This window comes from Xenopus tropicalis, chromosome 8 (genome assembly GCF_000004195.4).
Source record: "Xenopus tropicalis strain Nigerian chromosome 8, UCB_Xtro_10.0, whole genome shotgun sequence".
NCBI lineage: Eukaryota > Metazoa > Chordata > Amphibia > Anura > Pipidae > Xenopus > Xenopus tropicalis.
In genome coordinates this window covers 134,870,532-134,991,876 of record NC_030684.2, presented here as the reverse complement: position 1 = coordinate 134,991,876, position 121,345 = coordinate 134,870,532, and the positions used below count along the sequence as shown (strand labels likewise).

Genomic DNA, 121,345 nt, shown 5'->3' with positions numbered 1-121,345 from the left:
GGGGGGTATATACAGTAGGTAATATGTGCCTATGTAGGATACAGTATGTGCAGGGAAAGCCAGTGAGTGAGTGAGTGGGGGGGGTATATACAGTAGGTAATATGTGCCTATGTAGATACAGTATGTGCAGGGAAAGCCAGTGTGAGTGGAGTGAGTGGGGGGGGTATATAGTAGGTAATATGTGCCTATGTAGATACAGTATGTGCAGGGAAAGCCAGTGTGAGTGAGTGAGTGGGGGGGGTATATACAGTAGGTAATATGTGCCTATGTAGATACAGTATGTGCAGGGAAAGCCAGTGTGAGTGAGTGAGTGGGGGGTATATACAGTAGGTAATATGTGCCTATGGTAGATACAGTATGTGCAGGGAAAGCCAGTGTGGAGTGAGTGGGGGGGGGTATATACAGTAGGTAATATGTGCCTATGTAGATACAGTATGTGCAGGGAAAGCCAGTGTGAGGTGAGTGGGGGTGGGGGGGTATATACAGTAGGTAATATGTGCCTATGTAGATACAGTATGTGCAGGGGAAAGCCAGTGTGAGTGAGTGAGTGGGGGGGGGGTATATACAGTAGTAATATGTGCCTATGTAGATACAGTATGTGCAGGGAAAGCCAGTGTGAGTGAGTGGGAGTGGGGGGGGGGTATATACAGTAGGTAATATGTGCCTATGTAGATACAGTAAGTGCAGGGAAGCCAGTGTGAGTGAGTGGGGGGGGTTATACAGTAGGTAATATGTGCCTATGTAGATACAGTATGTGCAGGGGAAAGCCAGTGTGAGTGGGGGGGGGGGTATATACAGTAGGTAATATGTGCCTATGTAGATACAGTAATGTGCAGGGAAAGCCAGTGTGAGTGAGTGAGTGGGGGGGTATATACAGTAGGTAATATGTGCCTAATGTAGATACAGTATACGCAGTTGGAAAGCCAGTGTGAGTGAGTGGGGGGTATATACAGTAGGTAATATGTGCCTATGTAGATACAGTATGTGCAGGGAAAGCCAGTGTGGTGAGTGAGTGGGATGGGGGGTATATACAGTAGGTAATATGTGCCTATGTAGATACAGTATGTGCAGGGAAAGCCAGTGTGAGTGAGTGAGTGGGGGGTATATACAGTAGGTAATATGTGCCTATGTAGATACAGTATGTGCAGGGAAGCCAGTGTGAGTGAGTGGGGGGGGGTATATACAGTAGGTAATATGTGCCTATGTAGATACAGTATGTGCAGGGAAAGCCAGTGTGAGTGAGTGGGGGGTATATACAGTAGGTAATATGTGCCTATGTAGATACAGTATGTGCAGGGAAAGCCAGTGTGAGTGAGTGGGGGGGGGTATATACAGTAGGTAATATGTGCCTATGTAGATACAGTATGTGCAGGGAAAGCCAGTGTGAGTGAGTGGTGGGGGGGGGTATATACAGTAGGTAATATGTGCCTATGTAGATACAGTATGTGCAGGGAAAGCCAGTGTGAGTGAGTGAGTGTGGGGGGGGTATATACAGTAGGTATATGTGCCTATGTAGATACAGTAAGAATGCAGGGAAATGCCAGTGTGAGTGAATTGGGGGGTATAACTAATAACAGTAGGGTAAGGATGTGCCTATGTAGATACAGTATGTGCAGGGAAAGCCAGTGTGAGTGAGTGGGGGGGGGGGGTATATACAGTAGGTAATATGTGCCTATGAGATACAGTATGTGCAGGGAAAGCCAGTGTGAGTGAGTGAGGGGGGGGGGGTATATACAGTAGGTAATAGTGCCTATGTAGATACAGGTATGTGCAGGGAAAGCCAGTTGAGTGAGTGAGTGGGGGGGGTATATACAGTAGGTAATATGTGCCTATGTAGATACAGTAAGTGCAGGGAAAGCCAGTGTGAGTGAGGTGGGGGGGGGGTATATACAGTAGGTAATATGTGCTATGTAGATACAGTATGTGCAGGGAAAGCCAGTGTGAGTGAGTGAGTGGGGGGGGGTATATACAGTAGGTAATATGTGCCTATGTAGATACAGTATGTGCAGGGAAAACCAGTGTGAGTGAGTGAGTGGGGGGGGTATATACAGTAGGTAATATGTGCCTATGTAGATACAGTAAGTGCAGGGAAAGCCAGTGGTGGAGTGAGTGAGTGGGGGGGGTATATACAGTAGGTAATATGTGCCTATGTAGATACAGTATGTGCAGGGAAAGCAGAGTGAGTGGGGGGGGGGTATATACAGTAGGTAATATGTGCCTATGTAGATACAGTATGTGCAGGGAAAGCCAGTTGTGAGTGAGTGGGGGGGGGGGTATATACAGTAGGTAATAGTGCCTATGTAGATTACAGTATGTGCAGGGAAAGCCAGTGTGAGTGAGTGGGGGGGAGGTATATACAGTAGGTAATATGTGCCTATGTAGATACAGTATGTGCAGGGAAAGCCAGTGTGAGTGAGTGAGTGGGGGGGGGGGTATATACAGTAGGTAATATTGTGCCTATGTAGATACAGTATGTGCAGGGAAAAGCCAGTGTGAGTGAGTGGGGGGAGGGGTATATACAGTAGGTAATATGTGCCTATGTAGATACAGTAGTGCAGGGAAAGCCAGTGTCATGAGTGAGTGAGTGGGGGGGGGTATATACAGTAGGTAATATGTGCCTATGTAGATACAGTATGTGCAGGGAAAGCCAGTGTGGTGAGTGAGTGAGTGGGGGGGTATATACAGTAGGTAATATGTGCCTATGTAGATACAGTATGTGCAGGGAAAGCCAGTGTGAGTGAGTGAGTGAGTGGGGGGGGGTATATACAGTAGGTAATATGTGCCTATGTAGATACAGTATGTGCAGGGAAGCCAGAGTGAGTGAGTGGGGAGGGTATATACAGTAGGTAATATGTGCCTATGTAGATACAGTATGTGCAGGGAAAGCCAGTGTGAGTGAGTGGGGGGGGTATATACAGTAGGTAATATCTGCCTATGTAGATACAGTATGTGCAGGGGAAGCCAGTGTGAGTGAGTGAGTGGGGGGGGGGGTATATACAGTAGGTAATATGTGCCTATGTAGATACAGTATGTGCAGGGAAAGCCAGTGTGAGTGAGTGGGGGGGGGGTATATACAGTAGGTAATATGTGCCTATGTAGATACAGTATGTGCAGGGAAAGCCAGTGTGAGTGAGTGAGTGGGGGGTATATACAGTAGGTAATATGTGCCTATGTAGATACAGTATGTGCAGGGAAAGCCAGTGTGAGTGAGTGAGTGGGGGGTATATACAGTAGGTAATATGTGCCTATGTAGATACAGTATGTGCAGGGAAAGCCAGTGTGAGTGAGTGAGTGGGGGGTATATACAGTAGGTAATATGTGCCTATGTAGATACAGTATGTGCAGGGAAAGCCAGTGTGAGTGAGTGAGTGGGGGGGTATATACAGTAGGTAATATGTGCCTATGTAGATACAGTATGTGCAGGGAAAGCCAGTGTGAGTGAGTGAGTGGGGGGGTATATACAGTAGGTAATATGTGCCTATGTAGATACAGTATGTGCAGGGAAAGCCAGTGTGAGTGAGTGAGTGGGGGGGTATATACAGTAGGTAATATGTGCCTATGTAGATACAGTATGTGCAGGGAAAGCCAGTGTGAGTGAGTGGGGGGGGGGTATATACAGTAGGTAATATGTGCCTATGTAGATACAGTATGTGCAGGGGAAGCCAGTGTGAGTGAGTGGGGGGGTATATACAGTAGGTAATATCTGCCTATGTAGATACAGTATGTGCAGGGGAAGCCAGTGTGAGTGAGTGAGTGGGGGGGGGGGGTATATACAGTAGGTAATATGTGCCTATGTAGATACAGTATGTGCAGGGAAAGCCAGTGTGAGTGAGTGAGTGGGGGTATATACAGTAGGTAATATGTGCCTATGTAGATACAGTATGTGCAGGGAAAGCCAGTGTGAGTGAGTGAGTGGGGGGGGGGTATATACAGTAGGTAATATGTGCCTATGTAGATACAGTATGTGCAGGGAAAGCCAGTGTGAGTGAGTGAGTGGGGGGGGGGGTATATACAGTAGGTAATATGTGCCTATGTAGATACAGTATGTTGCAGGGAAAGCCAGTGTGAGTGAGTGAGTGGGGGGGTATATACAGTAGGTAATATGTGCCTATGTAGATACAGTATGTGCAGGGAAAGCCAGTGTGAGTGAGTTGAGTGGGGGGGTATATACAGTAGGTAATATGTGCCTATGTAGATACAGTATGTGCAGGGAAAGCCAGTGTTGAGTGAGTGAGTGGGGGGGGGTATATACAGTAGGTAATATGTGCCTATGTAGATTACAGTATGTGCAGGGAAAGCCAGTGTGAGTGAGTGGGGGGGGGGTATATACAGTTGGTAATATGTGCCTATGTAGATACAGTATGTGCAGGGGAAGCCAGTGTGAGTGAGTGGGGGGGTATATACAGTAGGTAATATCTGCCTATGTAGATACAGTATGTGCAGGGAAGCCAGTGTGAGTGAGTGAGTGGGGGGGGGTATATACAGTAGGTAATATGTGCCTATGTAGATACAGTATGTGCAGGGAAAGCCAGTGTGAGTGAGTGAGTGGGGGGGGTATATACAGTAGGTAATATGTGCCTATGTAGATACAGTATGTGCAGGGAAAGCCAGTGTGAGTGAGTGGGGGGGGGTATATACAGTAGGTAATATGTGCCTATGTAGATACAGTATGTGCAGGGAAAGCCAGTGTGAGTGAGTGGGCACTACTGTCAGTGTGGGGGCTCCCCAGTGTGTAACCCTGTGTATGGGCACCATATTCTGAGGGGCAGTGAGTGCATGCTGGGTGCATCAGGGGGCTCAGTACCTCGGGTATATGGGATATTCTCTGTTTGTACTTTGTAGTACTAATTGCAGTAAAGCTTTGTGCAGTTTGAGCTATAGAGAGGTACATGACAGCATGGGCAGTGCCCCGAAATAAACCCTATTCAGGGGGGCGGAGATTCTGCAGCAGCTGTAAATATGAGTGGCTATTTATTGTGGGTTCCATTCATTCATTCAGATCCCTTTGCTAACGCTGTGTGTACTGACTGTCACACTGTTATAGGGGATGGAAACCCTGCTGCACTGCTGATACAAACTGTACTCCCTTATTGCTGGACTGCAAATCCCACATTAATGTAACAAATAATGAAGGGGGAGGCATGCTGGGAAATGTAGTCCAGCAACATAAAAGTTGTATTCTTAAAGCAGTATTGCCCAATAAAAGATTTCTTAAACTTTTCCCCAAATCTCCAGGGCCCGCAACTGTCAGATGGAGCGTATTGTTGGCAAGCTGAAAAACACTGACAGTGTACCCAGTATACTATTTTTTAAATTTTTATTGATTTTAATATATTGTATAGACAGTTCCAATCATGCTTGTCACATAGTATATTGGATAAAGTACAAGTAAGAAAAGGGAAACAAAATAGTAACAGTGATGATGAACAGTATGCACGCTGGGCCCTATCACATGTTGCCTCTTTATATGGCTGTTCAGTACCAAACAGGCTAAAGGTAAACGACAGTATATAAATGAATTACCATTAAAGTACCCAGTGTGTAACATTATGATAACCAACAATAGGGGGGCCCTACCCATAGCTTTGTGTGTGAGAAATGCTCTCATTGTGAGTATCCAAGTATACCTTATTTTCATATATAGTTCCATCTTGTTGTCCAATTGGTATTTGAGTAGTTCATTAGTATGTATGTATTCAATTTTATCTAGGACTTTAGTAAGAATATGTTAAACTTACATTGGGCTGCAGTGTGAATCCGACTAGCTGCCATTCATATATGTTGTGTCAGTCGTTGTGCTGAGTTGTTTAGGCCTTGTAATTTATTCCCCAGGAGCGTTACTATAGGCCAAGGTATGATATGTGTATAAAATGGCTTTGAGAGAATAGTAGCAACTTTTGTCCATAGGTCTGGGACCACTGGGGGCCAACCATGTATGCCACACAGTTCCATTAGTGGTGCAGCTCCTAATCCAAGAGGTTGTCGGATATATTTGATGGAGCCGCTCTAGTACATAGTATGTTCTATGAAACTAATTAAGTAATGTTTCCATAATGGTTACATTATAGCTTCCTTTAAATATACAGGTAGTTCGGTTGCGTTTGAGCCATATTTCCGGAGACTGTTGTTCCAATATATTTTTCCCAGTCGCTCATGTGTTGAAGTTTGTCCTGGGATTGTGTGCGGCTCACATGATGGTACAACATGGTCTTTCTAGCCATTGTAGATGGTTTCCATATGTGTTTTTGACTAAAGTGGGTTATCTGTATTGCATGGTAGTATTCCACGGGGGGGAAAACTGTTGCATTATTTGGGTTGCAAAGGTTTTGCCCCATCTGTGAGTTGATGTGCATACAGTATCCCACAATGGCTCCACCATTTAAACAATTGAGTAGCTTGGCCCAGAGGAAAATACACTGTTTCCGTGTATTAGATCATACCCAATATTTTTGATGCTAGGCCATCTTTGTATCGTAGTGTATTTGGTAGGTTAATTGGGAAATGAGTTTACATTTTCTAAAGTCCGGTGCTGGATTTCAAAGCAAACTTGGTAATGAGACTGGGTTTACAGGATTGGATTCTATTTCTACCCACAGGAGGGGTAAGTTTCCCCCATGTAATAAGTGGATTTGAGCTCATCTTGCTGCTCTGTAATATTGTTGTAGGTTTGGGACTCCATGGCCTCCTTTATTTCAATGTAAATACATAATTTTTTTTATTCTTGGTCCTTTATTGTCCCAGACAAAGGAAATCAATGTTCACTGAAAATTCTGTAGGTCTTTCTGCAAAATTGCTATCGGTAGGACCCTAAAATAGTAAAGTAATTTGGGCCATTTTGATACACTTTATCCTTCCTATCCAAAAAATCTCTTTCATATTCCATTCCTTAATTTCCTGTGTTACATTTTTATAGAGTTGTGGGTAATGGCATTTGCACATAGTATCTAGTGTAGGGTAAGATGGATTCCCAAGTATGGGAGATATTTTACCATATTTGAAAGTTGAAGTTGAGCTCAATAAGTTTTGTAAGATTCTTAGGGAGTCCACAAGGCATGAATTCAATTTTTTCTTGGCTTAATTGAAATCCAATACTTGAGTGAATTCTTGGATTAGATTCAATAAATATGGGAGTAGTTAAAGGCTGAGTTATGGTAAGCAATAGATCTGCAATCAGTGAAACCTTGTGTTCTGTCCCTGCTATTGTGTAGCCTTTAATGCTTTGGTGCTTTCTAAATGCTATAGCTAGAGGTTCCATTGCTAAAGTAAATAACGCTGGTGATAGTGGGTATCCTTGCCTTGTTCCTTTTTGTATTTCTATTCTTTGCTGTGCAGATGTGGGTAATTTCAGAGTAGCTGTGGAGGGCAAGTAATAAACAAAGTATTTAGAAAAGGAGCCTTTGATTCCCAGTGAACGTAATACATCTTCAGGATATTCCCAATTAAGGTGAGAATTTTAAGGTTAAGGAGGGAAGTAGGCTGTGCTTTGGTTGGAGAGGAACTTTATTTGGTTTAGAGATCAGTGTAATATGTGATGCTAGTAGCTCAGGGGGAATGGATTTGCCTGAAGAAATATGATGAAATAAGAATTTCAGATAGGGTATTAGTGTCTCTGAAAATTTTTTATATTGTCTTGTTATGTGAACATACCCCCATATGATCTATCATTTCTGTCATAATGCAAAATCAACACATTTACATCATTATATGTGGGATAAAGCTAGTAAAAAGTATGCTCACCCCAGAAATCCGTATATTTTTGGAAAGTACACATTCCCCTGAATCTATAATGGGTACCCATGTCTTTCTACTCCACAGTGCCAAGCTGCAAAGCTTTCCTAAATTTAGCAATTTTGATGACATTTCCAAATATCAACTCAAAGCTTCCATTTTGCAGCATCTTATCTCCCACATAGCATTAGGGACCAAGATAAAACCCCCTAAATATGAACCCCAGAGGCCTACTGAACAGTTTGATGCCCACTGTACATAGGTTTATCAGATCACATGGCACTTAGAGACCCCAAATATACCTTGTGCCCACTAATTTCATGGCTTAGCTTTACCTAATTCATAAACACACGGCAGTTTTATGAGGGGTAGAAGCTGCAGAAATGTAGGGTGACCCCTGAAAACCATATATTTTTGGAAAGTACACATTCTGACAAATCCAACATGGGGAAAGAGTCCTTTCTTACACCAAAGTACCAACCTGCAAAGCTTTCCTAAATTTAATGGTGTTTATGACTTTTCTGAAAAAGGCATACAATTGTTGCAATTTGCCACATTTATCTTACAACATTTCTTGCATACAATGACACATCACCCTAAATATGAATGTCAGCGGTCTACTGAACAGTTTGGTGCAGACGAACATTTTGAATAGTTCGCCGGCCAACTCAGCTTTTGCATTCAGAGCCCCCTGACAGCATATTATGTGCCGTAACACCCCCAAAAAACTATATTGTCACGGTCGGCACCCAATACCAGAACAAGTGCCAAGCACCCTGGTCTCAGCTCGTGCTTCACCAGTAGCGTGACCGCCTTTGGCTTTGGGAGGAGCCCTCAGCTACTCGGATGCCACCTGGACTTATACGAGAGGTGCAGAGCAGGAGTTCTGGCTAGAAATGGGGCACGACTGTAAAAAGTCTTAAGGCCAATGGTCACGGTACAGATAGGAGTGGGCAAATACGTGGTCAGACAGGCTGGGTCGAGGCGGGCAGATAACTAGGATCGTCAGGCAGGCAAAGGGTCAAACCGGGTAATCAATCAGAAGGATGAGGCGGAAACGGTAGTCAGGGGCAGGCACGGATCAGGATACAGAAATCAGAGTCGTCGAAGCCAGGCAGGGTCAAAACAGGAGCAACAGGACGCATAAAGCACAAAACAGGCACCAGGAGTAAAAACCTATCACGGGCAATGAGTAGCAAAAGAAAGGCCCTTAAATAATTCAAATTTGGCGCCATTGCGCGCTGACGTCATGCGCCATGCGTCATGACGTCATCCGTCAGCGCGCCTGCGCCTTTAAATAGGAGGAAGATGCGCGGCGCGCGCACTAGCGGCAGGCCGGCAAGACGAGCGGCGCGGCGGGCGTCCCCGCCGCACCGGTAAATTTATTACATTACCCCCCTCTCTAGGGGGGGCCCCAGGACCCCCAGGTTTCTCAGGAAACTTGGCATGAAATTGCCTCTGAAGGCGATCAGCCTTGATGTCATCTACAGAGACCCAAGAGTTATCTTCAGAGTCATAACCCTTCCACCTGACTAGATACTGGAGCCGACCACGCACCACACGAGAGTCCAGAAGCTCCTGGACCTCAAACTCGGACTGCCCGTCAACTAATACTGGGGGAGGAACCGGTAATGCACGGACCTGAGGAGCTGGCTTTAAAAGAGAAACATGGAAAGAATCAGAAATCTTAAAGGTTTGCGGAAGCTTAAGACGAACAGAAGAGGGGTTTATAACCTCAGTAATAGCATAAGGACCAATGAATCTAGGCCCCAACTTAAGAGAAGGGATTCTCAACTTAATATTCTTTGTGGATAGCCAGACAGAATCACCAACTTGATAGTGGGGAGCCTCCCTGCGAGATCTGTCAGCAGATTTCTTTTGGATCGCAGTGGCTTTAGAAAGAGAATCATGAACATCAGACCAAATCTTAGCAAACAAACTAATCGAGGAATTAACAGAGGGCACAGACGACAATAAACCGGAAAACAAAAATGCTTTTGGGTGAAGACCATTAACAATGAAAAAAGGAGACTGACCAGTAGAGGAGTGAGTGGCGTTATTATATGCAAATTCTGCCCAGGGTAATAGCTCCGCCCAAGAGGACTGGTTGTTAGCCACATAACACCTCAGGAATTGTTCAAGTGACTGGTTAACTCTTTCAGTTTGGCCATTAGTCTGAGGGTGATATGCGGTGGAAAAATGATAATTCAATCCCCACCAGAGAACAGAATGCTCGCCAAAACTTAGAAACAAATTGCACTCCTCTATCAGAGACAATGTTAATCGGAAATCCATGCAACTTGAAAATATTAGACACAAATAAATCAGCCAAGGATTTAGCGGAAGGGAGGTGTGGGAGGGGAATGAAGTGGCTCATCTTACTAAACCTATCCACTACCACCCAAATTACAGTTTTCCCTTGGGACGGAGTAAGATCTACAATAAAATCCATTGAAAGATGGGACCAGGGTCTGTCAGGGATTGGCAGTGACCTTAACAATCCCTGTGAAAGGTTTCTAGAAGACTTAGATCTTTGACAGACAGAACATGAATTAACAAAGGCTTTGACATCTCGAGTGAGAGAGGGCCACCAAACACTACGAGACAGGAGAGACACGGTCTTGGCAATGCCAGGGTGCCCCGCCATTTTGGAATCGTGAGCTTCTTTTAACACCTGTTCTCTGAGATTTTCAGGAACAAATAGCCTCCCGGAGGGAGTCCCAACTGGGGCAGAAGACTGAACTGTGGACAAAAGGTTGGTGAGATCAACCCCCAGAGCTGCCACAATCAATTCACCCGGGATAATGGGTATGCACTCCCTAGGGTCAGGAGGATTAGCTTCAAAACTCCTAGAGAGTGCATCAGCTTTAGTGTTTTTGGAGCCAGGCCTATAAGTGATAGAAAAATTAAACCTGGAAAAGAATAGAGCCCACCTAGCCTGTCTAGGGTTCAACCGTCTGGCTGACTCAATATATAATACATTTTTATGATCTGTAAACACAGACACAGCTTTGGAAGAGCTGAAGAAATTAGAACGAAGAGAGGAATTCCTCTCACCCCTTCTTTCCCTCTGTCTCCTATCTACCTGGATGGCTAAAGACATGAGGTCGTCCAGGTTAGAAGATAGGGGGTAGTTAACCAGACTATCCTTGATAGACTCAGACAGGCCTATACGAAACTGGCTGCGCAAGGCCGTGTCATTCCAGCCAGTTTCTACCGCCCACCGACGGAATTCAGTACAGTACACCTCTACATCCCGTTTTCCCTGACGAAGCCTACGAATCGCGGCATCGGCAGTGGATGCACGATCCGGGTCATCGTAGAGAATCGCCATAGAGTCAAAGAAATTATCTAAGGAAGAACGGGCTGGGTCTGAGGAGGATAATCTGAGGGCCCAAATCTGAGGGTCACCTTGAAGGAGGGTCATTACAAATCTTACTCTCTCCTCATCAGTAGAGAATGAATGAGGAAAGAAACTAAGATATAGCTTGCAAGCCTCTTTAAATGTGAAAAATTTGGATCGATCCCCACAGAATTTTTCAGGGAAGGCAATCTTAGGTTCTTGGGGCCTAATAGTGTTACCCCACAAGTTGGCAGAACCTACCGGAGGAGAAGATCCAGGACTGGACCGCTGCTGTGGAGTTTCCAGCTTACGGGTCAGATTATGAAAACCCTGCAGGAGATAGTTTTGTTTCTGCTCCTGTTCCTCTAGGCGTTGAAGCAAGGTGGTCAGCAACACTTCAGTGGTGGAGGAGGCAGATGGAGCAGCAGCGGCTTCGTGACCATAGTCTTCCATGGCCCGTGATAATGTCACGGTCGGCACCCAATACCAGAACAAGTGCCAAGCACCCTGGTCTCAGCTCGTGCTTCACCAGTAGCGTGACCGCCTTTGGCTTTGGGAGGAGCCCTCAGCTACTCGGATGCCACCTGGACTTATACGAGAGGTGCAGAGCAGGAGTTCTGGCTAGCAATGGGGCACGACTGTAAAAAGTCTTAAGGCCAATGGTCACGGTACAGATAGGAGTGGGCAAATACGTGGTCAGACAGGCTGGGTCGAGGCGGGCAGATAACTAGGATCGTCAGGCAGGCAAAGGGTCAAACCGGGTAATCAATCAGAAGGATGAGGCGGAAACGGTAGTCAGGGGCAGGCACGGATCAGGATACAGAAATCAGAGTCGTCAAAGCCAGGCAGGGTCAAAACAGGAGCAACAGGACGCATAAAGCACAAAACAGGCACCAGGAGTAAAAACCTATCACGGGCAATGAGTAGCAAAAGAAAGGCCCTTAAATAATTCAAATTTGGCGCCATTGCGCGCTGACGTCATGCGCCATGCGTCATGACATCATCCGTCAGCGCGCCTGCGCCTTTAAATAGGAGGAAGACGCGCAGCGCGCGCACTAGCAGCAGGCCGGCAAGACGAGCGGCGCGGCGGGCGTCCCCGCCGCACCGGTAAATTTATTACATATATATTTTTGAAAAGTACATGTTCTGATGAATTCAAAATAGGCAAAGCTATGCTAAAAACAGATCAGGAATACTAATACAGGGATAAAAAATGCAATAAAACCACAATTACAGTGTAATTAGTGGTCAGAATATCTGACCCAATAGTCACACTGTCAAAATAAACCGTTCTTAGGAAAAAGAAACTAAAAAAAATTTTTGGTGTGTGTGTACACATGTAAAAGTTGTGTGACAGTGTGTATATGAGTGTATATAAGTGTGCAAAATGAAAAAAATAAAACCTGTGCTGTGTGTAAATGCAAAAAAAACTTGCCTGTCCTGAAGCAGGGATCACTTGCCTGGTCCTCCGTGCTGCAGTCCTGGGAGCAGGAAGTCAGTAGGCAGCGCAGGGGGGGAAGGAGGAAGCAGGACAAGCAGCAGACACGATGCGATGGTGTCTGCTGCTTGGATGTTGGTCCTGCGACAATCGTATTGCAGGACCAACACGACAGCCCCCCTGGCTTGTTGCCCAGGGGGCTGTCATCGCTACAAACTCTCTGCAGTAGCTGCCTCCTCAGAGAGAATCCTTTATCTGCCAAACAACGTACGGCGCACATGCTTGGCAGATAAAGGGTTAAAGGCCGGCGGAGGCTTTTTGGTGATTGTTGCCCTTTAAGATTTCATAATACATTGCACTTGAACAGTTATTGGTGGGATAGTTTAATGTATCCCTTTTATCTTGTATCTCATTGGTTTGGCTGCGGCGCTGCCCAGGGACAGTATTTAATTAGAAACTGAGATTATGGAACAAATTGTCAGGGAAATTGATTGCAGGGAAGCTCTGGCCGTCGTGTGTGTGTGTGTGTGTATGTATGTATGTAATTTTATTTATATAGTGCATGGGTGATATTTCATTACTTTTCTTGTATGTTTCCCATATTTCAGGATGTGGAAGGAGGGTGGGGGGGGGGGGGCGGGTTACATGCAAGTGGATGGAGTATGGGGCAGATCTCAGGCTGCAGGGATGGGGCCATGGGTTAGTAGTTGTGTGTACATGTTGTCAGAAAGGGAACTTTTCTAATGTAGATATTATGGATTATGGATATAATGGATCTTATGGATTCTCCCTGGAGAAATTCAGGGAGGGCATTCCCATTGTAAGGGGCAGAAGGGTTAAGGTGGGAAGTGTAGTATTCTAGTCCTAATGTACATGTGAACCATTTATATGTGTTTCTTTCTCTATATATCTATTTTATTTATATTCATTGCTCAGTAAGGATGAGTTCTTGCTACTGTGCCTTCCTGTGTGTGAGTGTAACGGGCTGTTCCCCCGTGTATAGGGCAGATCAGTGATGTTGGATAAGATCTGACACATATTGATCAAACTGGCTGCCTTCAGCCTTCGTAGGGTTTGTGCTTGTGTGTACATGTTGTCAGAAAGGGGACTGTTCTGATGTAGATATTACACAGCCTGTATAAGGGATATCCCAGCCCCTGTATTATGCACAGGGTACAGCATATGAACTCATGGTCTCTATTTTGTCTATTTAAATGTTTGGATGTTCCTTTTAGAACACAGATTCCTTCATATACAGATTAGGTACAAGAGGTGCTGTAACCCGTTAATTTATATATTTCCCAATTGCAGATTAGTCTGTTTGTTGGTGATTATGGGACCTGCTATACCCAAGATTGTGCATTTCTTTGGGCTCTTCATTCTCTGCTCCATGTTTGAAGGATCTCTTTCGGGTAACTGTTAATTTTATATACACAGAATGTCTTTATGCCAGTAGCGGGCACTGAGGTTTCAAATCTGAACGATAGTAATGGCAGCCCATTACTCTTGCACCTTCCCATTCCTACTGCTAGAACGCCATGACTAAAGCTAATGTATGAAATGTAACCTTTAATTGAATGAGTTGAAAATTTGTCAACTGAATGTTAGAATAAAGGAGTATAGTGCTTGTTCTGCTAATATCACTCAAGGATCCAGTTATCAGTTATTGAAAAAAATCTTATACTCCAATCCAAACTCAGTCAGTGGCACGGGTAGCAATTATATAGTGAATGTTACCAGTATTCAGGCCATTTGTTACTATCAATCTCCCTTGCATGGCAACAACTGTACCCAGTGCAGCAGTGTTAGTTCCAGGCACACAAACAGCTATAAAGCCCCAGTTCTATTGGCTACTGGTACTCTGGTCATTCCTTCCTCCCCTGCTCCGGCTGTATTACAGTTCAGTCAGTTTGCTCCGGCTGTATTACAGTTCATTCAGTTTGCTCCGGCTGTATTACAGTTCATTCAGTTTGCTCCGGCTGTATTACAGTTCATTCAGTTTGCTCCGGCTGTATTACAGTTCAGTCAGTTTGCTCCGGCTGTATTACAGTTCATTCAGTTTGCTCCGGCTCTATTACAGTTCATTCAGTTTGCTCCGGCTGTATTACAGTTCATTCAGTTTGCTCCGGCTCTATTACAGTTCATTCAGTTTGCTCCGGCTCTATTACAGTTCATTCAGTTTGCTCCGGCTGTATTACAGTTCAGTCAGTTTGCTCCGGCTGTATTACAGTTCAGTCAGTTTGCTCCGGCTGTATTACAGTTCAGTCAGTTTGCTCCGGCTGTATTACAGTTCAGTCAGTTTGCTCCGGCTGTATTACAGTTCAGTCAGTTTGCTCCGGCTGTATTACAGTTCATTCAGTTTGCTCCGGCTGTATTACAGTTCAGTCAGTTTGCTCCGGCTGTATTACAGTTCAGTCAGTTTGCTCCGGCTGTATTACAGTTCAGTCAGTTTGCTCCGACTGTATTACAGTTCAGTCAGTTTGCTCCGGCTGTATTACAGTTCAGTCAGTTTGCTCCGGCTGTATTACAGTTCAGTCAGTTTGCTCCGGCTGTATTACAGTTCATTCCATTATTATTCAGAGTTCTTGGCACCTTTCATAAAGCTTCATGTGCAGAGAGAAATGTGTGTCAGCCGCAAATTTTAGTTTGGAGACAACTCCTGCCGCCATTTAATCCCTTCATTGATTTGGGTGGGGGTGATTATGTTTATTTTGCCACTGTAATTGGGTGCTGGAGTTTCATGAAGAATCTGTACCTGTAAATTAACTATTAGGCTGCTGGCAGCACAGATGGACTCTCTCTGAGTTGTGGCGCTGCCAGTGTTGCCTGGTGGGTATCACTTGGGGGCAGTCACTTGGCAGCAGCATTGTCTGTCAAAGGCACTGGCTTTATTACCCATAAGCACGGGGAGCAGCTGGTGTTGCCTACTGGCCCCTTTGGTACTTTCTCTGTAACCTCCCAATGGTACCAGCGCTGCTTCATTTGCGCCTCTGAGCAGAAAGGAAGATGAAGTTTAATTTTTAATTCTGCACGTCTGTTTTTTGGGGTAATGGCATATAAAAATGCAGCCCATTGGGCAGAGATGGGGGCACGTGTTTATTACATTGTTGCCCTGAAGCGAGGGAGGATACACTGGGTGCAGTGGGGGGGGGGTTTAGTAAGTAGGGGAGGGACAAACGGGGGCATTACAATAAAAAATACAAATAAATACAAAGTACAGTTAAAATAAAGGTAAAGTCAAGTTAGTGTCAGAGATGAGGAGGGAGATCCTTGTTCTGTAGAGTTTATAATCTATATGGGAGGGTAATTTACAGACACAAATAGGAGAATATAAGTGCTGTAGGTCACAGTGGGTGACACTGCAATATAAGAGCCAGTTCCCAGATCAGGTGCGGTGCAAGGGCCCCAAGAGGGAGTCTGTGAGTTTAGTGCTGAAGTTGGATTCTCTCCGGAGGAAATCAGAGAGGGAATTCCCAATGTAAGGGGCAGCAGGGCAGAAGGGTTTAAGTTGGGAAGTGCAGTATTCTAGTCCTAATGTACATGTGAACCATTATATGTGTTTCTTTCTCTATATATCTATTTTATTTATATTCTTTGCTCAGTAAGGATGTGTTCCTGCTACTGTGCCTTCCTGTGTGTGAGTGTAATGGGCTGTTCCCCTGTGTATAGGGCAGCAGCAAAGTCTGCGCTACACACTGTAACTGGCCCTGCTCAGCCACATTTGTCAGTGATGCTGAAAGATCATCTTTGTGCTTCAGATGTCTGTACATCTGAAATTCTTTTTTTCTTTTATTTGCAATGATTTTATACTGTGTATTTTACAGCCCAGTTTAAGGTTTCTTCAACAATATCAGTTGTTGCTGCACTTGGATCAGATGTGCTGTTACCTTGTCGCCTTATTCCTGAGATGAACGCAGAGAAGATGGAAATCCGTTGGTTTAAGCCTAGGTACCGGCCCTATGTCCATCTTTATATTAATGGGAAAGATGATTACTCAATACAGATGCCACAGTTTGCTAACAGAACAGAACTGCTAAAAGAGAACATCACTAGGGGAATTTTCCCTTTGAAGATCCGTAACGTCACAGCTCAGGATTCTGGGGAATATTATTGTCTTGTTGAGTCCAGTGACCATCACGGCAGAACAACAGTACAACTACAGGTTACTGGTAAGTGAGCAGAGTTTTACCTGAATTCTTATTGTTATCATGGAAACACTGCTGAAAGTGTGTTTTGAAACCTGTCCCACATGCCTGCACCCGTGCTGACTCTGGGTGCAGAACAGGGAAAGGCTGATGCCAGCATAGGGGCTCATTCTTGGCCTGTGTTCATCCAAAGACCAATAATCAGCCCCATGTGGCATTGGCTCAAGAACTACTATTCTAACAAGCTTATCTGCTTTGTAACCTGCACCTTTTTTATCTGTTTACCTTAAATGGCTGCCCCTATGGCTACACAGCAGCTTATTTATTGAAACTATAGTAGTGTTTCTGAAGCAAAATATCATTTTTTTACCAGTGAAGGGTACCAGTACATTATATTTCAAAGCATATGAAACCCTTACATATTGTTGTGTTACTTATCCTTTAAGAAAGAACTAAAGCCTCCCTGCTATTTTTTTAATTGATAACCATTATGCTGGTCCTTAGGCTGCCACTTAAACCTGGTAACTGAGAAATGATGTGTCCCTATACTATGAAAATAAATACAGATTGGCACAGTGTTTTTAGCCATCTCCATCTTGGCCCTGCTTAATTCCCATTAATCAGAGAGCAGGCACGTGTGCATTGGGTGCTGGGATCCTGTGCCGGTGCAAATGCAGCCGCTCTCCCATCACAGGGATCCGAGCAGGGATTAGACATGACCATGTATAAGTGCTCATTATTCCCTGGGTCACTGGCAGTACTAGTGGGCCTCTGAGTACCATCCTGTGATGGGCAAGTGGATCTGGGCAGGTTAGCTGCTTACAGAGGTGCAGTTATATTGAATTAACAGGGTACAGCACAGAGGTATATTTATAGGTTATGGTGCCTAAGCCCTTAATGAAAGATATTGCCCCTCACTTTTTGGGAAAAACATTATTCAGCCATTTTGTCTTCCCATTCTGACTCCAGAGATACCATACACACTAGCACTGCATAAACATTACAGGATAAGTTAACAGTAAAGCGTGCAGGGAACTATTTATGGCTGCCGGCCTAGGCTTGGCTTCTTTTTACTTTTATAGTGAATACACACATGCCTTTAATTCTATTACCCATTATAGCATATGTGTGGTAAGAGCTTATCCCTCATAGGCTATAAAAAGAAACAACCAATACCCCTTTCAGTCTGCACTTAGCATTCTTATAGGTTCTGCCTCTGCTGCTTTCTATCCTGGCCCTGTTCAGTACTGCTAAGCAGTAATAGTAATACGCCATTCTGTAGGTTAGTGGTGTTGCATACTTGTCCTATAAGCAGGCACTCAATGTGTCGGTAATTCTGTTCTATGACACTGGCATACGTTCAATAAAATCTAGATTCAGCATTTCGTAGAATTGTACAGGCAAATGGGGATCATTCACTGGGACTGGAAGAAGGAAATTACCACATTAGTACAAGGGTTTTATTAACCATAAGAGACCATAAGAACAGCCATGATGTGGAATTCACATTCATCTAAGAGAGCAATACACTGTACTGTCTTTTGTAACCATTCTACCCCTTTTGTAAAATACAACAATATTAAGAGATCTGATCTATGATCATATAGGGCGTGTAACACTTTTAATATTCTTTCACTTTACAGTAACAGGTGCATTCTTTCTTTATAATACACAAGAGCCATGAATATCCTGTATATATTATTCTTATAATATACAGTTTGGTCATTTCCCTATGGGACCAAACTGTAAATCATATTTTTATAAACGGTGCTTCGTGATATCATCAGTTATAATTTTAGCTTAGTGATGTAATTTCTGTCACATGACTCACTAAAACTTAACACGGTTAATGGTCATGCCATCTCTAGTAATAATAAAAGGCCGGGTTTGGGTGGGAAGATCATATGCTCTGTAGGTTCAGTTTGAGGGGGAGTTGGTCCATCCAGGAGGAGATAACTAGGAAGCAGTTAGTGATCTGGATATCCTCTCCATATAAGCAATATTTCAGGCCAAATGAAGGTCTTCTAAAGAAAGAATGTACAGGGAGAGCAGCAGAGGGAGAAATGCAGAACCCTGAGGCCCGGGGGGGGGGATAGGGGGTGCCAAATGGGGGCAGCCTCGGGGCACTGCCTGAGGCACCCCCACACTGAGCTGAATGAGGGAAGAGGATTTGTTAGCAAAAGTAACAGAGAAGGAGCGGTCAGAAGGGTAGAATGAGAACCAAGAAACAGCTTGAATCCCAATTCCCAGAGAATAGAGAATTTGTGTTAGAATAGAATGGTCGGCAGTACCAAAAGCAGAAGAAGATCCAGTCCAGGAGAATGAGAATAGGGGAGTGTCCTTTGGCCTCGGCAGCCTGGGGATCATTTGCTACTGTACATAAGGTGTCTCTGTGGGGTGCGCAGGCTGAAAGCCAGACAGAGAGCAGATTGTGGTGCAGAGAAAGTTACTAACACAAGAAAAGACAAGATGTTCCAGGAATGTAGAGGTTGGGATTAAGAGAGAGACAGGGAGAGAGTTAGACAGGATTGATTAAATAAAATGTAATTAGTACTCATGTCAGTTACACACAGTAAAACACACAGTAAACACACAGTAAAAAATAAAAAACTGATTGTGTGTGTGTGTTGCACACTTGCCAAATTTTGTATTGTGTGTACTGAGCATGTGTTTAAAGGCCAGTTAGGGACAGATTTGGGGAGAATATCTATTTGCTGTCTTAAATACTCATGAAAGCCCATCTTGGAAGTCCGTTAGAGCAATATTAGGGGTACTGCCCTAGATATTCAAGCTTTTTAGCCAGGTAGTACAACTGCACAGCTAATTACATTTCTCTGTTTGTAGCTGTGGGAAGTCTCCCTGTAATTTCCCCCAACACATATACAAGTAATGACACTGCCTTTTGTGAGTCCTGTGGCTGGCTTCCAGAACCTTCCCTCATATGGACTGATACCCAGGGGAACCGAGTCATCCCATCAAAGGAAAAAGTGTACAGAGATGAGAAGAGTTTGTATTGTATCTTTAGTATTATCAGTCTACCAGATTCTTCTAATATCACTTGCACTGTATTGAATTCAGTAAATCAAAGCAAATATCACTCCAAACAGATCAGAGGTGAGTCATTCTGATTAGTCTTTATTGTTTTTTCTGTATCAGTAGTTTGTGCCACATACAGTGTATTGGCTCCATAGAATCCCATAACATGGCTGCCTTTGCTGTCAATCATTCCGGTGAAAATCCCTTATCTAGAGTCTCAGTGGGTGAAGTTACCTGCACTGTCTGAGGGAATTGCCTTGTGTTGTAATTTTTGTGTTGGGGTGCCCAAGTATCTAATAGCTTCACTGGCAGGTACTGTACATCAGTCTGCGTTTCTGTGTATCGGTCGCCTGTCCCACGATTCCACCAGTGGCTCCAAGTGATTCTGAGCCTTTAGCCATCTTGTTACAGTTCAGGCGGGTAACAAACACCTGAAATCATGGCGGGTTCCATTGCCTTTACAGGGCTAATTTTATTTAGAGAAATATTTGTAGGAATATTTCATGCCGTTGCACTTGTGAAACTTGTTCATACTTAAAGTTCTTCTTTAAAGCTTGGTACAAGTATGGGATCCATTATCCGGAAACCTATTATCCAGAAATCTCTGAATTATGAGAAGGGCATCTCCCATACACTCCATTTTAATCAAATAATGAAACATTTTAAAAATGATTTAATTTTCTTTGTAATAATAAAACACTACCTTGTACTTAATTAATTCTATGTATATTTTTCCTATAGAAACAGGACTTCCAGTAACATGCCGGGATCAGTACAGTCGCTACATTGTATTCTGGCCTTGTCTGGCTGCTTTGATTGTTAGTTTTGGGTATATATACCATCAAAGCAAGGAACTCAGTAAGTACCTAAAGAGATTTATTGGCACCTGATATACATGACATGTTGGAATGGAATATTTATGTGTATAAATTGTAATTCCTCAGGAACCTAAACTGTTCCCTTTCCCAGGCCCAGTCCCAGGTCAGACCAAGCCACATCCACCCGAATTGCAACAGCTGCTCCTGCGGCTGCTAACGGAAATGTGGCCACTATCTCAGGCCGTAAGGCCGGCATTAGGTCTTTGGAAAGTACTTGTGTGAATCCAAATCCTAATTGGCATATTATAATTAGAGAAAGATAAAAATGCCAGTGTCTGTGAATAAATCCTTGTGTGCAGCTGTTCATAAGGGTTTGCATTCACACTGTACTGGCTATAAGAAAACTTGTATCAATAGGTCCGTCTGTATGTATATAAAATGTAATTCTTAAGTACTCTTCCTATTAAAATTCCATGATTGTGCTGTTATATATGTAGGGGATCAGAGAACCCTATCCCCTGTTTCTCAGTCTGTGATCTCATCCAGCCTAGCTACAGCCTGGGGAGGGATCCAGTTGGCTTGCTGCCCCAGTGCACGTCTGGGAGAGGTGTGCCTAAGCTTTGGAGCCAAAAATCTAGGGGCGGGCCCAGCAGTTTATAAAGGGAGCCCCTGCTGTTGTTTGCCAGTTCAGAGACAGAGACCCAGAGTGAGCAGTTAGCACAAACAGTGTGTGTTCAGACTGGAAAGGATAAAAGTCTGCTGGGCTGCCTGGGAATATAAAATCCTCTGTGGAACTCTGTGTGTGTGTGTCCCCTGGAGGAACATGTATTGCAATTGCCTGCTACGTGGGAGCAGCCACCCCTTTCAACAGGGAAGGTACTCTGGGGCAGGTAGCGCTACCTGGGGGGACTAAAGAGCTCTTGGGGAAGGGACTGAACTGATTTAAGGGTTGGGGTCTATCCGGATCTAAAGTGGGCTGGGCAAGTACAGAGACTGTACCAGCGTGGATAGCCCTCCCAAGTTTCCTCAGGAAAGGATTATCAGTCACCCAAAAGCTGTTGTACTGTTTATGTCCAAAAGTTATATAAAGTTAATATTGCTGCAAACCGTGTGTGATTATTTCCTAGTGGAAATCCCCTAGAGGTTTGTTCCTCAGTGTCCACTAGGTGGAGGCACTGCGCTGTTCCCAGTTCCCAGTATCAATATTCTTTGAGAACACACATCTCCTGTGAAAATACAGCCTATATTAAGTGAATGTGCCAAGAAAGGGTTACATATATATAAAATAAAATCTTTAACTTGTCACAAAGATGTGCAACACACTTTTGACAATAAAAGTGCAAACTTTAAACATTTAAAGTTAAAAGTAAGTTTTTACCTGAGTTTTTTCCAAATTGTTCAGTTTACTCTGGGTTTGGTGAAACACAAAGGTGTGGCCTAATGTGATTGGCAGCTGGGCATGGGCATTAGCAGAGCTAAACTTTGTTTAAAGGAGAATTTTCTTGTAATCTGTGCAGACTCTTATGTACATGTAATTGTTGTTGAAATTAATATTTGTTTAATTTTAAAATGCATGATGTCAGTGAATTACAAAGCATGCTGGGAGCTTTGGGTATGAAAGGCCACTCCCAGTTAGTAACAATCAGTCTGGTTTTGTCTCTCTGCAAGGAAAGGCTCTGTACAGACTGCTCTGCTGGTTTGATGCTGTGCTATACTGAGCTGTGTAACACTTTTGCCTTCTGCTTCAAGGAAAAAGTCACAATTTGTCAAGCAAGCTTCAGCTAACTCTGTAAAAGGGCCCACACCACACGCCCCAAGGAAAGGCCCCTAGAGTGAAAGTGCGCAAAATGTTCAAAAACGGTCTGGCAATACAACTTCCACTTTGACCAAAATGTCTGGCAGCTAAAAGGTTAAATATCTCTAAAACTAGAAAATAATAATAAATGTAAAGTGCCTGGAAAAGCCCCCCCCCGGGCAACCTGATATTACATTTTTTATAGTTTACTTATCCTTTAACTTAGCAGCAATGCCGGGCCCCGGGCCCCTAAGAATTAGAACAGATAATGGGTTTGTACAGACTCAGTTGTGTAAATGAATTCACACGTTTATTCCCAGGAGAGAGTGACACTGTGGGTTCTGGGCAGTGGGTTTCTCACCATTTGTATTTCCAACCTAAGGCTAATGCCACACTTGGCATATGGCATATATTTTTGGCTAGCCGAAAAACGATTGCCAAAAATTTGTGCCATACGCACCTACCTGTGCCTGCACATGAATAACTGAATACGCTCGGGTGCAGGAACATGTAGCTGAAATACGCATAAAAACTAGACGTTTTTATTCCTATTTGGGCTACATGTGCCTGCACCCAAGCGTATTCCTTTGATTCATTTGCAGGCTCAGGTAGGAGCGTATGGCGCATATTTTTGGCAAGCGCTCTTCGGCTTGCCAAAAATATATGCCATTTGCATGGTGTGGCATTAGCCTAATTTTCTTAAGTCTCTCCGCCCCCCAAACGTAAATAACAACATGATCTCCCCCTTCATTTGCAGAACGACTCCTGGCGGCACCGGATAACTGTGAGTAATGGCTCCCCTGTCCTCTTATTTACTGTTACTGCTACAGGACCTTCAGTGCAGCTATGGGATCCGACAGTCTGTGTTTAGCCAGCGGGTTATTCAGCGGGTTATTCAGCGGGTTATTCAGCGGGTTATTCAGCGGGGTATTCAGCGGGGTATTCAGCGGGGTATTCAGCGGGGTATTCAGCGGGGTATTCAGCGGGGTATTTAGCGGGGTATTTAGCGGGGTATTTAGCGGGGTATTTAGCGGGGTATTCAGCGGGGTATTCAACACTGAGTAATGTTTTCGTTGCAGGCAAACAGAATGCGCGCCACAGCGAGGAAGGTAAGCGGCTTTAATAGAGAGTACAAGGGATTTTTAGAAATGTAGTTCTGATAATTAAGGAGTAAATTAGTATTAAAGAGACATTTGAGGCAGCAGATTTCTAATCCTTTCCCTCTGAAATGAATGGGAGGGTTGGAATTAGGAGTTTGAGCCATAATAGTTTTGCAAGAGGATAATATTATACAGAGTATGTGGGTGTGGGAACAGAATCTCCCAGACACTGGGGCTCAGTGCAGCCCCCCAAGCCCTATATATTACTCATGGTTTGCTTTAGAGCTTTATACATTACTGTGTGTGTATAAGCTGAATAACCCTGCCCCTACACTGGGGCTATATCAGATTATTGTACCTCAGCACTGGGAAAGTGCAACAGCACTGCCAGACTCCAGCCTATCCAGTTGGGGTTAAACACTTACATATTGGGGTTCTTAAATGGATATGCACATGTAGATTGATTGGCTGATTACACAGAATGTGAATAATATATTGATTAATTACATTTCATTTCCCTCAGCCCCAGTGAATGGAATATGTGCTGCAGGATACACCCCTAATGGCTGTACCCCATCTGATCATGGGACTCATGGCAATGTTCCCTCAGCCCCAGTGAATGGAATATGTGCTGCAGGGTACGTCCCTATTGGCTCTACCTCATCTGATCATGGAACTCAAGGGAAAAAATCTGCAGATCACTCACAAAGTACTGTACAGGTATAAGGGCAAAACCAATGGTAGCTGTTACATGGGAAATGCATCCGTTTTGCTCTATAAATCTTTGAACTTTTCCCCATTGCATCCACCTAAGATTAAAGGGATTTGTGTGTTAGAGGTGGCACAATATCATATTCCCCCTATTTTTAATTTTTTTTTAAATAAAATATGGACCAGCTTTGGATGGGGGTGGGGGGCACAGCCTATGCACACTGAGCCAGAGGGGCTTATCAGACCCCACCATTGCAGCTACTTTTTGCTCTTTAGTGTCAAGGGGAACTATCAGTTACCCCCAGGGGTTCCCCGGGACCCCACAGGTTGCAGTGGGCCATTGCCTGAGTAAGCCCATGAATTCACCTTAATCCCTGACCAGTTAAGAGATGGGAAGTTAACCTGCTAGAAATGTTCCCAGTGACCCAAACCTGCTCATAGCCCACAGTAGGGCTTCTAATCAGCTGCCCCTACTTTTGTTGTGTTGGGTAATAAACAAGAAAAAACCTTTCCAAGGGGGACAACCCCAAGGAAAAAAATGTATAGAATTGTCACCACCCCCAGAGTACTACATATCACTTCACTGCCTACTATTGTTGTGAGGAGCTAAGCTTGCCATGCAGGGACTGAATCAGCAGCATATTGGCCTGTATATGGGGCCTGTCCAGCCAATATCTGGTTGAAATCAGTCAGAGCAGGTTTAAACATTCTGTCAGGGCAAGGACTCCATCAGCTCCTGGATGTGCCCTCACAGCAAATGAATCAGCCCCATGTTACCCAGCTCAGAGTGGGAATATTGGGGAAAGAGACGCTCGTTCGGCTCTTTATATGTACGCGCAGCTTTAGATTTAAACCTGACATCTCTAATAAATGTTCAGTAAATACTGCCCAGACCTGCACTTTAGTCTAATTAATTGAGCCCTTGTGCTTTTGGCTTCTGTCAGTCCAACTCTACCCCTGCCCTTTAGCAGAGAAGCTCTGTGCCCCCAAAGATGCCCCAGTAGCCCCCCATTTCCTTTTCTGCTGATTCCCTGCCCATACTCTGTGCTGCTGGCACTTACCTGAGCTTAAAGAGACAGTTCTGACTGGTGGGTGAGACGGCGCTAGCAGGACTGACATCAGGGGAAGCTCCTCCCAGGGGCAGGGCTTCTGCCAAAGGTGCTGAGTTTGTGTGGGTCAGGGTTATTATTACTGCTATTATCATGTTAAAGCGCCAACATATTTCACAGTCTTGTCACGTTGGCACTGGAGTAGCTGTAAGACGATGCAGGCATAATTTTTTTTTTTTAAATAATGTTTTTTAAAACTGTGTACATGTATTTTCTTACACCAAACAAAATGTATTGTTTTTGTGCAAAATGGATTATTCCTTTGCATTCCTGCCTTATTGTTGTAGACAATACTGAGTGCACTTATTTTTATTTGTTAATTTTAATTTTTATTTCTTTTATGTACTTATTTTTTTATTATAATGGCAGATTCTGTTAATGCCTATAAGAGGGGCCTGGATGAGTTCTTGAACAAAAACAGAAAATCTAAGGCTTTTGTGCTACAGTTAGTACTGATGTTGGAGTCTTTTAAACCAAAGTTAAATATGTTACTACTGTATGTATGCAACATAGTGCCAAGTCTGTGTGAAAGACACAAAGTTGGGTGCAGTTATGTATATATATATATATATATATATATATATATATATATATATATATATACATACAGGTATGGGATCCCTTATCCGGAAACCCGTTATCCAGAAAGCTCCGAATTACGGAAAGCCCGTCTCCCATAGACTCCATTTTAATCTAATAATTCAGAATTTTAAAACTGATTTTCTTTTTCTCTGTAGTAACAAAACAGTAACTTGTACTTGATCCCATTTAAAATATAAATAATCCTTACTGGATGTAAAACAATCCTATTGGGTTTAATTAATGTTTTATTGATTGTTTAGTAGACTTAAGGTATGGAGATCCAAATTACGGAAAGACCCCTTATCCGGAATACCCTCGGTCCCGAGCATTCTGGATAACGGGTCCCATACCTGTGTATATATATATAGGGATATATGGGTTACTGTCCTTGGGCAAACTTAGTGCCATTCATACATTCAGCTTAGGTAGAGCCTTAAGGAATTTGTTCCCAGAATCCTTTTGGTCTATTTGCCTGTTGACTTGTTACATAACCCCTAAAGCTGTTAATAATAGCAGGGCAGCCACTGAATGGCCATGTTCCCTCACATTGGGACTCATGCACTTTGTGCCCAGTTTTACTGCAACATATCTTGCCTTGCTGGGCTGATTGTGTTACTGTGTGTGAGTGTGTATATGTTTGGATGGATGGATGGATATATTTATGAAATGCTATTTTTGATGTACTTATTGTATATGCTGGTTGGTATTGATCAACTATGTGTATATGAATGTGAGAGTATTTTATATACAGAGATACAAAGCCTTTGGGGTTTTATGGCAGGCAGAGCCATAGTTGAAAAGGATAAAATTATGAAAAGAAGAAATTTGATTTTGTGTGTTTATACTTTTTGTACTGGGGCACATTGTGTCCAATTTTTGCTATGAAAACATTTGTATTCTAAGCACAATTTTCTGTGCTTTGCAATGAATCATCCTGCTGCTATCCATTGGCTAAAGCCTGATAATTCTTAGCAGTGTTACTATGTGTTACTATGGAATAGCTCCCGGGATATTGGGCTCCTTAGGGGCAGATTCACAAACATTGGGTGCACAAGTGCAGTTTACAAAAGCAGCCAATAAGCAATTAGCTATGAACAGCCTACTACAAGTTAGAAAATAAAAGGCCTGAATGGTTGCTATGGGTAACTGCACTGGTGCAATTTAGCACCAATGTTTGTTAATCACCCCCCTTGAGTTTACAATAACTGTCTAAAAATGTGCTGGTCATACATTCCTGAGTGAGTACAGAACATTTGTTTTATATATAGATATTTGAAACAATACAAATAAAGAAAACAGTATCAAAAAAGTTCTATTTATTCTGTGTGTCTGTTCCATTAGGTAAGGGAGAGAGGGGGAATGGGATGTGAGTTTGTGGGTCAGTTGGGACAGGGGAAGGAATACAGGGAATTAGCAGCATTAAATACTCACACAATCCCTTCTATGCCCAGTGGCACTGGCTGCACTAACTGCCCCCTGGTATGGTACCTCTGGGTTGGGGGGACACTATGAGAAACCTGGTCAGGGAGGCCACCGAGAGGCTGATGGCAACATTAAAGGAACAGTTCAGTGTAAATACTGGGTAAAATAGACAGACTGAGTGGAAAAAAATGTAATCTATAAAGGCTGGAGTGGGCAGATGTCTAACATAATAGCCAGAACACTACTTCCTGCTTTCAGCTCTTTAAGCTGTTAGTTAGCAACCAATCAGTGACTTGAGGGGGAGGGGCCTATGGGACATAACTGTCAGTTAGTTTGCATTTGAATCTGACCTGTGGGCTCATAAACTGACAGTTATGTCCCATGTGGCCCACCCTAAAGTCATTGACTAACTAACAGCTTAGAGAGCTGAAAGCAGGAAGTTCTGGATATTATGTTAGACATCTGCCCACTCCAGCCTTTATAGATTGTGCCTGGCCAAACTGAATCTGATCATAAATATCCTGTGACTTTTGGTCACACATTGAAGAAGATTGGAAAATTCTTTGTGCACATTTTCTCCATTACGTAAATAAAGGTTTGGATTTGTTCAAATCCCAAAAACAAGTATTCGGTGCCGCCCCAGGGGAGACACAATGCCGCGCTTGCATAGACACACGTGGGATATTCATTCAGTGAGAGGCACAGAGAGCGGCACAGAATTCTGGGAGTTAAAGTGGAAACAGATCGGGGCTGCTCTATGGCGGAACCTCCCTGAATAACCTGAGGGGCTGAAGCTTAAATGTTTGGAAACTATAAATATCCCAAGTGCACAAAATGTGCCTCACAGGGTTGTACATAAAGTGTTTTTCACCACTCAAAGCTGCCTGCACCTCCTTGGTAACATGGATGGGGGGCCTGTCATCAAATGCTTAGGGCCACACGGTGCCTGGCGTGAAACACTGGGGATCCATACTGTGCTTGACATGAAGCATAAGGGGGCCCACAATGTGCCTGCTGTGAAACACTGGGGGTTACAGTGTGCTTCATATGAAGCATAAGGGGGGGCCCCCACACTGCATCTGGTGTAAAACACTGGGGGCCACTGAGAGCAGGAAGATCACCCATAGTGCAAACACCTTTCTTTACTAGGTGTATTGGAACTAATATTGCACTTACAATGTTAAAACCAGTCAGTGGCTGTGCCACAATGGGGGTTCCACAATATGCCTAAAATAAAAAACACGCACATGTAGGGGGCAGAGTTATTAAATTTATATTTATCTCCTTTTTATTTTATTTTTTTGAAACCACTACTAAACTACACGAATGTCAGGTATTTATCAAAGAATCCGAAGGGAAAACGTCTCGAAAATGCCCCACCAAAACCCACTATACATGCGTATGTGCCATAAATATATATTATTCTCTGCCCATGCATTTGGGCCTCCATTTTGCAGATGTGTAAAACCTCTGTAACAGAAATAAAAAAATTGTGTGGCCCCTCAATGAGCAATTGGTGCTTAGCTGTTTCCTCGGTTGAATAAACTGGGTGAATACATAGTCAAGGTGGCTAACATCAGTTTGAAATGAGAGACAAACAAGGGAATTGTATTTTAAAAAATAAAAAAAAAATTATTTCCGTAATAGATGTTTTACACAATAAGCACATTCTATGGATATATGAGTATTACACGGATTTCAAACTGGAAAAGTCACACAAATGTATACTGACACCTACTGGTGAGAGAGAGAAATTACAGTGACTATTTTATATAGTAACACTATGTACCATTGGATTAGTTAATTATATGATTTGCACTGTGATGGCATTGGATAATGAGTTTATGCAAATTATGATGTCACTAGTTTTTTTTCTAGTTTTTGTACTATTTAAGTTTCTATTTTTCACTTGCACAATGTCCTTGATACAGGTCCCAGGAGGGACTTAAACGTTGGAACTTACGGTGAATAAATAGAAGAATTGCTGTGAAATGGTGTGCTGGTCCTGTTTATAGGTATAAATATATATATAATATGCGTATAAACAGGCACTCACGTCTAAAGTAAAGTCTCTTGTGCCTGTGTGCAGTCCTTAAATAGAAAGGCTGTGCCGCACTCGCAGGTCTCAATGTGACCAATGAGATTTATTCAGAAATACATCTAACGTTTCGGCCGCCTCCGCAGCCTTTCTCAGAGCAATAGTGGGAGAGTGCGCACACTGATAAACACATGTTGGCGCGAAATGTGATGTCACTAAGTGCAAATAAAAACATTATATCCATTCTATACAATGAATAAAAACAAAAAAGAAAGTGGCTAAATCAAGTGGAGACTAAAGGCATAGATAGGGCGCACTGAAAGAAGTAGAAGAAAGTGAAATATGCTGAACTGCAACTCCCATACTAGGGGTTTAATTGACACTATGTGGCGCTTTCAAGCCATAACTAGGAATCATGGGAGGAATAAGGTAAGTACATCCACCTCTGTCTCTCCTGTGCGAAGCTTTTCATACATTGTAGATCGCACGGCTGCCAGTGAGTAGGGATGTAGCGAACCCGCGCAAAAATGTTCGCGGACTTTCGCCAAAACTCGCGAATATTCGCGAACTTTGTGAACCCCATAGACTTCAATGGGAAGGCGAACTTTAAAACCTAGAAAAGCCATTTCCGGCCAGAAATCTGATTTTAAAGTTGTTTAAAGGGTGCCACGACCTGGACAGTGGCATGCAGGAGGGGGGTCAAGGGCAAAAATTTATCTGAAAAATACTTGTAAAAAAAACGCCAAAAAAAGCGCCAAAAAAAAACGCAAAAAAACAACGCAAAAAAAAAAAACGCAAGCTATTCCTATGTATATGCATAGGCGATAAAACGAAGCGAAAAAACGCGTCGGAAAAACCAAGGCGAAAAAACGCGGCGCCAAAAAAAAACCGCGGCGAACACCCGATGTTCGCGCGAATTAGTTCGCCGGCGAACAGTTCGCTACATCTCTACCAGTGAGAGAAAAGATGGTAAGAATGGCGGATGTGCCTCCATATAGACGGGTATTGTCTCTGATCCCCAATCTAAGCAGATAGAAGCAGAGTAGGAAATCTGGAGCCTGAGTCTCAGCGCCCATGTTACTGCATTCAAGATAAGAGAATCCGGAGAGGCCATTAGAGTATATTTATATATAATTAGAGTATATTCGGCCGCACATAAAGGGAAACTAGCACCGCCAGGCTCCCCCGGCTCCTCCCATTGTAGCTAAGCAAACACTGTGAATAAATCAATATTTATTTACTGTATAGCCCACTTCCTTTCTACAGGTGCCCCAATAGTCGGGATAGTGACCCTGACTGACTGACTGACACACAGCACCACAGACTCAGCAGAAGCTCCTCCTCTTTCTAGAACTTTAAGGAAAAGAACCAATCATACCTGAGCTGAATGAGTGACTGCCAGTGCGGTACCTCTCCAGTGACACTTTACCTAGAAAGCGCACGAATGTAGTTAGTCCAGCGGATTCGCGGTGAGTTTGGAAGAGTTGCAGTCGCGCTGTTAGTGTCGGACAGTTCTGCCCGGGGATCCGGAGCTCAGCTGCCGGGTTCGGAAGTGACAGTGTGCCGGTACCGCTGGGCCCCTATACGCACTCACATCTGCTCAGTAAGTGATTCCCTGTCCCACTATTCTCCTTATAACGGGGGGGCTGTCAGTCAGATATGGGGCCGGCATTCCCTTGTTTTACCACACGGAACAGTTCTATGTGGTAGAAAATAGTGCTATTAAGCAATGCTCTATATATCCTATATATCCTCTACATTTATGGTATTTAACTGACCGAGCGGGCTGATGTTTGTGTTTACAAACAAACTTTCCTGTCACAGGGGGAGCGCAGTGATAGTGGGGGGGGGGGTGTATATACTTTGTAATACATATCTAGATACAGTATGTGCAGTAATGCCAATGAGAATAAGTGTGCGATGCTGTCAGTGTAAGAGAGCAGGACTCCCTGTGGCATCACTAAGCCCCGCCCACTCTATATATAGTCACTGCATCTCTGACACTGAAGTCTATCAGGGCTCCCAGCCCCAGGCACATACTGAAGAGGCTAAACCAGAAGCTGACAAGAGGGCAGGGTAGGGCACAGTTTTGAATCAGTTATGGACATATCTGAACCCAAAGGTATTAAAATAAAAGCACTTCCTTCTATTTTACATTGTTTAGTGCATTGTAAAAAAAAAGATGGTGGATGTCCCCTTTTAATACACTCCATGTCAGATGGAGCGTATTGTTGGCAAGCTGAAAAACACTGACAGTGTCCCCAGTATACTATTTTTTTTTACATTTTTATTGATTTTAATATAATGTATAGACAAAAAATTCCAGTCATGCTTGTCACATAGTATATTGGATAAAGTACAAGTAAGAAAAGAGAAACAAAAAATAGTAACAGTGATGATGAACAGTATGCACGCTGGGCCCTATCACATGTTGCCTCTTTATATGGCTGTTCAGTACCAAACAGGCTAAAGGTAAAGGACAAATGAGTTACCATTAAAGTACCCAGTGTGTAACATTATGATAACCAGCAATAGGGGGCCCTACCCATAGCTTTGTGTGTGAGAAATGCTCTCATTGTGAGTATCCAAGTATAACTTATTTTGATATATAGTTCCATCTTGTTGTCCAATTGGTATTTGAGTAGTTCATTAGTATGTATGTTTTTGATTTTATCTAGGACTTTCATGATGATATGTTAAACTTACATTGGGCTGCAGTGTGAATCCTACTGGCTGCCATTCATATATGTTGTGTCAGTCATTGTGCTATCGAGTATCCCTCGATGGCTCCTCCATTTAAACAATTTAGTAGCTTGGCCCGGAGGAAAAAGACTGTTTCCGTGTTTATACCCAATATTTTTGATGCTAGGCCATCTTTGTATCGTAGTGTATTTGGTAGGTAGGTGAATGGGGAAATGAGTTTACATTTTCTAAAGGTGCTGGATTCCAAAACAAACTTGGTAATGAGACTGGGTTTACAGGATCGGATTCTATTTCTACCCACAGGAGGGGTAAGTTTCCCCCATGTAATAAGGGGATTTGAGCTCATCTTGCTGCTCTGTAATATTGTTGTAGGTTTGAGTCTCTGGGCCACTCTGAGGCAAAGGTTGGCTCTTTGGGACCTATTTTCAAGGTCCTTGTTCTTCAGTTGTGTGTAGCTTTTCTCTGTATACTTCCAGAGTTTCATGGTCTGCATGTTAGGCCATAGCGGTTTCCTCTGTGCAGTCCTTCTGGGCGCTAGTATGGTCGCTGAGCTCTTGTATCTGTTTTGTAAATTCGGCTACTGCTGTGGCTAATTCTATTCAGAACATAGATTATATAGATTGTAATAGGTCTGGCGCATCTGGTGGTGAAGTGGGTTGATCTAGTTTCAGTGATGCCGGCTTGTAGTTGAACAACTTTCTGCGTAATGTGCACTTGGTGGCGGAACAAAGTTCTGATGACAAAAAAAAAATACAGTGCCCCAGCCTATGAGAACACTGTCCCATCCCCAAGGGTGTGGCCACTCAGAATGTCCCTGAAATGAAAGAGATTTCATGCAAATATAAGAAGCACTAAATCAGCTGGCAGGGAAACAGGTAAACCCATATGTGGTACAGCACTAGAGCGTGAACAGACCTTCTACTTTACATTACATTAACATTTATTTATAAAGCGCCAACATATCCCGCAGCGCTGTACAATAAGTGGGTTCCATACATTGGGCATACAGAGTAACATATAAAGCAATCAATAACCGATACAAGAGGTGAAGAGAGCCCTGCCCAAAAGAGCTTACAATCTACTTCTGTAGAAGAGGGTTTGGTAATCCCTGGATTGGCTGTAATTTGCTTTTGATTCTACTTCCAATTGCCTCTTGTATATAATGTAATTAGGGTGGCAGTACCCACTGCCTCTCACTGTGTATTATAATGTGCTTGGGATTTCAGTACTTACAACCTCTCGCCATTTATAAAAACCTTGACTTGGGCTTGTCTGGACCCATTTTTTGTTACTGTATCTTTTGCTTGGTGTGTCAGTACCCATTTCTTGTTACAGTATAATGTGTATGTGGTGCCAGTATCCACACGGCTAGAGATTGTGCTAGTGCAGCTATGTTACTGTGCATCAACACTAGCAATGATAGGGGATTCCATATTTACAGACAGAAACAAGAGCCCCTCTGCACTCACCCATTACAAATATATATAATATAACAATAAGAAATTCTGTGCATTAAGCTACCAAGCAATGCCCTCCCCTTTAAGCAAAACAGGGATTGTTTGTCCATAAATTGCAATATATTTAAGCTGCCCAACTGTGTCACACTCACCCCCGGTCTTACCAGTCCTACACTCACCCCCAGTCTGGCCAGTCCTACACTCACTCACCCCCAGTCTGGCCCGTCCTACACTCACTCACCCCCGGTCTGGCCCGTCCTACACTCACTCACCCCCGGTCTGGCCCGTCCTACCCTCACTCACCCCCGGTCTGGCCTGTCCTACACTCACTCACCCCCGGTCTGGCCTGTCCTACACTCACTCACCCCCGGTCTGGCCTGTCCTACACTCACTCACCCCCGGTCTGGCCTGTCCTACACTCTCTCACCCCCGGTCTGGCCAGTCCTACACTCACTCACCCCCGGTCTGGCCTGTCATACACTCACTCACCCCCGGTCTGGCCTGTCCTACACTCTCTCACCCCCGGTCTGGCCTGTCCTACACTCACTCACCCCCGGTCTGGCCTGTCCTACACTCTCTCACCCCCGGTCTGGCCTGTCCTACACTCACTCACCCCCGGTCTGGCCTGTCCTACACTCTCTCACCCCCGGTCTGGCCAGTCCTACACTCACTCACCCCCGGTCTGGCCTATCCTACACTCCTACACTGATTCATTAGCAATTCTACTGCTTCAAAATACATTTAAAAAAAAGGGACTGAGTTTTACCTGCAAATTACTTGCTTTCAAGTTTAAACCCCCCAAATAGTGGCACTTTTATTGGCCCATTGGGATCACCTGACTGTAGCTGGGAAGGGTGTGAGCTACAATATGGAGCTGGCCACTGTTCCTGTATAAACTAAAACATTTTAGCGAATAAGGGAAAGTTGTGCTTTTAGACCATTAGGGCTCTGGCACACGAGTAGATTTGTCGCCTGCGTTTTTTTCCCCGGTGCTTTGGTGACAAGTCGCCACAACAATACACACAGAGATTTCATGCGAGTTGAGCTCCAGGCGATCTGCTACCCATGGTACCACTCAACAGTTACCCCTCCCACATGTTTACTCAAGTCGCTCAGAAAAAGGTCTGTGTGCGATTTGAAACAACAGGTGACTTGAAGTAGCCTCGTATGTTTTGACGCTGGCGATTTCCATTGGTTTAGCATTGGCGTCTTGTCGTTCATCTTGTCGCCAAATCGTTCTTTTAAAAATTGCTGGCGACAAATCTCCTCGTGTGCCAGAGCCCTTAGAAGGGGTACAATGGGGCTGTGACTTTTTTTTTTATTCTGTAGTGCTTTCTTATCTCAGGGCTATATATATAGAACTGGGGATCAACCAAACCTTTAATCAGAGATACTCCATTTGTTTCATCCAGCATAATATTTAAATGTATTTATATATTGGTTTGTTTCTCAGTTGCAGGTTAGCCAGCTTGTTGGGGATTATTATGGAATCCATCATGAACAACATTATGATAGCCTCCTTCACTCTCTGGGCGCTGTATACAGAATGTCTCTCAGGTAAGTGATTTTATTCGCACTGTTTATGGCAGTAGTGGCTGTTGATGTATCAAGGAGAATCTATAACTGTAAATTAAATAGTAAAGAGATGGTAACAGGGCTGCCATTGGGGGAACAGAGGAACAGTTGTCCTGGGTCTGAAGTGTCTTGGGTCTTAAGGGGGGCCCGGCCATTACTTGCAATAGCCCCCCCTTCTGTCAATGAGCAGCCGAATCAGGAAGGAGGGTGGGAGCTCGGGCCCTTCTTCTTTCCTTTACTAGCTTTCTGTACTGCTCATTTGTCACTGAAGTTTAAGTCCTGGGGAAGCCACGTGGGTATTGAACAGGCTGGAGCTTATCCAATCCCCATGCGGCTTTAACAGGACTAAACTTCTGTGCTACAATGAGCCATACAGAAAGTACTGAGTGCCTACTGAGTGCTGCTCATTGATGGGGGGATAAACTCAAGACACAGGGGCAGATGTTACTCATGGCTTTTTACAGGACTATATCATGAATACCTTTCTTATATAAAAATAAGATGTTTGTTGCCAAGATATAGTATTTATAGATACTTGTCCTTTTAAAGGAACAGGTCAGTGTAAAAATGAAACTGGGTAAAATGGATAGCCTGCGCAAAATAAACAATGTTTGCATTATAGTTAGTTAGGCAGAAATGTCATCTATAAAGGCTGGAGTGGGCAGATGTCTAACATAATAGCCTGAACTCTACTTCCTGCTTTATAGCTCTCTAACCTCTTAGTTACTCAGTGACTTAAGGGGGAGGCACATGGGACATAACTGTCAGTTAGTTTGTGAGTACGCAAGTCAGATTCAATAGCAACTAACTGACAGTTATGTCCCATATGGCCCCCCCTCAAGTCACTGATTGGTTACTGACTGCTAACAGCTTAGAGAGCTGAAAGCAGGAAGTAGAGTTCTGGCTATTATGTTAGACATCTGCCCACTCCAGCCTTTATAGATTACATTTTTGCCTAACTAACTATATTGAAAACATGTTTTATTTTTCGCAGTCTATTTACCCAATTTCATTTTTACACTGATCTGCTCCTTTAAGCTTATGGCAGTGCCTTGAGTTCTCCCTGAGTATCCTCTCAGGAAGAACTGTCTAAATGCCAGCACTGGGAGGTGGGAGCGGTCATCTTCCTTAAGCGATACGCCTGATGGTGGTAACCTCTATTATACAAACTGCAGTTCTTACCCAAATTGAGTGGCTGCTGTGGCCATTGGCCCATTTTGCTCTATAATCTCCAAATGAAATAAACAAAAGGCTCATGTGGGGCTTCTCTTGAGGTTTCATTTTTAATACTACCCTAACGTTTGAGTGGTAATGGCTTGCCCCAATAACTGCCCTATCCTGCACACCGTTTATTATTTTGAATGCTTTATTAGAAAATACCTGCTAAAACTTGGCTTCCGGTCATTTGAAGAAGCAGAATCCACTATGCGATGATCGATTGATCGATCCTAGCCCGACTCCTTCCTATACAGAAGGAAGGCTAGGAAGAGAAGTCGATAGTCGCACAGTGGATTCTGCTTCTTCTGCATCGCTGTATTGCCCTATTTCAAATAGAAGACACACTGGGCTACTAGTAGCAGCTACTTGTCTGATCGTTTGCTGATAATTGTCTCTCCGTGTGTTTAGCAGAGGCAATTCTCTGTATTGTCTATGGCAGGGGATTTTCTGGCGTTTAGTAGCCGTGACAAGTAGCTGCTACTAGTAGCTCCGTGTGTCTTCACTCTAAAATTACAGATTTGGTACATACCTGATGTTTTACTTTTTTGCTTCTGTCATATCTGAACTTTTTATTTTATTTGCTTGTTTATAACTCAAGTTAATTAATTGCCTTTATGCTTTACAGTCAGGTTTCAGGTCTCATCAACACCATCAGTATCTGTGGCACTTGGGTCAGATGTGCTGTTACCTTGTACTCTGACTCCTGAGAAGAATGGAGAGAAGATGGAAATCCGTTGGTTTAAAAAGATATACCGGCCCTATGTTCATCTTTATATTAATGGGAAAGACGATTACACAGCCCAGATGCCACAGTTTGCTAACAGAACAGAACTGCTAAAAGAGAACATCACTAGGGGAGATTTCCCTTTGATGATCCGTAACGTCACAGCTCAGGATTCTGGGGAATATCATTGTTATGTGGAGTCCAGTGACCATCACAGCATGGCAGCAGTACAGCTACAGGTTACTGGTAAGTGAGCAGAGTTTTAACTGAATTCTTATTGTTTTATTATCAAAAGTTATATATTACTGGCAATATTTGTCATATGCAAAGTATCATCTGCACCTACATATCTAAACAAAACTGCCCAGCAGAGCAACATCTTGAATAGATTTGGTTTCCCTACAGTTTGCCCCCATTACATTGGCCCCCAGGCTTCCTTACCAAACTGTCATTAAAGATACCAGAAAATGACAGTACCCCTGTATCATGGAGAGAAATACAGAGTTGCTCAGATTTATTGGTGGGCCTCGTCATGTCCTTTCCCTGCTTGGATTTCTATATTTGCCAAGTAGGTGAATGCACACTTTTGACCATAGAGATCCCAACGGAGAAGGTCCCCATACACAGGCTGATTGTAGCTGCTGATATCGGTCCCTTGGACAGATTCTGCAGCTTATCGGCCCGTGTAGGGGCAGAAACGAGGGGCCTGCATGACTGATATCTGGCCTGAAATTGGCCAGATATCAATCGGCCAGGTTAAAAGATTCAGTCAGATTGGGGACAACATTGGCTCGTTGATGCAGACCCCGAACCGACTGCCCCATTGCCGCCAATATAATTCGATCGTTTCGCCCCAGGGCCAAACGATCGAATTAGCCTACACATTCCCCGACATCACCCACCCGTAGGTGGGGAGACCGGGTGAAGATCTGCTCACTTGGCGACCTTAATATGGGCCGAAGTAAAGGCTGCCACTAGCACTGGGTATCTCTGATTTTCACTCCAGTACAGAGACACAGTCCAGTGATGCATTTTGGGATGGGGCCTGGTGTGGCAATTGTTCTCCTTTACATAGACTAGTGGCCAAAACAAAAATAAATGTCCTACAAAAGTAAGCCTGTTTTTTTTTTTTTTTTTATGTTCCATCATCCTGTTTTATCAAGGGGATTGCTGAACTAGCGATGACTACTGACAGATTCCTTTAAAGGGTTTGTTCACCTTAGAATATCACTCTCTACATTATGCTGAGAGTTAAAGGCAATTTCCAATTGGTCTTCATTTTTTAGAACTGGTAGCTTTGTTTTTCTATTTATTTTAACTAACAGTTTCTTATAACCATATGTGTGAAGGAAGTAGGAGCTGGCAAATTGGTGAGAAAGGTGTGCATTTTTGTTGGTGCAATTTAGATAGATCGCTTTAAGTACCCCCTCTAAAAAGGGTTTCCACTGGCAACAATAGAAGTCAGTGGTGGAAAGCCCTTTGCATCTCTTTAGTCTGTGGAGTCGCACGAAGTTGCCTGCAGAAGGAAACTTTGCGTGACTTCGGAAACCAAAGCGATAAAAAGGGCTTTCCACTGCCGACTTCTATTGTTGCCAGTGGAAACCCTCTTCACTCCATGGGTGCATGTATACAAAATGAAGACGCACAAACATCTGCATAGGCTGCACATCATCGGTTATTCACCTGCTCACAGGACTTGACTGCCATTTTTATTTTCTATATATATTATACAAACAATTTTGGACAGATACCGTATATACTCGAGTATAAGCATAGTTTTTCAGCACCAATAATGTGCTTAAAAAGGCTTCCTCGGCTTATACACGGGTATATACGGTAGTTTACGGGCTTGTATATTTTAGAGGGCGGGGTGAAATTAGGAAAACATTTGATCAGTGAGGAGAAGTATCGTCTTGTTTAAGGGGGAAGGTGCAACGTGCATGACACGGTGTTGGAAGTCACTTTCATATCACGTTCTGAAATCTGACAGGTGATACCACAGCAACAAGATAAGGACTGAGCAGGGAGCAGCCGCGGCGCAGGGTTGGTGAAAGAGGCCTGGCTACTGCTAAGGGACGGGGCGGGGTTGCGTGGTGACGTCAGGGGGTAGCAGACGTCTGTTTTGAGCCTGTGGTGGGACATGGTGAGAAGCGCTCAGGGGCAGTGTTGCGGGAACGTACCTTGTACCGTGAGTCGCATCTCTCAGAGAGACACACACATTGCTCACAAGTGCGGAGTTCAAACGTAACCATGTTTTGTTAGCGGGAGGTGCGACTGTGACACATTCTCACACATTATCAGTCACTCACCCTGTACTGACAGGCTCTGAGCGGAACGGCAAGTGTGGGGGTGGGAAGCAGCAGCAGCAGCTTTATAGGGGGAATGTTCCACTTGCCACAGTTGGGACTGCAACTCCCAGCGTCCCTTAGGGTTCAAAACATTTAAGAATATACGGAAATTAGAGAACTTTAACATGAGCATTTTTACCCATAGTATAAACTGTGATCACATACTATGAAATAATTTTGGATGTGGCTGTTGTAACATTCCCTATAGACTTATGTGTCCAGCCTGTGGCAGCAGTTCGTTTGCCCAGCAGCATTCCTCACAACTACAGAGGAGCAGAAGTAGGGGACTTTTTGGCAGCTTAGTGTTTTTTTCAAGGAAACAAGAAGGGAAGAAAAGGGGAGCTGTATTCTGTGGCTCATAAAATGAAATATTTCCCTTGTCACAGCATGAAAAAACAGGAATTGTCTTTAAGACTGAAGAAACTGCCATTGAATTGAGGGCTCCCGGCAGGTCAGGCTCCCCAGGGTGAGGAGGGGTGCGAGCGATGGCACGCTCGGGGGCAGAACATACGTCCATGTGGGGGGAGTGCGAGAGATGCCACACTCGGGGGCAGAACATTCTACATTTCCTAGGAGAGGGCATCCAAACCAGCCAGTAGATAGGGAGGACAGCAATGCACAGCTGCTGAACCCCAGATTATCTTACAAGCAGGAGGTGGGGGCAGATTGCATCCTGCCCTGCACATATTAAGGGAATGCTCTTATGTTTTATTTATTTACTGTTATTTATATCACATCAGTCCCTGCCCTGGAGAAGCTTGCAATCTAAGGTCCATATCTGGTTGCTAGGGCCTTGTTTACCTTAGCAACCAGAGAGTGGTTTGCAGAAGAGACTGGATCAATTAAGAGTCAGAAATATTTACTGTTTCCTAGTACACATGATCTTATCTTTCTTAAACTTGTGATTCTACATCACTCACCCCAAAAAGTATACAGAACTATATAAGAATTAAATAACAAATTTACACATCACAATTTCAATATGTATGTAAAATTAAATGAGATATTAACCTGTACAACCTTGCATGTGGTTATCTTATGTTGGATGCGCCTCATTTTCCTGCCCATACCTTGTGTTTATTAATATGGTAGTCATGTAAGCACTTGTGAGTGTCCTTTTATTAAATAATTTGATTATTGAAACTTAGCAGTAGCGGCTGCATTTCCCACCCTAGGCTTATACTTGAGTCAATAAGTTTTTCCAGTTTTCTTAGGTAAAATTAGGTACCTCGGCTTATACTCGGATCGGCTTATACTCGAGTATATACGGTAACTTTTCGGTTGACTTTACAGTTATTTTTGAGCTTACAGCATTCAATTTGTGCTGACAATAAATTTTGTGACTACAAAATTATATTTATCCAATGTACGCTGTAGTCAAAAAAGGAATTAGGTCAACAGAAAATTAATGCACAAAATAATTTTTGTAGTCACATAAAATTTAATTTTGTAATACATAGTACATTGTATACAAAGGGCACCCCATCATTTATAATCATAATAAATATATATACAGTTAAATATGGATCATATAAAATAAATCACAATTTTTTCACAATAAAGAGTAGTCTTTTTATTGTGAAAAATTTGTGATTTATTTTACATGGTGAAACACACTATAATCTGATGTTTCACCTGGGGACCTTTCTCAAGGATAAAGCAGTGTTACAAACAATCCCCTTGAATGTCCTCCTCCCCACTTGTGTGTTTTCGGCACCAAATGACATTATGAGTTCATTATCAAGCTTATCAGTACTTTATTGCAGTCCTTATCTATGTGCTTATGGAGCATTACCACTCTTCCACCTACAGGTGTCGCTGTAGTGCAGTACAAACAGTGCAAAACTAAGTGAATTACTTACGATTTCAAAGTTACTCTCCCTAATGGTTACAATGTAATAAAATCCTGCAAAGTGACAAGACATGAATTTGATTGTGTATCACTGGAAATAACTCTCATATCCCCTAAAGATTAAGTATAAGCTTGAGTTCCAGACGCCCAACACAATCTAGCTCATAGAATGCCTGATGCGTGGCCACCTGTTTAGGCACATGATCTATGGCCTGCCGAGCCTGCCACCAATATCTGGCAACCGGCTGTTAGAGAGTGCTGATCCATCTTTTAAAGAACATGTCAATCCCAAAAAAAATTTTTTGCCTAATAAAAGAAAACATAATTCTAAGCAACTTTGCAATATGCATTCATTACAAGTTTGTAATGTTTTTTGACTTATTGTTATTAGTATTTACCTGCCCCTCTCTATTCCCTGCCCTGGGGGCTCCGGCACATGAAACAGTGTAACACAAGGAGCAGCCTGACAGACCTGACTCGCTGGGGGAGACCGACCTTTGCAACATTGTTTAAACCGTAACAACCAGGAGTTCAGCAAATGCTGCTTTTAACAGCAATTACATTTACACATAACTTTTAACGCAGTAATAACTTTTAATAGAGTCACATTGGAAAGTTACACACACACTCACTCTCTCTTTATGGAGCCAAAAACAAACTGAACACCTTTCCATGATGATAGGGTTGGGGATCTTTCATTGAGGGGTATAATCCCCAGCTCCTAAATATCTGCTGAAGCCCAGTCATGTTGTTCCAGTAAGTGATAAAGGGGGAGGGATATGGTCAGGTTAAAAGGCAGTGCCAGTGCCCCACACTAATCCTCAGGTTTCAGATTAATACATAGTTTTTCAGTGCAGCCTGTATGGAGTTATTGCTGTGGGTAACAGACAGTACAACTGCAACGTTAATTATATTTCTCTGTTTCTAGCCGTTGGAACTGTGCCGGTTATTTCGATTACTAATGACAATGTTTCTTGTGAGTCCCGTGATTGGAATCCAAAACCTCATCTGACATGGACTGATAACGAGGGAAATGAAATAAACTCCTCTGTGGTGGAAGTGTTGAGAGATGAGAATAATTTATATTATATCATCAGTATTATCCAGCAACCAAGTGCTTCAAACATCACTTGTACTGTCTCCAATTCTATAAACCACTGCAGTGATACCAGGCAGATCAGAGGTGAGTCAGTGAGAATCTTCTTAATTTGCCTTATTAAGTGTTACTAATTGCCCCCCCCCCCCCTATTCTATAATGTGACTGCCTGTAAAGACATCCTCCCTGTGCTGATTGCGGGACCGTATTTCTCTGGGCATAGTTACCTTCAGAAAGGAAATGCCATTTAGACAAATATTTGTACCAACACTTTGTGCCTTTATATTTATTATCTATATATTTATTAGGAGCAGGGTTTTTATCAATGCTGCCTCGCAGCGCTGGATACCAGGGTTTAATTGCACTCAGGGCACTGTCTGCAAGGATTTTCTCAAGGTTCTCCAGTTTTCTACTGCACCCAATTATATACAGTCCCAATATCTCTATTTATCTTTGATCATTCCCATCTAATCATACACGTGAATAAATAAATACAAAAGGTGACGGCACTCACAGGAATTTACACACAGGAGTCAAGGTATCAGAAAAAGTAAGGCAAAGGTTTATTTATTTTTATTTATCTTAGGATAAATAAATCTTCGCCTTACTTTTTCTGATACCTTGACTCCTGTGTGTAAATTCCTGTGAGTGCCGTCACCTTTTGTATTTGTTTAACCTTCTCTGCACTGGCACCCAGGTATCATTTATTTCTTTATGGTGTGCAGCTTCTAGCTACCTACATATATATATATATCATATTCATCATTGAGACAGGGAGGTTCCATTAGAATGAGAAATTCTGTTTTTCTCTTTTTGAAAAAGTTGACTAATTTAGTCCCCCTAAAGGTTTCAGTTTGGGTATATTGCCTGCAGCCTGCAAGCCATTGCTAAATGGGCAGATCTACACAACTTTATAATATTCCACTTGCACTACCTTTCTTGTGTGAAGATGCTGAAGCTGAAGAAAATTAAGCTTTAGTTGCACAAGTCCCAGAATTCAGACACATGTTGATATGCCCATTGGGTTTAAAGGATTTCTGGCCTTTTAACCCTGTGTTAAGTGAGAAAACACTGGCAAATAATTGCAATAAAATTATCTGAAAAGTATAAAATCATTGGGTATTTGTGTTTCCCCCCTATGTGTGCAGCGCATCAAATTTTCAGTTATAATTATTGATATATTTACATGAATATGTGAGATGTTGGATAACCCAGTTACATAATTGGGTCTGAAATAAATGTTTTTTTCCTTATAGGATTGGAACATTCACAAACATCCAGGGGTACTCACAGTCACGTTTATGTAATCGGTGCCAGCTTTCTGTTGATTTTCTGCATTTGCCTTCTATTGAGGAGTCTGGGTAAGTAAAGAGATTTATTGCAGCCTGATAGTTGTGTATATCTATATATCATCTATATATATATATATATATATATATATATATATATATATATATATATTATATATATATATACATACATACATACATACATACATACATACATACATACATACATACAATATAATTATACCGCTCAGTCCGCACTCCCATTAGTCTTTCTCCTTTGTACTCTATCACCGGGTGCTGCACATGGTTGTAGCTTGTATCCAGTCCAAATGATAATGCACACTCCTGTATTTTTTCAGTTCATTTATTATTACATTCCCAAGATTTAAAAACATCAACGTTTCGTTCCTGGTCTAGGATCTTTTTCAAGATGTTTTTTTTTTTTTTTTTTTATAAATAAATGTCTAAATCCAAAGTTATAAGTTCATAGCAATCATAATAGGTTGCTGGTTTGCTAATTCAAAAACACTGAAAAAAAATGCATTTGAATCAGTTACTTTTAATACATTTCCATTTTCCAATACTTCAAATACACCCCCACAGCACTTGTATTTTTATATACGTGTTGTATCTACCATGCTAGAGGCATTTCATGAGTAAAGCACCTCCCCTCCAGCGGCAATTTAGTAGAAAAGACAAATAGCCACCCACAGTAGGTGGTTTTATCTTTAAGGATTATTACACACTGTGGGCTTCTTGGGTTTCAGTTTCTCAGCTGAAATTTCATTATTGAAAAAGGAAACAGATTTGAATGTAATTTCTCCCTGCCATTAAGAGCAGCTGTATTTCCTTATGTAAGAAGTAGGTAATAATAGAAATTGGGGATGCACTAAATCCAGCATTGGGTTCGGGATTCGGCCTTTTTCAGCAGGAGTTTTATTCTTCTGAATCCATGCCTCAGACCAAATCCAATCTCTAAAATCACATGACTTTCTGTCGGAGAAACTTTTCACCAACCACTTGCGCGCGTGATCTTTTTTTACCCGTTCATGTCCTAATATGTACATAAGGGTTCTGAATCGTTCACAAAGGATTCGGGGTTCAGCTGAATCCTAAAATAGTGGATTAGGTGCACCCCTAATAGAAATACACATAGGTGTAATTAGCTGTTTTGTACGTGGGTTTTGATGGTTCACGCCTAAGGGGTGCAGAAAGCTTGGCTGGGGGGGGGGTTGGGAAAACTGCTGCCACATAGTGAAAATATATGGGAAAATAGGCAAGTGGCTGTTAATTTGGGGGGAGAGAGAGTGAAGGAAGGAGAAGGCCAGGCCAGGAGAGGATCAAACACAGCTGCCGCCTCAGAGAGGGGTTTTTTAAAGATTTGTGATTGTGCCAATAATCCCCCCCCCCTTTTCTCCTGTACCCCACTTATGCTTTAAATCAAAAAGAAGAATATATAAAAAATAAAAACTTTTTAAACCATTTAGACAAGGGTGCAATGGGGCTGTGACCACAGAATTCATACAGACAACAAGAGCCCCTCTGCACTCGCCCATTACCAATATATATAGGGCATTAAGCCATTCTGTGCATTAAGCTACCAAGCAATGCCCTCACTTTAAGTTTGTTTGTTTGTCCATATATTGCAATATATTCAAGCTGGCCAATTATGTCACAGTCACCCCCGGTCTGGCCGGTCCTACACTCACTCACCCCCGGTCTGGCCTGTACTACACTCACTCACCCCCGGTCTGGCCTGTCCTACACTCACTCACCCCCGGTCTGGCCTGTCCTACACTCACTCACCCCCGGTCTGGCCTGTCCTACACTCACTCACCCCCGGTCTGGCCTGTACTACACTCACTCACCCCCGGTCTGGCCTGTCCTACACTCATTCACCCCCGGTCTGGCCTGTCCTACACTCACTCACCCCCGGTCTGGCCTGTCCTACACTCACTCACCCCCGGTCTGGCCTGTCCTACACTCACTCACCCCCGGTCTGGCCTGTCCTACACTCACTCACCCCCGGTCTGGCCTGTCCTACACTCACTCACCCCCGGTCTGGCCTGTCCTACACTCACTCACCCCCGGTCTGGCCTGTCCTACACTCACTCACCCCCGGTCTGGCCTGTCCTACACTCACTCACCCCCGGTCGGGCCTGTCCTACACTCACTCACCCCCGGTCGGGCCTGTCCTACACTCACTCACCCCCGGTCGGGCCTGTCCTACACTCACTCACCCCCGGTCGGGCCTGTCCTACACTCACTCACCCCCGGTCGGGCCTGTCCTACACTCACTCACCCCCGGTCTGGCCAGTCCTACACTCACTCCCCCCCGGTCTGGCCAGTCCTACACTCACTTTTATCTGATTCATTAACAATTGTACTGCTTCAGTATACATTTAACAAAGGGACTGAGTTTTACCTTGCACTTACTTATTTTCAAGGTTAAAACCATCTCTTTGGGAGATGGCCTTCCCATAATTTGGAACTTTATAGATAACAGGATTTCAGATAATGGATCCCATACCTGTATATTGGCAGAATAATTTAGGTGACATGGGGCCATCCCTTGGGACTGGGGTAAATAAGGGTTTAAAATTAGCAATGGGTTTATTTATATAACATTGAAAATAATATCAAAATTATAGTGTTAAAAGTAAATAAGAAATGTGTGTGCTGTGCATGTATCTGTATATTTTTGTGTTTTATTCAAGTCCTTACTGGGAGGCTGATTTTTCAAATTGAATGTGTAAGGTTTTTTTCCTAATTCGAATAAACTCTCAAACCCCAAATGTGAGTTTAACCAAAATTTCAAAAATGTTATCACCTAAAGATGTGAAAAAACTACTCCAACACAGTGAAATAACATTCTACTCATCATTTTCAATGAGTCTGCCAAATTTGTGTCATACAAAGCTGATCATGTTTCCCTCTAAATACCCCCATATGGGCCATAATGAATCCAGCACTTCAGCTCGTTGGGCAGGCTGCAAACTGCAAAAAGATGTACAAGGTATGGGATCAGTTATCCGGAGACCCATTTTCCAGAAAGTTCCAAATTATGGGAAGACCATCTCCCATAGACTCCATTATAAGCAAATAATTTTTAAAAATGATTCCCTTTTCTCTGTAATAATAAAACAGTACCTGTACTTGATCCCAACTAAGATATAATTACCCCTTATTGGGGGCAGAACAGCCCTATTGGGTTTATTTAATGGTTAAATGATTCCCTTTTCTCTGTAATAATAAAACAGTACCTGTACTTGATCCCAACTAAGATATAATTACCCCTTATTGGGGGCAGAACAGCCCTATTGGGTTTATTTCATGGTTAAATGATTCCCTTTTCTCTGTAATAATAAAACAGTACCTGTACTTGATCCCAACTAAGATATAATTACCCCTTATTGGGGCAGAACAGCCCTATTGGGTTTATTTCATGGTTAAATGATTCCCTTTTCTCTGTAATAATAAAACAGTACCTGTACTTGATCCCAACTAAGATATAATTACCCCTTATTGGGGGCAGAACAGCCCTATTGGGTTTATTTAATGGTTAAATGATTCCCTTTTCTCTGTAATAATAAAACAGTACCTGTACTTGATCCCAACTAAGATATAATTACGCCTTATTGGGGGCAGAATAATCCTATTAGGTTTAATTAATGGTTAAATGCTTAATTAGTAGCCTTAAAGTATTAAATATGTATTAAGTTTTAAATGACATCAATTTTTGCTTAATAAGAAAACATAATTCCAAGGAACCGTCTAATATTAACTATTAATGTATAAATGTAATCGCTATAGAAAGCAGCATTTGCTGATCTCCTGGTTGTTACTGTTTAAACAATGTTGCAACTGTCGGTCTCCCCCAGCGAGTCAGGTCTGTCAGGCTGCTCCTTGTGTTACACTGTTTCATATGCCGGAGCCCCCAGGGCAGGGAATAGAGAGGGACAGGCAGACACTGCTTCTAATAGCAATTATATATACAAATAAGTCAAAAAAACATTATAAATTAGTAATGACTGTAAATTGAAAAGTTAAAATGATGAGACCGTGGCGCTAACGCTGCCTTCAGAGGTGGGGGTACCGCCGGGCTCCCCTGCACCAATAGGCACTGAGTTACATTTGTTTTATTTCCGTGTCCATTATATTGGCCTTATTATGTGAGATTGTAATAAACATGGGATGTAGCTAAATGGCTAATGCAAATATTTATATCTAAAACTATTTCCTTTGTTTTCTCCTTGCAGCAAATGGAACCCCACACACAGAAGCTCATTCTCCAGTCTGACCTGCTGGTTGATCAAAAGGATGTTGACTGCCCCCTTTATCCGAAGCCTCTTCACTTTGCCTCACAGGGGGAAAACATCTTCCATGACTTCAACCGTAGCAGTCTCTGCATCAACTCTGCAGGAAGAGTTCATGTCAGTAACCCTGTATTCAGGGGCAATTCTGCCCCAAGCACTGCCCTTAGGTGCCTGATGCTGCCCCCTTTGTAACCTGCACCAAATTTTTTGCTCCCCTACAAGGGTTGAGGGGCTGTGGTGCTTGTGCAGCTGAAGTTTCTGCACTTGAAAAGCCAAAATTCTGCTTTAAGTCGAAAGTTATCAGGACTGGCTTTTTTCTGACCATGATAATACACAGGGCTGTGGAGTCGGTACATAAATCCCTCAACTCTGACTCCTCAGTTTATGGTACAGTGAAACTCCTGGTACCCAAAATTGCTTCCGACTGCACAGCCCACAGCTTTCCCTGTAACAAACCATTTCCGAATATTTAGCCGGAACCTCCTATTTATTATATGGTTCTCTATATCAGTGTACCCCCACCAGTGGCGCTGGGGCAACATGTTACTCCCCAACCCCTTGGGTGTTGCTCCCAGTGGCCTCATGGCAGGTACTCATTTTTGAATTTCTGGTAAGGGGCAAGTTTTAGTTGCATAAAAACCAAGTATAATGCCAAACAGAGCCTCCTGTAGGCTGCCAGTCCCCATAGGGGCTATTCAGTAGCCAATTATAGCTCTTTTTGGCACCCCCAGGAACCTTTTTCATGCTTGTGTTGCTCCCCAACACTGTTTCTTTTGATAGAGGACTCAGTGCAGCGTTTCTGTGAGTGCTTATGGCTGTATTTACACAGACCTGTCTGATAAAGCTTACTGAGTTTTTACCTTTCCTTCTCCTTTAAATGTGTAAATGTATATATGTATATAGAACAGGCTATTTTACAGTAGATTCTTGATGTATGTATTTTCTACTTTTGCAATGCTGCATTGGGAAATATCCCCAGAAATCACAGGTCATTTGTTTTTATTTTGATCATCTCTGGTCCAGTGTGTAATCTGTACTGTTACAGCGCTACAGAATGCACCCTTAGTTTTGGTGCCATTATGCACCCCATGTCCTGGAGATTTGTATTTATCTAAATAATGTACATATGGATTGTATAGAGAAGAGAACAGGCTACTTTTACAGTATATCGTGCTGTATAATATTTTCTACTTTGTAAATTATTAATTGTATTTAAGTACATTTATATTTGTAAATAAATATTTTGTAAATACAGACACTTGGAAGTTTCTTATTTTCTCTGCATTATGTACAGGGATGTCTCAGGGTGGAACTGGGCGAGGGCCATGGGTTTCAGCCATCACTGAGCCGCACACACAATGTTGAGCTTTAAGGACTTTTACAGGAAGTGCCTCCATTTTGTTTCTTTTCTATGATTTCTCCAGTAAGGGCTGATGTTCCTCTGCATCAAATGCCACAACAGTAAATGAACTGTAATACAGGAACAACAGAACTATATGGAACTTTCTCTGGAAGCTGAATTGTAAATACAATGCTTAATTCAGCCTGTAGCCAGTGATTCCTTACTATTGAGTGCTATTCTGATACCTACTGGGAGCTGCTATCTTGCTCCCTTCCCATTGTTCTGCTGATCGGCTGCTGGGGGAGGGGGGGATATCACTCCAACTTGCAGCGCAGCAGTAAAGTGTGCCTGAGTCTGAGCTTTCAGCCAGCACTACACATTAGAACTGCTTTCAGCTAACCTATTGTTTCTCCTACTCCCATGTAACTGGAGGAGTCCCAAGCCGGACTTGGATTTCTTACTATTGAGCGCTATTCTGATACCTACTGGGAGCTGCTATCTTGCTCCCTTCCCATTGTTCTGCTGATCGGCTGCTGGGGGGAGGGGGGGGGATATCACTCCAACTTGCAGCGCAGCAGTAAAGTGTGAGTGAAGTTTATCAGAGCATAGGTCACATGGCTGTGGCACCCTGGGAAATGAAGAATATGAAGTTGGGCTAGTACTGTAATAACTGGCAATTTTCTCAAGCCCCAGTGTGCCCACCTAAGTCCCTAACACGTTGCCAGCTGGATATAATGTGTACAGGTGGGGGGGCCCCTGTGTGAGGAACTGGGTGGGCTGCAAATGGCACAGAAGCCTAAATGTTAATCACTGAATTTGGAAAAAGATCCTCTGTGTGGGTATGATGGCAACATCCAATGCAGATGTGTCCTGGGTAAGAATATAAAGGTGCTTGGTTGGAGAATTCAGACTAAACCTCACTAGTTGCTCTGTACGGTAGTGGGGAGCACAGGGGGCCACATTACCCAGCACAGAGAAGGCTCCTCTGATCATAAACCTCCCTACACAGGCTTCTGCCACTGGTTTCTGACCTGCTGGCTGTGTTGGCCTATGAAGAGAAGTCGTAAATCAGGGTCGGACTGGGAGGTGCAGGGCCCACCTGGGCTACCGGCTGAGGCGCCCCCACCATCTGTCTGACCCCCTACCTCCAACATGTTTAAATTACACTTACATTTAGCATGTTGGGGCTCGGGCAGGGATTGGGTTTGGGCCGCTGGGGCCCACTGGGTTTTTTCCCAGCGTCCCAGTCCAACCCTGATGTTAATACCAACAAAAGAAAGAAGGAATTCCCTAAAAAAAGAACAAAAAAAAAAAAAACAGCTCACCATGGCTAAAACGATAAGCAGATCACCTTTATTGCAGCATAAAACTATATACAAACACATACTGTATACAACATGGGCTGGGCTCAAAGGCCAAAATTACCAGTGTGACTAAATGTAGAAATTGCTAAGCAATGTTTTAATAAACAGAACCTGTACTTGATCCCAACTAAGATATAATTACCCCTTATTGGGGCAGAACAGCCCTATTGGGTTTATTTCATGGTTAAATGATTCCCTTTTCTCTGTAATAATAAAACAGTACCTGTACTTGATCCCAACTAAGATATAATTACCCCTTATTGGGGGCAGAACAGCCCTATTGGGTTTATTTAATGGTTAAATGATTCCCTTTTCTCTGTAATAATAAAACAGTACCTGTACTTGATCCCAACTAAGATATAATTACCCCTTATTGGGGCAGAACAGCCCTATTGGGTTTATTTAATGGTTAAATGATTCCCTTTTCTCTGTAATAATAAAACCTTCTCCTAGCGTACCTCACACCCCACATTTTGGCAGGGGAGGAGGGAGGCATTTGGGTTTGGGGAGGCTGCCAATAGAATATACATGCATATGTGGCATAAATATATATAATTCTCTGCCTATGCATTTGGGCCTCCATTTTGCAGATGTGTAAAACCTCTATAACAGAAATAAAAAAAATTGTGTGGCCCCTCAATGAGCAATTGGTGCTTAGCTGCTTCCTAGGTTGAAAAACTGCGTGAATACGTAGTCAAGGTGGCTAACATCAGTTTGAAATGAGAGACAAACAAGGGAATTTGTATTTTTTTTAAAAAATATATATATATTTCTGTAATAGATGTTATACACAATAAGCACATTCTATGGAGTATGACATGAATTTCAAACTGGAAAAGTCACACAAATGTATACTGGCACCTACTGGTGAGAGAGAGAAATTACACTGACTATTTTATATAGTAACACTATGTACCATTGGATTGGTTAATTATATGATTTGCACTGTGATGGCATTGGATAATGAGTTTCTGCAAATGATGATGTTGCTAGAGTTTTTTTTTCACATTTTTGTACTATTTAAGTTTGTATTTTTCACTTGCACAATGTCCTTCATAAAGGTCCCAGGAGGGACTTAAACGTTGGAACTTACAGTGAATAAATAGAAGAATTGATGTAAAATGGTGTGTCCAATGGAAGCACTGATGGTGCACAAGTACGAGCGTCGGAACCTACCTATATGGTGGTCTGAATGTCAGTACTGTGTTCCCGATGGCACCGTGCCCAGCCATTAAACAAAGACATTATGAAGGTTTGGATGAATATAGCAAACTGTTGTTTATCAATGGCTGGATCATGGGAGAGGCTGTAGCAGAGCCTGTATGGAAGCGCTCAGAATAGAGCAACAAGTATCAGCTGTATAGCTCGCCCGGTTGTTGCCTACAGCTAGGATATCCGGATAGCTGGAGAAATAAAGGAGTAAGTCAATAGTCCAGTTACCGAAACCAAGATAAACCCACAGGGGTAGGGGGAGAGTTGGAAGAGGCAGGAGTGAGGGGCCCAGACAGAGAGCAACACACTCCATCAGGCAGCAAGTTACCCAAGCAGATAGAGACATAGTAGCAAATAGAAGGTAACACATTCTACATAATATAAAGTAGCTGCAGAACATATCAGTTTGTTTCAATAGGAACAGAGTAGGTGCATCATTTCAAACAAAAAGAAGCACAGGAACCAGTCTCTGGTCCCCAATCTAAGCAGATAGAAGCCGAGTAGGAAATCTCTGCTCGGAGCCTGTGTATATTTATATATATAAATATATATATATATATATATATATTATTGGAGTATATTCGCCCAACTACCCTGCCTTTTGCCCAGTAAGAAACCTAAAGAAGAGTGAGAGCAGCTGCCGGCTCCCTGTACTCCCATGGTAACAAACCCTGGGGGCCATTACAGATTTCCTGTTTATAATGATTTAAATAGGAATCCAGGGCTTTAACTCACCTTTTCCCTCACTTTTACATCTATTTCTCCCAAATAACTTCCAGCCGGCAGTTACCAAACAGGTTGGAGCCTACAGTACTGGGGCTGTGCCCTGAGCCCAGCGCTGCCTGTTCCTATAGCCCCACACACACAGCGCCCCCTACAGTCCGGCATCACTGGGGTTTGCCCGGCCGCTGTGTAACCGGCACTGTATGAGAGAAGGAGCCATAGGAGCCGCCACTGTTTCCTGGTGCAACACCGTGTTCATTAGGCCGGAACGGGTCTGTGTGGTAAAACTGCCCTAATAACCAAGGGATCGCACCGGCAAGTAATGGCGGGTCATATGACTTTCATGAAGCGCATGGATGTGACGCGGCCGTACATTTAAGTTTGCACCACCTGGAACCAGAAAATAGTGCTTTCCTGTTCCTTCGCATGGCAGTGGGCAACAATGGGTTAATCCCCTGTCACGTGACCATAATTAACAAGTTCACAATAAATTTGGCTCCCCACCCCCAGGCATCCATAGTAGGGTTTCTGTAGCAAACACCCCAGCTGTACCGGTGCAGGAATGGCTGCCCCCGGGGCTACACAGCGGGGTATTTATATAAACTATAGTAGGGTTTCTGTAGCAAACACCCCAGCTGTACCGGTGCAGGAATGGCTGCCCCCGGGGCTACACAGCGGGGTATTTATATAAACTATAGTAGGGTTTCTGTAGCAAACACCCCAGCTGTACCAGTGCAGGAATGGCTGCCCCCGGGGCTACACAGCGGGGTATTTATATAAACTATAGTAGGGTTTCTGTAGCAAACACCCCAGCTGTACCAGTGCAGGAATGGCTGCCCCCGGGGCTACACAGCGGGGTATTTATATAAACTATAGTAGGGTTTCTGTAGCAAACACCCCAGCTGTACCAGTGCAGGAACGGCTGCCCCCGGGGCTACACAGCGGGGTATTTATATAAACTATAGTAGGGTTTCTGTAGCAAACACCCCAGCTGTACCAGTGCAGGAATGGCTGCCCCCGGGGCTACACAGCGGGGTATTTATATAAACTATAGTAGGGTTTCTGTAGCAAACACCCCAGCTGTACCAGTGCAGGAATGGCTGCCCCCGGGGCTACACAGCGGGGTATTTATATAAACTATAGTAGGGTTTCTGTAGCAAACACCCCAGCTGTACCAGTGCAGGAATGGCTGCCCCCGGGGCTACACAGCGGGGTATTTATATAAACTATAGTAGGGTTTCTGTAGCAAACACCCCAGCTGTACCAGTGCAGGAATGGCTGCCCCCGGGGCTACACAGCGGGGTATTTATATAAACTATAGTAGGGTTTCTGTAGCAAACACCCCAGCTGTACCGGTGCAGGAATGGCTGCCCCCAGGGCTACACAGCGGGGTATTTATATAAACTATAGTAGGGTTTCTGTAGCAAACACCCCAGCTGTACCGGTGCAGGAATGGCTGCCCCCGGGGCTACACAGCAGGGTATTTATATAAACTATAGTAGGGTTTCTGTAGCAAACACCCCAGCTGTACCAGTGCAGGAATGGCTGCCCCCGGGGCTACACAGCGGGGTATTTATATAAACTATAGTAGGGTTTCTGTAGCAAACACCCCAGCTGTACCAGTGCAGGAATGGCTGCCCCCAGGGCTAAACAGCAGGGTATTTATATAAACTATAGTAGGGTTTCTGTAGCAAACACCCCAGCTGTACCAGTGCAGGAATGGCTGCCCCCGGGGCTACACAGCGGGGTATTTATATAAACTATAGTAGGGTTTCTGTAGCAAACACCCCAGCTGTACCAGTGCAGGAATGGCTGCCCCCAGGGCTAAACAGCAGGGTATTTATATAAACTATAGTAGGGTTTCTGTAGCAAACACCCCAGCTGTACCAGTGCAGGAATGGCTGCCCCCGGGGCTACACAGCGGGGTATTTATATAAACTATAGTAGGGTTTCTGTAGCAAACACCCCAGCTGTACCAGTGCAGGAATGGCTGCCCCCAGGGCTAAACAGCAGGGTATTTATATAAACTATAGTAGGGTTTCTGTAGCAAACACCCCAGCTGTACCAGTGCAGGAATGGCTGCCCCCGGGGCTACACAGCGGGGTATTTATATAAACTATAGTAGGGTTTCTGTAGCAAACACCCCAGCTGTACCAGTGCAGGAATGGCTGCCCCCGGGGCTACACAGCGGGGTATTTATATAAACTATAGTAGGGTTTCTGTAGCAAACACCCCAGCTGTACCGGTGCAGGAATGGCTGCCCCCGGGGCTACACAGCGGGGTATTTATATAAACTATAGTAGGGTTTCTGTAGCAAACACCCCAGCTGTACCAGTGCAGGAATGGCTGCCCCCGGGGCTACACAGCGGGGTATTTATATAAACTATAGTAGGGTTTCTGTAGCAAACACCCCAGCTGTACCAGTGCAGGAATGGCTGCCCCCGGGGCTACACAGCGGGGTATTTATATAAACTATAGTAGGGTTTCTGTAGCAAATACCCCAGCTGTACCAGTGCAGGAATGGCTGCCCCCGGGGCTACACAGCGGGGTATTTATATAAACTATAGTAGGGTTTCTGTAGCAAACACCCCAGCTGTACCAGTGCAGGAATGGCTGCCCCCGGGGCTACACAGCGGGGTATTTATATAAACTATAGTAGGGTTTCTGTAGCAAACACCCCAGCTGTACCAGTGCAGGAATGGCTGCCCCCGGGGCTACACAGCGGGGTATTTATATAAACTATAGTAGGGTTTCTGTAGCAAACACCCCAGCTGTACCGGTGCAGGAATGGCTGCCCCCGGGGCTACACAGCGGGGTATTTATATAAACTATAGTAGGGTTTCTGTAGCAAACACCCCAGCTGTACCAGTGCAGGAATGGCTGCCCCCGGGGCTACACAGCGGGGTATTTATATAAACTATAGTAGGGTTTCTGTAGCAAACACCCCAGCTGTACCAGTGCAGGAATGGCTGCCCCCGGGGCTACACAGCGGGGTATTTATATAAACTATAGTAGGGTTTCTGTAGCAAATACCCCAGCTGTACCAGTGCAGGAATGGCTGCCCCCGGGGCTACACAGCGGGGTATTTATATAAACTATAGTAGGGTTTCTGTAGCAAACACCCCAGCTGTACCAGTGCAGGAATGGCTGCCCCCGGGGCTACACAGCGGGGTATTTATATAAACTATAGTACTGTTACTTTAGCAAATACACATCTTTACCAGTGCAGGGCAACAGTACATTATATTTTAAATACACTTTTATTTTTGGTGTTACTGTTCCTTTAAGCAGTGAGTCTCAGTTCCCCCAAGAGACCAGTTTAGCGTATTAGTTACAATTGTATTTTTTTACCTTTCGGGGCTCTCTGCCAAAAGTTGCTTTTAATTAAATTTGTATCTTTTTTAGTTTCAGTGCAGGAGATCAAACGGAAAGGAGAGACTTTTCAGTAAGAATCCTGTAGCTATTCACATTACTGAAGTTGCCCTATGGAGTAACCACTCTAGTTGGGGGGGGAGCCAAATTTATTGAGAACTTGTTAATTATGGTCACGTGACAGGGGATTAACCCATTGTTGCCCACTGCCATGCTACAGTCCAGGAAAAGAAAATCTCGGTAAGTTGGATTTGATTTTCTCCTATTAGACAACACTCCCTATATATCTACATTTCCGGTATTTACCGAGCAGGTACATATGATAGCTGATACCAATATCATTTATAAGGAAAAAATATAAGAGGATGGGAGTTGTACCTAGTAATAAATGGAAACTCGCTCCCCCGGCTCCCCCCATTGTAGCTGAATTTGCCCCGGGGAATAAACTCTGCACTATAGAAAGTAATACATGAGGCAAACGCTAGGAATAATAGTATTTATTTACTGTATAGCCCATTCCTTCCTCCAGGTGCTCTGACTGACACAGCGGCACTGACTCACCCAGTAGCGGTGCTGCTCCTTCTAAAATTAGACTGATCCAACACCTACATGCACACACGTCCCCACCTATTATTGCACCACGTGACTCTTCAGCCGCTTCATTTATATATAGGGCTGTCATGAATGTCATCCGTGAGGTACTGCATGCGAGTAAGAAGTGGGGCTTCGCGGTGAGTTTGGAAGAGTTGCAGTAGCGCAGTTAGTGTCGGACAGTTCTGCCCGGGGATTCAGGAGCTCGGTTTCCGGGTTCGGAAGTGACAGTGTGCCGGTACCGCTGGGCCCCTATACGCACTCACATCTGCTCAGTAAGTGATTCCCTGTCCCACTATTCTCCCTATAACGGGAGGGGGCTGCCCGGGGGCACTGTGTTTGTAAGCACTTTCCTGTCACAGGGGGAGCGGAGTGGGGGGGGGGTATATACATTTGGCATTATCTGTCTGTATCTAGATACATTGGCTTTCCCTGCTCATAATGTGAGTGAGTGAGCGCTACTGTCAGTGTGGGGGCTCCCCAGTGTGTAACCCTGTGTATGGGCACCATATTCTGAGTGGCAGTGAGTGCATGCTGGGTGCATCAGGGAGTTCAGTACCTCGGGTATATGGGATATTCTCTCTTTGTACTTACGGTATGTCCGGCTCATTGAAAATGCTGTGACATTTCTTGAATTCTCTTAAACCTTCTAACTGCAGTAAAGCTTTGTACCTTTGCAGTTTGAGCTATTATTATTATTATTAACATTTATTTATAAAGCGCCAACATACCCCGCAGCGCTGTACAATAAGTGGGTTACATACATTGGGCATACAGAGTAACATATAAAGCAATCAGTAACAGATACAAGAGGTGAAGAGGGCCCTGCCCAAAAGAGCTTACAATCTACAAGGAGAAAGGGTTGAGACACAAGGTGTGGGAATGGGCATGACAGAGTTGTGAGAGGTGGGGCACACGGTATTGCTAAACTAGATTAGGGTAAGCTTCTCTAAATAAATGTGTTTTTAGAGATCTTTTGAAGGCAGAGAGATTGGGAGAAAGTCTGACAGTTTGTGGGAGCGAATTCCAGAGAAGGGGGGGCAGCCCTTGCAAAGTCTTGAATGCGAGTGTGTGAGGGGGGAATGAGAGAGGAGTTGGGGAGCAGGTCAGTAGGGGGGTAACAAGCGGGTTGGATGGTACCTAGAGATGAGTTCAGAGATGTAGGGTGGGGCAGAGTTATGGGCTGCTTTGTATGTGAGAGTCATTAGTTTGAATTTTATCCTGGATGGTAGGGGAAGCCAGTGCAGGGATTGGCAGAGCGGCACGGCAGGGGGAGTGGCAGAGCGGCATGGCAGGGGGATTGGCAGAGCGGCACGGCAGAGGGAGTGGCAGAGCGGCACGGCAGGGGGATTGGCAGAGTGGCACGGCAGGGGGAGTGGCAGAGTGGCACGGCAGGGGGAGTGGCAGAGTGGCACGGCAGGGGGAGTGGCAGAGTGGCACGGCAGGGGGAGTGGCAGAGCGGCACGGCAGGGGGAGTGGCAGAGTGGCACGGCAGGGGGATTGGCAGAGCGGCACGGCAGGGGGAGTGGCAGAGTGGCACGGCAGGGGGATTGGCAGAGCGGCACGGCAGGGGGAGTGGCAGAGTGGCACGGCAGAGGAGGAGCGGTTGGAGAGGTGTATGAGCCTGGCAGCAGGATTCATTATGGACTGGGGAGGGGACAGGCTTTGGAGGGGAAGGCCAATTAATAAGGAGTTACAGTAGTCCAGGCGAGATATTATAAGAGATTGAATAAGAATTTTGGCAGCATAAATAAACCCTATTCAGGGGGGCGGAGCTTCTGCAGCAGCAAAAGTGTCAGTGTAAATATGAGTGCGGTATTTATTGTGGGTTCATTCAGATCCCTTTGCTAACGCTGTGTGTACTGACTGAAAAAGCAGGAAGTAGAGCTGAAAGCAGGAAGTAGAGTTCTGGCTATTATGTTAGACATCTGCCCACTCCAGCCTTTATAGATTACATATTTGTCTAACTAACTATATTGAAAACATGTTTTATTTTGCGCAGTCTGTCTATTTACCCAATTTCATTTTTACACTGATCTGCTCCTTTAAGCTTATGGCAGTGCCTTGAGTTCTCCGTAAGTATCCTCTCAGGGAGAACTGTCTAAATGCCAGCACTGTGAGGTGGGAGCTGCCATCTTCCTTAAGTGATACGCCTGATAGTGGTAACCTCTATCATACAAACTGCAGTTCTTACCCAAATTGAGTGGCTGCTGTGGCCATTTTGCTCTATAATCTCCAAATGAAATAAACAAAAGGCTCATGTGGGGCTTCTCTTGAGGTTTCATTTTTAATACTACCCTAACGTTTGAGTGGTAATGGCTTGCCCCAATAACTGCCCTATCCTGCACACCGTTTATTATTTTGAATGCTTTATTAGAAAATACCTGCTAAAACTTGGCTTCCGGTCATTTGAAGAAGCAGAATCCACTATGCAACGATCGATTGATCGATCCTAGCCCGACTCCTTCCTATACAGAAGGAAGGCTAGGAAGAGAAGTCGATAGTCGCACAGTGGATTCTGCTTCTTCTGCATCGCTGTATCGGCCTATTTCAAATAGAAGACACACTGGGCTACTAGTAGCAGCTACTTGTCTGATCGTTTGCTGATAATTGTCTCTCTGTGTGTTTAGCAGAGGCAATTCTCTGTATTGTCTATGGCAGGGGATTTTCTGGAGTTTAGTAGCCATGACAAGTAGCTGCTACTAGTAGCTCCGTGTGTCTTCACTCTAAAATTACAGATTTGGTACATACCTGATCTTTTACTTTTTTGCTTCTGTCATATCTGAACTTTTTATTTTATTTGCTTGTTTATAACTCAAGTTAATTAATTGCCTTTATGCTTTACAGTCAGGTTTCAGGTCTCATCAACACCATCAGTATCTGTGGCGCTTGGGTCAGATGTGCTGTTACCTTGTACTCTGACTCCTGAGAAGAATGGAGAGAAGATGGAAATCCGTTGGTTTAAAAAGATATTCCAGCCCTATGTTCATCTTTATATTAATGGGAAAGATGATTACACAGCCCAGATGCCACAGTTTGCTAACAGAACAGAACTGCTAAAAGAGAACATCACTAGGGGAATTTTCCCTTTAAAGATCCATAAAGTCACAGCTGAGGATTCTGGGGAATATTATTGTTATGTTGAGTCCAGTGACCATCACAGCATGGCAGCAGTACAGCTACAGGTTACTGGTAAGTGAGCAGAGTTTTAACTGAATTCTTATTGTTTTATTATCAATAGTTATATATTACGGGCAATATTTGTCATATGCAAAGTATCATCTGCATCTACATATCTAAACAAAACTTGCCCCCATTACATTGGCCCCCAGGCTTCCCTACCAAACTGTCATTAAAGATGCCAGAAAATGACAGTGGCCCTGTATCATGGAGAGAAATACAGTTGCTCAGCTTTATTGGTGGGCCTCATCATGTCCTTTCCCTGCTTGGATTTCTATATTTGCCAAGTAGGTGAATGTACACTTTTGACCATAGAGATCCCAATGGAGAAGGTCCCCATACACAGGCTGATTGTAGCTGCTGATATTGGTCCCTTGGACAGATTCGGCAGCTTATCGGCCCGTGTAGGGGCAGAAACGAGGGGCCTGCATGACTGATATCTGGCCTGAAATTGGCCAGATATCGATCGGCCAGGTTAAAAGATTCAGTCAGATTGGGGACTGCATTGGCTCGTTGATGCAGACCCCGAACCGACTGCCCCATTGCCGCCAATATAATTCGATCGTTTGGCCCCAGGGCCAAATTATCGAATTAGCCTACACGTTCCCCGACATCACCCACCCGTAGGTGGGGATACCGGGTGAAGATCTGCTCACTTGGCGACCTCGCCAAGCGCACAAATCTTCACATGTATGGGGACCTTAATATGGGCCGAAGTAAAGGCTGCCACTAGCACTGGGTATCTCTGATTTTCACTCAGGTATAGGGACACAGCCCAGTGATGCATTTTGGGATGGGGCCTGGCGTGGCATTAGTTCTCCTTTACATAGACTAGTGGCCAAAACCAAAATAAATTTCCTACAAAAGTAAGCCTATTTTTTTTTTTTTATGTTCCATCATCCTATTTTATCAAGGTGATTGCTGAACTAGCGATGACTACTGAAAGATTCCTTTAAAGGGTTTGTTCACCTTAGAATATCACTCTCTACATTATGCTGAGAGTTAAAGGCAATTTCCAGTTGGTCTTCATTTTTTAGAACTGGTAGCTTTGTTTTTCTATTTATTTTAACTAACAGTTTCTTATAACCATATGTGTGAAGGAAGTAGGAGCTGGCAAATTGGTGAGAAAGGTGAGCATTTTTGTGGGTGCAATTTAGAGAGATCGCTTTAAGTACCCCCTCTAAAAAGGGTTTCCACTGGCAACAATAGAAGTCAGTGGTGGAAAGCCCTTTGCATCCCTTTAGTCTGTGGAGTCGCACGAAGTTGCCTGCAGACTTCTGAAACCAAAGCGATGCAAAGGGCTTTCCACCGCCGACTTCTATTGTTGCCAGTGGAAACCCTTTTCACTCCGTGGGTGCATGTATACAAAATGAAGACTCACACATCCGCATAGGCTGCATATTATCGGTTATTCACCTGCTCACAGGAATTGACTGCCATTTTTATTTTCCATATATATAAGAATTTATTGCTTTAGTGTGTTTGTATTTTGCAAAATGCAAAAAAAAAAAACAAAAAACAATTTTTGAACAGCAAGATAAATTTTCAGTTGACTTTATAGTTATTTTTGTGCTTTCAGCATTCAATTTGTGCTGACAATAAATTTTGTGACTACAAAATTATATTTATCCAATGTACGCTGTAGTCAAAAAAGGAATTAGGTCAACAGAAAATTAAAGCACTAAATAAATTTTTGTAGTCACATAAAATTTAATTTTGTAATACATAGTACATTGTATACAAAGGGCACCCCATCATTTATAATCATAATAAATATATATATACAGTTAAAGATGGATCATATAAAATAAATCACAATTTTTTCACAATAAAGAGCAGTCTCTTTATTGTGAAAAAATTGTGATTTATTTTACATGGTGAAACACATTATAATCTGATGCTTCACCTGGGGGCCTTTCTCTAGGATAAAGCAGTGATACAAACAATCCCCTTGAATGTCCTCCCCACTTGTTTATTTCCGGCACCTAATGACATTATAAGTTCATTATCAAGCTTATCAGTTCTTTATTGCAGTCCTTATCTATGTGCTTATGGCGCATTACCACTCTTCCACCCATAGGTGTCGCTGTAGTGCAGTACAAACAGTGCAAAACTAAGTGAATTACTTACGATTTCAAAGTTACTCTCCCTAATGGTTACAATGTAATAAAATCCTGCAAAGTGACAAGACATGAATTTGATTGTGTATCACTGGAAATAACTCTCATATCCCCTAAAGATTCAGTATAAGCTTGAGTTCCAGACGCCCAACACAATCTAGCTCATAGAATGCCTGATGCGTGGCCACCTGTTTAGGCACATGATCTATGGCATGCCGAGCCTGCCACCAATATCTGGCAACCGGCTGTTAGAGAGTGCTGATCCATCTTTTAAAGAACATGTCAATCCCCAAAAAAATTTTTTGCCTAATAAAAGAAAACATAATTCTAAGCAACTTTGCAATATGCATTCATTACAAGTTTGTAATGTTTTTTGACTTATTGTTATTAATATTTACCTGTCCCTCTCTATTCCCTGCCCTGGGGGCTCCGGCATATGAAACAATGTAACACAAGGCAGCAGCCTGACAGACCTGACTCGCTGGGGGAGACCGACCTTTGCAACATTGTTTAAACCGTAACAACCAGGAGTTCAGAAAATGCTGCTTTTAACAGCAATTACATTTACACATAACTTTTAACGCAGTAATAACTTTTAATAGAGTCACATTGGAAAGTTACACACACACTCACTCTCTCTTTATGGAGCCAAAAACAAACTGAACACCTTTCCATGATGATAGGGTTGGGGATCTTTCATTGAGGGGTATAATCCCCAGCTCCTAAATATCTGCTGAAATCCAGTCATGTTGTTCCAGTAAGTGATAAAGGGGGGCAGGGATATGGTCAGGTTAAAAGGCAGTGCCGGTGCCCCACACTAATCCTCAGGCTTCAGATTAATACATAGTTTTTCAGTGCAGCCTGTATGGAGTTATTGCTGTGGGTAACAGGCAGTACAACTGCAACGTTAATTATATTTCTCTGTTTTTAGCCGTTGGAACTGTGCCGGTTATTTCGATTACTAATGACAATGTTTCTTGTGAGTCCCGTGATTGGAATCCAAAACCTCATCTGACATGGACTGATAACGAGGGAAACAAAATAAACTCCTCTATGGTGGAAGTGTTGAGAGATGAGAATAATTTATATTATATCCTCAGTATTATCCAGCAACCAAGTGCTTCAAACATCACTTGTACTGTCTCCAATTCTATAAACCACTGCAGTGATACCAGGCAGATCAGAGGTGAGTCAGTGAGAATCTTCTTGATTTGCCTTATTAAGTGTTACTAATTGCCCCCCCCCTATTCTATAATGTGACTGCCTGTAAAGACATCCTCCCTGTGCTGATTGCGGGACCGTATTTCTCTGGGCATAGTTACCTTCAGATAGGAAATGCAATTTAGACAAATATTTGTACCAACACTTTGTGCCTTTATATTTATTATCTATATATTTATTAGGAGCAGGGTTTTTATCAATGCTGCCTCGCAGAGCTGGAGAGCAGGGTTTAATTGCACTCAGGGCACTGTCTGCAAGGATTTTCTCCAGGTTCTCCAGTTTTCTACTGCACCCAATTATATACAGTCCCAATATCTCTATTTATCTTTGATCATTCCCATCTAATCATACACGTGAATAAATAAATACAAAAGGTGACAGCACTCACAGGAATTTACACACAGGAGTCAAGGTATCAGAAAAAGTAAGGCAAAGATTTATTTATTTTTATTTATCTTAGGATAAATAAATCTTCGACTTACTTTTTCTGATACCTTGACTCCTGTGTGTAAATTCCTGTGAGTGCCGTCACCTTTTGTATTTGTTTAACCTTCTCTGCACTGGCACCCAGGTATCATTTATTTCTTTATGGTGTGCAGCTTCTAGCTACCTACATATATATATATATATATATATATATCATATTCATCATTAAGACAGGGAGGTTCCATTAGAATGAGAAATTCTGTTTTTCTCTTTTTGAAAAAGTTGACTAATTTAGTCGCCCTAAAGGTTTCAGTTTGGTTATATTGCCTGCAGCCTGCAAGCCATTGCTAAATGGGCAGATCTACACAACTTTAAACTTGCACTACCTTTCTTGTGTGAAGATGCTGAAGCTGAAGAAAATTAAGCTTTAGTTGCACAAGTCCCAGAATTCAGACACATGTTGATATGCCCATTGGTTTTAAAGGATTTCTGGCCTTTTAACCCTGTGTTAAGTGAGAAAACACTGGCAAATAATTGCAATAAAATTATCTGTATAAGAAAAGTATAAATTCATTGGGTGTTTGTGTTTCCCCCCTATGTGTGCAGCCCATCAAATTTTCATTTATAATTATTGATATATTTACATGAATATGTGAGATGTTGGATAACCCAGTTACATTATTGGGTCTGAAATAAATGTTTTTTCCCTCCTATAGGATTGGAACATTCACAAACATCCAGGGGTACTCACAGTCGCGTTTATGTAATCGGTGCCAGCTTTCTGTTGATTTTCTGCATTTGCTTTCTATTGAGGAGTCTGGGTAAGTAAAGAGATTTATTGCAGCCGGATAGTTGCACCTTTTTTTATATCTCAAAATGTAGAAACCACTGGCACTCACGTATAACACACTAAAATTGCCTGGGTGCAAAAACGAAGAAGGTCTCACGCAGGTCTTATGTGCAAAATAAAGTTTCTTTTTTATTGTATGGTGAACTGACGTTTCGGCTGAACACCTCAGCCTTTCTCAAAGTTATACAACAGTGTGAGTACAAGCCATAAATACATCAACTGGCGGGAAAATACAAACAAAAGACGTGCACATGTGACGTCACACTATCCCATATACCAGTGATCCCCAACCAGTGGCTCGGGGGCAACATGTTGCTCCCCAGCCCCTTGGATGTTGCTCCCAGTGCCCCCAAACCAGGTAGTTATTTTTGAATTCCTGACTTGGGGACAAGTTTTCATTGAATAAAAACAAGATTTCCTACCAAATAAAGCCCCTGTAAGCTGATAGTGTGCATAGAGGCTCCTAATAGCCAATCACAGCCCTTATTTGGCTCCTCCATGAACTGTTATGATGCTTGTGTTGCTACCTAAGTCTTTTTACATTTGACTGTGGCTCACGAGTAAGAAAGGTTGGGGATCCCTGCCATATACAAACAAACGAATAGCCCAAATGTGAATAGAGTGTAAAACAATGATAGACACTAATCTATTTGTATACAAGGTCCCTAACTTACTGTGTAAAGGGAAGTGCTGGCTAAATTAATAAAGTGAAGCAAGTACACAAAAAAAATAACTAACAGTAAAAACGCCATAAGGATATACATGAAAATACAATGTATCAGTACCCTCGCTGTTTTGGAACTGATACATTGTATTTTCATGTATATCCTTATGGCGTTTTTACTGTAGTTATTTTTTTGTGTACTTGCTTCGCTTTTTTAATTTAGCCTTTCTCCTTTGTACTCTATCACCGGGTGCTGCACATGGTTGTAGCTTGTATCCAATCCCAATGATTATGCACACTCCTGTATCTTTTCAGTTTATTTATTATTACATTCCCAAAATTTAAAAACATCAACATTTCGGTCCTGGTCTAGGATCTTTTTCAAGATGTTGTTTTGTTTCTGTTTTTTGTTTTATAAATAAATGTCTAAATCCAAAGTTATAAGTTCATAGCAATCATAACAGGTTGCTGGTTTGCTATTTCAAAAACACTGACAAAAAATGCATTTGGCCGTCAAATTGAATCAGTTACTTTTAATACATTTCCATTCTCCAAAACTTCAAATTCACCCCACAGCACTTGTATTTTTATATACGTGTTGTATCTACCATGCTAGAGGCATTTCATGAGTGAAGCACCTCCCCTCCTGCGGCATTGCAGGAGAAAAGACAAATAGCCACCCACAGTAGGTGGTTTTACCTTTCAGGATTATTACACACTGTTGGCTTCTTGGGTTTCAGTTTCTCAGCTGAAATTTTATTATTGAAAAAGGAAACAGATTTGAATGCAATTTCTCCCTGCCATTAAGAGCAGCTGTACTTCCTTATGTAAAAAGTAGGTAATAATAGAAATTGGGGATGCACTGAATCCAGCATTGGGTTTGGGGTTCGGCCTTTTTCAGCAGGATTTTTATTCTTCCGAATCCATGCCTCAGACCAAACCCAATCTTTAAAATCACATGACTTTTTGTCGGATAAACATGGAAGCTGAAACCTTTTCACCAACCACTTGCGCGCGTGATCTTTTTTTACCCGTTCATGTCCTACTATGTAAATTAGGGTTCAGAATCAATCACAAAGGATTCGGGGTTCAGCTGAATCCTAAAATAGTGGATTAGGTGCACCCCTAATAGAAATACACATAGGTGTAATAGCTGTTTTGTACGTGGGTTTTGATGGTTCACGCCTAAGGGGTGCAGAAAGCTTGGCTGGGGGGGGGGGGGGGGGTTGGGAAAACTGCTGCCACATAGTGAAAATATATGGGAAAATAGGCAAGTGGCTGTTAATTTGGGGGGAGAGAGAGTGAAGGAAGGAGAAGGCCAGGCCAGGAGAGGATCAAACACAGCTGCCGCCTCAGAGAGGGTTTTTTTTTAAAGATTTGTGATTGTGACAATAATCCCCCCCCCCTTTCTCCTGTACCCCACTTATGCTTTAAATCAAAAAGAAGAATATATAAAAAATAAAAACTTTTCAAACCATTTAGACAAGGGTGCAATGGGACTGTGACCACAGAATTCATACAGACAACAAGAGCCCCTCTGCACTCACCCATTAGCAATATATATAGGGCATTAAGCCATTCTGTGCATTAAGCTACCAAGCAATGCCCTCCCTTTAAGTTTGTTTGTCCATATATTGCAATATATTCAAGCTGGCCAATTATGTCACAGTCACCCCCGGTCTGGCCTGTCCTACACTCACTCACCCCCGGTCTGGCCTGTCCTACACTCACTCACCCCCGGTCTGGCCTGTCCTACACTCACTCACCCCCGGTCTGGCCAGTCCTACCCTCACTCACCCCCGGTCTGGCCTGTCCTACACTCACTCACCCCCGGTCTGGCCTGTCCTACACTCACTCACCCCCTGGTCTGGCCAGTCCTACACTCACTCACCCCTGGTCTGGCCAGTCCTACACTCACTCACCCCCGGTCTGGCCTGTCCTACACTCACTCACCCCCGGTCTGGCCTGTCCTACACTCACTCACCCCCTGTCTGGCCTGTCCTACACTCACTCACCCCTGGTCTGGCCAGTCCTACACTCACTCACCCCTGGTCTGGCCTGTCCTACACTCACTCACCCCCTGTCTGGCCTGTCCTACACTCACTCACCCCTGGTCTGGCCAGTCCTACACTCACTCACCCCTGGTCTGGCCAGTCCTACACTCACTCACCCCTGGTCTGGCCAGTCCTACACTCACTCACCCCCGGTCTGGCCAGTCCTACACTCACTCACCCCCGGTCTGGCCTGTCCTACACTCACTCACCCCCGGTCTGGCCAGTCCTACACTCACTCACCCCCGGTCTGGCCTGTCCTACACTCACTCACCCCCGGTCTGGCCTGTCCTACACTCACTCACCCCCGGTCTGGCCAGTCCTACACTCACTCACCCCCGGTCTGGCCTGTCCTACACTCACTCACCCCTGGTCTGGCCTGTCCTACACTCACTCACCCCCGGTCTGGCCTGTCCTACACTCACTCACCCCCGGTTAATGTATAAATGTTATTGCTATTGAAAGCAGCATTTGCTGAACTCCTGGTTGTTGCTTTTTTAACAATGTTGCAAAGGTCGGTCTCCCCCAGCGAGTCAGGTCTGTCAGGCTGCTCCTTGTGTTACACTGTTTCATATGCCGGAGCCCCCAGGGCAGGGAATAGAGAGGGACAGACAGACACTGCTTCTATAGCAATTATATATACAAATAAGTCAAAAAACATTATAAATTAGTAATGACTGTATATTGAAAAGTTAAAATGATGGGACCGTGGAGCTAACGCTGCCTTCAGAGGTGGGGGTACCGCCGGGCTCCCCTGCACCAATAGGCACTGAGTTAGATTTGTTTTATTTCCTTGTCCATTATATTGGCCTTATTATGTGAGATTGTAATAAACATGGGATGTAGCTAAATGGCTAATGGAAATATTTATATCTAAAACCATTTCCTTTGGTGTTATCCTTGCAGCAAATGGAACCCTACACACAGAAGCTTCTTATTCTCCAGCCTGACCTGCTGGTTGATCCAGAGGCTGCTGATCCCCCTTTATCTGAAGCCTTCGCCACTTTGCCTCATAGGGGGAAAAAATTCCTTCCAAGGTTTCAACGGTACCAGTCTCTGCATCAACTTTGTAGGAAGAGTTCACTTCAGTAACCCTGTATTCAGGGGCAATTCTGCCCCAAGCACTGCCCTTAGGTGCCTACCTGATACTGCCCTCCCCTTGCAACCTGCACCAACATTTGCTCCCCTACAAGGGTTAAGGGGCTGTGGTGCTAGTGCAGCTGAAGTTCCTGCACTTGAAAAGCCAAAATTCTGATATAAGTGGAAATTTTAAGTTATCAGGACTGGCTTTTTCTGACCATGATAATACACAGGGCTGTGGAGTCGGTACATAAATCCCTCAACTCTGACTCCTCAGTTTATGGTACAGGGAAACTCCTGGTACCCAAAATTGCTTCCAACTCCACAGCCCACAGCTTTCCCTGTAACAAACCATTTCCGCATATTTAGATGGAACCTCCTATATATTATATGGTTCTCTATATCAGTGTACCCCCACCAGTACTCCCCAACCCCTTGGGTGTTGCTCCCAGTGGCCTCAAAGCAGGGAGTTATTTTAGAATTTCTGGCTTGGGGGCAAGTTTTGGTTGAATAAAAACCCAAAATAATGCCAAACAGAGCCTTCTGTAGGCTGCCAGTCCCCATAGGGGCTATTAAGTAGCCAATTATAGCTCTTATTGGCACCCCAGGAACATTTTTCTTGCTTGTGTTGCTCCCCAAAACTTTTTCCATTTAAATGTGGCTTATGGGTATAAAAAGTTGGGGATCCCTGCTCAGGGTCGGACTGGGGGGTGAAGGGCCCACCGGGGCTCCCACCCCAGGGGCCCGCACCCCCCCTCCCCCGCAGGGGCCCCCCACTCGACGTCCTCCCCCGAGCGCGTACATTTAACGCGTCAGGGGAGGAGTGGTCGGGCAGGGGGAGCGCAGGTAAGGGACGGGTCTGGGCCGCCGGGACCCAACAGAGCCGGGGCACACCGGGATTGTACCCGGTGTCCCGGCGGCCCAGTCTGACCCTGTCCCTGCTCTATATATTTATACATAGTCGTCACATCCCCCTTACACACCTCTTCTCCAGTATAAACAAACCCAAGCTGGACAGTATTTACCAGCTTAGTTGCTCTACTTTCTGCTCTCCAAAGATTCTACAAAAGAAAATACTCTCTTTTAAACAAAACACAGTTTGTCTGTGTATAGCAATATGTTAATCAGGCCAACTACGTCCCGTCACCCCTGGTCTGGCCAGCAGTCTTGTGTGGGACTTGCACCCACCCCAACTAAGCCCCAACTCACCCCAAGATTCAGAAGGGAGTTGGTTCAGAAGAGATATAAGTGAGGGGCCTCTCCAGGGATTATGCCATCTGATACCTTACAGAGGCAATGATATATTTTAAATATATCATTTTAAAGGAAAGGCTAGTAAAGAGTTAATCTCAAGCTGCAGGCATACCTTCACTTCTCTCAATAGTGCCCTTAAGTCTCCCCATATTTCTCCCGCTCAGATGATCAGAAACCTCATAGGAAAAAAACGCTGAGCTGTATAAAGAAAGTTCCCATAATGCCTCACTCCTGCACCAAGACCCAGACCAAGTGAACATGCTCAGTTAGTAAGACTATCTTCCTGCTGATTGGCTCAGATCCACATTCCTAAGGGGGGGGAGTGAGTTCTTAGCATTCTTGAGGGAGGGGGAGCAGGAGAGAGGAGAGAGCTGTGTGTCTCTGGCACAGAAAAACAGACAACATATCCTGTTTCTTTTCACAGAGGACTCAGTGCAGCGTTACTGTGAGTGCTTATGGCTGTATTTACACAGACCTTTCTGATAAAGCTTACTGAGTTTTTACCTTTCCTTCTCCTTTAAATGTATATATGTATATAGAACAGAACAGGCTACTTTACAGTAGATGCTTGATGTATGTATTTTCTACTTTTGCAATGCTGCATTGGGAAATATCCCCAGAAATCACAGGTGATTTTATTTTTATTTTGATCATCTCTGGTCCGGTGTGTAATCTGTACTGTTACAGCGCTACAGAATGCGCCCTTAGTTTTGGTGCCATGATGCACCCCATGTCCTGGAGATTTGTATTTATCTAAATAATGTACATATGGATTGTATAGAGAAGAGAACAGGCTACTTTTACAGTATAATCTTATCTACTTTGTAAATTATTAATTGTATTTAAGTACATTTATATTTGTAAATAAATATTTTGTAAATACAAACACTTGGAAGTTTCTTATTTTCTCTGCATTATGTACAGGGATGTCTCTGGCAGGGAGAGGCAGGAACGGGGCGAGGGCCTGTGGGTTTCAGCCATCACTAAGCCGCACACACAATGTTGACCTTTAAGGCCTTTAACAGGAAGTGCCTCCATTTTGTTTCTTTTCTATGATTTCTCCAGTAAGGGCTGATGTTCCTCGGCATCAAATGCCACAACAGTAAATGAACTGTAATACAGGAACAACAGAACTATATGGGACTTTCCCTGGAAACTGAATTGTAAATACAATGCTTAATTCAGCCTGTAGCCAGTGAACCCCCATATGGTTGAAATAAGGATAAAACAAATCTGACTAAATTTCTTTTTTGTGAGCACTTTGGCGCCCAGCCTTTGTCCCTTCCATATCCTAAAGGGAAACAGTGGCCTTGCCCAAAATATTCCCACTGGAGCTGAAGGCTGACACCGCTCTCTCCCCTCCAGCTAGGAGGAATGTCTGAGCTTTCAGCCAGCGCTACACATTAGAACTGCTTTCAGCTAACCTATTGTTTCTCCTACTCCCATGTAACTGGAGGAGTCCCAAGCCGGACTTGGATTTCTTACTATTGAGTGCTATTCTGATACCTACTGGGGGCTGCTATCTTGCTCCCTTCCCATTGTTCTGCTGATCGGCTGCTGGGGGTGAGGGGGGATATCACTCCAACTTGCAGCGCAGCAGTAAAGTGTGCCTGAGTCTGAACTTTCAGCCAGCGCTACACATTAGAACTGCTTTCAGCTAACCTATTGTTTCTCCTACTCCCATGTAACTGGAGGAGTCCCAAGTCGGACTTGGATTTCTTACTATTGAGTGCTATTCTGATACCTACTGGGAGCTGCTATCTTGCTCCCTTCCCATTGTTCTGCTGATCGGCTGCTGGGGGGGAGGGGGGGGATATCACTCCAACTTGCAGCGCAGCAGTAAAGTGTGCCTGAGTCTGAGCTTTCAGCCAGCGCTACACATTAGAACTGCTTTCAGCTAACCTATTGTTTCTCCTACTCCCATGTAACTGGAGGAGTCCCAAGCCGGACTTGGATTTCTTACTATTGAGTGCTATTCTGATACCTACTGGGAGCTGCTATCTTGCTCCCTTCCCATTGTTCTGCTGATTGGCTGCTGGGGGTGAGGGGGGATATCACTCCAACTTGCAGCACAGCAGTAAAGTGTGCCTGAGTCTGAGCTTTCAGCCAGCGCTACACATTAGAACTGCTTTCAGCTAACCTATTGTTTCTCCTACTCCCATGTAACTGGAGGAGTCCCAAGCCGGACTTGGATTTCTTACTATTGAGTGCTATTCTGATACCTACTGGGAGCTGCTATCTTGCTCCCTTCCCATTGTTCTGCTGATCGGCTGCTGGGGGTGAGGGGGGGATATCACTCCAATTTGCAGCGCAGCAGTAAAGCGTGACTGAAGTTTATCAGAGCACAGGTCTGGGAAATGCAGATGTGTAAAACCTCTATAACAGAAATGAAAAAAATTATGTGGCCCCTCAATGAGCAATTGGTGCTTAGCTGCTTCCTAGGTTGAATAAACTGTGTGAATACGTAGTCAAGGTGGCTAACATCAGTTTGAAATGAGAGACAAACAAGGGAATTGTATTTTTTATTAAAAAAAAAAAAAAAATTCTGTTATAGATGTTTTACACAATAAGCACATTCTATGGCTATATGAGTATGACACGGATTTTAAACTGGAAAAGTGACAAACGTATACTGACACCTACTGGTGAGAGAGAGAAATTACATTGACTTTTATTTAGTAACACTATTACACTGTGATGACATTGGATGATAACTTTATGCAAATACATACCTCCCAACATTTCATTAAGAGAAAAAGGGACAAAAATATGTGGCCCAGGTAGTGCGGCAAATTTTTTTTTGACCATGCCCCCACATGCCACACCAACTTTACATGCCCCAGATGTGCCAGTATAATCACTAAATAAAAAGAATAAAGGACATATTAACTTCAAAGGTGCCAGTATGACTACATTAAATTGATTAAGGGCATATTAACCCCAGACATGCCAGTAAAATTACTTCAGACATGCCAACAGTTCTGTGCATTTGCCAAAGTTATAAACAGGGCCAATTCCATTGGTACATAAATCTATGTTATTTCCTTCCATTCTTAATCAGTTGAAAGCAAAACAATATTAATGTACCACTAGAAGTTCTAGCCATATTAACAAGGCCAGCCTAAGGGCCCCTTTTAAATATCTGCTATATTTTATGAACAGATCAGCGATACCTCTGTCTATTCCCCTGCATGCTGTGCTCTGCCAGAGATTCCCAGGAGTGAGAGATATATGTTAGGGGTGGGAAGGTGAAACTGCCCAGCACACAAATAAACACAGCAGCCTCTTCTGCCTGATAAAAGACAGAGCCCCCCCTCAGCCCCTGACCCACTGAGCAGCAGGAGGGAGAGGAATGCCGCCAATGCCGATACTTAACCCTTGCCTGTCACAAATGCTCCTCCCAAGACAATTAACCATCAAGGTAAGGCTGTGAGCTTGGGGGCAGCAGGGGAAATTCAAGAGTTAAGGGGGCGGGGCTTTATTCCTGGAGCAGAGCAGGCACAGCAATCAATTAAATGGCAAAGCTGAGAAGCGGGACATCTAACAATGAATCCGGGACAGCGGGAAGTGCTATAAATATGGGACGGTTGGGAGGTATGATAATACATATAAACAGGCACTCACGTCTAAAGTAAAGTCTCTTGTGCCTGGGTGCAGTCCTTAAAGGAGAAGGAAAGGCTAATAAAGAGTTAATCTCAAGCTGCAGGCATACCTTCACTTCTCTCAATAGTGCCCTTAAGTCTCCCCTTATTTCTCCTGTTCAGATGATCAGAAGCCAAACAGGAAAAAAACGCTGAGCTGGGTAGAGAAGATTCCCATAATGCCTTGCTCCCCCAAGACTTAGCGACTCGTTACTGCAGGAGGCGCATGCGCAGAGGGCAGAAGCGTCCAGTTGCCATGGCGACGCAGCTCTGTGACAAGCAGGAGGGGGGCTGGCAGGTGCTGCGAGCGGCGATTGTTTGTGGCAGGAGTGGGGGGGGTTTGTGGCAGGAGCGGGGGGGGTTGTGGCAGGAGTGGGGGGGTTTGTGGCAGTAGTGGGGGGGGGTTGTGGCAGGAGTGGGGGGGGTTGTGGCAGGAGTGGGGGGGTTTGTGGCAGGAGTGGGGGGGGGTTGTGGCAGGAGTGGGGGGGGTTTGTGGCAGGAGTGGGGGGGGGTTGTGGCAGGAGTGGGGGGGGTTTGTGGCAGGAGTGGGGGGGGGGTTGTGGCAGGAGTGGGGGGGGTTTGTGGCAGGAGTGGGGGGGGTTTGTGGAGCTGCAGAATCTTTGTAACAGGAGCGGAGAGCTGGCTTGTGCTTTTCAGCCCATACAGACACGCTGGACAAGATGGCGGCGCCGTTCACTGAAAGAAGCATGTAAGTTCTAGTGTGTGTATCTCTGTAAATCTTTCATTAGGCAAGCCAGGAATAGAGCGTTTTTACACAGCAATAGTAGTACTATTTAATAGTGTGCTTAATAGATTTTGACTTTCCTTCTCCTTTAAATAGAAAGGATGTGCCGCACTCACAGGTCTCAAAGTGACCAATGAGATTTATTCAAAATAACATCTAACGTTTCGGCCGCCTCCGCAGCCTTTCTCAGAGCAGTAGTGGGAGAGTGCGCACACTGATAAACACATGTTGGCGCGAAAATGGGGACGTCACTAAGTGCAAATAAAAAACATTATATCCATTCTATACAAAGAATAAAAAGAAAAAAGAAAGTGGCTAAATCAAGTGGAGACAATGAAGCCTCCAAAGAGAGAAAAAAAATGGTAAGAATGGCGGATGTGCCTCCATATAGAAGGGTATTGTCGCTATGTAGGGGCATGAATAAAGTGCTATCAACCTGCGCCCCGGCTGTTCATCAATACACCGAAACCAAGATAAGCCCACAGGGGTAGGGGGAGAGTTGGAAGAGGCAGGAGTGAGGGGCCCAGACAGAGAGCTCAATAGACTCCATCAGGCAGCAAGTTACCCAAGCAGATAGAGACATAGTAGCAAATAGAAGGTAACACATTGTACATAATATAAAGTAGCTGCAGAACATATCAGTTTGTTTCAATAGGAACAGAGTAGGTGCATCATTTCAAATAAAAAGAAGCACAGGAATCCAGTCTCTGGTCCCCAATCTAAGCAGATAGAAGCCGAGTAGGAAATCTCTGCTCGGAGCCTGAGACTCAGCGCCCATGTTACACGCCTCCCAACCTCCTGCTCTTCGCGGGACAGTCCCGATTAGTGCAGCATGTCCCGCTGTCCCTTATTACTGTGCACATTTGCCCCATTGCCTCCTGTTTGTTATAATTTCCCCCCCGCACTTGGCTGCATCACATCACACTCACACAGTACCGCCCACTTACACACGCCGCTCCGTAACTTTATACTTTCAGTTTTGTGTCTTCCTTGCACTTTCCCTCACACCCCCTTGTGGTGCTGCCGCCCCAGTGTTACTCCTCCCATTAGCTTCAGTGTCAATGTGCAAGTGCAGCACAGTCGTTTGTTATTGTAGCTGCTCTGATGGGTGAAAGCTCCGGGAGGAGGGTGCAGGGCAGGGCAGAGCCGGGAGAGGATGGAAGCCAGAACAGAAATGTGCATGAAGGTATATTCACAATGTTGATGGTGGAGGGTGTTAGGGTTCCTGACCGCAGACTGTAAATGTAGTAATCTATGGGAGCCCTCCTGCCGGGACAAAGACGTATATGGGAACAAGAAGGACACAACCACAATGGAAGTTCAAACTTGTTCAGTTTATTCTTACGTGTTCATAGCTTTTATACCCCTTGTGTACATGCAGATACAAAGGAATCATTATAAAAAAAAGATGGAGTAGAACCTCATTAGCTTCAGAGATGGCCTTCAAGGATGGCTAATGCGGGACAGGAATTTTAAGGAGGACACAAGGAGTATAACATGCGTAAGTGTTTAGATAAGATTCATTTGTTTTTCAAGGCATATATTTCGCAAGGTGCAAGGGCACTATTTGGGAAAAACAACTATTATGGGATGTTCAAGCCTTGCTGGTTGCTGTTACAAAATGGAGATACATTTCTAAAATGGAGTATGATATGCTAAGCATCAAAGTATCAAAATACATGCGTATATGAATATATGATTATATCGATATGAGAATACAGGATATTATATCAAACCTCACAGAGGGTCAAGGCATAAACACTGAAAAGGGAGTATCAGCCGAAGGATTGAGCATGGAGGGGGGGGGAGTTGGAAAGCTAAAGGGGGGGTTGGAGTGAATAGGGAATACATAATGCTGAAAGTTATTAGTGAATTAAGCAGAGTTGATAATCTGTGGCACAGATGGACAAAAAGGGGTAATTTTTTACATGTAAAACTTAATAACTCCCCGAGGTGCTGGTGATGCGCTAAATGGTTTAAACAGCCGCCCCCCCACCCACCCAGGGTTGTTGCCTGGGCAGCATGAAGTTGCATTTATGTAAGCATTTAAACCATGTGCATTCTAATTACTGGGTATGTATGTACTGGTACGGGCACTTATCCCATCTCAGGCCAGAGGATTAGGCCCAAATGCAGCCTGGGATGGGGAATACTGCGGCTGGCACAGAATGCTGGGGTTCCCTCACTGTTATGTAGGTGCTATAGATGGGAGCCCGTGTGTCTGTCTTAAACCATTAGTCTACCTGCAACTAATCTCACCATTCCAACCTTTAAACAGGGGTGTGACTTTGTAAAATTGGTGTGTTATTGGGGGGGGTTACAACGTTTTGCCGGATATGCGCGAAAGAACATTTTGTCCCTCTTTTTATTTTCTCAATGTCAGGAGGTATGCATAACTGCATTCAGGATCAGGGAATCTGGCGAGGCCATTAGAGTATATTTATATATAATATATAATTATAGTATATTCGCCCAACTACCCTGCCTTTTGCCCAGTAAGGAACCTAAAGAAGAGAGTGAGCAGCTGCCGGCTCCTTGTACTCCCATGGTAACAAACCCTGGGGGCCATTACAGATTTCCTGTTTATAATGATTTAAATAGGAATCCAAGGCTTTAACCCACCTTTTCCCTCAGCTTTACACCTATTTCTCCCAAATAACTTCCAGCCGGCAGTTACCAAACAAGTTGGAGCCTACAGTACTGGGGCTGTGCCCTGAGCGCTGCCTGTTCCTATAGCCCCACACACACAGCGCCCCCTACAGTCCGGTATCACTGGGGTTTGCCCGGCCGCTGTGTAACCGGCACTGTATGAGAGAAGGAGCCATAGGAGCCGCCACTGTTTCCTGGTGCAACACCGTGTTCATTAGGCCGGAACGGGTCTGTGTGGTAAAACTGCCCTAATAACCACTGAATTGCACCGGCAAGAAATGGCGGGTCATATGATTCCATAAAATGCACGGATGTGACGCGGCCGCACATAAAGGGAAACTCGCACCGCCAGGCTCCCCGGCTCCTCCCATTTTAGCTGAATTTGCCCCGGAGAATAAACGCTTTACTGTATAGTGATACATGAGGCAAACACTGTGAATAAAACAGTATTTATTTACTGTATAGCCCACTTCCTTGCTCCAGGTGCCCGAATTATCGGATTAGTGAGCCTGACTGACACAGCAGCACAGACAGCCCCAGTAGCGCTCCTCCTCCTTCTAAAACGTCACACCTATTGCACCACGTGACTCTTCAGCCGCTTCATTTACATATAGGGCGCGCAGGAATGTTGTTCCAGAGGGGCGGGAGCACTGGCACTGCAGCGTAGCTGACGCACAGGGGAGTTTTACTCTGGGTCTCCGGAACAGGTTTGGAAGGGACACTGTACCAGTACCGCTGGGCCCCTATACGCACTCACATCCGCTCAGTAAGTGATTCCCACTATTCTCCCTATAACGGGGAGGGGTCATTGCCTCCGCCACTTGTCATTAGCGGCGAAGGCAATGACTGATCTAATCGCGTCGCCTCCTGTGCATGCGCCGTTCGGGGGGCGGAGCTTCTGCAGCAGCAAAACTGTCAGCTGTAAATGGGTATTTATTGTTAGATCTATTTATTCAGATCCCTTTGCTAACGCTGTGTGTACTGACTGTCACACTGTTATAGGGGATGGAAACCCTGCTGCACTGCTGATCCAAACTGTACCTTATTGCTGGACTGCAAATCCCACATTTATGTAACAAATAATGAAGGGGGGGGCATGCTGGGAAATGTAGTCCAAAAGCATAAAAGTTGTATTCTTAGAGGGGACATATACCATACATTTTTACAATGCACTAAACCATGTAAAATAGAAGTAGGTGCTTTTATTTTAATACCTTTGGGTTCAAATATGTCCATAACTGCTTGAAAACTGTGCCCTACCCTGCCCTTTGCCAGCTTCCTGTTTAGACTCTTCAGTATGTGGTTGGGGCCACATACTAAAAGCCCCCATACACGGGCAGATTGTAGCTGCCAATATGGGTCCCTTGGACCGACTCGACAGCTTATCGGCCCGTGTAGGGGCAGAAACGAGCGGGCTGGCCAACCAATATCTGGCCTGAAATCGGGCAGATATCGATCGGCCAGGTTTGAAAATCCAGTCAGATCGGGGACCGCATCGGCTCGTTGATGCGGTCCCCGAACCGACTGCCCCATTGCTGCCTACATAATCCGATCGTTTAGCCCCAGGGCCAAACGATCAGATTATTTTTTTTTTTAACTTCAAGCTCCCCGATATCGCCCACCCGTAGGTGGGGATATCGGGGGAAGATCCGCTCGCTTGGCGATCTCGCCAAGTGAGCGAGCGGATCTTACCGTGTATGGGGACCTTAAGACTTCAGTGTCAGAGCTGCAGCTGCAGTGAATATGCATAGGGTGGGCAGGACTTGGCGAAGTCACAGGCAGTTCCCTCCTGCTCTACTAGCTCCTCCCCCCCCCCCCCCCCACTCCCTGTGGGAGACTGAAGGGACGCTCCCATGTTTCATTTGGCTCCGGTTTCTAATTAGAGAGGGTGTGTATGCAGCTCTCATATAATTACTGTTTTAGGAGGTAAAATGCTTTCACATCATCTTTCTTTCTGCACCATTTCACATTTTGAGGAAGGATGAATATTATAACTGAATATGACTTTAATAAAATGTCTTCTTTAAAGCAGTATTGAAAAACACAAGTTTTCTTAAACTTTCCCCCCAAATCTCCAGGGCCAGCAACTGCTTTAGGCTTATGTCAGACGGAGCGTATTGTTGCCAAGCTGAAAAACCCTTGCCGAGAATACACCCCGCTACTGTAAAATCCCCCTACCTGTGCCTGCACTCGAAGTCTTGCAAGTGAAATGCAAACAATCCTCCAATGAGAATCCCAGCTGATCTGTGTAAATCCGGCTCCCTGTTCTCTGTTCCTGCAATTGGAGTTGGGAGCAATAAGCACAGTTTCCCAGCACTGAACAAGTCTGTCCCTTTATCCCCATGTCTGATTCCTGTGCCATATAATGACGGGAAAATGCCATAATTATCTCTATATGTAAGGTACCAGCAAGGGGCCTGACACAGTGCTGGGAATCAGCATTCTCATTGGTCACTTCTCATTTGATCAGTAAAATTATCATTGGCAAATTTTCTTGCATCTATAATTACATTTTTGACAACGTCTATAGCAAAACTAGGGGGTTCAGTGGGACAGTGTTATGGTTGGGTTTATACCCCCTTTCTCAGGGCTATATATAAAAACTAAGGATCAGCCAAACCTTTTACCAATTCTCCATTTGTTTCATCCAGCATCATATTTAAATGTATTTATATATTGGTTTGTTTCTCTTTTTCAGGTTAGTCAGCTTGTTATGGAATGCATCATGATAGCCTCCTTCATTCTCGGGTCGCTGTATAAAGAATGTCTTTCAGGTAAGGGATTTTATTCGCAGAACTTGTTTATGGCAGTAGTGGCTGTTGATGTATCATGGAGAATCTGTAACGGGAAATTGAATAATAAAGAGATGGTAACAGGGCTGCCATTGGGGGGCGGGGTTTGGAGTGTCTTGGGTCTTAAGGGGGGCCGGCCATTACTTGCAATAGCCCTCCCCTCCTTCTGTCAATGAGCAGCCAAATCAGGATGGGAGCTCGGGCCCTTATTTTTTCCTTTACTAGCTTTCTGTACTGCTCATTTATCACTGAAGTTTAAGTCCTGGGGAAGCCACGTGGGTATTGAACAGGCTGGAGGGGAAAATTAAACTTCCGCCCCAGCTTATCCAATCCCCATGCGGCTTTACCAGAACTAAACTTCTGTGCTAAAATGAGCCATACAGAAAGTACTGAGTGCCTACTGAGTGCTGCTCATTGATGAGGGGGATAAACTCAGGACACAGGGGCAGATGTTACTCATGGCTTTTTACAGGACTATATCATATCTATATATAATACCTTTCTTACATAAAAATAAGATATATTAATTTATAGATACTTGTCCTTTAAGCTTATGGCAGTGCCTTGGCATATGTACAGCTTTCCCTGTGTGATTTCATCTTTATCCAGCTTTCACATTCAGAGTCACAGATGTCATACCCTTCTCAATTTCATTCTGTCAGTACATTTAAAGGAATAGTTCAGTGTAAAAATGAAACTGGATCAAATAGACAGACTGCACAAAATAAAAACTATTTTCAATATAGTTAGTTAGGCAAAAATGTAATCCATAAAGGCTGGAGTGAGCAGATGTCTAACATAATAGCCAGAACTCTACTTCCTGCTTTCAGCTCTCTAACTTCTTAGTTAGTCAGTGACTTTTGGGGGGCCACATGGGACATAACTGTCAGTTAGTTTGTAAGTACACAGGTCAGATTCAATAGTAAACTAACTGACAGTTATGTCCCATATGGCTCCCCCTCAAGCCACTGATTGGTTACTGACTGCTAACAGCTTAGAGAGCTGTAAAGCAGGAAGTAGAGTTCTGAATTCAACATGATTCGGCCAAATCTTAAGGGCGAAAACACACAGAGCTACTAGTAGCAGCTACTTGTCGTGGCTACAATGCTGATCATTTACTGATAATTGTCTCTCCGTGTGTTTAGCAGAGGCAATTCTCAGTATTGTCTATGGAAGGGTATTTTCTGGCGTTTAGTAGCTGTGACAAGTAGCTGCTACTAAGTAGCTCAGTGTGTCTTCACTCTAAAATTACAGATTTGGTACATACCTGATCTTTTACTTTTTTGCTTCTGTCATATCTGAATTTTTTTTTTTTTTTATTTGCTTGTTTATAACTCAAGTTAACTAATTGCCTTTACGCTTTACAGTCAGGTTTCAGGTTTCATCAATACCATCAGTATCTGTGGCACTTGGGTCAGATGTGCTGTTACCTTGTACTCTGACCCCTGAGAAGAATGGAGAGAAGATGGAAATCCGTTGGTTTAGGTTTAGGTACCAGCCCTATGTCCATCTTTATATTAATGGGAAAGATGATTACACAGCCCAGATGCCACAGTTTGCTAACAGAACAGAACTGCTAAAAGAGAACATCACTAGGGGAATTTTCCCTTTGATTATCCGTAACGTCACAGCTCAGGATTCTGGGGAATATCATTGTTATGTGGAGTCCAGTGACCATCACGGTATGGCAGCAGTACAGCTACAGGTTACTGGTAAGTGAGCAGAGATTTCTTATTTTATTATCAAAAGATATATATTAATGACAATATTTGTTATATGCAAAGTGTCATCTGCACCTACATATCTAAACAAAACTGCCCAGCAGAGCAACATCTTGAATAGATTTGGCTTCCCTACAGTTTGCCCCCATTACATTGGCCCCCAGGCTTCCTGCCAAACTGTAACAATATTGATAAAATTGTAGCCTCATGGGGCAATATTTTTTGACTGCCGGGTCAGTGACCCCCATTTGAAAGCTGGAAAGAAGTAGAAGAAGTAGGCTGTAATAAAATACGGCTTACCAGCGCGGCGGGGACGCCCGCCGTGCCGCCATCGGCGGGGACGCCCGCCGCGCCGTCCTCTCTCTTTGCCGGCTACTTCCTAGTGCGGGCCGCGCGCACATCTCTGCAATTTATAGGCGCATTCGCGCTGGTGTATGACGTCAGCGCGCAATGGCGCAAAGTTTAAAATTTTTTAAAGGGACTTTGGTTAGTTTTTCGTTGCCCGTGATAGGATTTGTTTCCTGGTGCCTTCCTGAGCCTTGTGCGTTTTGTTCCTGTATTTTCCTGCTTGTGTTTTCCTGTTTCTGACCCGGCCTGCTCCTGACTATTCTGATATCCGTATCCTGAGCCCGGCTTGTACTTTGACTCCGATTTTGTCTCATCCTGCTGTTTGATCATCCGGTTTGACCCTTGCCTGTCTGACTATCCTTGATTACTGCCTGCCTCGACCCAGCCTGCCTGACTACGAACTTGCTTAATCCTTTTGTACCGTGATCTTCAGCCTAACTGACTTTAACTACAGTCGTGCCCCTTTGCTTGCCAGAACTCCTCGCCTTGTTCCTCTCGTTAAGTCCAGGTGGCATCCGAGTAGCTGAGGGCTCCTCCCGAAGCCAAAGGCGGTCACACTACTGGTGAAGCCGAGCCGAGACCAGGGAACTTGGCATCAGTTCTGGTTTAGGGTGCCGACTGTGACATAGGCAAATAATTCGAAAACTATAAAATATAAAAAATGGCCAGTTGAAAAGTTGCTTAGAATCTATAACATATATAAAACTTAATGGTGAACTACCCCTTTAATCAAGGATTTTAACTGACATTGTTTTATGGCTAAATGCCAACATCAACCCTAAAGGCCTGGGTAACAAGTACAGGTATAAGAGCTGTTATCCAGAATGCTTGGGATCAGCACAACTCTTTATTTTGAAAAAAAATTTTTACATGGCGAAACTCACTATAATCTGATGTTTCACCTGGGGACCTTTCTCAAGGATAAAGCAGTGTTACAAACAATCCGCTTAAATGTCCTCCCCACTTGACACCAAATGGCATAAGTTCATTATCAAGCTTATCAGTACTTTATTGCAGTCCTTATCTATGTGCTTATGGAGCATTAGCACTCTTCCACCCATAGGTGTCGCTGTAGTGCTGTACAAACAGTGCAAAATTACCGTATATACTCAAGTATAAGCTGATCCGAATATAAGCCGAGGTACCTCATTTTACCTAAGCAAACTGGAAAAATTTATTGACTCGAGGCAGCTGCAGATTAAGAGCAATAATATGTATTATAGTCAATTAATATATCTCCAGAACACTTATGTATTAACAAATATATTTCTATTAATGTTACATGAAAATGAGAAGGCAATGAGCTCTAACCTTTCTAAGCACTGAATCCCCCACCAATCAGAGCAGTGTTCTCAACTGCTGCTTGTCAGAAGCTCTAGGTAAATATTGTCCAATGGATGGGGGTGAGAATAGTTAGCCTAAAGTGTTCCTCATTGTAATTGTATATATTTCTGAACTTTCATCCATGTAAGAGGAGGGTGATGCTTGATTGAGCAGAGCGCACATGTGCATTCTCCAAAACAGCTTGATAAGTAACAGGACAATTCTGAATGTAAAGATGTTCCACCAACATGTTGCTTCCTGGAACCATTACTCTATTCTCAGCATAATCAGCATAATTAAAGAGATGCAAAGACTCACTGAAAGCTGAAACAACTTTCCATACTTCAAAGAACTTCATCCAGTATTGGTTCTCTAGCAAGGGCAGCGCCAGATTACTTGTCCGTTGTGCGTGCACCGAGCTCACCCCCACCGTACCTGCGTGCGCCGAGCGCACCCCCCCGTGCCTGTGTGTGGCGAGCGCACCCCCCCGTGCCTGTGTGTGGCGAGCGCACCTCCCCCCCGTGCCTGCGTGCGCCGAGCGCACCCCCCCGTGCCTGCGTGCGCCGAGCGCACCCCCACCGTGCGCCAAGCACACCAACCCCCCGTGCCTGTGTGCGCCAAGCACACCAACCCCCCGTGCCTGCATGAGCCGAGCGCACCAACCCCTCCGTGCACCGAGCGCAACCCCCCCTGCCTGCATGTGCCGAGCGCACCAACCCCTCCGTGCACCGAGCGCAACCCCCCTGCCTGCTTATAATGGAGTCTATGGGAGATGGCCTTTCTGTAATTCGGAGCTTTCTGGATAATGGGTTTCCGGATAAGGGATCCCATACCTGTGTAATATCTATTAGAATCAGTGTTTGCCTGTCCCTCTCTATTCCCTGCCCTGGGGGCTCCGGCATATGAAACAGTGTAACACAAGGCAGCAGCCTGACAGACCCAACTCGCTGGGGAAGAGCAACATTGCAAACCCTGCGCAGTTCGCGCGGGGGTGGGGTGGGTTTGCGCCCGCTGAGTAACCACAAGCGGCGGGGGCAATGAAAACGGAGCGCACAGACTAGGGGTAGGCAAGAGAGGCTTCTGTTCTGCCCCCTCCCTAGGCAGCTGCCTCTTCTGCCTACCCCTAGTTCCGGCCCTGCAACATTGTTTAAAAAGTAACAACCAGGAGTTCAGCAAATGCTGCTTTCAATAGCAATTACATTTACAAATAACTTTTAAACCACTAATAAATTTTAATTCACATTGGAAGTTGCTTTTATTAGGCACTAATTAATCTGTGGCTAGAGTGCTGGTAGATTGGGATTCACACACACACACACCCTAATCCTCAAGTTTCTGGTTAATACATTGTTTTTCAGTGCAGCCTGTATGGAGTTATGGGTAACAGACAGTACAACTACACGGCTAATTATATTTCTCTGTTTTTAGCCATTGGAACTGTGCCGGTTATTTCGATTAATAATGACACTATTTCTTGTGAGTCCCGTGATTGGAATCCAAAACCTCATCTGACATGGACTGATAACGAGGGAAACGAAATAAACTCCTCTATGGTGGAAGTGTTCAGAAATGAGAATCATTTATATAATATCCTCAGTATTATCCAGCAACCAAATGCTTCATATATCACTTGCACTGTCTCCAATTCTATAAACCACAGCAATGATTCCAGGCAGATCAGAGGTGAGTGAGAATCTTCTTAATTTGCCTTATTGTGTTACTAATTGCCTCCATTTTCTATGACTTGACTGCCTGTAGAGTAAAGACATCCTCCCCTTCAGAAAGGAAATGCAATTTAGACAAATATTTGTACCAACATTTCATGCCTTTGTGTAGCATTAGGAGCAGGGTTTTTATCAATGCTGCCTCGCAGCGCTGGAGACCAGGGTTTAATTGCACTCAGGGCACTGTCTGCAAGGATTTACTCCAGTTTTCTACCCCAACCCAATATACAGAGCCCAATATCTCCTATTTAAACTAAGGGGAAGATTTGTAAAAAAAATCTTTTTGATCATTCCTCTGAGAGATGTTACATACATACAATGGATATCAAAAGTCTACACACCCCTGGTTTCTGTGCTGGATAAAAATGAGACAAAGATAAATCATTTTAGAACTTTTTCCACCTTTAATGTGACCTATAAACTGTACCACTCAATTGAAAAACAAACTGAAATCTTTTAGGTGGAGGGAAGAAAACCAAAAAAACTAAAATAATGTGGTTGTTTTTCAATTGAGTGGTACAGTTTATAGGTCACATTAAAGGAGAATGCAAGTCAAAATATAAAAAGCATACTGCCCAATAGTCCTCCTATTGTTTAGTAAAAACGCCACACTTTTGGCTCACCTAATCACATATTTACTCAGTCACACTTACTTTTCTAGAACAGGCAGCCATCTCTAAAAAGGTATTCTCCCTTCCTTTCCCTCCTTGCTTCATACTGCACATGTGTTTCATTCCCTCCCCCCCTCCCCTCTGCCAGATCCGCTTCTGATTGGCTGGTGGGCATGTGTAACTCAGACAGGAGACAGGATCAAGTTACACACATGCTCAGAGAATAGGAAGGCTGCCGCTGGCACCTACAGGAAGGGGAGAGAGATTTCAGTGACTGTAGGCTTCACACTGCTGTAGGCTGCCAGCACCATATCTCAGAGAAGCAAGCAGGGATCTGGGAATGTAGATATGCAGTAAGTACTTAAACAGAATGCCTTTAGACTTACTTTTAATTTATATTAACCTTTCATTGTCCTTTAAAGGTGGAAAAAGTTCTAAAATGATTTATCTTTGTTTCATTTTTGTACAGCACAGGAACCTGACATTTTACCAGGGGTGTGTAGACTTTTTATATCCACTGTATATATGTGTGTGTAGGGAAATGCCAATTTACACTTTCTCTGAACACACAACCCTGTGACTTTAACCCTTTCACTGACAGCTGTTTTATTCAAAGTGGACATTTATTTTGTATTGCCAGTTTTTGAACATTTTGCACTGTTTCACTTTAGGGGCCTTTCCTCGGGGGGACTTTTAGTTTACCCAGGAAAACAATATATCGTTTTTTTCAGGACAACCTAAGCTTTCAAAATATGGAAGACTTTTTGTGTAATTCCAATTCTGTAACAAGATATAGGCTTCTAAATGTCTAAAAAAAAAATGAAATCATATTTCCCATAATATAAACTCGATATTATTTTATGCATGAAAATACTACTGATTTAGAAAGGTTTTATCAAAATTTGTGACATTTTTTTAAAAAATAGCTTCAAAGCTTCCAGTCTATTGTATCTTATCTCCTACAGGTCATTAAGTAACCAAATAAAACACCCTAAATATGAACGCCAGGGGCCCACTGAACAGTTTGATGCCCAATATGTATAGGTTTAGCTAAGTATGTTGCATGTAGGGGCCCCAATGTGAACATACCCCCATATGTACTGTTATTTTTGTCATTTCAGCTTCTGCAAAATCAACACATTTACATGCTTTCTGGGGTGAGCGTGCTTTTTACTAGCTTTATCCCACATAAAGTCATTTATTGTTGGAAAGTACACATTCCCCCGAATCTAAAATGGGTACCCATGTCATTCTACTCCAAAGTACCAAGCTGCACAGCTTTCCTAAGTTTGCCGATTTTTATGACATTTCCAAAAATCACCTCAAAACTTCCACTATGCAGCATCTATACGTCATTAGGTACCAAGATAAAACACCCCAAATATGAACCCCAGAGGCCTACTCAGAGGCCTACTGAACAGTTTGATGCCCACTGTACATAGCTTTATCAAAGCACATGGCACTTAGAGACCCCCAAATATACCTTGTGCCCACTAATTTCATGGCTTATCTTTACCTAAGTCATAAACACACGGCAGTTTTATGAGGGGTAGAAGCTGCAGAAATGTAGGGTGACCCCCGAAAACCATATATTTTTGGAAAGTACACATTCTGACAAATCCAACATGGGGAAAGAGTCCTTTCTACACCAAAGTACCAATCTGCAGAGCTTTCCTAAAGTTAGTGGTTTTAATGATTTTTCTGAAAAAGGTCTAAAATTGTTGCAATTTGCCACATTTATCTTACAACATTTCTTACATATAATGACACATCACCCTAAATATGAACGCCAGAGGTCTACTGAACAGTTTGATTCCCAATATGCAAAGATATACCAAAGTCTGTGGGGTATAGAGGCACCCAAATGAAAATAGCGCATAGGAATTTTCTCAGCTGCTAATTCAATTTCTGCAAAGAAAAGCCCAATGAGTGTGTATTATGTGCCGTAACACCCCCTAACTATACAGAAAAACCCAGAAAACATTCTGACAAATCCAACATGGGTAAAGAATCCTTTCTACAACAAAGTACCAATCTGCAAAGCTTTCCTAAAGTTAGCGGTTTTTATGACATTTCAGAAAATCGCCTAAAAATGTTGCAATTTGCCGCATTTATCTCACACAATTTCTTGCGTACAAAGGCAAATCACCCCAAATAGGAACACCAGAGGCCTACTGAACAGTTTGATGCCCAATATGCATAGAAATACCAAAGTCTGCGGTATGTACTGACCCCAAAATGAAAATAGCGCATAAGGATTTTTCGCCTGCCAACTCAGCTTTTGCACACAGAGCCCCCTGTCAGTGTATTATGTGCCGAAAACCCCCCTAACTATACACAGACCCCAGAAAACCATATAGTTTTGCAAAGTACACATTCTGATGAATTCAAAATAGGTAAAGTTATTTTTCTACACCAACGTACCACATGGCAAAGCTACGCTAAAAACAGATTAGGAACAGTTATACAGGGATAAAGATGCGATAAAACCACAAAAATTGTGCAAATCAGTGAAACAACAGAATAAGTCACACGACAGTGTAATTAGTGGTCAGAATATCTGATCCAATAGTCACGCTGTCAAAATAAACAATTTTTGGGGAATAGAAACTAAAAAAAAATGGTAAAATGAAAAAAAAAAAGTGTTGAGAGTGTGTATGAGTGTATATATGTGCTAAATTGTGTGCTGTATGTATGTGTAAATGCAAAAAAATCACTCTTACCTGTTCTGAAGCAGGGATCACTTGCCTGTTCCTCCATGCAGCAGTCCTGGGAGCAGGAAGTCAGTGGGCAGCGGCGCTGGGGGGGAAGGAGGAACCAGGGCAAGCAGCAGACATGATGCAATCACGTCTGCTGCTTGGAGTTCAGTCCTGTGATGATCGCATTGCAGGACTGACATGACAGCCCCCCTAGCTCATTGCCCAAGGGGCCGTCATCGCTAGAAACTCTGTGCAAAGGCGACACATGCTGTCTCTCCAGAGAGAATCTTTATCTGCCAAATGACGTACGGCGCATGTTCTTGGCAGATAAACCCTTTTTCTGCAAGCATGTACACCAGTGCTGTCCAACTGGCGGCCCGCAACCCCCCTCTGTGTGGCCCCCCACCTAACTGGCCCCTGCATGGTTCTCACCTCAGATTCAGGCTGTAATCCTCCTGTATTGTTTAAAAATGTAATCCCCTGTGTTGTTCACACCTTTTAATCCCTGCATTGTTCACCCCCTGCAGTGTTCACACCTCAGGCTCAGGCTGTAATCACCCCACATTGTTCACCTGTTCACACCTCAGACATAGGTACTATAGGTACTGCCTGGACTATGCCTGGACTATGCTGCCTGTGTTTATGGCACACAGAGGGAGCATAGGACAGGCAGAGTATGGGCACACACAGGCAGCATAGGGCAGGCAGAGTATGGCACACAGAGGCAGCATAGGCAGCAGAGTATGGCACACACAGGCAGCATAGGGCAGGCAGAGTATGGCACACACAGGCAGGGTAGGGCAGGCAGAGTATGGCACACACAGGCAGGGTAGGGCAGGCAGAGTATGACACACACAGGCAGGGTAGGGCAGGCAGAGTATGACACACACAGGCAGGGTAGGGCAGGCAGAGCATGGCACACAGAAGCAGCATAGGGCAGGCAGAGTATGGCACACACAGGCAGGGTAGGGCAGGCAGAGTATGACACACACAGGCAGGGTAGGGCAGGCAGAGCATGGCACACACAGGCAGGGTAGGGCAGGCAGAGCATGGCACACACAGGCAGCATAGGGCAGGCAGAGTATGGCACACACAGGCAGGGTAGGGCAGGCAGAGCATGCACACAGAAGCAGCATAGGGCAGGCAGAGTATGGCACACACAGGCAGGGTAGGGCAGGCAGAGTATGACACACACAGGCAGGGTAGGGCAGGCAGAGCATGGCACACACAGGCAGGGTAGGGCAGGCAGAGCATGGCACACACAGGCAGCATAGGGCAGGCAGAGTATGGCACACACAGGCAGCATAGGGCAAGCAGAGTATGGCACACACAGGCAGCATAGGGCAAGCAGAGTATGGCACACACAGACAGCATAGGACAGGCAGAGTGCTGCCTGTGTGTGCCATACTCTGCTTGCCCTATGCTGCTTGTGGGAGGTGAACCTGGCAGAGGTTTGTTGTGGGAGTTTGTTAGCAGTTGGCAATAGCCATTAAGGTGTGTAATTATATACTGGGGGTTGCTGTGCTATCCACAGGGGAGGAGGAGGCATATGGAATTTAAGGGTATATATTAATATGACATAATATAATTCTTTCAAATATGAATGACGGTTGATATCACCACAGTAAGGACCAAGCATTTGGGATTTTGCTGTGCTACCACCATTGTGATAAAATAGGTGTGGTTTGAAGTGGGTGTGGTTTCAAAAAGGGGAGTGGTCAAAACTGGCTTCCATTAGTGGCCCTCCACCATGTATGCTAGAGGAATTCCGGCACTGCAGAAGTTGGACAGCACTGATGTACACCATACGTCGTTGGCAGCTAAAGGGTTAAATCTAGGACAACCAAAAACATGGCTGCTGACTGTACTGCAAAGGGACAGTTCCCAATCACAGCCTGGCCCAATCAGCAGGAGGGATTTGCTTCTGACCTTGTGACCCTGCTGAAAGAGGTTTGGAGCCAAAAATATATGAACGTGAGGCAGATCTTTCCCAGAAAGGAGAGTAGAAGCAAAGCAGGGACTCTGCACATTACTACTGAGAGCTGCCTGGGATTTCTGTATCTTCCCTGTGAGTTCCTGTGGGTCTGTACACTGTAGAGCAACTACCCATATAGGGAACCCCATAATCAGAGCATAGGGCGTTAGTTAACCCTTCCCATGCAGCTATTTAGTGAATGGGATTAGTGCAGCTGCCTGAGCTATTGTTAGGGGAGTAATCCCTGTAGGATAGTTAGGACTTCAGCCCTGTAGTGAGTTGCTAGCGTGTACACTGGATCTGGGTGTGGGATTACCCATCAGCCCCCGTGGCACCTGCAGTGGATCCTCAGGATACCATTAAGCTTTTCCCTACCCCAGCATCTCAAGCTCAGTGAGAATTAAAGCTGCCAGACTGCTTAAATATAAATATATTGTGGAGATTTAGCTCTTTAGCTAGAAGCAGCAGCTCCTTTTACACAGGTAAGAGACAGGTAAACAGGATTTCAAGCTGAATTCTGGTGGGAATTTATTTAACACAGAAGTTTTGCCAGAATATAAAAGTTCATACAGCTGATATCCAAATATAACAAAGAAGTAGCAGTCTTGCTGAAACAGAAACTGTCCTTCTAGGGGACACACGCAGCCGCACACAGGGAGATTAGTCGCTGCACAACAAATCTCTCTTGTTGCGGGCGACTAATGCCCCGCAATGCCATCCCACCGGCTAGAATGTAAATCGCCGGTGGGATGGCATACGCGGCGCTGCCGATTTGCCTGAAGTTGCCTTGGAGAGGAAACTTCGGCGCGACTTTGGCAAATCGTGGCGCCGCGTATGCCATCCCACCGGGCGATTTACATCTAGCCGTGGGATGGCATTGCGGGCCATTAGTCGCCTGCGACAATGAAGATGTAATTTCAGGTTACACTCAGTCTTTTGTAGAATGTCTGTGCTCTCTCAGAATAGCAACTCCAGTCCCAGATAGGGCAGCAGATAGTAGCTGGGCCTTGCTACTAGGAAACCCACCTTCTTGGGAAAAATTATTCCTCAGGCTCAGAGGTAACTGTGCCACAAACAGTTCTTGTCCCAAACACACTTTTCCCCAAACAGGATAAGTTCCACCCTGCAGCATCAAATTTGCAGTTATGATGATATGAATGTCATATATGTTGGATAACCCAGTTACATTATTGGGTCTGAAATAAATGTATTTTTCTCCCCTATAGAATTGGAACATTCACAAACATCTAGGGATATGCGCAGTCGTGTTTCAGTGACTGTAGGCTTCACACTGCTGTAGGCTGCCAGCACCATATCTCAGAGAAGCAAGCAGGGATCTGGGAATGTAGATATGCAGTAAGTACTTAAACAGAATGCCTTTAGACTTACTTTTAATTTATATTAACCTTTCATTGTCCTTTAAAGGTGGAAAAAGTTCTAAAATGATTTATCTTTGTTTCATTTTTGTACAGCACAGGAACCTGACATTTTACCAGGGGTGTGTAGACTTTTTATATCCACTGTATATATGTGTGTGTAGGGAAATGCCAATTTACACTTTCTCTGAACACACAACCCTGTGACTTTAACCCTTTCACTGACAGCTGTTTTATTCAAAGTGGACATTTATTTTGTATTGCCAGTTTTGAACATTTTGCACTGTTTCACTTTAGGGGCCTTTCCTCGGGGGGACTTTTAGTTTACCCAGGAAAACAATATATCGTTTTTTTCAGGACAACCTAAGCTTTCAAAATATGGAAGACTTTTTGTGTAATTCCAATTCTGTAACAAGATATAGGCTTCTAAATGTCTAAAAAAAAAATGAAATCATATTTCCCATAATATAAACTCGATATTATTTTATGCATGAAAATACTACTGATTTAGAAAGGTTTTATCAAAATTTGTGACATTTTTTTAAAAAATAGCTTCAAAGCTTCCAGTCTATTGTATCTTATCTCCTACAGGTCATTAAGTAACCAAATAAACACCCTAAATATGAACGCCAGGGGCCCACTGAACAGTTTGATGCCCAATATGTATAGGTTTAGCTAAGTATGTTGCATGTAGGGGCCCCAATGTGAACATACCCCCATATGTACTGTTATTTTTGCATTTCAGCTTCTGCAAAATCAACACATTTACATGCTTTCTGGGGTGAGCGTGCTTTTTACTAGCTTTATCCCACATAAAGTCATTTATTGTTGGAAAGTACACATTCCCCCGAATCTAAAATGGGGTACCCATGTCATTCTACTCCAAAGTACCAAGCTGCACAGCTTTCCTAAGTTTGCCGATTTTTATGACATTTCCAAAAATCACCTCAAAACTTCCACTATGCAGCATCTATACGTCATTAGGTACCAAGATAAAACACCCCAAATATGAACCCCAGAGGCTCTAGGCCTGAACAGTTTTGATGCCCACTGTACATAGCTTTATCAAAGCACATGGCACTTAGAGACCCCCAAATATACCTTGTGCCACACTAATTTCATGGCTTATCTTTACCTAAGTCATAAACACACGGCAGTTTTATGAGGGGTAGAAGCTGCAGAAATGTAGGGTGACCCCCGAAAACCATATATTTTTGGAAAGTACACATTCTGACAAATCCAACATGGGGAAAGAGTCCTTTCTACACCAAAGTACCAATCTGCAGAGCTTTCCTAAAGTTAGTGGTTTTAATGATTTTTCTGAAAAAGGTCTAAAATTGTTGCAATTTGCCACATTTATCTTACAACATTTCTTACATATAATGACACATCACCCTAAATATGAACGCCAGAGGTCTACTGAACAGTTTGATTCCCAATATGCAAAGATATACCAAAGTCTGTGGGGTATAGAGGCACCCAAATGAAAATAGCGCATAGGAATTTTCTCAGCTGCTAATTCAATTTCTGCAAAGAAAAGCCCAATGAGTGTGTATTATGTGCCGTAACACCCCCTAACTATACAGAAAAACCCAGAAAACATTCTGACAAATCCAACATGGGTAAAGAATCCTTTCTACAACAAAGTACCAATCTGCAAAGCTTTCCTAAAGTTAGCGGTTTTTATGACATTTCAGAAAATCGCCTAAAAATGTTGCAATTTGCCGCATTTATCTCACACAATTTCTTGCGTACAAAGGCAAATCACCCCAAATAGGAACACCAGAGGCCTACTGAACAGTTTGATGCCCAATATGCATAGAAATACCAAAGTCTGCGGTATGTACTGACCCCAAAATGAAAATAGCGCATAAGGATTTTTCGCCTGCCAACTCAGCTTTTGCACACAGAGCCCCCTGTCAGTGTATTATGTGCCGAAAACCCCCCCTAACTATACACAGACCCCCAGAAAACCATATAGTTTTGCAAAGTACACATTCTGATGAATTCAAAATAGGTAAAGTTATTTTTCTACACCAACGTACCACATGGCAAAGCTACGCTAAAAACAGATTAGGAACAGTTATACAGGGATAAAGATGCGATAAAACCACAAAAATTGTGCAAATCAGTGAAACAACAGAATAAGTCACACGACAGTGTAATTAGTGGTCAGAATATCTGATCCAATAGTCACGCTGTCAAAATAAACAATTTTTGGGGAATAGAAACTAAAAAAAAATGGTAAAATGAAAAAAAAAAAGTGTTGAGAGTGTGTATGAGTGTATATATGTGCTAAATTGTGTGCTGTATGTATGTGTAAATGCAAAAAAATCACTCTTACCTGTTCTGAAGCAGGGATCACTTGCCTGTTCCTCCATGCAGCAGTCCTGGGAGCAGGAAGTCAGTGGGCAGCGGCGCTGGGGGGGAAGGAGGAACCAGGGCAAGCAGCAGACATGATGCAATCACGTCTGCTGCTTGGAGTTCAGTCCTGTGATGATCGCATTGCAGGACTGACATGACAGCCCCCCTAGCTCATTGCCCAAGGGGCCGTCATCGCTAGAAACTCTGTGCAAAGGCGACACATGCTGTCTCTCCAGAGAGAATCTTTATCTGCCAAATGACGTACGGCGCATGTTCTTGGCAGATAAACCCTTTTTCTGCAAGCATGTACACCAGTGCTGTCCAACTGGCGGCCCGCAACCCCCCTCTGTGTGGCCCCCCACCTAACTGGCCCCCTGCATGGTTCTCACCTCAGATTCAGGCTGTAATCCTCCTGTATTGTTTAAAAATGTAATCCCCTGTGTTGTTCACACCTTTTAATCCCTGCATTGTTCACCCCCTGCAGTGTTCACACCTCAGGCTCAGGCTGTAATCACCCACATTGTTCACCTGTTCACACCTCAGACATAGGTACTATAGGTACTGCCTGGACTATGCCTGGACTATGCTGCCTGTGTTTATGGCACACAGAGGGAGCATAGGACAGGCAGAGTATGGCACACACAGGCAGCATAGGGCAGGCAGAGTATGGCACACAGAGGCAGCATAGGGCAGGCAGAGTATGGCACACACAGGCAGCATAGGGCAGGCAGAGTATGGCACACACAGGCAGGGTAGGGCAGGCAGAGTATGGCACACACAGGCAGGGTAGGGCAGGCAGAGTATGACACACACAGGCAGGGTAGGGCAGGCAGAGTATGACACACACAGGCAGGGTAGGGCAGGCAGAGCATGGCACACAGAAGCAGCATAGGGCAGGCAGAGTATGGCACACACAGGCAGGGTAGGGCAGGCAGAGTATGACACACACAGGCAGGGTAGGGCAGGCAGAGCATGGCACACACAGGCAGGGTAGGGCAGGCAGAGCATGGCACACACAGGCAGCATAGGGCAGGCAGAGTATGGCACACACAGGCAGGGTAGGGCAGGCAGAGCATGGCACACAGAAGCAGCATAGGGCAGGCAGAGTATGGCACACACAGGCAGGGTAGGGCAGGCAGAGTATGACACACACAGGCAGGGTAGGGCAGGCAGAGCATGGCACACACAGGCAGGGTAGGGCAGGCAGAGCATGGCACACACAGGCAGCATAGGGCAGGCAGAGTATGGCACACACAGGCAGCATAGGGCAAGCAGAGTATGGCACACACAGGCAGCATAGGGCAAGCAGAGTATGGCACACACAGACAGCATAGGACAGGCAGAGTGCTGCCTGTGTGTGCCATACTCTGCTTGCCCTATGCTGCTTGTGGGAGGTGAACCTGGCAGAGGTTTGTTGTGGGAGTTTGTTAGCAGTTGGCAATAGCCATTAAGGTGTGTAATTATATACTGGGGGTTGCTGTGCTATCCACAGGGGAGGAGGAGGCATATGGAATTTAAGGGTATATATTAATATGACATAATATAATTCTTTCAAATATGAATGACGGTTGATATCACCACAGTAAGGACCAAGCATTTGGGATTTTGCTGTGCTACCACCATTGTGATAAAATAGGTGTGGTTTGAAGTGGGTGTGGTTTCAAAAAGGGGAGTGGTCAAAACTGGCTTCCATTAGTGGCCCTCCACCATGTATGCTAGAGGAATTCCGGCACTGCAGAAGTTGGACAGCACTGATGTACACCATACGTCGTTGGCAGCTAAAGGGTTAAATCTAGGACAACCAAAAACATGGCTGCTGACTGTACTGCAAAGGGACAGTTCCCAATCACAGCCTGGCCCAATCAGCAGGAGGGATTTGCTTCTGACCTTGTGACCCTGCTGAAAGAGGTTTGGAGCCAAAAATATATGAACGTGAGGCAGATCTTTCCCAGAAAGGAGAGTAGAAGCAAAGCAGGGACTCTGCACATTACTACTGAGAGCTGCCTGGGATTTCTGTATCTTCCCTGTGAGTTCCTGTGGGTCTGTACACTGTAGAGCAACTACCCATATAGGGAACCCCATAATCAGAGCATAGGGCGTTAGTTAACCCTTCCCATGCAGCTATTTAGTGAATGGGATTAGTGCAGCTGCCTGAGCTATTGTTAGGGGAGTAATCCCTGTAGGATAGTTAGGACTTCAGCCCTGTAGTGAGTTGCTAGCGTGTACACTGGATCTGGGTGTGGGATTACCCATCAGCCCCCGTGGCACCTGCAGTGGATCCTCAGGATACCATTAAGCTTTTCCCTACCCCAGCATCTCAAGCTCAGTGAGAATTAAAGCTGCCAGACTGCTTAAATATAAATATATTGTGGAGATTTAGCTCTTTAGCTAGAAGCAGCAGCTCCTTTTACACAGGTAAGAGACAGGTAAACAGGATTTCAAGCTGAATTCTGGTGGGAATTTATTTAACACAGAAGTTTTGCCAGAATATAAAAGTTCATACAGCTGATATCCAAATATAACAAAGAAGTAGCAGTCTTGCTGAAACAGAAACTGTCCTTCTAGGGGACACACGCAGCCGCACACAGGGAGATTAGTCGCTGCACAACAAATCTCTCTTGTTGCGGGCGACTAATGCCCCGCAATGCCATCCCACCGGCTAGAATGTAAATCGCCGGTGGGATGGCATACGCGGCGCTGCGATTTGCCGAAGTTGCCTTGAGAGGAAACTTCGGGCGACTTTGGCAAATCGTGGCGCCGCGTATGCCATCCCACCGGCGATTTACATTCTAGCCGGTGGGATGGCATTGCGGGGCATTAGTCGCCTGCGACAATGAAGATGTAATTTCAGGTTACACTCAGTCTTTTGTAGAATGTCTGTGCTCTCTCAGAAATAGCAACTCAGTCCCAGATAGGGCAGCAGATAGTAGCTGGGCCTTGCTACTAGGAAACCCACCTCTTGGGAAAAATTATTCCTCAGGCTCAGAGGTAACTGTGCCACAAACAGTTCTTGTCCCAAACACACTTTTCCCCAAACAGGATAAGTTCCACCCTGCAGCATCAAATTTGCAGTTATGATGATATGAATGTCATATATGTTGGATAACCCAGTTACATTATTGGGTCTGAAATAAATGTATTTTTCTCCCCTATAGAATTGGAACATTCACAAACATCTAGGGATATGCGCAGTCGTGTTTATGTAATCGGTGCCAGCTTTATATTGATTTGCTTTGGGTGCATTTGCCTTCTATTGAGGAGCCTTTGTAAGTATTTATTGCAGCTTGATGGTTGCACCTTTTTTTTCCAGACAAGCAGCAACAACAAAATACTTGAGTGACATAATCTACGCCAGAAAGCACTCCCACTGTATGTGTGTATATATATATATATATATATATATATATATATATATATATATATATATTTGCAACAAGTGACAGCACTCACGGGATTTACCTCTTAGTGAAAAAATAGCAGAGAGTAAATTCTTACAAGGCTTTTATTGATCCGACGTTTCAGTTCCTTCCTGGAACTTTCATCAGGGAGACCAACACACAGTGAACACAAACACTTTAAACGTGCAAATTGGCACCAACGACCGTTGCTAGGCAACCATAGTGTAACCAGAAGTGTATGAAAAGATTAAAAGAAAACAGAAAAAGCTCAGAGTAAAACAGAAGCCATAAGAGCACAAGGGAGAAATAAAATTTAGCACTGAAGGCTGTTAGGAGACACACATAAGGACACCTAAATGCTCTTACCGGTCCCCATATACGGCCCTTCCGAAGCCCAATGGTAATCGTAGGTGCAGGCTGAAACTGACTTTAAGGATTATAATAAGGATCCCTCAGACTGGCTCTCTGCACATAGGAAACTGGGATGCTATAGGTGCCCAGACTGTGTGACATGCCGCTGTTTACTTTCTGGGCCAGACTTTCCTCACCCGCATACGGGTAGAAGAATTAAAATCAGACACCGGTTGTCCTGCACTTCGAGCTACGTTATCTATATTATCACCTGCCCGTGTGGACTATATTATGTTGGCAAGACTATAAACATGTTAAAAGAAAGAATTGGGAACCATCGGTCAGCAATCAGTAAAGCCCTTAAAGAGGGTACGTCCATCCAACCGGTGGCCAGACACTTTGTGCAACAACGCCACCCTCCGCCTACATTCAAATGTAAGGCAAACGATCACCAACCCCCCTTGATGCGAGGTGGGGACAGGGATTTGGCTCTGCTTCGAAGAGAATCCAAATGGATACATATATTGGATTGTGTAGCCCCCAGGGGCTTGAATGAGACACTACCACTGGGCTGCTTCATATAGTGCCCTGCGAACTGTTCTACTGATACTATGTTGCTACCTTTTTGCTCACATTTGTGATGTAACATTTTCTTTTCCTGCCATGTGTATTCTTTGTTTCTTTTTCCACTCTGCATTGCTATTGTTGCACTAACGCTGTGTGATTATGAGACTCACTATACCTTATGCTCCTCTACCAGCCCTTATAACAAAAATCCCCCTGGGTGTTTGGCGCGTTTGTAACACAGGGCAATTGGCATACCCTGTTCGGTTCTCGTCCTGCTCTTTGAGGTTACACTTATGACTGCCCGCCCTGGGCAGGTATCTGATACCCCGCGTGGGGTAGTCCCGTGCTTAGTGCCACTGTCTGCAAACCCCCCCCCCCCCCGCCGCTCTGCTCTCCTCCTCTTTGGTGCACATCCTCCCTATGGGCCACCTGTATCGCTTTTGGGAGGATCTCGGTCTAAGGATGTTGGCCCGTGATCTCCTCTTGGGCGCCAGGGGCACCACCGTTACCTTGCTCGGGCAAGAGGGAATGTTAAGCACAGCCGCTAGACAGAGCGGTAATATGAGAGCCTGTGACAGCCGCGTCTTGTGCCTGGTTGCTAGGCAACACGGCTGCACGAGTGAGCCAACCTACGAGCGGGCATTATGGTTGCGTTTCGCTTCACTGTGGCTGGTACGTCTACATGGATATCTCATGATAAGGGTACCTCGCCGGTTATGTTCTGTTTCAGCCTGCACCTACGATTACCATTGGGCTTCGGAAGGGCCGTATATGGGGACCGGTAAGAGCATTTAGGTGTCCTTATGTGTGTCTCCTAACAGCCTTCAGTGCTAAATTTTATTTCTCCCTTGTGCTTTTGTGGCTTCTGTTTTACTCTGAGCTTTTTCTCTTTTCTTTTAATCTTTTCTTACACTTCTGGTTACACTATGGTTGCCTAGCAACGGTCGTTAGCGCCAATTTGCACGTTTAAAGCGTTTGTGTTCACTGTGTGTTGGTCTCCCTGATGAAAGTTCCAGGAAGGAACTGAAACGTCGGATCAATAAAAGCCTTGTAAGAATTTACTCTCTCTGCTATTTTTTCACTAAGAGGTAAATCCCGTGAGTGCTGTCACTTGTTGCAACTATTGCTATTATTTTGCACTGGCACCCGGGTCGTAACCCCTTTCGTATGGTGTGCTGCCTATGTTTGGACTATATATATATATATATAATATAATATAATGGCGGGAAACATCGGTATATGAGGTGTAATGTAGCAAAACATACATGAAAAACATATGTGGTTTAACCAGAAAAAACATACGTCCCCAAAAGCGCATATCACACATAGATAAAATAAAACAAATCCATAGAATTGCGGCTCAGTATTTAGTTTAGACAAAAGTTTGTGGTTGTAAAATAAACAAGGGCAGAACCAAGACGCTATCCCCGTTTATACTGGGGGGGCGTCGGGTGCTTTATATACGAGGGGAGCACACATATTCCTCCGATCAGACAACTGTAGTTACTATTGTACGTGCTGTTACAGTATGTCCAGATGCTATGTTCTATCATTTACACTGAGGACACAGATCTTGGTTCTGCCCTTGTTTATTCAACAACCCCAAACTTTTGTCTAAACTAAATACTGAGCCGCAATTCTATGGATTTGTTTTATTGTTTTATCTATGTGTGATATGCGCTTTTGGGGACAGATGTTGATGTTTTCACGTATGTTTTTTCTGGTTAAACCATGTATGTTTTGCTACGTTACACGTCATCTATACACGTCACATACCGACATTTCCCGCCATTGTTTGTATTTAAGCTTGTTTTATTGTTATGTATGTAACTTTGAGAAAGGCTGCAAGAGCAGCCGAAACATCAGTTCTGTTACACATTTAATAAATCAAATTATTCATTCGTAAGTCCTGTGTGAAGCGGTACTATTTTTTGTTCAAGTGTCTAAGAAGTAACCTAGGACTGCACCCAGGCATTTAAAGACAATTTATCGTGAGTGCCGACCACCCTTTCTTTTTATTTATATATATATATATATAAAATGTAGAGTAGGTCGGCACTCACGATAACTCAGCACTGAACGCCTGGGTGCAGTCCTCAACGCATAGATAATCGATCAAAAGATGGCCGCTCCACACAGGACTTATCACGTAATTCAATAGTTTATTGAAGAACAATGAAGAACTGACGTTTCGGCTACTCCTGTAGCCTTTATCAAAGTTAACACACACACAAAAAAAATAGACTTAAATACCCAGTGCGGCGGGAAACACAGGACTGTGACTTAAACATGACGTGTTGGCATTGCTATATATAAATTATATACACAACAAAGTGAAGATCAATAAAGTGTCAAACGAAAACCGAAAATCATTCTACATAAAATACAAATAAATTAATATACGAGAAATATTCATTGTTTCATTTTGTTCGTGTGATAAACACCAGTCATTATAACTGTCCGTAACAATTCCCTGTAGTATCGGTTGGCCAAATGCATAATATTGTGTATACTTCGAGTTCATTTTGTGCTAAAATCTTATAATCTAGAGAATAATATATAATCCATCAAAAATTTATAAAATTTCAGAGAACCAAATGGTTAGCGTCTTGTACGTTGAACCAGCGACGGAATCACCGGACAGCAAGGTTCTGTATACATACACACCACTTGACAGAAAGTTAGCGATCGTGCACATATCAGTAAGACCAGGGTATGGAAAAAAGACTACATTAATCTTAATAAATAGTATCCCAATTTGAAGGAGAAGGTTTAGTTACCTTGAAATTAGCGCACCAAATGGGAGATAGGCAGAAAGGTAAATCTCATTTTACAGCACTGCGGCTGCCAGAGTCAGGAGTTTAGGACACCCTTCGTAGTTAAAAGTTACAAAGTTATAAAGCCTTACGGGGGAGGGTTCCATGTGGCTCCTTTTACAGCGCTGCGGCTGCAAGAGTCAGGGGCTTAGGTCACCCTTAATGATTCAAGATAATAAATGCCGTTTTGAGTCCCCTGCCGATGTCAACTAGGTGTCCCTCCTTTACAGTAACTGCGACTGCTAAAATTAGGAGGGAAGAACACCAACTCGGCTCTGTGGGGAAAAGACCTTCCCAGGTACTAGTACACTGCATTGCCAAAAAAATATAATTAAGAAATGAATCAAATTGAAAAATAAAATAAAAGGTAACTATAAGCCACTTCAAAGTACCAATTTGAGAACATTATCAATAAAGGTGTCATGTCCACACCCTGGTCAAGGATATGAGAAAAAGAAAACTTGGATACTAGTAAATCAAAACACCCCACCGTGTATAGATACGATAGCCTAACAAGCCCAAGTAAAGGGAGACAGTGTGACAAAGTGAAGCGCTGTAAATAAAAGTGTAACAAAGTAGAAATAGAATTAAACCTGAGGGACAACATTGTTACATTTGAGTTCCTTCAGGGATGTAAAATCAAAGGCACATGGCAGGTATTGTTTTTCCATAGAGACATAAAGCACGGTGCCGAAATTGTTAGCAATATTGAATAATCCAGTCCATAATAACCAAACGGAATTAGTATTAGAGACACAACCAACAGACCGAAAAGGTTCCCTTCAGCTGCATTAATTCTTGCTGTAAAGTCATGACATTAAGGTAAGTAAAAAGGTGAATACGAAACTAATTCATTGAGACCCATCGGATTCAATGTATTTAACCTGTGGATCCAGCGAAGTTCTAATTGAAGTAATAGCTTTTCTCGATTGCCACCTCGTGTTGGTTGTGGGACATGGTCGATGACCATACTGCGCAGGCTGGCCAATGAGTGTTGATGTTTAAGAAAATGGTGTGCCAGAGGAGTATCTGCTTTTCCACTGTCAAGGGCCAACCTAATAGCCGATCGATGATTGGCCATGCGGTCGCGAAAAGTAGTGATAGTCTTCCTGATTTAGAATAAGCCACAGGGACATTTAATAAAATATATAATGAATTTAGACGTGCAGGTCAATCTGCGCTTGATATGAATAGCTTTGCGGATGGTTAAAGCTGGACCCAGTCATGAGGTTCCCACAAGTAGTGCATGAAGGGCACTTATAGCAACCCAGTTTAGTAGTGTGTAACCTGGTGGACGATTTTTCTGCCTGGTAGCAGTGTGATGGGTCTGTTTTGACTAGCAAATCCCTCAGGCTTTTACCACGTCTGTACGCAATACGTGGGGGGATTCTGAAACTAGGAGGTAAGGTTTTATCTCTTGCTAATACAGACCAGTGGTTGAAAATAGATTGTATAAATGGTTGCTTGTCAGGTGTGTATGTGGTTAAGAATGTCAGTTGGTCCACGTTAGAGCTAGTCCGGTTTGAAGTGTTCTTTTGGAGTAAGATTTGTTGGTTCAGGCACAGCGCCCTGTCTTTACAAGTGAGGAGGTTGTGGCGATCATAGCCTCTTTCACAGAACCGGTCAATGAGTTCATCAAGTTGTCTAATGAGTTGTGTGGGGTGTGAGTTGTTTCTGACCATCCTCACCATCTGTGAATAGGGAATACTCTTCAATAAATGTGGAGGGTGGCAGGAAGTATGATGTAATAAAGTATTACGATCCGTTGCCTTCCTGTATGTGGTAGTATGTAAAGTAGAGTTGACCAATGTGAGGGACAAATCCAGGAAGGAGATTTTTTGTGCATCTAGATCAGCCGTAAAACGAATCGTAGGCAATGTATTTAAATCTTCGTCCATCTGTGAAAATTCCCCCGTGGTACCAGTCCATACCAAAAACAGATCGTCAATAAAGCGAAAAAGTTTATGGATGTGAACTCCATGCTTCGGAAGGATGTAGGTCTGTTCATAGTAAGTCATAAATAAATTAGCAAATGAGGGTGCAATGTTGGACCCCATGCTGGTGCCACTCAGCTGGAGGAAATATGATTTTTCAAACTTAAAGTAATTGAGGGTTAAACAGAACTGTAGAAGTTGGATCAAAAACTCGGTGGGTGGTCTGCGTGAATCCGGGTTATTTGTGAGGGCTTCTCTTACCACATTGAGGCCCTCGGTGGTCGGGATAACTGTATATAGAGAGGAGACATCCATAGTGGCTAAACTGGCATTTGGGGGGAGTGGAGTGGACTGAAGAATTTTGTTAAGAAAGTCACCCGAGTCCCTAATGTACGAGGGAGAATTCTGTACTAGGGGCTGTAAGTAGTGGTCCAGAAATATGGCCAGTGGTTGTAGGATAGACCCACTTGCACTAACAATCGGGCGACCTGGTGGTTGTTGTTGTATTTTTATGTATTTTGGGTAGCGTATATAGGATGGGACATATTGGAAAATCTTGGCTTACATAATTAAAGGTAACGTCAAATATGATCCCCATGGTCAGCCCCATCTCTAAAAAAACGTCAATATGTTTTTTGAACTCCACTGTAGGGTCTCTAGGTAATTGGCGGTATGTATGTATATCAGTCAATTGTCGGACAATTTCAGCCCTGTAATCTGTAATGTTAGGGTTTTTGGCTAGGCTATGTACTGCTTCCCTTTCACTCCTCTTCAAGTTTGGATAATATCCAGAATGAGGGTATATTTTCTTAGTCTCATCCACCATTAATCGTGTGAATGCCTCTATGGACTTAGGTGTGTTCGTGGGTTCAAATGTACTCGGAGCTCTTGCAGCCGCAGTGCTGTAAAAGGAGCCACATGGAACCCTCCGCCGTAAGGCTGTATAACTTTGTAACTTTTAACTTCGAAGGGTGTCCTAAACTCCTGACTCTGGCAGCCGCAGTGCTGTAAAAGGAGCTTTCTGTCAAGTGGTGTGTATGTATACAGAACCTTGCTGTCCGGTGATTCCGTTGCTGGTTCAACGTACAAGACACTAACCATTTGGTTCTCTGAAATTTTATAAATTTTTGATGGATTATATATTATTCTCTAGATTATAAGATTTTAGCACAAAATTTACTCGAAGTATACACGATATTATGCATTTGGCTAACCGATACTACAGGGAATTGTTACGGACAGTTATAATGACTGGTGTTTATCACACGAACAAAATAAAACAACAATGAATATTTCTCGTATATTAATTTATTTGTATTTTATGTAGAATGATTTTCGGTTTTCGTTTGACACTTTATTGATATTCACTTTGTTGTGTATATAATTTGTATATAGCAATGCCAACACGTCACGTTTACGTCACAGTCCTGTGTTTCCCACCACACTGGGTATTTAAGTCAGTTCTTCATTGTTCTTCAATAAACGATTGAATTTCGTGATAAGTCCTGTGTGGAGCGGTCCATCTTTTGATCGATTATATATATATATATATATATATATATATATATATATATATATATATATATATATAATATATATATTATACACTCCAGGGACCTATTAATCTGGCTTTTCCCAAGCCGCTTTAGGGCTCTGGTACACGGGGAGATTAGTCGCCCGCGGCAAAACTCCCTGCTCGCGGGCGACTAATCTCCCCGAGTTGCCTTCCCTCTGCCATCCCACCGGCGAACATGTAAGTCGCCGGCGGGATGGCAGACGCGGCGGGGCGATTTCGCGCAAATCGCCGAAAAAGACTCGCGAGGCTTTTTCGGCGATTTCCCGAAATCGCCCCGCCGCGTCTGCCATCCCGCCGGCGACTTACATGTTCGCCGGTGGGATGGCAGAGGGAAGGCAACTCGGGGAGATTAGTCGCCCGCGAGCAGGGAGTTTTGCCGCGGGCGACTAATCTCCCCGTGTACCAGAGCCCTTAAAGAAATCGGTGCTACTTTGTGCACACCATTTTGTGGGCACCGTTAGTACGGCAAGCTTTGTATCACCCCAAAATCTTGTGTATGTGTTTATTTCATGTTTAAATGATTCCCTTTTCTCTGTAATAATAAAACAGTACCTGTACTTGATCCCAACTAAGATATAATTACCCCTTATTGGGGGCAGAACAGCCCTATTGGGTTTATTTAATGGTTAAATGATTCCCTTTTCTCTGTAATAATAAAACAGTACCTGTACTTGATCCCAACTAAGATATAATTACCCCTTATTGGGGGCAGAACAACCCTATTGGGTTTATTTCATGTTTAAATTATTCCCTTTTCTCTGTAATAATAAAACAGTACCTGCACTTGATCCCAACTAAGATATAATTACCCCTTATTGGGGGCAGAACAGCCCTATTGGGTTTATTTAATGGTTAAATTATTCCCTTTTCTCTGTAATAATAAAACAGTACCTGTACTTGATCCCAACTAAGATATAATTACCCCTTATTGGGGGCAGAACAGCCCTATTGGGTTTATTTAATGGTTAAATTATTCCCTTTTCTCTGTAATAATAAAACAGTACCTGCACTTGATCCCAACTAAGATATAATTACCCCTTATTGGGGGCAGAACAGCCCTATTGGGTTTATTTAATGGTTAAATGATTCCCTTTTCTCTGTAATAATAAAACAGTACCTGTACTTGATCCCAACTAAGATATAATTACCCCTTATTGGGGCAGAACGGCCCTATTGGGTTTATTTAATGGTTAAATTATTCCCTTTTCTCTGTAATAATAAAACAGTACCTGTACTTGATCCCAACTAAGATATAATTACCCCTTATTGGGGGCAGAACAGCCCTATTGGGTTTATTTCATGGTTAAATGATTCCCTTTTCTCTGTAATAATAAAACAGTACCTGTACTTGATCCCAACTAAGATATAATTACCCCTTATTGGGGGCAGAACAGCCCTATTGGGTTTATTTCATGGTTAAGCCTGTTAGGCTTACTAACAGGCTGGTGGCTGACTGAATCAACTGCTTTTTCAATTCAACAAAAAAAAGGGATAAGTATTTTTTATTAACTTTATTCAGAATCATTGTGTTTTCTAACTGTTGGGTTTAAATTTTTTCAAAAGTATTTGCTCTTTTTGGTGCCAATTTACAAAGTTTGGTTAACTATAAGGCTTACAGCAGGTTTGCCAGAGTTACATTCCTTTGTAATTACCCTCAGTTTGAGGGGGTGGGGTTTGATTAGTTCACCTTAACAGACTGTATAAATAGAACCACAGGCACTCCAGTGGAGCTTGCTCTGGTGGTAGGTGCTCTATAAGTGATTGCTCTTTAAGTGGGGCTCTGTAAGTGGAGTTATAAACACAGGAGTTAGTGGGGCTCTGTAAGTGGAGTTATAATCACAGGAGTTAGTGGGGGCTCTGTAAGTGGAGTTATAAACACAGGAGTTAGTGGGTGCTCTGTAAGTGGAGTTATAATCACAGGAGTTAGTGGGTGCTCTGTAAGTGGAGTTATAATCACAGGAGTTAGTGGGGCTCTGTAAGTGGAGTTATAAACACAGGAGTTAGTGGGTGCTCTGTAAGTGGAGTTATAATCACAGGAGTTAGTGGGGCTCTGTAAGTGGAGTTATAAACACAGGAGTTAGTGGGGCTCTGTAAGTGGAGTTATAAACACAGGAGTTAGTGGGGCTCTGTAAGTGGAGTTATAAACACAGGAGTTAGTGGGGCTCTGTAAGTGGAGTTATAATCACAGGAGTTAGTGGGGCTCTGTAAGTGGAGTTATAATCACAGGAGTTAGTGGGGCTCTGTAAGTGGAGTTATAATCACAGGAGTTAGTGGGTCTGTAAGTGGAGTTATAATCACAGGAGTTAGTGGGGCTCTGTAAGTGGAGTTATAATCACAGGAGTTAGTGGGGCTCTGTAAGTGGAGTTATAATCACAGGAGTTAGTGGGTCTGTAAGTGGAGTTATAATCACAGGAGTTAGTGGGGCTCTGTAAGTGGAGTTATAATCACAGGAGTTAGTGGGGCTCTGTAAGTGGAGTTATAATCACAGGAGTTAGTGGGGCTCTGTAAGTGGAGTTATAATCACAGGAGTTAGTGGGGCTCTGTAAGTGGAGTTATAAACACAGGAGTTAGTGGGGCTCTGTAAGTGGAGTTATAAACACAGGAGTTAGTGGGGCTCTGTAAGTGGAGTTATAATCACAGGAGTTAGTGGGTCTGTAAGTGGAGTTATAATCACAGGAGTTAGTGGGGCTCTGTAAGTGGAGTTATAATCACAGGAGTTAGTGGGGCTCTGTAAGTGGAGTTATAATCACAGGAGTTAGTGGGTCTGTAAGTGGAGTTATAATCACAGGAGTTAGTGGGGCTCTGTAAGTGGAGTTATAATCACAGGAGTTAGTGGGGCTCTGTAAGTGGAGTTATAATCACAGGAGTTAGTGGGTCTGTAAGTGGAGTTATAATCACAGGAGTTAGTGGGGCTCTGTAAGTGGAGTTATAATCACAGGAGTTAGTGGGGCTCTGTAAGTGGAGTTATAATCACAGGAGTTAGTGGGGCTCTGTAAGTGGAGTTATAATCACAGGAGTTAGTGGGGCTCTGTAAGTGGAGTTATAAACACAGGAGTTAGTGGGGCTCTGTAAGTGGAGTTATAAACACAGGAGTTAGTGGGGCTCTGTAAGTGGAGTTATAATCACAGGAGTTAGTGGGTCTGTAAGTGGAGTTATAATCACAGGAGTTAGTGGGGCTCTGTAAGTGGAGTTATAAACACAGGAGTTAGTGGGGCTCTGTAAGTGGAGTTATAATCACAGGAGTTAGTGGGGCTCTGTAAGTGGAGTTATAAACACAGGAGTTACAAACTAAAGGAGTTAAAACAAGGTAAAAAAAAAAAAAAAAAATTGTGTTTATTTTAAAGCCTTTTTCACCAATTTTTGTTTAACTGTTTCTGTAACTGGGAGAATGAGTGGTAGCAACATTGAAGGTATGACACAGTGCACAGCCTGCCGCATGTATGCAGTTGTGGAACAACAGTTCCAAAGTGCATACCTCTGTTGTGGATGTGAGCGAATTGCCACTTTAGAGGCTCGCGTTAGAGCTCTAGAGGAACAAGTTGCAATACTGCGTTCTATTAACAATCTTGAGAGGGGTCTCTTGTTAACTGAACAAGAACTAGCGGGGTCAGATAGTAGGGGGGGAGGGGAGCAGCAAAAGGATAAGGCAGTAAGCTGGGTGACAGTTAGAAAATCTAGTGTGGGGAAAAGAAAAAGGGAGGCTGCTCCAGGGTTTGCGCATCCCAACAGATTTGCCAGATTGTGTGAGGAAGATGGGAGTGTGAACTCTGGACTGGCGGTTCTAGATGGGACTGATCTCTCTAACAGCCGGGAGACCAGTTTCTCTAGTAGTGGTGGGGAGGAGAGCAGAGCTAGGCCTAAACAGATGGTGGTTATAGGGGATTCGATCATTAGGAAAGTGGACAGGGTAATCTGTCAAGCGGATCGCTTCAACCGGACAGTTTGCTGTCTTCCTGGTGCCAGGGTTCGGCACGTGGTTGATCGGGTTGACACATTATTGGGAGGGGCTGGGCATGACCCGGCTGTCTTGGTACATATCGGTACTAACGACAAAATGAACAGTAGGAGGGGGGACCTTAAAGAGTGAGTTCAGGGATCTAGGCTCTAAGATTAAGCAAAGGTCCTCCAATGTAATTTTTTCGGAAATTTTGCCGGTGCCGCGTGCTAGTTTAGGGAGACAGCGGGAGCTTAGGGCGCTAAATGCGTGGCTATAGTCTTGGTGTAGGAAGGAAGGGTTTGGGTTCCTAGAGCACTGGGCTGACTTTTCTTTGGGGTACAATCTATACAGCCCTGACGGATTGCACCTCAATGGAAGGGGGTCTACTGTGCTAGGGGAGAGAATGGTTAAGAGGCTGGAGGAGTGTTTAAACTAGACAAGGGGGGGGTTGGTAAGCTAGATTCTTATGGGAGAGCTAGTGTAGACGGGGCAGTGGGACCAGTAAAGGGTTGTGGGGGAGGAGTGAGGGGGGCATATAGTTTATCAGATAAGGAGCTTCCATTGTTACAAGGGAAACAGACTAATTTTCACCTTAGCTCTAACTGTCCTTTAGCTAATGTAAGCATCAGAGGGAGAAGTATTAATCTCCGCTGCATGCTGGGTAATGCGCGTAGCTTGTCGGGTAAATTAGGGGAGCTGCAGGCTATTGCATGTATTGAAAATTATGATTTAATTGGTATCACTGAGACCTGGTGGGATGAAAAATGCGACTGGGCTGCAAATTTAAATGGGTATACACTTTTTAGGAGGGACAGAGAGATTAAAAAGGGTGGAGGGGTTTGTCTTTACGTAAAGTCAGATTTAAAGCCATGTAATAAAGACATTACCAATGAAAACGTTGAATCTCTTTGGGTAGAAATTTCAGTAGGGCTGAAGGTCACAAAGAAAATGATCATTGGTGTATGCTATAAACCACCCCGTATAGATGAGGGGGATGAGGCCCAGCTACTTTTGGAAATGGAGGAGGCTTCAAAATTGGGTCAAGTTGTTATTATGGGGGACTTTAATTATCCGGACATTGACTGGAGTAATGGGGGGGCTAAGTCAGAAAAAGCTAGTAGGTTTGTAAATATGCTAAATGACAACTTTTTATTTCAGGCGGTTCAAGCACCCACTAGGAATGACTCTATTTTGGACCTGGTAATATTTAATAATACTGAACTTATCTCTAACATTTGTGTGGGGGGGGGGGGCATTTGGGGAACAGTGATCACAACATGGTCTCCTTTGAGATAATGCTGCAGAGACAGCTCTATAAGGGAGTAACTAAATCGCTCAATTTTAGACGTGCAGACTTTGCCAGTATAAGGGCATCTCTGCAATGTGTCAACTGGGAAAGGCTTTTCATGGGGTTAGACACAGAAGGAAAATGGAACATCTTTAAAACATTGCTTTGCAGGTATACACAGCAGTATATTCCCCTTGTAAGCAAGGAGAGGCATCGCAAAGCAAAACCTTTATGGCTGAACAAAAGAGTTAGGATCGAGGTTGGTAAGAAAAAACGTGCTTTTAGGGCATTCAAGTTAGCTGGGACAGCGGAAACTTTCATCAGGTACAAGGAAGCAAATAAAGCAGCAAAAAAGCTATCAAGCAGCTAAAATAGAAATGGAAAGGGATATTGCAGCTAGGAGTAAAAAGAATCCTAAATTATTTTTTAATTATGTGAATAGTAAAAAAATGAAGCAAGAAGGGGTGGGAACTTTATTATCACGGGGGGGTACGTTGGTTGATGAAAACGGGGAAAAAGCAGAAATTTTGAACTCTCATTTTTCATCTGTCTATACATCTGAGGAGCCAGATAATGAAGGCTTCCCTTGTAATATGCCCAGTGCTAGTAATTTAGCTACTGACGCGTGGGTCACTCAGGAGGAAATTCAAAAGAGACTTGAACATGTAAAGGTAAACAAAGGTCCAGGGCCGGATGGGATTCATCCCAGGGTATTAAATGAGCTGAGCGCTGTGATTGCCAAACCTCTTCACTTCATTTTTCAGGATTCGTTGAGGTTTGGCATGGTGCCAAGAGACTGGCGGATTGCTAATGTGGTGCCGTTATTTAAAAAGGGATCCCGTTCTCAGCCTGAAAACTATAGGCCTGTTAGTCTGACATCAGTAGTAGGAAAACTTTTGGAAGGGGTAATAAGGGATAGGGTACTTGAATACATTGCAGTTCACAATACTATTAGTTTGTGCCAGCATGGTTTTATGTGTAACAGATCTTGCCAGACTAATTTAGTTGCCTTTTATGAGGAGGTGAGTAGGAACCTTGATGCTGGAATGGCAGTTGATGTCATCTACTTGGACTTTGCTAAAGCGTTTGATACAGTACCTCACAGAAGGTTAATGATCAAATTGAGGAATATTGGCCTAGAACATAATATTTGTAATTGGATAGAGAACTGGCTGAAGGATAGAGTACAAAGAGTGGGGTAAATGGAACATTTTCTAATTGGGCCAGTGTGGTTAGTGGGTACCGCAGGGGTCAGTCCTTGGGCCTTTGCTTTTTAACTTGTTTATTAATGACCTGGAGGAGGGCATAGAGAGTACTGTTTCTATTTTTGCTGATGACACTAAATTGGGCAAAACTATAAGTTCCATGCAGGATTCTGCCGCTTTGCAGAGAGATTTGACAAAATTGGAAAACTGGGCAGCAAACTGGGAAATGAGGTTCAATGTTGATAAGTGCAAAGTTATGCACTTTGGTAGAAATAATATAAACGCAAACTATCTACTGAATGGTAGTGTGTTGGGGGCATCCTTAATGGAGAAGGATCTAGGGGTTTTTGTAGATCACAAGTTGTCCAATTCCAGGCAGTGTCATTCTGTGGCTACTAAAGCAAATAAAGTGCTGTCTTGTATAAAAAAGGGCATTGACTCAAGGGATGAGAACATAATTTTGCCCCTTTATAGGTCCCTGGTAAGGCCTCACCTTGAGTATGGGGGCAGTTTTGGGCTCCAGTCCTTAAGAAGGATATTAATGAGCTGGAGAGAGTGCAGAGACTGCAACTAAACTGGTAAAGGGGATGGAAGGGTTAAACTATGAGGTTAGACTGTCGAGGTTGGGGTTGTTTTCTCTGGAAAAGAGGCGCTTGCGAGGGGACATGATTATTCTGTACAAGTACATTAGAGGGGATTATAGGCAGATGGGGGATGTTCTTTTTTCCCATAAAAACAATCAGTGCACCAGAGGCCCCCCCTATAGATTAGAGGAAAGGAGCTTCCATTTGAAGCAGCGTAGGGGGTTCCTCACGGTGAGGGCAGGGAGGTTGGGGAATGCCCTTCCTAGTGATGGGGTAATGGAAGATTCTGTTAATGCCTTTAAGAGGGGCCTGGATGAGTTTTTGAACAAGCAGAATATCCAAGGCTATTGTGGTACTAATATCTACAGTTAGTATTACTGGTTGTATATATATAGTTTATGTATGTGAGTGTATAGATTGGTTAGTATAGGTTGTGTGCTGGGTTTACTCGGATGGGTTGAACTTGATGGACAATGGTCTTTTTTCAACCCTATGTAACTATGTAAATGATTCCCTTTTCTCTGTAATAATAAAACAGTACCTGTACTTGATCCCAACTAAGATATAATTACCCCTTATTGGGGCAGAACAGCCCTATTGGGTTTATTTAATGGTTAAATGATTCCCTTTTCTCTGTAATAATAAAACAGTACCTGTACTTGATCCCAACTAAGATATAATTACCCCTTATTGGGGGCAGAACAGCCCTATTGGGTTTATTTAATGGTTAAATGATTCCCTTTTCTCTGTAATAATAAAACAGTACCTGTACTTGATCCCAACTAAGATATAATTACCCCTTATTGGGGCAGAACAGCCCTATTGGGTTTATTTAATGGTTAAATGATTCCCTTTTCTCTGTAATAATAAAACAGTACCTGTACTTGATCCCAACTAAGATATAATTACCCCTTATTGGGGGCAGAACAGCCCTATTGGGTTTATTTCATGGTTAAATGATTCCCTTTTTCTCTGTAATAATAAAACAGTACCTGTACTTGATCCCAACTAAGATATAATTACCCCTTATTGGGGGCAGAACAATCCTATTAGGTTTAATTAATGGTTAAATGCTTAATTAGTAGACTTGAGGTATGGAGATCCAACTTACAGAAAAACTCCAGAGAGAAAACTCTCCTGAGAATTCTGGATAACAGGTCCCATACCTGTACACCTAATTTTTGCACTTTGCACCCTGCCATATGCATCTTAAATAAGGCCCAAAGACACTTGTTAGATATTATATTTCATTGCCATTTTGCATCAAGCCACCTTGACAAACCTACTACTCAACTTTCATCCATCAGTTGCAGGGCCGGAACTAGGGGTAGGCAGAAGAGGCAGCTGCCTAGGGCGCAATGATTGGGGGGCGCCAGGCAGCAGCCTCTCCTGCCTACCCCTAGTACAGTTTTGCGTCGTGCCGCATCGCACACCACGTCGCGCCCCGCCCCCTGGTGCAGGGGCAAGGTAGCCAACCGGATTGCCTAGGGCGCCCGGTCAGCTCGGCCCGCCCCTGATCAGTTGCTAATATCATCTGTTGCCTCTGCAGAAGCGCTTCTGGCGACACAGCCCAAGCCGGGTAAGTAACTGCACAACCACTGTGCCTGGCTATGTGCTTTTATGTACATTTTGCTGTGTGCTGTTGCTCTGCAAAAAAAAGCCACTGTATAAATAAGCTGTAGCAAACACCCCAGCTGTACCAGTGCAGGAACGGCTGCCCCCGGGGCTACACAGCGGGGTATTTATATAAACTATAGTAGGGTTTCTGTAGCAAACACCCCAGCTGTACCAGTGCAGGAATGACTGCCCCCGGGGCTACACAGCGGGGTATTTATATAAACTATAGTAGGGTTTCTGTAGCAAACACCCCAGCTGTACCGGTGCAGGAATGGCTGCCCCCGGGGCTACACAGCGGGGTATTTATATAAACTATAGTAGGGTTTCTGTAGCAAACACCCCAGCTGTACCAGTGCAGGAACGGCTGCCCCCGGGGCTACACAGCGGGGTATTTATATAAACTATAGTAGGGTTTCTGTAGCAAACACACCAGCTGTACCAGTGCAGGAACGGCTGCCCCCGGGGCTACACAGCGGGGTATTTATATAAACTATAGTAGGGTTTCTGTAGCAAACACCCCAGCTGTACCAGTGCAGGAATGGCTGCCCCCGGGGCTACACAGCGGGGGTATTTATATAAACTATAGTAGGGTTTCTGTAGCAAACACCCCAGCTGTACCAGTGCAGGAATGGCTGCCCCCGGGGCTACACAGCGGGGTATTTATATAAACTATAGTAGGGTTTCTGTAGCAAACACCCCAGCTGTACCAGTGCAGGAATGGCTGCCCCCGGGGCTACACAGCGGGGTATTTATATAAACTATAGTAGGGTTTCTGTAGCAAACACCCCAGCTGTACCAGTGCAGGAACGGCTGCCCCCGGGGCTACACAGCGGGGTATTTATATAAACTATAGTAGGGTTTCTGTAGCAAACACCCCAGCTGTACCAGTGCAGGAATGGCTGCCCCCGGGGCTACACAGCGGGGTATTTATATAAACTATAGTAGGGTTTCTGTAGCAAACACCCCAGCTGTACCAGTGCAGGAATGGCTGCCCCTGGGGCTACACAGCGGGGGTATTTATATAAACTATAGTAGGGTTTCTGTAGCAAACACCCCAGCTGTACCAGTGCAGGAATGGCTGCCCCTGGGGCTACACAGCGGGGGTATTTATATAAACTATAGTAGGGTTTCTGTAGCAAACACCCCAGCTGTACCAGTGCAGGAACGGCTGCCCCCGGGGCTACACAGCGGGGTATTTATATAAACTATAGTAGGGTTTCTGTAGCAAACACCCCAGCTGTACCAGTGCAGGAACGGCTGCCCCCGGGGCTACACAGCGGGGTATTTATATAAACTATAGTAGGGTTTCTGTAGCAAACACCCCAGCTGTACCAGTGCAGGAATGGCTGCCCCCGGGGCTACACAGCGGGGTATTTATATAAAATATAGTAGGGTTTCTGTAGCAAACACCCCAGCTGTACCAGTGCAGGAATGGCTGCCCCCGGGGCTACACAGCAGGGTATTTATATAAACTATAGTAGGGTTTCTGTAGCAAACACCCCAGCTGTACCAGTGCAGGAATGGCTGCCCCCGGGGCTACACAGCGGGGGTATTTATATAAACTATAGTAGGGTTTCTGTAGCAAACACCCCAGCTGTACCAGTGCAGGAATGGCTGCCCCCGGGCCTACACAGCGGGGTATTTATATAAACTATAGTAGGGTTTCTGTAGCAAACACCCCAGCTGTACCAGTGCAGGAATGGCTGCCCCCGGGGCTACACAGCGGGGTATTTATATAAACTATAGTAGGGTTTCTGTAGCAAACACCCCAGCTGTACCAGTGCAGGAATGGCTGCCCCCGGGGCTACACAGCGGGGTATTTATATAAACTATAGTAGGGTTTCTGTAGCAAACACCCCAGCTGTACCAGTGCAGGAATGGCTGCCCCCGGGGCTACACAGCAGGGTATTTATATAAACTATAGTAGGGTTTCTGTAGCAAACACCCCAGCTGTACCAGTGCAGGAATGGCTGCCCCCGGGGCTACACAGCGGGGGTATTTATATAAACTATAGTAGGGTTTCTGTAGCAAACACCCCAGCTGTACCAGTGCAGGAATGGCTGCCCCCGGGGCTACACAGCGGGGTATTTATATAAACTATAGTAGGGTTTCTGTAGCAAACACCCCAGCTGTACCAGTGCAGGAATGGCTGCCCCCGGGCCTACACAGCGGGGTATTTATATAAACTATAGTAGGGTTTCTGTAGCAAACACCCCAGCTGTACCAGTGCAGGAATGGCTGCCCCCGGGGCTACACAGCGGGGGTATTTATATAAACTATAGTAGGGTTTCTGTAGCAAACACCCCAGCTGTACCAGTGCAGGAACGGCTGCCCCCAGGGCTACACAGCGGGGGTATTTATATAAACTATAGTAGGGTTTCTGTAGCAAACACCCCAGCTGTACCAGTGCAGGAATGGCTGCCCCCGGGCTACACAGCGGGGTATTTATATAAACTATAGTAGGGTTTCTGTAGCAAACACCCCAGCTGTACCAGTGCAGGAATGGCTGCCCCCGGGGCTACACAGCGGGGTATTTATATAAACTATAGTAGGGTTTCTGTAGCAAACACCCCAGCTGTACCAGTGCAGGAATGGCTGCCCCCGGGGCTACACAGCGGGGGTATTTATATAAACTATAGTAGGGTTTCTGTAGCAAACACCCCAGCTGTACCAGTGCAGGAATGGCTGCCCCCGGGGCTACACAGCGGGGTATTTATATAAACTATAGTAGGGTTTCTGTAGCAAACACCCCAGCTGTACCAGTGCAGGAATGGCTGCCCCCGGGCCTACACAGCGGGGTATTTATATAAACTATAGTAGGGTTTCTGTAGCAAACACCCCAGCTGTACCAGTGCAGGAATGGCTGCCCCCGGGGCTACACAGCGGGGTATTTATATAAACTATAGTAGGGTTTCTGTAGCAAACACCCCAGCTGTACCAGTGCAGGAACGGCTGCCCCCAGGGCTACACAGCAGCTTACTATACTATAGTAGTCTTTCAAGAGGCAAACACACCAGTTGTAGAAATGCAGGGCAATTGTACATTATATTGTAATTACTTTTATACACTTTCATTTTTTGCTGTTACTGTTCCTTTAAAGGGCATCTAAGCCCAAAAAAATTAATTTGTGTAAAAGTGAAAGTATGTTCACTGTCTGGAACCAGGAGTCTTTCAATCACTCTTTTGTAAATACTTGTAACTGTGAGCATTTTATAAAGAAGACGTTACATTTACAAAGAAATTAGCTAATTCTTTGGGTACTAGAATTGTGCGCACACAGCAGTTTTCCTTTCCCTGTACCTGTTTTCTTTCCTCGTGCTGTAACTCTTCAAGGCAGTAGGGTCAAAGGGTCCTCCATTCACCTTTCTGTAATCTGCAGCTGTCAGCATGATATATTTATGAAAAGTTCACATGGGGTTACGCTAAGGGGCACATTTACTAACCCAAGAACGGGCCGAATGCGTCCGATTTCGTTTTTTTCGTAATGATCGGAATTTTTCGGAAAATTGTCGCGACATTTTCGTAGCCATTGCGCAAAATCTGGCGATTTTTTCGTAGCGTTAAAACTTGCGCGAAAAGTCGCGCCTTTTAAGTTTTAACGCTACGAAAAAATCGCCAGATTTTGCGCAACTTTCGGGATGGCTACGAAAAAGGCGCGACTTTTCGCGCAAGTCGTAATGGCTACGAAAAACTCGCGTTTTTTCGCGCAAATCGTATTGGTAACAAAAAAGTCGAGACAATTTCCGAAAAGTCGTAAAGGCGCCGAAAAAATCACAAAAAATACGAAAAAGTCGCAAAATGTTTGTTTTCCAATCGAAATTTTTCCAATTCGGATTCGGATTCATGGGTTAGTAAATGTGCCCTTAAGTTTTATTGAAACTTAGCAGTAGCTGCTGCATTTCCCACCCTAGGCTTATACTCGAGTCAATAAGTTTATACAGTTTTCTTAGGTAAAATTAGGTACCTGGGCTTATATTCGGATCGGCTTATACTCGAGTATATACGGTAATTGCTTTGCTCAGGAAAAAGATCAGAGGCCACAGATGTCCTTTCCCATCTCCTTCCTGAGCAGAGAAACATCAGAACCCTTCTCTGTTTCCCTTCTGAAGGGATATCTCTGTAGTTACAGGAACTGACCAGCAGGTGGCCGTGATGTTACAAAATTCATTATATTGGCAGTTAAAGGAGTTGTTCACCTTTGAGTTAACTTTTAGTATGTTGTAAAGAGAGTGATATTCTGAGACAATTTGCAATTGGTCTCAATTTTTTAATTTGTGTTTTTTTTAAATATTTCAGGGAGCGGTTTCAGTTAGAGGCCGGTATATGAGTAGGAGTGGACCTGAATAGATAAATAATTAGTAAAAAGTAACTATAACTATAAAATTGTAGCCTCAAAGGGCAACAGTATTTTGGCTTCCGGGGTCAGTGACCCCCATTTTGAAAGTTGGAAAGAGTCAGAGAAAGCAAATGGTTAAAAAAAAATAATAATGGAGACCAGTTAAAAAATTGCTTAGAGTTGGCCTTTCTATAACGTACTTAATATTAACTCAAAGGTGAACCTCCCCTTTAAATAGCTCTGAAACTGGAAAATAATAATGAATGTAAATGGCAAAAGTGCCTGGAACCCCCCCTCCCCCCCCGAGCAATCTTACATTATATTTTTTATAGTTTACTTATCCTTTAACTTAGCAGCAATGCCAGGCCCCGGGCCCCTAAGAATTAGAACAGATATTGGGTTTGTACAGACTCAGTTGTGTAAATAATTCACATGTTTATTCCCAGGAGAGAGTGACACTGTGGGTTCTGGGCAGTGGGTTTCTCACCATTTGTATTTCCAACCTCATTCCCTTGAGTCTCTCCGACCCCCAAACATAAATAACATGATCTCCCCCTTCATTTGCAGAGCGACTCCGGGCGGCACCGGGTAACTGTGAGTAATGGCTCCCCTGTCCTCTTATTTACTGTTACTGCTACAGGGACTTCAGTGCAGCTATGGGGTCCGACAGTCTGTGTTTAGCCAGCGGGTTATTTAGCGGGTTATTCAGCGGGTTATTCAGCGGGTTATTCTGGGGGTTATTCAGCGGGTTATTCAGCGGGTTATTTAGCGGGTTATTCAGCGGGTTATTCAGCGGGTTATTCTGGGGGTTATTCAGCGGGTTATTCAGCGGGTTATTCAGAGGGTTATTCAGCGGGTTATTCTGGGGGTTATTCAGCGGGTTATTCAGCGGGTTATTCAGCGGGTTATTCAGCGGGTTATTCAGCGGGTTATTCAGCGGGTTATTCTGGGGGTTATTCTGGGGGTTATTCTGGGGGTTATTCAGCGGGTTATTCAGCGGGTTATTCAGCGGGTTATTCAGCGGGTTATTCTGGGGGTTATTCAGCGGGTTATTCAGCGGGTTATTCAGAGGGTTATTCAGCGGGTTATTTAGCGGGTTATTTAGCGGGTTATTCAGCGGGTTATTCAGCGGGTTATTCAGCGGGTTATTCAGGGGGTTATTCAGCGGGTTATTCAGCGGGTTATTCAGGGGGTTATTCAGGGGGTTATTCAGGGGGTTATTCAGGGGGTTATTCAGCGGGTTATTCTGGGGGTTATTCTGGGGGTTATTCAGCGGGGTATTCAACGGGTTATTCAGCGGGTTATTCAGCGGGTTATTCAGCGGGTTATTCTGGGGGTTATTCAGCGGGTTATTCTGGGGGTTATTCTGGGGGTTATTCTGGGGGTTATTCAGCGGGTTATTCAGCGGGTTATTCTGGGGGTTATTCTGGGGGTTATTCAGCGGGTTATTCAGCGGGTTATTCAGCGGGTTATTCAGCGGGTTATTCAGCGGGTTATTTAACACTTAGCAATGTTTCCGTTGCAGGCAAACAGAATGTGCGGCAGAGCAAGGAAGGTAAGTGGCTTTAATAGAGAGTACAAGGGCTTTTTAGAAATGTAGTTCTGATAATTAAGAAGTAAATTAGTATTAAAGAGACATTTGAGGCAGCTGATTTCTAATCCTTTCCCTCATACAGATCTCTCATCCTGTTTCTGAAATGAATGGGAGGGTTGGAATTAGGAGTTTGAGCCATAATAGTTTTGCAAGAGGATAATATTATACAGAGTATGTGGGTGTGGGAACAGAATCTCCCAGACACTGGGGCTCAGTGCAGCCCCCCAAGCCCTATATATTACTCATGGTTTGCTTTAGAGCTTTATACATTACTGTGTGTGTATAAGCTGAATAACCCTGCCCCTACACTGGGGCTATATCAGATTATTGTACCTCAGCACTGGGAAAGTGCAACAGCACTGCCAGACTCCAGCCTATCCAGTTGGGGTTAAACACTTACATATTGGGGTTCTTAAATGGATATGTGCATATAGATTTATTGGCTGATTACACAGAATGTGAAGTAATATATTGCTTAATTACATTTCATTGCCTTCATTTACAGTGAATGGAATATGTGCGGCAGGATACACCCCTAATGGCTGTACCTCATCTGATCATGGGACTCATGGCAATGTTCCCTCAGCCCCAGTGAATGGAATATGTGCTGCAGGATACGTTCCCTAATGGCTGTACCCCATCTGATCATGGGACTCATGGCAATGTTCCCTCAGCCCCAGTGAATGGAATATGTGGTGCAGGATACACCCCTAATGGCTGTACCCCATCTGATCATGGGACTCATGGCAATGTTCCCTCAGCCCCAGTGAATGGAATACGTGCTGCAGGATACACCCCTAATGGCTGTACCCCATCTGATCATGGGGTTCAAGGGAAAGGGAAAAATTCTGCAGATCACTCACAAAGTACTGTACAGGTATAAGGGCAAAACGTTTTGCTCTGTAAATCTTTGAACTTTTCCCCATTGCATCCACCTAAGATTAAAGGGATTTGTGTGTTACAGAGGTGGGCACAAAATCATATTCCCCCTATTTTTTATTTTTTTTAAAATAAAATATGGACCAGCTTTCAATGGGGGTAGGGGGGGCACAGCCTATGCACACTGAGGCAGAGGGGATTATCAGACCCCACCATTGCAGCTACTTCTTGCTCTTTAGGGTCAAGGGGAACTATCAGTTACCCCCAGGGGTTCCCCGGGACCCCACAGGTTGCAGTGGGCCATTGCCTGAGTAAGCCCATGAATTTACCTTAATCCCTGACCAGTTAAGAGATGGGAAGTTAACCTGCTAGAAATGTTTCCAGTGACCCAAACCTGCTTATACCCACAGTAGGGCTTCTAATCAGCTGCCCCTTCTTTTGTTGTGTTGTGTAATGAACAAGAAAAAACCTTTCCAAGGGAAACAACCCCAAGGCAAAAAATGTATAGAATTGTCACCACCCCCAGAGTCCTACATATCACTTAACCCCTCACAACAATAGTAGGCAGTGAAGGTGGCCTTGCATGGACTGAATCAGCAGCATATTGGCCTGTGTATGGGGGGGGGGGTCTGTTTATGCACTGGGGTCTGTTTGGAAGGGTAGGACTTGATGGAGTCTTTTAAACCAAAGGTAAATATGTTACTACTGTATGTATGCAACATAGTGCCAGAGTTGCATTATATATATATAACAGAGTTGCATTATGCTGATTAGTGCCTGGCATTATCCCTGTGGCACTGAGTGTATGTAATAAACTCTGTCCCCCATATATAATAAAAGGCACTAAGTTTGCTCAGGAGCAACCATAGCAACCAGTAAATGCTTCCTGCTGATCAGTTGCTATGGGTTCAGGACTGGATGTGTGGTGAGGCCACAAAGGCTCAGGCCTAGGATGGCACAAATTTAGGGGCATCATGCCGCCCCACTGCACCGAAATGTTACCTCCCCCCACTGATTCGTATGTGAGTTTAAATGTCCATTTTTGTGAATGCGCATTTTGTGGTGGTGGTGGGGGGGGGGGGGGGAGGTTCACAAATGCCCATGCCGGGATAATAGCTGATCAGATTCCTTCCCTAAGGCTCATCAGTGTAGTGCAGGGTTTTCTGTTCAGCTGAGGTAGAGCCTTAAGGAATATGTTCCCAGAATCCCTTTGGTCTATTTGCATACGTATGAGGCAGTCTCCTCAACCATTTTGACTTGTTACATAACCCCGTAAAGCTGTTGAGAATAGCAGGATAGCAGGGCAGCCACTAATCAGTTTTAATGCAAAATATCTTGCCTTGCGGGGCTGATTGTGTTACTGTGTGAGTGTCTATAAGTTTGTATGGATGGATGGATATATTTATGAAGTGCTGTTTTTGATGTACTTATTGTGTATGCCGGTTGGTATTGATCAACTATGTGTATATGAATGTGAGAGTATCTTATATACAGAGATACAAAGCCTTTGTGCTTAAATATTTTATGGAGAGCAGAACCATAACTGCAAATGATAAAATTATGAAAAGAATGTGTTTATACTTTATGTACTGGGGCGCATTTGTGCTTAATTTTTGTTTCTCTTCTTGCTCTGAAAAATGTGTCTTTTAAACACAAATTTTCTGTGCTTTACAATGAAATCTGCTGCTATTTATTGGCTAAAGCCTGATCATTCTTAGCAGTGTTACTATGTGTTACTATGGAATAGCTCCCGGGATATTGGGCTCCTTAAGGGTGGATTCACAAACATTGGGGGCACAAGTGCAGTTTACAAAAGCAACCAATAAGCAATTAGCTCTGAACAGCCTACTACAAGTTAGAAAATAAAAGACCTGATTGGTTGCTATGGGTAACTGCACTGGTGCAATTAAGGACCAATGTTTGTTAATCACCCCCCTTGAGTTTACAATAACTGTCTAAAAATGTGCTGGTAATACTTTCCTGACTGAGTACAGAACATTTG

General features: G+C 43.9%; 4 protein-coding genes across 10 annotated transcripts in view; all 4 read left to right on the top strand.

The window, feature by feature from the left end:
- LOC100494525 (butyrophilin-like protein 10) overlaps positions 1–25,586 on the top strand; it is a 39,592-nt gene extending 14,006 nt beyond the window's left edge. Inside the window, exons 2-8 of one of the 3 annotated variants that reach the window (XM_031890771.1) lie at positions 13,821–13,921; positions 16,334–16,678; positions 19,499–19,768; positions 20,432–20,548; positions 23,061–23,087; positions 23,383–23,412; positions 23,927–25,586. In XM_031890771.1, the coding sequence (XP_031746631.1) occupies positions 13,843–13,921; positions 16,334–16,678; positions 19,499–19,768; positions 20,432–20,548; positions 23,061–23,087; positions 23,383–23,412; positions 23,927–24,129 (1,071 nt within the window). In that variant the 5' untranslated portion in view covers positions 13,821–13,842 and the 3' untranslated portion in view covers positions 24,130–25,586. The remainder of the gene's footprint in view (positions 1–13,820; positions 13,922–16,333; positions 16,679–19,498; positions 19,769–20,431; positions 20,549–23,060; positions 23,088–23,382; positions 23,413–23,926) is intronic. The other 2 variants (XM_004919163.4, XM_012953501.3) reach the window with 2 other exon arrangements.
- Positions 25,587–30,695: 5,109 nt separating this feature from the next.
- LOC100496876 (selection and upkeep of intraepithelial T-cells protein 2) lies at positions 30,696–47,925 on the top strand. Of its 2 annotated transcripts, none has more exons than XM_018089599.2 (6): positions 30,696–30,868; positions 34,885–34,982; positions 36,844–37,188; positions 42,071–42,325; positions 43,495–43,599; positions 47,787–47,925. In XM_018089599.2, exons 2-6 carry the CDS (start codon positions 34,910–34,912, stop codon positions 47,825–47,827), a joined length of 819 nt encoding a protein of 272 aa, XP_017945088.1. In that variant the 5' UTR covers positions 30,696–30,868; positions 34,885–34,909; the 3' UTR covers positions 47,828–47,925. The 2 variants fall into 2 exon arrangements, with proteins under 2 accessions (XP_017945088.1, XP_017945087.1); XM_018089598.2 differs by having other exon boundaries at positions 30,699–30,868; positions 34,879–34,982.
- An 8,646-nt stretch (positions 47,926–56,571) lies between these two features.
- On the top strand, positions 56,572–68,528 carry LOC100497039 (selection and upkeep of intraepithelial T-cells protein 2; the record flags this gene model as incomplete). The annotated part of the gene is made up of 5 exons (XM_031890770.1): positions 56,572–56,722; positions 59,295–59,639; positions 62,679–62,933; positions 64,111–64,215; positions 67,866–68,528. Coding segments are annotated over 5 exons (900 nt in total), but the record flags the coding sequence as incomplete, so codon positions are not given.
- An 8,407-nt stretch (positions 68,529–76,935) lies between these two features.
- On the top strand, positions 76,936–120,235 carry LOC100497195 (selection and upkeep of intraepithelial T-cells protein 2). Of its 4 annotated transcripts, none has more exons than XR_004219578.1 (8): positions 76,939–77,094; positions 79,027–79,102; positions 80,488–80,832; positions 83,941–84,195; positions 96,417–96,527; positions 117,438–117,464; positions 118,396–118,425; positions 119,051–120,235. XR_004219578.1 is itself a non-coding variant. In XM_031890769.1 (6 exons), exons 2-6 carry the CDS (start codon positions 79,042–79,044, stop codon positions 109,016–109,018), a joined length of 792 nt encoding a protein of 263 aa, XP_031746629.1. In that variant the 5' UTR covers positions 76,938–77,094; positions 79,027–79,041; the 3' UTR covers positions 109,019–109,037. The 4 variants fall into 4 exon arrangements, 2 of the variants coding, with proteins under 2 accessions (XP_017945086.1, XP_031746629.1); XR_004219577.1 differs by having other exon boundaries at positions 118,970–120,235; XM_031890769.1 differs by lacking the exons at positions 117,438–117,464; positions 118,396–118,425; positions 119,051–120,235 and adding an exon at positions 108,999–109,037 and having other exon boundaries at positions 76,938–77,094.
- Positions 120,236–121,345: the final 1,110 nt, after the last annotated feature.

Coding starts and splice junctions, on each gene's coding strand:
- LOC100496876 (XM_018089599.2), top strand. CDS start 34,910: ATGGAATCCATCATGAACAACATTATGATAGCCTCCTTCACTCTCTGG. Junction 42,326..43,494: donor TGATACCAGGCAGATCAGAG/GTGAGTCAGTGA, acceptor TTTTCCTTATAG/GATTGGAACATTCACAAACA. Junction 43,600..47,786: donor CCTTCTATTGAGGAGTCTGG/GTAAGTAAAGAG, acceptor TTCTCCTTGCAG/CAAATGGAACCCCACACACA.
- LOC100497195 (XM_018089597.2), top strand. CDS start 79,042: ATGGAATGCATCATGATAGCCTCCTTCATTCTCGGGTCGCTGTATAAA. Junction 80,833..83,940: donor AGTACAGCTACAGGTTACTG/GTAAGTGAGCAG, acceptor CTCTGTTTTTAG/CCATTGGAACTGTGCCGGTT. Junction 84,196..96,416: donor TGATTCCAGGCAGATCAGAG/GTGAGTGAGAAT, acceptor TCTCCCCTATAG/AATTGGAACATTCACAAACA.